We start from the raw sequence: 144,179 nt of genomic DNA, 5'->3' as shown, positions 1-144,179 counted from the left end.
CCTTCGGGACCCTCCAGGGTATAAAAGCTCCTCTCCCCAGGAGAGGTAAAACGAATAATAAAAAAAAAAACAAGTGAATAACAAAAAGTTGAGTGAAAAGTGATGCTACACGCAATAAATTACTACGTCCAATCCTGAAAGCCCACAGAGGGCTATACAGGAATAATATCAAAAGAAGCGAGCCTGTGACCTCTAAGATCCTCTGGCGCGCGAATAAAATTCAACACGAAAATTGAAACATTTTATAAGTGAATTATCCTACGGCCCCACTATTGCTATTCCAAGTGCACGTATAATAACACTGGATGGGTGAGGCCGTATACGTATACTTCTAGGACGGACCTCACCATACCAAAGGCCGAAAAATGGTTAACGACTCCTGTGACCGTGTCATGTACACAAAATTTTTTTTGCAATATGCAACTTGCCGCTCCCTTCAGGATACGGCAAAAATTTCCTTCTGAAAATGTTAACCCGAGCGTACACATAAGAACACACTTGGGCCGGCTTCAAAAGTTAACCCGAGCGTACACATAAGAACACACTTGGGCCGGCTTATCCTTTTGTGGAGTTTCCAGGGTACACATCAGCACACACTGGAAACGGTCACTCGTTACTTGCGATACTTTCAGCGTACCCATAAGAACACGCTAAAGATTCGCAATATGTCCAGAGCGTTGTGGAGCAACTGTGCCTTAGTAGGTTGCCTTCAATCTGATTGTCGATGACTAAAAAGGAGTGACACAGCCTCCCCTGACCAAAACCATAATTATTTAAAGACTAATGTACTGTGAAACGCCAACTTGGTACATGTCGCCGTTGCCATAAGAACACGGTAAAATTTTCACAAATGTAACTAAAGTCCTTTTTTTCTTTGCAGGAAACTGTCAAAGTGTAAGGACAACCTTAAAACTAAAACAAAAAACAAACAAATCGTCTGTGCTATAAGGACTATCCCGTCAGGTGATCGCGAACGCCAGTAAGTAACACAAAAAAAAAAATAATAAAAACAATTTTTAAAGAGCCACCGTGTGCCAAATTAAAATTTAAAAATATATTTTTTTATCTCAAACTAAATTTTTTTTAATCTGAAATGGACGTTTTAGCCACGAAAGTTAATGAACTTAATGGGGGCATCAATGCTCTCCTCGAGCAGATTAGGCGGCTTGAGACACGCCTTGGGGGTATAGAAAGCAACGGTGTTGCTCTGAACTCTAGGCTAGGGAAAATTGAATGCAATAACGCGAGTTTAGAACAAAATCTTGCCAGAATCGATGAGCGATTGGAAAGAGTAGAACAGGGTGGCGTAAGAACGCAGCCACAGGAGGTATTGGCAGCGGTGCGAACACCACTGTCGGAGTAAGACCTAAAGGATATTGGCAGACTTCCCGACTGCGTGAAGGAGCTGCAAGTTTTTGAAGGCAGCCCTTCTCAATAAATCTCTTGGGTTCACAGCGTTGAAGGAACTCTGTCGGACTACGATATCGTCAAGGAAAGGCCCCTGTATCGTGCCATCCTGCAACATATTAGGCAAAAAATCCGTGACTTTGCCGATGCAGCACTGGTAGCGTATAATGTTTTCGATAGCGATTGGGTAGAAATAAAAAGGGTATTATCGCTGCATTACGCAGACAAAAGGAACATTAGGACTTTAGAGCACCAACTGAATCAGCTAGCTCAGAGAGGTTCAAAACTAGATGATTTCTACGCAACGGCCAATCATCAGTTGTCTCTAATAGTGAACAAAATCAAGTGCGATGACTATAGCCAGGAAACCGTGTCGGTCCTTGTGGAAACGTACCGTAACAAGGCACTCGACGTTTTCATACGGGGCCTCAGTCCAGAATTGTCGCGTATGCTTATAGTGCAGAAGCCAAAAACACTGCCAGAAGCGTACACGGCCTGCCTTGACATCCAGAACCTAACGTTAAGGAACACAATAGTCCATGCAAACACTCCAAATAGAGTAGTTGTCCCCACCAATACCCTGTCGCAAGTTACTCAGAGACCACCGTTACCTCCTCGATCACGGTCTACATACAACTGGACGAATCGGGACAATACTCAAGGGAATGGCCGGTCATCCTACAACAGATTCCAAGGCAATCAAGGGACGAACACCGCACCTCCTGCTAGACCCGCAGCCCCAAAACCTGCGGAAAGAATGGATGTCGACGACAGTGTTCAAACCAGACAGGTGAACTACATGAACCGACCGACGAATAACAACGCCTTCAAAAGGGGACCTGCATCATCGATTGAAAAGATGCCCAAACAGCAGAGGCTCTACAACATGGAAGCCAACAGCGCAGATGTAGAAAGCGGACCTTCGACGTATGCTGAATCGACAGAAGACAACTTCCGGCAGGTAAATTTTATGGCGGACGGGCCACCAGCCTATTTCATATGAGGACTACCGCGCAATCCAGTATACCCTATCTCACTTGTTTGACACCAAACAAAGTAGCCCTAAAGTTCTTAGTTGACACAGGGGCAAATAAAAATTTTATAAGACCTGAATTGGCAACTAATACAGTCCCAGTCAATCCACCTTTCTCAGTAACCACCGTAGCAGGACCTGTAGTAATAAACAAAAAAATCAGTCGGAGATTTTTCCAAAATGCTGGTAACGAAGCTATGGTGACCTTTTACGCACTTCCTGGTTTAAGCTCGTTTGATGGGATAATAGGCGATGACACCCTCAAAGAACTGGGTGCCGTCATAGATAGGAAAAAACATGTCCTTACAATAGATCCCAATATAAGAATTCCGCTCAAAAACAAAGTCGTAGGAAGCCTAAATTTTTTCGAAACTGACGATATACCCGACGCAATTCTCCCAAGCCTAAAAGCCATGATAGAAAAGTATTCTCATTTGTTCGGTCCACTTAACATCAAAACAAATATTAAAACCACAGTTCGAGCTGAGATAAAGACTACCACGAATGAGCCCATATACACGAAAAGTTACCCATATCCTGAAAACATGAGGGAAGAGGTAGAAAAACAAATTACTGAGTTGCTTGAAGAAGGAATTATACGACCATCCAAAAGCCCGTACAATTCTCCTATTTGGGTAGTTCCGAAAAAACCCAAACCCTCTGGTGAAAAGCAGTATAGAACGGTAGTGGACTTCAAACGTCTAAATGCAGACACCGTGCCAGACACCTATCCTATCCCAGATATTAATGCAACGCTGGCCAGTTTAGGGAACGCAAAATATTTCACAACTATAGATCTGACCTCAGGCTTTCACCAAATCACAATGAAAGAAACAGATATACCCAAAACAGCGTTTTCAACCATGAATGGAAAGTACGAATTTCTGAGATTACCTTTTGGGTTAAAAAACGCTCCGGCTATATTCCAGCGAATGATTGATGACGTTCGACAACATTATTGTCTTTGGAAAAAGTACCGACGAACATTTAGTAAATTTAGAGATAGTGTTTAAACGGCTTGCGGATGCTAATTTGAGAGTGAATTTGGAAAAAACTAAGTTTATGAGAACTGAAGTAGAATTTCTGGGATATGTAATAACATCCCACGGGATGAAGGCAGATCCTTCAAAGGTCCAAGCTATAGAGAACCTCTCACCCCCAGAAACGCTTAAGGAACTAAAAAGCTTTTTGGGAATGACGTCGTATTACCGAAAGTTCATTCGAGATTACGCTAAGGTTGCTAAACCCTTGACCAATCTCACACGCGGTGAGAATTCGCAGGTCAAGGCAAACCAATCTAGAAGAGTGTGTATCAAAATGAATTCCGAGGCCCTTCAGGCCTTCGATACTCTAAAAAAACTACTCGTTTCCTCAGATATTCTCGCATTTCCAAATTTCGAAAACCATTCAACCTTACCACCGACGCCTCAAACTATGCCATTGGTGGGGTGCTATCCCAAGGAGAAACAGGGAAAGATCGACCCATCGCCTACATCTCAAGATCTTTAAGCAGAACAGAGGAAAACTATGCCACAAACGAGAAGGAAATGTTGGCTATAGTTTGGGCTCTAGACAACTTGAGATCCTACCTCTATGGGGCGAAAAAAGTTAGAATTTTCACTGACCACCAGCCTCTCACTTTTGCGTTAGGAAGTCTAAACTATAACGCCAAGTTGAAGAGGTGGAAGGCTAGAATAGAAGAGTATAACCACGAATTGATTTACACTCCTGGTAAATCGAATGTCGTGGCGGATGCTCTCTCCAGAATTCCATGCCAGGCAAACCATTTGACAGCACCGTCGGAACCCAACGATGCACCAACAGAAGCAGGATTCACTCGTCATTATGTGAGACTAGATGTAATTGAAAAGGCCAGCTTAACCGAAGCCTTGAAGGAACGCCTAAACCCGGCATTCATAAATGGAATAAAGATTCCAGATAGTTACTTACCACTCCTACAAGAAGTATATATAGAAAATTTCCTTTTATACAAAATTAGGATAACTCAGAGGGTGGTCGAGGATGTGGCCAACGAGGATAGGATTTGCGGTATAATAGAGACAGAACATAGGAGGGCCCATAGAAACTCAAGAGAAAATAGGGAACAAATCTTGGAAAAGTATTATTTTCCCAAAATGGCTAGTAAGATAAAACATTTCACTTCTAACTGTGAAACCTGCCTTGCTAACAAGTATGATAGGCATCCGGCAGTACCACCGATAAAAGAGACTCCAGTGCCGAAATATCCATGCGAAATAGTGCATGTGGACATTTTTGAAATTCAAGGGGAGAAATTTTTATCTTGCATAGACAAATTTTCAAAATTTGCCAAGCTTTTTCACATTAAAAATAAAGCATCCGTCACTCTCCGCGCTAAGCTAGTCAAAGTAATACACTATTTCACAACTCCTAAAATGATAGTCACCGACAATGAGAGGGGATTTATGACTCCATTGGTATGTTACTACATAAGAGGTTTGGGAATCGAACTATATCAGACTCCAATTCAAAGAAGTGGAGTAAACGGCCAGATCGAAAAATTCCACTCTACCATTATTGAGATTTATCGGTGCCTCCGGAAAGAAATTAATAACGCTAGACCAAAGGAATTGGTGTATATTGCTGTCGATCGTTACAACACAACAATACACTCTGTAACGAAGAGGAAGCCTAGCGACATATTTTTCAACAGAACCGAAAGAATTAACTACCAAGGCCTAACCAACTTCAAAAGTAGGGTCCACAAGGAGATCAGGGAACAAATCAAGAGAAACCAGGAGTTAAGAAATCTCCGATTGAATAAAAAAAGGAAAAGAGCTAAGGAATTTAGGCCAGGAGATGAGATTTACGTCAGGGATAAACAGATAAAATCAAAACAAAAGGCACTTTACAAAAAGGAAACGGTTGGTAAAGACAATACAGTGACATTGCTTACAGATACTGGCAAAAGGATTCATAAAGCGCAGATAAAAATACGCCAACATAAGGTAAAAAAACAAAAAAAAAAAAAATAAAATAAAAAAAAAAGATAATAAGGTCACCACGGGAAGTCAACAACAAAAAGATGTCCCAATAAGGGACCACAAAGATTTGAAATTCTATAGCACAGACGACGCCAAAAAGGCGTCAATTTCAAGATCAAAGATCTTTTCTATAACAAACCACATAAGCGATTAAAGAGGCAACATAAAATATTGCAAAAAAAAAAAAAAAACAAAAAAAATACAAAAAAAACAGAGGAAACGATTTTTCGTTTAAAAAATTTTAATGAAGCAATATCTGCCCACAAGATATTAATTACACGCTTAATAAAAGAGGCAAAATAAAAAATAAATTTTTTTCTTAAGAAGAAATCTGCCCACAACAAAAAACTAATTATGCGCTTACTAAAAAAGGCAAATTAGACAAATAGAAAAAATAAAAAAAAAACAAAAAAAAACACAAAAAACTTTAAAGAAGGGGGTAAAGAGGAAACATTTCAGTAATTCTTAGAAATATTATCCTCTTTCCTCAGCTTCTTTACCACGAGTTTTTGTAAGGCGGCAGGATCCAAGGGTAGTAGCCTTTAACGCTACCTTTCAAACAAAAGTAAAGAATTACAAACAACCTCCCTTTCATATCCATGCTCTTGGATCCTGTGGACCTTCCAAGTACCACGATGGGTAGCCGGGGACGGTGGTAGGATATAGGAATACATTTAAACGCAACAAAAAACACATAAATAAATTGCAGTTCAATTCAAAAAAGCACACAAAAAATTTAATTTTTTCAATTCTTCCCTTAGTGTGGAAAGATTTTTTTTTATTATACAATAGAATTTTCTTTAAATAATAATAAGAAAAGAAAAAAAAAAACAAAAGAAAACAAGATTTACATTATGTAACCATTTATTATTAGTTCAGCGTCCCTGGGATAAATAATAAAAGTGCCTAAAAAGAAAAAATGGTCAATACTAATCTTACCAACACTTATGAGTTTTTTTTCTCTCCATAATGGAACACAGTTTATTTTTAATATCTGGCGTGTACGGCCTCAACATCTACAATTATGGCTCCCCACTGGTAACTATTGAGCACGGGCGTGGTTGGATCCTGAACGGACACTTCAGTTTAGTCCATGTGGTCGACCTAAACTACTTCAACACGGCTTTGGTCAAATTCATGGAGTCAACAGAGCACGATATTACAAGCAGGGCTGTGCGGACTGTGTTACAATTCCACCTAAATCAAACTAAGCTGCGTCTCGACGAACTACAAATAAGCAAATCACGAAGGGTACGTTCCATTGACTGGATTCGTTCTGCATGGAAGTGGATAGCTGGGTCTCCAGATGCAGCGGATTGGGACTATATTCTTCGAAGCATGAATGACGTGATAATAAACAACAATCACCAGTACCGGGTCAACGAAAAACTATTCAACGGTACCCGCGAGGCAATCGAGAAAGCAAACGAAGCGATGCTCCACATTAACGCTATAAGCAAAAACTGTGATTTTTGCCGGCTCAAGGTCCAATGTAATAAAACACTTTTTTAAATACTTCCCAATATATTTCAATCTCCTCCGTATTTTGTAGTCGTGTTCTCTCTGTAGATCCGTAGTATATATACCAGGTTTTTCAGAAAGATTGCAGGGCTCAGACATCTATGACAAGGAGAATATAAGAATTGCACACAAACCATCGTACACAACAAACATATTTTTTAATAACATGAAAAGCAAAATAACAAATTCAGACAAACATAATGTAATATATAAGATTACGTGTGCGGGAAATGAAAATAATAACTGTGAAAAAGAATATGTGGGTACAACAAAGAACAAATTAAAAACAAGAATAGCAGGACACAGATCGGATATTAAATGTAGATCATCGGGCAACATTCATAAAACAGCACTTGCGGCCCACTGTACAGAGAACGGACACCAACCAGATTTTAAAGCGGTGAGCATACTAGAGCAGGAGACAAATTATAGCAAAAGGTTTACGTTAGAAATGCTACACATAGCAAATACATCACCAAGCAAGAGACTAAATAGTTTGATAAAGTCAAAGTAAAAAGGTCGTTACAATCAAATTTTAGTATAAGCAAAAACATTAGCGAGGATAATATCGAACTTCTTGACCTAAGCAAAGTCCTTATCTTTAAGGAACAGGTGTCAGAAGTCGTCCAAGCGTGCCAGATGGCGAAATCTGGCGTAATCAACACAAATCTTCTGGATCGAGACGAGATTGGAACGCTCATAATGGAGGAAGATTCCCTACCATATCAGAACACAATTGAAGCCATAGAGTACGGGTCGGCCTCCGTGTATTCAAACGGCAGCACACTTTTGTACGTACTCTCAATGCCAAAGGTAAAACCAGATGGCTACCGACTCCTAATAACACGGGCCGCTGTTATAAAAGGACAACACGTTGACCTCAGCTATAAAAAAATGCTAATAAACGAAGTTGAAACGTTCGGGGTGAACGAGGATTGCCCTTCGAACAGCAATACAACAATTTGTTCTCCCAAATCCCTGACTAAACTTCGGGAAAACGGGTGCCTAGCTAGGCTAGTTAAAGGTGGCGATGCCAAATGCCGCTTTGAACCAGACAACACCAAAACCGTCGAGATGATCACAGACTCAACAATATTTGTTACAAACTTTGAAGGCCTATTACAAGGGAGGAACTACTCCACAACCCTAAATGGAACGTACATCATTATTTTGAACAACGAAACAGTGACGGTGGGAAATCAAACATTCACCAGCAGATCAGTACGCACAGCGCAGGCCCTGCCACCGCCCTTGGTAAACATCACGAGCGAAGGACTAAAATTGAACCTTAACTACATTCACGGCCTGAGCATGGAAAATATTAATCAGCTTAAACAACTTGGCAATAATTTTCACTTTTCGCTAATTTTTGACGCTCTTGCCTTGGCCATTCTGGCAGCCGTATGCTACATTATCTGGAGAAAACTCACTACTACAATCAACTTTCCTAGACTAAATCAGACCACAGATCAGGACCAGCCAAGCCATGCAAAGGATCCCTCTGAAAAAGGAGCTCATCTGCGGGACGCAGATGTTTAAAGGGGGGGGGGGGGGGTACTTAACAAAGGGGCAGACACACTTACTTGTAAGAATGTGCTGACACCACACTTCAACAAACACAAGCAAAGCCAACGTAGGTAATTGATCCGATATCATATTGCGTAAGCACACAAAATGCAATCCATGGGAACTGCAGCGTAAGCGATATGATATGCGGACAAAATGCAAGTCGTGTGATTCGCCACGCAAGCGATAAAATATTATTTTGGCCAATCGTGGGAAGTGCAGTGTCAGCAATTATGAAATCACTTAGACTAAGGTAGAAGCTTAGAGCTTAGTTTAAGTTAATGATAGAGTCAGTCTGTTTTTGACATTGAACGGGAATAAATGGTAAATATTTTTAAGCGGAAAAACCTATTTTTATTTGGATCTTTTCAGGTTTTTGGAGCCCTAGTCCTTGGGCTCCTTAACTTATATGTAATAGCATTCGCCTCGAGTAGGTTAGGTTGATAATTGGGTTAGAGACGCTCACAAGCTATAAAGTTTTATAATGCGTCTGTATTCATGAAACCCCCTCGTCAACTAGTTTAAAACTGTGTGCGATTCGTTGACTGATAGAAGTCAGCGTCTGTTGTTGTTGTGTTAACGGTGCTTCGCCCCATTCAATTGATGTGACCACTCACAAATTATCATCAAAGTCCTATAACGGGAGTCCAAGGAAATGTACCATGTGTACATGGCGCATGTAGATAATATTGTAGATTTAGTATCTAAGCGACATGAGGATAATGTTTGTATTTTAGGTGATTTCAACTTAGGGAATGTAGGCTGGGCAGCCGTGGATGATAGTTTAGTATTGTATCCGAATAACGTTAATAGTTTTTCTGAAACATATGTTGTTGATAACTTATTGAACGCGAATCTTGCCCAGGTAAACACCTTTATTAACAACTTGTCTAGGACGTTGGATCTAATTTTTATTAGTGATAACATGACTTTTTCATTTTCCGAATGTCTTGATCCTCTCTATTGCCCTGGCTTACATCATGCATGTTCCACTAGTTTTGGGATTAGAATTTTTTGAGTTTAAAAAAATTCGATTAGATATGAACTCAGGAAACTATAATTTTAGAAACTGTGATTTTGATGCTATCAACGCCAAAATAAGCATAATTGATTGGGATATTATATTCTCAGGTGTTGTTGTCAGTGAGTGCTTTGATATTTTCAAAGGTAAAGTCAACCAAATTTATAGTAGTTTGATCCCTCGAATGCGGAAAAATTGTTAAAAAAAACTTAAGAATTTACGAAACAAATTCTTTAAAAAGTACAAATTGTCTAACTCACCTACCTTTAAGGGAAAATATGTATATTATTCAAAGCAATTTAAATCCCTAAGGAATCGGCTTCATAAAAAATATGTTGAGAAATTTGAATGCGACATTAAGTCGAATCCGAAATCTTTCTGGCGCTACGTTAGAGCTAAAAAGTCATGCTTTAGCATCCCATCTCATGTTTTTTATAATGAAACCTCTGCATACTCTCTTACTGATACCGTCAATATTTTGCAGATTTCTTCAGCTCTAACTTTGTGTCCGATACTGTTTTGCCTGATGTGCTTGAGCATACTGATGTTAATACTCAAATAAATTTTGGTGAACTTTCCATATCACTTGATGATGTTATTCGGGGAATTTCGGTGTTAAAGTCCTCAAAACAATCTGATGTGGATGGATTATGTTCATTTTTGCTAAAAAATACTGTTGCAATTGCTTATCCGATTTTATTAATTTTCAATAAATCTCTAAAGCGGGGAGATTTTATTAATGCCTGGAAAGTAACTTCCATTACTCCTATTTTCAAAAGTGGCAATAAGAGCAATATTGCCAACTACCACCCAATATCAAAACTTTCCACAATATCGAAACTTTACGAGATTATAATTAAGGAAAAGATATCGTTTGCGGTAAAAAGTATTATTTCACCCAACCTTTTTTTATGTCCGGTATGTCGACTGTGACTAATCTTGCTGTTTTTACTGAATATTGTCTCTCTGTCTTTAATAATAGAGCACAAGTAGATACCATCTACACTGATTTTTCTAAGGCTTTCGATAAAGTTAGCCATAAATTACTACTTTTAAAACTTGCTGATCTGGGATTTCACTCCAATATTCTATCATGGATGAAGTCTTACCTGACGGATCGGAGTTTTACTGTTGTGGTTGATGGTGTCAGTTCTCGTTCTGTTACCGCGACCTCTGGTGTTCCTCAAGGAAGTGTCCTAGGACCTCTCCTATTCGTAATTTTTATTAATGACATACGTCATTGCTTCATTTACTCGAATTTTTTGTTGTACGCAGATGATTTGAAAATTTTTACATCGGTCACAAATCAGGCAGATTCCCTACGGCTGCAGTGAGATTTTGACAGAGTAATAGATTGGTGTAGTAGGAATTGCTTACATTTAAATATTAATAAGTGTTTTCACATCTCATTTTCAAAATCCCGTAATGGTATTAACACCTCGTATCACATCGGTCTTTCTGTTTTGAAAACTGTTGATGAAATATTAGATCTTGGAGTTGTCTTCGATGCTAAATTTCTCTTTCAGAGTCAACTTAACTGTGCTATTGCTAAGTCATATTCAATGCTTGCATTCATTCGCCGCTTTAGCTCGGACTTCCATGATCCATATACGTTAAAGCTACTATATAAATCTCTTGTACGGTCTAAACTGGAATATGCTTCCTTCGTGTGGAGACCATACCACGCTTGTCATATACAGCGACTTGAAATGATCCAGAAAAAATTTTTTCGTTTTGGGCTCCGGTCATTACGTTTTGAGGATCCTTTACCATCTTACTACTCTAGATGTCTACTTATAAGACTAAAGCCCCTGGATAGTAGAAGATCTATTCTAGCGCTGATATTTATTTATGATTTGATAGGGGGCACTATTGACTCTCCGTTTCTTTTGGAGCGTATTCGCTTCAATATTCCAGCTAGAACACTTCGAAATCATGATATTTTTTTATTGGATAGGGTCAGAACGACATATGTCGCTAATTCGCCTATTGCTAGGGCATTGAAGGAATTCAATCTTCTTACTAATGCCAGGGAAATTGATTTTTCAGTAAATAAATCAAAGTTTAAACTTTACTAAATGACTCGATATGGTAGATAATATTTAAGCTAATAATTTGTAAATAGTCTGTAAGGATATTTTAATTTGTCCTAGATTTACTTTGAAATAAATAAATAAATAAATAAATAAAAAGCAATGTCAACAGGGGTGGCCAGAAGATGTTTCCTACGCCGACGACTGCACGATAATGGCAACGGAATCTGGCCCTGCAATAGACGAATTAGTTTCTAGAATAAACAGCTATCTCCCCAGTCTTTCTAGTTTCTTCACCTCGCGCGGCCTGGTATTATCACCGACCAAATCCGCGGCAACACTGTTCACAACGTGGAAGGAACAGATGACGCAAATTGTGGACGTTCACGTTGATGTTTTTCAGCTTCAAGGCGCATGCCACCGAAATTGTATCTAAAGTACAACAAAATCCTCAAGTTGCCGGCAGCACTTGAGGAAACAATGAGGAAACCTTGCTAACCACGTAGAAAGCAATTATCCGGCCCATGCTACCCGTCAGCAGTTTGGTCGCATGGTCTTAAAATCAATATCCATACGGAATCGGTAAATGCCTTTGCCAGGACACGTCCGGTGAACGCCGTTATCAATATACACTAACCTACTCCTGCAGAAGTAAGCACAGTACCAAAGGAAACACGATTCATCCACGCCCAACTTCGTTCTGGATACTGTAACAGGATAAACGCTTACTTGACCAGATCAAGCCCGATATACGTAATGTATGTCCTGCATGGGATCTGTCCCCACATGTCACCAACCAACTTTTCAATCGTAATGTGGAACCTAAACCTCCAACCCCAACTTCCCTAAGGTCCATCCTAGTTATCTTCATATGTTTTGTTCTTTTTTTGTGTATTTAGGGGTTCGTTTATTATGCCTCCTTGAAATTTATTCTGTTTATACATATGTATATCGACCTATTCTCATAGAATGATCGTAGCTTAAAAGTTTTATTAAGTAGGACGCATCTCAGACATTCTGTTAATAAGGCCGTATTTCAACGAAGTCGTATCTCAGGAGGCCGGCAAAAAAGGTTGTAATTGAAATAAAACAATTTTTGACAGAAAAGTTATGAACTAAATTTAGTTAATTTCCCTTTCACTATACATAGAAGACACATGAATCTATATTCTGTGTTGCGAAAGTTACGTTGGCAACCCATCGCATATTGCTATTTCGTAATTTTCTACCTCCCACCTTCGCTAATTGCAAACGTCAAATCAATTGCAAATTTCATGTCATAAATTTCTGATTGTCCAAGAATACACAGGCGCCGTGGTTAAACAAAATGTAAGATACATAATTTGTACAAATAAGTCACATATTGTCATATTTACTAACTGAAATGAATAAAGATTTTAGCTTACTGAATTCATGATACGGAGACTCGAATATTGTTTTCTTCACGGGCCGCCAGCTGTTGAGACAACATTCTAAAATATTTTTGGTTTAGGAGAACATTCGACTGCGGAACTTATCATCGAATTTAAAATGGCCAATTCCGAGCACAATGACAAAACTGAAGAAGGTAATGGAGTACTACCTGCGACCACTACTGGTGAGGCTGACATAGCTGGCAATAGCACGACAATAGGTATCGGATCACCGGCCACTGCTGCAAATGCGCCACATTGTCACGCATCAACGCCCGTCGCACACTCTTCAATGTTTACAGTGCCAGCGATTAACAACGCATCCATGATAACATCCGTCTACGGAACACAACCGCATTTTGTACCACCTATTCCGAGTGCATCATTTTTTCAAGCGCCATTTATGAACGCATGTACCAGCACATACTTGCCGGCCAACGTAAGTAGCGCTATACCTAACCTCACTTCTAGCGCAATGCATATTAGCACGTTGCCTTACTCAATGTTCGGCAATTCATTTCAACCATTTTACGCGCGAGCAAATACACATAACACAATAGAGCCACAACAAAATACTTCGGCCTTTGTTCAGCCGAACATGTCTGCCTTTATGCATCCTAATACGATGCACACTCAAATGAACGACAATCCTTACAATTTTTTTAGCCGCCATAATTCACGCGACATTAGCTTAACACCAATGCAGATCTCCAGCCGCCAAGTGATGACGAAAGATTTGCCCAATTTTTCCGGCAAACCCGAGGACTGGCCTCTATTCATCACAAATTACGAGCAATCCACTGAGCGATGCGGGTTCACCGATCAAGAAAATTTGATCAGATTGCAAAAGTGTTTAAAAGGGCCAGCCCTCGAGGCAGTGCGTGTTAAGTTAATGATGCCGTCGACGGTGGGGCTGGCGATAAATACACTACGAATGCTTTATGGTAGGCCAGATTTTATTCACCAAACTATGCAAGCCAAATTGCGAAGGGAGCCAGCCGTAGAAGGGGAAAAGCTGGAAACGCTAGTAGCCTTTTCGCTTGCGGTACAAAACTATCGCGCTACTATGCAGGCGGTCGGACTGGCCGATTACTTGAATGACCCTGTATTGCTCAACGATTTAGTAGCTAAATTACCAAGCGACCAGAGATTAAATTGGGGTAGTTATCGTTTATCACTCAGTAGGGTTGACATCGCCGTTTTTGACGAATGGCTTTTTAGATTAGCTATGTGTGCGAGTGAAGTAACTACATGTCAGACGTCTGAAGTTACACCTGATAACACTGAAATCAAAAGGGGTGGCCGCAATTCTTCGAAGGCCAGAATTTTGGTTCACAACGTAGTCGATAAAAGGGAAGAGGTAAAGAACAAGGTTGCTGTATGCCCTAAGTGTAGCGCCAATCATAAGCTGTCGGATTGTACCGAATTCACCGCACTCTCACTCAACGATCGGTGGCAGTTCATACGAGAAAACAAGCTTTGTTTGCGATGCTTCAATGCGCATTACGTTCGTCGATGTTCGTTGAGGAAAAAGTGTGGGGTCGATGGCTGCCTGATGGCACACAATTTTCTCTTGCACACACCCAATCTTTTAAAGAACAGTGCTAACCAAGAGCAAGTCGCGTTATACCATGAACGTTCGACAAAGGAACGAACAAATACTCTATTTAGGTATGTAGCCGTCACAGTTCATAGCGCATCGAAATCCATAAATACATATGCACTTATCGACGAAGGTGCCTCCTGCACCTTAATCGAAAGCGACCTTGCAAATGAACTTAACTTGGACGGGCCGTCTGAAGAGTTATGTTTGCGTTGGACTAGCGAAATTACGCAAAGCGAGCAAAATTCGAAGTTTGTAGGTTTCGAAATTACACCGATACAACCGGGAGCTATAAGGTACACCTTACAAGGTGTGAGAACTGTTGCGTATTTAGGCCTCCCTGTTCAAACTTTAGATAGGGCTACAATAGAGAAACACGACCACCTCAAAGGCCTCCCCCTAATGCCCTATAATGCCGTCAGGGCTCGGATTCTTATTGGAGTAGATAACGCTAAAATCGGAGTGCCGCTTGAAATAAAGGAGCACTGCGAGTCCAATCTGATTGCTGCTAGGTGCCGATTGGGATGGACGGTTTTTGGACGCAACAAATCCGGCCATGATGCAATGCCGCGATTGCTTCATATTTGCGGCTGTGACCCTACCAGTAATGAGCGCATGGATGAACAGATGAAAGCATACTTTGCCATCGATTCTACTGGTATCTACGCCCCATCTAAGCCATTCCGCTCCAAGGAAGATGAACGATCCTTACACCTCATGGAAAAACTCACCAAGTTTCTGCCGTACGAGAAGATATGGGAAACAGGATTGCTTTGGAAACAAGATGCCGTAGACTTGCCGGATTCGCTTCCAATGGCACATCGCCGTCTACTATGTTTGGAAGCCAAGATGAAACGCGACCCTGAACTCTATAAGTTTATAGTCGACAAAATAAATGACTACAAGAAGAAAGGCTACGTACGCAAACTGGAAAAACATGAAATATCGACAAGTGGTAAGTCATGGTATCTTCCCATATTTACAGTATTTAACGCCAACAAGAACAAAACCAGGTTGGTATGGGACGCCGCAGATAAGGTCGGAGATACATCGCTAAACAGCATGTTGCTAAAAGGGCCAGACCAGCTGAAATCAATGATAGGAATCCTGCTTCGATTCCGGGAGAGATCCGTGGCGATATGCGGAGACATACGTGAAATGTTCCATCAGGTAAGGGTGGTCAAAGATGACCAGGCAGCGCAGAAGTTCCTATGGCGAGACGGCGACACGAATCGACAACCAGAGGTATACGCTATGTGCGTTATGACATTTGGGGCTTCGTGCTCCCCTTCATTGGCAAACTACGTGAAAAACCGCAATGCTGACCGCTTCAACGAGACCCATGCCGAAGCTGCAAAGGCAATTATCGAAAACACGTTCGTCGACGACTGGCTCCAAAGCGCAGATAGTGAGGAGGAGCTAACGCGTACAGCCATTGAGGTTCGCTGGATTCATAGCGAAGGCGGATTTGAAATGAGAAATTGGGTATCAAACTCGAAGAGTACGTTGACTGCTCTTTGTGATGATAGCGCCCAGCAAGCCAGGTGTTTTAACGAGCCCGTAGCTACCGTCGAAAAGGTTTTAGGAATGTGGTGGCTGCCAGAGTCTGACGAGCTTACGTTTGTGGAACGGTTTCCACCAGATAAATTCGATGAATCAACGTGTCCGTCAAAGCGACAGGTTCTACGCACGATAATGAAAATATTCGAACCTTTGGGACTCCTCGGGTACGTAGTCATACAAGCAAAAATAATTCTCCAAGATATTTGGCGCTCTGGCGTCGACTGGGACGAGCCTATCGGAGAAAGTGAACGCAGAAGATGGTGGAAATGGATGAGTCGAATTTCCTCGATAAACAACGTTCGGATTCCACGTTGCTACACATTCGCCAGCCCTAGTCCATCCAATCAGCTGCACGTCTTCGTGGACGCAAGTATGAACGCTTACGCTGCTGTTGCGTACATTCGAGCAGAAAAAGGAAACGAGGTGAGCTGTTCACTGTTAGCTTCAAAGACACGAGTGGCGCCATTAAAGCCTCTTTCAATACCGAGGCTAGAGCTATTAGCAGCAGTTCTGGGTCTAAGGCTAGCAAATTTTATAGGTGACCAACTTTCCGTACATGTAAGCCGTAGATTCTTTTGGACGGACTCAAAAAATGTTATATATTGGGTACGATCAGATGCAAGGAAATTCCATCAATTCGTCGCGTTACGCGTCGGAGAAATTCTGGAAAGTTCCAGTACTAGAGAATGGAGGTGGCTCCCATCATCCGAAAATATCGCCGATGAGGGTACGAAATGGAACGAAGAACGCGAGTTTGATGACAATACGCGTTGGTTTAGAGGACCGAGTTTTTTAAGTAAACCCGAATCTGAGTGGCCCGTGACAAACTTAGCAGGAAATACAATAGAGGAAATCGCAGTCACCCATCATATAAGCGTGGACACGCTCGGGCCACCTGTTCTTTCGGCAATATCAGCTGATATCAATAGATTCAGCACCTGGGAAAAACTCCGCCTTACGCAGATGTTCGTCCTGCGCTTCCTGCGAAGGGTTTTGAAAAATAAAACACATCTCTTACAATCGCTATTCGAAAGACGTGACAACGAAGCGGCGGAGCTCATCCTAATAGCCACGTGCCAGGAGGAAGCATTTACCGAGGAGATAGGAAACCTGAAAACTGGACAAAGTATTCAGCGGCGGTCTGCCATCTATAAGTGGTCGCCATACCTGGACGAGACCGGGGTCCTTCGCGTAAAAGGACGAATCGATCGCGTAGATGGCGTAGATATCAACTTAAAACGTCCAATAATTTTACCGAGAAACCACAGAGTAACGCATTTAATAACTGATTTTTACCATAGAAAATTTCACCATCACCACAATGAGATTATCGTAAATGAGATGCGTCAACGCTTCTGCGTGTCCGCTCTACACACAATTGTCAGAGACTGTGCCAGGCGATGCCAGATATGTCGTATTCGCAAGGCAAATCCACAACCACCCCAAATGGGAAATCTACCTATGGAGCGTCTATCACCATTTACGAGGCCATTTACCTTCACAGGGGTGGACTACTTTGGTCCCATCGATGTAGCCGTTGGACGGCGTCGGGAGAAACGTTGGGGCGCTCTGTTTACCTGCTTGACGACTCGAGCAATTCATATTGAAATCGCCTCATCGCTGTCTACGGAGACATTTCTACTTGTACTAAAGCAATTCGTCAGCCGCAGAGGAGTACCGCAACGCATTGTGTCGGATAATGGCACTAATTTTCGTGGCGCAAGTCGCGCCCTTATCAGCGAAGTAGAAAAGTTATCGGCCGGGGAGTTAGAGAAGCAGAAGCCCGAAATAGAATGGTCCTTCATCCCGCCATCGGCTCCACACATGGGCGGTGCATGGGAGCGAATGATCCGGTCAACGAAATCAATTCTAATGGACATTACAAATGGTGCTGTACTCCGCGAGGAAGTCCTTAGAGCTACTATAGCTGACATAGAAAACATCCTCAACTCCAGACCTCTAACATACGTACCGATTGATACGGTAGATGATGATGCACTTACACCTAACCCCTTCCTGTTAGGAAGTTCAAGCGGCATTCGAGAATCAGGCTGTGATTACGATAGCGGATCAGCTCTTCGGCGATGCTTCCGAATCTCAAATCAGTTAGCGAACCAGTTCTGGAGGCGTTGGATACGCGAATATCTTCCATGCCTTACCAGACGCTCGAAATGGTTCCAACCACCGGTACGCCCAATCGAAATAAACGACGTAGTAGTAATCGTCGACGACAATGCTAAGAGGAACTCATGGCCGAAAGGAGTAGTTGTAGATCTTCATCGCGGAAACGACGGACAAGCACGCAGTGCCGTGGTGAGAACAGCAAACGGTATATGCACCCGACCGGTAGTCAAGTTGGCGAAGCTGGACCTAACGAAACAGAACTAAGTAGGTAAATTCCATACGAGACCGTACGCAATTTACGAGGGGGGGTATGTTGCGAAAGTTACGTTGGCAACCCATCGCATATTGCTATTTCGTAATTTTCTACCTCCCACCTTCGCTAATTGCAAACGTCAAATCAATTGCAAATTTCATGTCATAAATTTCTGATTGTCCAAGAATACACAGGCGCCGTGGTTAAACAAAATGTAAGATACATAATTTGTACAAATAAGTCACATATTGTCATATTTACTAACTGAAATGAATAAAGATTTTAGCTTACTGAATTCATGATACGGAGACTCGAATATTGTTTTCTTCACGGGCCGCCAGCTGTTGAGACAACATTCTGGTTTACCACTTTATGTTTTTTGAATACATAGGAAATAAATAAAGCTAAATTCGAAGCTTTTTTTTTTTAAAAAAAACAAAAAAATTGTATTTACAAACTTTTTAAACAGTCTCCTGAGATACGACCTTATAAACGACTTAGCTCAGATACGGTCTTATTAACAGAAAGTTTGAGTTTAAGACAACCTTTCTATTAGGATAGGTTAATTTTTATTTTCGTGGAAGTACATCTGTTTTCAAATATTTGGTTTGCAAAGTTAGACTCGTAGGTATGTCTTTCCAGAATCTAGTTCTAATTTTCCGACCAGTTTCCCCTATAGAGCTCTATTGGTATTCACAACAATATATATCCTTACTAGCAAAGACCCCGCAAACTTCGTTTCGCCGAAAATAAGTTAGATATAACTGAAATACTTTTTGAATCCGGTTGAGCAACTTTAAATTGCTCATTGTGGTTTTATTTTATTTTATAAAAGCTTACATAATTACAGAAGTTATTAAAAAATGGCTTGTGAAAATGAAATGAAATATGGATATGCAGTCATGTTAGAACAATATCAGCAGCAATAATTTAGAAAAAAGCATTGCAATGCTCTTTGATAAACAACGTTTTTGGTTTTTCCGTCTTGACTGAAAATGAATAACGCTGAAGGCTTACCAACTCTTGAACATGCAACGTAAAGCTGTCCGTGGGAAAAAACTGGATATTCCAAGTCTAATCCACAGACTTGGAAAGATTGGCCTTGCGCTTTATTAATCGTTATGGCAAAAGCAAGTCGCACGGAAAATTGAAGGCGTTTAAACTCAAATGGCATATCAGTTGGTTTCATGGGAATTCGTGGAATCAATACATCTTCACCTTTGTATTTTCCCGTTAAAATTGTGGCTTCAATGATGTTATTCATAAGCCTTTTCACTGCAAGTCTGGTGCCATTACACAGTTTGGATTGATTAATGTTACGAAGCATTATCACAGGTACCCCAATTTTGAGCTCTAAATTTTGTACGGGCAGTCCCGGCACATCGAGTGAATTTAGAAATTCTGTTGGATAGTTAACAATATCTTCTTGATGGATGACAGTATCTACTGACTTCTATGATACCAAGTCTCCAATTATTTGCGACTGAATATTTGCATTCATTTCGTTGACATCTTTATTTTTTCCTGCCAAAATAGCTCTTCCACTTAACCAAGCATGATTTTTGTACTGCTTTCTTAAATTGGGAAAGACCTTCGCAACCAATTGTTCTTTGGTTTCAGTAAATTGGCAAAAACTTTGGAGTAACGTTATCAATCCCATATTGTCAGCACGAATTTTACCATCTCCAATAGCTAGCAATTGTTTGGAAAATAAGGCAGCTGTTGGTTCCCCTTGCAGTTGAACACGAATATTCCTTTCAAGTTTAATTGTTTTTGTAAACCTCCACAAATTGGAAGATTTCAAAGATCCATTTAGATCATCAGAAGCAGTAGATTTTGGGATAACTGGCAATGTCTGCCGAAAATCACCGGCTAACAATACCAAAACTCCACCAAACTAATTTTGATTTTGTCGTAAATCTTGTAATGTTCTTTCCAACGCTTACAATGACTTCTTATGAGCCATGGTACATTCGTCCCATACAATTAAGGCACATTGTTGCAACACCTTTGCCATTCCGGACGTCTTTGAAATGTTACATGTCGGATGATCAATAGGTTGAATATTTAAAGGCAACTTAAGTGCAGAATGCGCCGTTCGACCGCCATCCAACAAAGTAGCTGCGATTCCAGAGGACGCTAGTGATAATTTATTTATTTATTTAAAATACACATATAAGACATAGTCTTTTACAGTGCCATATTTTTTATTATTCTTATTACTAGTACAAAGTAAGTTTAAAAGCTAGAAACAAAAATAGAAGTAACATTCAAACCATACAGGATATGTTCCATGGTGGTAAGTAAAAAAGGAAAAGTAAAACACATAAGAATGTTCAGGAACAAAGGGTGCGATGTACAGCTAATTTGAAGCGCTTAGGATTTGATTCTAACTTTACTTTATTACGCAAAGCATTCCACAACTGCACAGCCCTAACGAAAAACATTCTCGATGTTACTGAATACTTAAAATGCGGTACAATTAGATTGTAAGTACGGGATGATTGTGCGAAAGTAAGTTTTACCAAAAGGCATTCCGGCGTACGAGAAAAGATAATCTTATGTATAAATATTAGTAAACGACGGTCAAAGAACGGTGGTAAACTGCATTCAGGAATAGTTTTTGACAAGTTCGAAATATGATCATATTTCCGTTTAAGATAGATATATCTGGCACAATTATTAATTAGTAGTTGATATTTGTTCATGAAAGCTTTATCCAGGCAACCGTATATCAATTCATGGTAAGATATTATTGGTATTAACAGACTTTTGACAAGTTTAAGTTTTATATCTTTCCGAATAAAATAAGCCGTTTTCCATAAATGCCTTAACATATAATATAACCTACTAATTGAGGAATTCACATGATCAACACAAGTTAGACGCTTATTTAAGATAAATCCAAGAGTTTTGACATTCTTCTCATATTTCACAACACTTCCATTTATAACTATCGGAGAAATGCCATTCAGATTGTAGGAAAAATGTGAAAGAGCGATCGCCTGTGTTTTGGATACATTTAGGTGTAGCTGTTTCTTTTTATACCATTGAAATATAGCTTCTAAATCTTCATTTAATCGGCAAACTAAATCCTCCATTAAGCCAAGAGGGGCAGAAAGGTATATCTGAGCATCATCCGCGTAGAGATGAAAGGATACTTTACGACAGCATTTTTCTATGTCATTAATGTACAAACTAAATAAAATTGGACCAAGAATAGAACCCTGTGGTACCCCAGATTTTACTGGTAATAACCTGGATCCACTATCCCCACATATTACCCGTTGGTACCTATTTGTCAAATAGCTCTCAAGTAGCTTTACAGCATCGCTACTGAATACAAAATATTTTTTTAGCTTATGCAGGAGAATTCTCTGGCAGACCGTATCGAATGCCTTAGAGAAGTCCAACAACGTAAGAATTGTGAGTTCGCCATTGTCAAAGTTTGGTCGTATGTCTTCTAAAACCTTGAGCATAGCGGATAACCTGATTGATTTTCCGAAAGCAGATTTTCTTCAGTCAGATATTTCCTAATCTGGTTCGATAAGAGCTTTTCCAAAACTTTTGATAAACAGGGAAGAATACTTATTGGCCGAAAAACACATGGTTGGGAAGCATTACCCTTTTTTGGAATAGGTATAATATTAGCCACCTTCCAAGCATCAGGAAAACTTAGAGATGTTAAAGTAAAATTTAAAATATGCGTCAATGGCGCAATCACATATGGTAATATAAGTTTAATAAATCTTAGACTTATTTTATCTTCCCCTGTTGCATTTGATTTTATTGAAAATATGGATTGTATTGTTTCAGATTCAGTAATATTGGAAAAGTTAAATTTACTGCACCAATCAAACAAAGAATCGTCGCTGGAAATATTTGACTCACTCTCATTCGGTAACTTGGTAGCATAGAAATCATTCATTACATCAGCCTCAATCGAGCTTTCCCATTTTAAATCATTCTTAACCAAAACACATTTAACCAAGTTGTTTTAGATTATTCCAGAGAATCTTTGATGGTAGGCATACATCAAGTTTGCTTTGGAAATAATCCTTTTGGCATCCCTAGTAATTTTCGTAGCTCTGTATCGCAATATCTTATAAGCCTTCCAGTTTTCTTCACAAGAGGATTTCCTCCAAAGTGAATAGCTTTTATTTCTTGCTTTTATTGCCTGAAGTACATCTCGATTGAACCATGGTTGCTTATTTTTGTTCACTCTAATTTTCTTAAGTGGGACATATTTATTAAATAGGTAGTTAACCAAATTGGAAAAATTTTCAACTTTTCTATTTATGTCTGCTTCAAACCAACTGTCATTCCAAGGAAGTGAAGATGCTTCAGCAGCTAAAGCTCTGACATTGATTCTATTGAAATCACGAACGTGCAGGTTGCCAATGGAGATAGTATTCGTAGATTGCAAAACTACATTATAACTCAAAAAAATTAAGTCATGGTCGCTAACACCTCCCAGAGAAAGCTGATCAAAATGTAAGATATTGCCCATGTCAGCCACACAAAATACATCTAGTAAACTAGGTTTGCAATGGGGTCCGAAACGAGTAGCAAGTTTATTTACAACTTCCAATCCTACGCCTGATATGCTATCAACAAAATTTTTGAACCGATTGTTTTCCACAAGCAGATCAATATTTAAGTCTCCACACAAAAGTATGTGTTCACAAATTGCACTATATTTATCGAAACTCTTAAAAAAGTTACCCAAATCATATGAGTTTTTCGGATTATATACACATACAACAAGGCAACGCTCAGAATTATTGAAGAACTCAAACATCAAAAACTCCACAGGATCAAGTTGATCTGACCTGTCAATTACTCTTTGGTAATTATAATCAGCCATATCATTCTGCAACCAAGTATCAGTAATACGCAAGACATCAATACACGCCGAGCTAAAAACGTGATTTAAGTAATCAAGTTTTGTTTGATTCAAACTTCTCGAGTTAAAATGACAAACCTATTTTGTGATCGTAAAGCAGCCAAAAGCAAAGAAATTAAAAATGTTTTTCCAGTTCCTCCAGGAGCACCCAAAAAATAAAATCCACCAAGCGCATTGTCGACAGCTTGCATAATTGTATCATAAGCTTGTTTTTGCTCTGCATTTAGCTTTTGAATATTTGCATGAAGAAATGTTGCCAATTCATTGGTATCACAATTTCGTTCGCGTTCCACTTCTTGATTTAATAAACCATGCATTGGTCGATTGGGCGAGGCCATACCAAGTTGTTCCAATGTTTTATTAGCCATCGAAAACACATATCTTCAATTAAAACCAATGCTTCATTATATATTTCATTAGTGAACTCCAAATCTTGGTTTAAAGTCATAAGACGCATGCGACGCTAAATATCTTCGCTCATGCAATCCCGATATTTTCTCCATAACTCAATTGGGTTTGATGGGCTACATGTTGATATCAAAATCGAACACAATGTTCTTATTTGATGTAGAGAAGATGTAAGATACGCATTATTAAGCGCGTTATCCCAATGTGCATCATACTCAAGAAAGTGCAATCTTTGACAGGCCTCACGATACGTCACGCACAAATTTCCATTGACCGTCCTCAAATCTTGAAATGAAGTTGGACCGCGAATATTAATTAACAGCATACGTAAATAGAAACACTCAGCATTGTTAGGATGCACGGTATAAATTCGTCCTGAAGCACTTGTAAAAAACACATTTGCGAAGCCATGAACCGGTGTTCCTTGTTTACGTCTTTGAAACTCTTTATTCGATGCATTCCAAGTAAAGTACGATGGTACTTCTGCATATAACAACGTTTTTGCAAATACGTCATTTTGGCACAATTTGAAGAATGCAGTGAAGGTTGTCGACGGTGGATTTGCGGCTCTTTGGGCAGCGTTTTGAAACGTGAAGTACACACGTTGTCCATTTTCTAAATGAATAGCTAAGTGCATAAGGTTGGATACCTTACATCGGAAAAGAAAAAATACTCCATATTGCTTCATTGCTACTGATGTATCAACCCATTTGATATTGAAGAATTTCGTTATTTCGATTTTCATTCACTACACCAAAGACGGCCATATCATTGCTTTTATACTTGCAAATATATTTAATAGATTTCACCGAATTGCAATAGTCAACATTTATGTGGGCCTTGAACGTTTTAAGCAACAATGGTGAATAAGGAACGATCCAGCGATTATCAACTTCCAAGTAATGGTTTTGAAATTTAATCACTGTTGATCTTCCATTATCATCAGTTGATCGACGACGGTACAAAGGTTATCCATCATTGCCGCTTACTGTTTCTGTAACCAATGATTTAGGATAACGTTTCGAGCACTTTCCATCAACCATACATGATGAATTTCTCTTTATGTCACCACATCGACCGTGTTTTATATTTTATATGACCACTTCATATAGCTCAGGATCTATGGTTTGATCAGGAATCTCAGCAGATATTACGCTGTAAATTTCATTTGGTGTTATTTTGTTTGCCAATCAAACTAACATATGCGCGTGTGGCAAACCTCTTTTCTGCCATTCAACGGAAATCATCCAGCAACGAACCTCACCAAAGACTTTTAATTTTACAATGAAGGCCATAAAAGCTTTTAGGTTTTGTTAAAAAACACGTGCCGTTATATCATGACGCTCGGAAAGTATTTGACCATTAAACAAATGTTCTTTGATCTCATCCCATTTTGGATTACATGTGAAGGTCAAAAATAAATCTGGACGCCCGTAATGGCGAACATAAGTAATCGCATCCTTTGCATAATCCTGCATATGACGCGGACTACCTGTGTATGTTGACGGTAAAATTATCAAACGGCCAATATCATTCATACTAACATCATTATTTATTGCATCACGCAAATTAATGAATTCTTCCGATCTTAAATTTTGCTGATTGAATCTTATAAAATTTGAACGTTCTGTCTCAATCTTCGCATCCATATCAACAGCAAATTGGTGAAATTACCTTCTACAATTAACAATATGGTTATATTCATTTTCACGTAGCGTTAATCGGTATGAATAGTAATTCATTGCGCTCACCTTTTATTTGGAATACTTTCACCTGTTAAGGAGATAATGTGAAATGTTTATATTTACTTAAACTACAAAAAATAAATCTGGCTGGCTTCTTTAATGTACTATTGAAAAATTTTATGCTATTTGACAACGGTGCCCTCTTGTTTAGACCTACATCAATATTACACATGGCTATTTTATTAAGTTTATTGATGCGCTATAAAGCATAATATTTTGCAAATTTTCTTTCCTATTGATGTTGTGGAAGTCAGCCACAGAAATGCTTATTCAAATGTCAACTTTTCGTACCGGTTTGAGGATTTATCAATCGAAGACTAAATTCATATTTATCTTCTCCACGACAAAACAATATTGGATATTGCAACGTATCATAAGAACGACAATGTCGCGTGATGGAAATTCCTCGCCAACCATTACGATGGAAACATCATCAATCGTAGGTGCGTCAAATCTACCTAGATGTTGTCCATGTGGTACTTTATCTGTATGAATGACAACTGAATGGTATCCGATGGCATTCGAACGAGTGCTGTTTCAAATACTCCAACCAATTCATTTTCTTGATGCATCAATATCTGCAGCTGTTCCACAATTTCTCGTCTGACGTTCGATTGAATTGCACATCGACGATCCAACTCGACATTCGAATTGCCGATAAAATAAATTTGCAAAAATTGTTGGTTAATATTGGGCAATGGTAATAATAATCCTATTCGATGATAAATTTGCCCTTGAATCTATTTGAATGAAAGTTGCAATTTATAACCATTTATTGAATTAAACTATGAATAAAAGTGCATAAATATCTGTACACACCTGTGTGGACAACGAAAGCAGCAAAACTTAAGAGAATTTCACTTGCATGTATTTTTCTCATTAAATATACATAGTTGTGTTAATTTTCGAAAAAATCCCAAATTTTGATATATATATTATATTACATAGGTTTCTTAAGTCGACTTGCTAAACAAAACCGTAATCAACTGCGGGATCGTATTCGAACGCGACACGTTCTAAATTGTTACGAACACGGGTTTGTCTAAGAACATAAACATTCAAATTGTAACGTTCACTCCTATCATTAGATCGATTACGTACAACCGCACTACGCTACATCCTTAATCTATCACTTCTATTAAGTTCTTCCCTTTCCTCTTCACTTCGAGCAGAACGTAACCTTGCATTATTTCGGTCATGCCTGCCTACATTAAATGGTTCGCGCTGTTATTCTGAGCGGTTAGACAAACGTCTAGCATTACGGGTACGACGACCGATATTGCGTCGTATATGCCCCAATTAGTGCTCACTGAAAAATTAACTTTAAACATGAGAAAAAAAACCAAAAATTTATTATTATCAGCACAAAAACACAATTCACTTTTTATTTATAAATTTTTTTAATAGCTGTCAATCACGGAATCCAATGTTTACGATTTTTTTAATATTTTTCACTCGCTAAATGTATTTTCTAAATTTTCCAATGTGTACTATGTTTTAAATATATCTCAATCATTGCATTTTATTTTTAAGTTTCCGCTGGTTCACATATACATACGTACTTACTTTTTAATTAATACGCGAGCTAATTGCAATAAAAGAAGAAAAAACGCAAACCCGACGAATTATGCATGGAAATTACTGTTACTTGCAGTGGGGTGAAGTGTGATGAGGTGAGGTGAGCTGCGGTTAGGTGTGGTGAGGTGAGGTAGGGTATCTATCATTAGGAACGTTTCCTTTCAAAGCGCTGATGCATGTTCCAAACGCAAACCAAATCGGCCCAACAATTTAGTAGTTTGGTGGCATACAAAGTACTGAAAACGCAATAAAATTGGTCAGCCTGGTTGTTGTTGTTGTTGTAGCAATGCTCGCCCCACCTAATAGCCGCGACCGATCACAAATTGTCATCAATATCCTTTAACGGGAGTCCAAGGAAACTTGCCGTTTCAACAGGGGTGGACCATAAGGAAAGGGGTGTTAGAGGCCTTGGTTCCACATTACAATTGAAGAGATGGTTGGTGTCATGTGGGGACACATTGCAAACGGGACATACATTTTGTATGTCGGAGTTGATTCTGGATAGGTAAGAGTTTAACCTGTTACAGTATCCAGAACGAAGTTGAGCAAGAGTGACACGCGTTTCCCTGGGGAGTATGCGTTCCTCTTCCGCGAGTTTTGGATAATTTTCTTTAAGTAATGGATTCACCGGGCAATTCCCGGCATAAAGGTCCGACGCCTGTTTATGGAGTTCACCAAGGACCTGCTTGTGTTTTTCCACTTCATGCGGCTGGGTTCTCAGGTGCCGTATTTCCACAAAATGCTTACGGAGATGACGCCTTAAGCCCCTAGGCGGTGCTGGTTCGTCAATCAGATGTCTGTTGGGATGCCCAGGTTTCTGGGTATTCAACAGGAACTGTTTGGTCAGCATCTCACCTGATGGGGAGTATTCTCGCGTCATTATGCAGATGGTGTTCTGGGGACATAAGAAGACAGCTCGTGGCGATTCTGAGAGCAGTATTTTGGCAGGCCTGTAGTTTCTTCCAGTGGGTGATTTTTAGGCTTGGCGACCATATGGGTGACGCGTAGCACGTAATCGGCTGGCTAATTGCTTTGTATGTAGTCATGAGCGTTTCTTTATCTTTTCCCCAGGTACTGCCAGCAAGGGATTTGAAGATTTTGTTACGGCTCTGTATTCTCGGAACAATTCCGGCTGCGTGCTCACCAAAATGTAGATCCTGATCAAACGTCACACCCAAGATTTTGGGGTGTAGGACAGTCGGTAGCGTAGTGCTATCGACGTGGATGTTCAAAATGGTCGACATTTGGGACGTCCATGTTGTAAATAAGGTCGCGGAAGATTTAGTCGGTGATAATGCCAGGTTTCGCGAGGCGAAAAAACTGGAGAGATCAGGGAGGTAGCCGTTTATTTTATTGCATAGCGCATCGATCTTTGGCCCTGGGCCTGTGGCCATTATTGTGCAGTCATCGGCGTAGGAAACGATTGTAACTCCTTCCGGTGGTGAAGGTAGCTTAGATATGTAGAAATTAAACAAAAGTGGGGATAGGGCACCACCCTGTGGCACCCCTTGTTAAATTCTCCTTGGTTTTGATGTTTCGTTTCTAAATTGCACCGATGCCTGCCGACCGCCCAGATAATTTGCGGTCCACCTTTTAAGACATGGGGGAAGGGTAGACCCTTCCAGGTCTTGCAGTAACGAGCCATGGTTGACCGTATCAAAAGCTTTTGATAGGTCTAGCGCTACGAGTACTGTTCTATGGTGGGGGTTTTGATTTAAACCGCAATTTATCTGGGTGCTAATGGCATTTAGCGCGGTGGTAGTGCTTTGGAGTTTTCTGAAGCCATGGTGATGAGGGGATAGCTGCAAATTTGCTTGGAAATAAGGGAGCAAAATGTTAGCTGGTTTCCCAGGCTTTAGTAGCGGGACCACCTTGGCCATTTTCCATTTCTCGGGTATGACAAAGGTGGAAAGAGACAGGTTGAAGACATACGCTAAATATTTGAAACCCTCTTTCCCTATGCTTTTAAGCATCGGCATGGCTATGCCGTCTGGGCCCACTGCTTTGGATGGTTTAGCACGACCAATGGCGTCCTCAACCTCTTTAGCGGTGATGGTGATTGGTGACGCGCTGAATTTGTGTTTATGTGCGTGTCTATTGGCTCTCCGTCTATCTTTGTCGACCGTAGGATGCATTATATATTGTCGGCAGAAAGCGCTCGCGCATTTTTTCGCGTCCGACAGCACTTTGTCGCCAAAGGCGATGGAAACTTTGTCTTTGTGCTTAGTCGGATTCGATAGGGACTTTACGGTGGACCAAAGTTTACCCACACCGGTAGAGAGGTTACAACCTCTTAGGTGCTCCTCCCATTTCGCCCGCTTGTGTTCATCCACAAGCAATCTGATGCGTTGGTTTATATCCCTTATTTGGGGGTCGATCAAGCTGTCCTGGATCAAGCTGTCTTATAAGGTCACGTTCCCTCGCTAAGTTTGCGGCCTCCGCCGGGAAGTGGGCCGGATTTCGGGAATTCTCCCGGCGGGAATGAAATGTGCCGAGGCGGATTCAATGACCTTACGGAAGGCACGCTCCCCTTGGCGGGCATCAGTCGGGATAGGGAGGGCAGCAAAGCGGTTGTCTGTAAAGGATTTATATTCTTCCCACTTTCCTTTTTTGAAGTTTATGAAAGTGCGTTTTTCAGTGACGATGAAGTCGGCGGTACGCTCGAGCGAAATAAGTATGGGCAGGTGGTCGGATGCCAATGTTACCATCGGCTGCCAGTTGACGCAGTTTACGAGTTCTGCGCTCACGATTGAGATATCTGGCGAGCTGTGACAGCTTCCTATCATGCGTGTGGGGGCGTCTCCGTTTTTTGTGCAGAACGTCGTTTCTTCTATTTGACCCCCTACTGTCTCTCACCCCTACTGTCCGCCCGCAAGTTTGAATGCCATAGATCATGATGGGCATTGAAATCGCCTAAGATAATGCGATTGTTGCCAGTGAGTAAGGCCCTGATATTAAGGCGGTATCCACTGGGGCAACAGGTGGCAGGAGGGATGTAGATGTTGATGATTTCTAGGTTTGCATCGCCTGACCGGCCTTGACGTTCTAAGACATTGTCCCTGCGGTCGATGCCAGGATCAAATATATAATATTGCACAGAGTGGTGTATGATAAACGCGAGACCGCCTCCATTTCCGCTCTCGCGGTCTTTCCTGTGGACATTATACCCAGAGCAGGTCTGCAATGCAGATCTTGCTGTGAGTTTAGTCTCTTGAATCGCAGCAATGCGGATGTTGTGCCGCTTCATGAAATCGACTATCTCCGTAATCTTCCCAGTTAGTCCATTACAGTTTAACTGCAGAATTCTGAAGTGCATAAGGGGAGACGCCGCCACTCTGGGGGTAAGTGACGGGTGACTACGCCTGGGTTGTGGAAGGCCAGGACGCAATTGCTGTTGTGACTGGGACTGGGCGTCCTTGGGCAAGCATTGGGGTACCAGGATGATATGGGTTTGCGACCTGGCAACATGGCGCGATGAAACCCGTCGGGGGGTTGCCGTCGCGGAGACCAGAACATCTAGGAAAGTGGCACCACCCAAGGCAGGAGCTGCATTGAGCGGATGCCTCAAACCTATATATTCTGTGCTGGCAGACGGTGCAAACGGAGGCAGAGACTAAGAGTCTGTTTCCCTGACCTGCACGATTGCTGCCAGAAAAGAGGGGGGGGGGGGGGGGGGGGGAGAAGAAGACGGGGGCAGGGGCTGATGCTCAGCATTGCTACCAGCTCTACTACGAAGGTAGTAGTTATGAGTGGTATCAGCTGTTTGAGTTGTTGGCGCCGTGGGGCGCAAGCAGCAGCGGGTACTTGTTGTGGCTTGCTAAGCAGCGGGGCTGTTGGAAGGTAGTGGGTGGGGGGGGCGCTTAGGCGTAGACTACGGGACGCCCTTGGGCGTGAACAGCAAGGAGCCACAAAAGATTTATAAAAGTTACGTGGACGTCAGGTTTTGGGATCAAGCCCAGAACAACCTGTCCGATGCAACCATCCCTTGCACGAGACACACTGAACAGAGTATGACCTATGACCGTCCTAAAAAGATTCTTTTCCGGCAGATGCAGCAAAACCATTTCTCAGGACCGGGGTCAGGAGACGGACCCGGATTGGATTTGATGCCTTCCCGGGGTAAGAGAATATGGAGCAGTCCTGCTGCAAGGAGCTGATGGGAGGATGACAATTTGTGGGAGGGACGAAACAAATTAAATGGGGTCACACTGAAATTACAGTCCTTGGTCGGGAAAAATCCCGAGTCGCTCCGGTACATAGAACCGACTGCCTTGGGAAGCCTGGTCCACATTTTGGTCGATATCTCTTTAAACGGTTCACATATTATTATTACCTTTAATTTAATACCCATATCGTATAAAAGCATCCTAGGGTCACCCCTAGTCTACATTTTGGTCGATATTCCGGGAATGGGCTTTTGTATGAACCCGGTTTCACCTCCTTGTTAAAACTCTCATTAATACCTATCATTTGATACCCATATCGTACAAAGATATTCTATGACCTAGTATATCTCCAAAAGCCGGGGTCGGGAATCCAGCGCCATCACGGGAGTCAATTTATCTTAGGAACGTTTTCCTTTAAAGCGCAGACACATGTTCCAAACACAAACCAAATTGGTTCAGCGGTTTGGTAGTTTGGTGACATACAATGTGCTGAAAACGCAAAAAAAATGCGAAATCGTGAGATCTCAGCTTTCCGCATTTTTAGGCCGCAAAATCAAACATTTTTGAGTTTTTTTTTATCTATAAACCTTCCACAAAGAAGGTCCAGAAAACTACTTTTTACAGAATTTAGATCGGCTAAGCCGTTTGGGCAGGCATCGTGGTTGTACCAACATAAATTTGTCACTAAAACTATTATTTACATACATATGTATATCGTCAGAGTTGGGTAAATGCAGCAGAGGAATTGCTGACCTTTCAATTCCTCAATGAAAAATAGTCCCAGTACAATTCCTCAACGTAATTGTAAAAGTAATTGAACAACTACAAGTTAGTTTGTGTATAAAACTTACACCGATTGTTATGGGTGGCTTTTCGGGTTGTGAGTGATAATTGACGGCATTTGGAAACACCAAGAGATATCAACATATAAGGACGTCATCCTCCTCTATCAAAAGCGGTGGTTGTGTGAATCAATCCCAATTACCTATCCAATACAACATACCTCTTCTTGGAAAGAGCGATTCATCTAAGCCTGCCAGTTCACGACGGTTTTTAATAAACTAGCACCTAGTAAATTTATTCGCTTCCCAAGGCAGTCGGTAAATTTATTAACGCTGAGATTATCATGATATGCCAAACGCAGAGGAAAATTCCCCCAGCCGGTTAGGTGGTCAGAATATACCCGCGGTAGGTATGCCTGTCGTAAGAGGCGACTAAAATACCAGATTCAAGGGGCTGTGTAGCGCAATCCTTCAGGTTGCCAGCGAAATATACAGCTGCTCCAAACCCAATCGTCAACCTCACCTATTCGCGGCGAATCCTGTTTCACTAACAGACGAGGCTCTGGCGAACCCAAGCTCCTCATCGAACTTGAGGGTGGGGAGGGAGGGAAGGCCATATAAATCGTTCCCGAGATGGTCGGGCTAGCACCTTAATGGTGCTGTGTTACCGGGGCGTTCCGGCAAAGGACCATCACATCGATAACACTCCCCAAAGCCTTCGGGGAGCAACCTTATCGCTACAACAACAACAGAGGAAAATCCTCCAAAGTCGCCTTTAACATGGCGAAGAACAAGTACCTAGTGCTGCTATATCCGATTCGAAGCCCTCTTGGAAAGGGATTTAAGCTGCCTTGGTGTGATCAAATGGCGCCAGTTAGCAGAGCGAAGAAGCGACTGGCGCACCTTATTGGCCCTAACTGTTTAAACGGTTAAGCACCAATTAAGTAAGAAGAAGTATTTGCTTTTGGACTAAGGAGGTTTAATGATATAATCAACACGAAAGATGTCACCCAAATTGGCCCTCCTTCCCGTTACTAATTATTTCAAATGTACTTATTTAAGTGCTAGTCAGAGAGAGAAACAACAACTCATTGCTGTATGACCACATACAATCACCCTTTGAATCGTACTTTGAGTTTTTCAAATACTTTCGCAATTCCTTTAAAAATAGGAAATTCCTTATTATTTTTGGATTTTCACAAAGTATTTTTTGTACTCGAAATGTACTTTTCATTTCTTTTTAAGAATTGAAATGTAATCCAGTGATTACTTTTCCCAATTACTTGTAATGGGGAATCGGCGGTAATTTAATTTCTAAAGTAGTCATTACTACCCATACAGAGTTGGGTAAAATGCTTCGAATTCAAGAACAATTCCCGAAAGTGTCACAGAATCGACGTATGGCGATGCTAAATGAAATGCGATTCGAAAGCTGTGAGATTACGTACATTTTTTTTCAAACACGAAATAAATATCTTCCGCATCTCTTTACAGAAAAATACTCGTAAAGTTCTGCCGACTGGATCATTCTATTACGAGTCTTGATTGTAGCATTGACATGAGAAAACACATGAACTTTGAAGCTCAGTTTTTTAAATAGTACTCGTGTGTTGTGTCGCTATTGATTCTCACTTTCCAGATTATCTAATGTTCTAACAAAATAAGGCAACGATGCAGTAAATGTGTAAACATATTTTGTTTTTCAACCCAAGGAGGAGACCAAGAAGTTTTTAGTCTAATATTTTTCAATTCCTAGGTTTTATCTTTGATTTAATCTTCCAAAAGTTGCAGCAGCCGATGTGAAAAAATTAAGCCCTAGCAAAACTGTCCTTGTCAATTAACTTGAACTTTACAGGATTTTCAAATGCATAGATTTAATAAGTAACTAAAAAAAATACTTACGAGAATACTAGTGTTTTTTTCACTTATCAATGTTGGACCCCATTTTGATTGCTAGAAAAGTACTTACGCCGTTTCCCGCGCAGCTAAACGATACCCCTCTTGCAGCGATAAAGACATTCCCTGAATGTTTTTGGGAGTCTTATTATGTAGTAGCATGTTAAGAAAACGCCTTTGCCGGATATTGATCCGGTACATACCGGAAATCAGCACCAAGCATCAAAAAAATGGCATATATAAAACAGCGAAGTTAGTGATTTATATTTTGGATATTCCGATTTATTCACGTACGTAATGTCGCACTTATATTTTTTTTATATTGATGAAATGAGTCAGCTCCTTTCGAAAATGGTATAAGAGTTCTTTGTTTTACGAAATTCGTTAACAGCGATTTCAGTGAAGTATAACTGTATGTATGAATATAATAGTTATCGATTAAAAAAAAATCCCCACTTTCGAAAACAGCTTCTCAAATATCATAAAATGTAAAATATATTTTGCAAATTTTAATAATTAATGCAATTATTATTTTAGTTTTAATAATTATAAAGTTAGATTACTCGTATTTCGGTATGACCATCATATCGCACACCTGCGTCAATTGGGAGCTAACTCAAAAATCTGAAATGTCGAAGGTTTGAGAACCACTGGGCTTCCCAATTCAACCGATCCGTATACTACCTCCACCAATTAGTGAGGCGCATATGGAAGAGGAGTCAGCTTTTCTTGTTTTCTGAACATTCCGATTTTTTAAGTTGGTCGCTGTTTTGAAGTAAGTGTGCGATATGTACAAATGTACCATAGCTGGGCAGTTTCCACTACCATTTCTTAAAAATTTGTACTAAACGAATTTTGCATAGAACTTCATAGCCACTTGCATTTAAATTCAGTTGAATGCATTCGAATATTTGAATCAGAAATAAATTCGAAGGAAATTGGATTTGCAATTGCAGAGATTTAAGTTGAATGCAGGTGAATGGTAGATTTAAATTCCACTTTGATTTTAGTATATTTTTTATGGTAATGGAAATTGCTAGTCTACGGTAAGTATACTAATATTTATTTTAGTTTCGACAATTTAAAATACAATATACATATACACGCATATTCACTCATCGATCACTATGTTCACAAATAGCTTATGCTTATTACATACATAGATACTTACTTAAATATGTATATAGTACACAATATAGTACGTACGTGTGTAATTACACAGTTTAACTAATGCAAATGAGGATTTATTTTTTAATTTCTCAATTATCCACATTGTTCACATATTCTCGTTTATCATATCATTGCTTGATTTATTTTTATAATACTTGCATTAGCTTTTTAACTGTTAATTTCAACTACTTTCTTTTTATCCTGGGGGTGTGATGTATTTTATTTTATTTCATGTCGTTTTCACTGAACAAATAACGGCCAAATACATTTATATTGATTTAAAAGTTGCATATTATCGTAATCCTGAAGTCCGCGTAGTTTTAAAATTTGTACATTTTATTTTTAATCATTATTTTCAATTTATTTTATGTACATTATTTTCAATATTTTTGTTATCATACATCTAGCCATACCTCTAAAACGAAATTTTCTAGCACTGGAACTTACAATAAACTTTCCAGTTTCCAAAAATAAACGATTTCGATATTCGCAAAAGATTTCGGTAAAATAATTTGTTTTATTCTTCCGAAATTATTGTTTCCTAACTATTTGCAGTTATTATTAAATCGGCTGCTGAGTGAAATATCACCCTACTTAGATGCTGTTTCGAAAACGCCTTATCTCAAAAACGTTTGAGCATCGGCCTATTTCAGAATTTAATTCAAAAAGCACTATCTCAGAATTCGGTTGAAGAACACCTTATTTCAGAATTGGTTTTAAAAATACCCCAGCTAATGTCAGTTTTTTTGAAATTCAGCTCAAATAGCGCGTTTTTGAAACAAATTCTGAGAAAGGGCGTTCTTCAACCAAGTTCTGAGATAGGGCGTCTATGAAACAAATTCTGAAATAGGGCGTTATTCAAATGTTTTCTGAGATTGGACGTTTTTTAAATGGTAACTGAGATAGGGGATATTTAACTCAGCAGTCGAAATATTATTATTACGGAAGAGTAAAAAGACTATATCGCGGGGTTGCAGGTAAAACTCGTTAATTACAATCGGAATAAAATTTAGATATTAAGGTTTCAGCACTATTTTTTCGTTTGGATATTCTGATAAAATTTGTGAATGATTATATTTTCAGGATCCTAAGTCTCCTCTTTGTTTTTCTAAGAGTTCGACGAGAAATTATTAGTTTCATGCAAAGAACGAGACTTTTCCAAACACTGTATTTAACGTGTATAACCTGCCACCTTACGATATACAAACATATTTAACTGGGTGTCGCGGACGCACATTCACTGCGAAATCGAGCATCAATTCTTATTTACAATACAAAATATAAAGGTCCAAATTCGCAAACACGGCACATCCGCATTAATCTTGGCTACCGCATTTGCAAAAATCGAAACGTATCTTTTGTGAATGTAGAAATGCAACGCTGTTTTTTCATTAGCTACCTTGTAGTGAAAATAGGAGCCAGTACCGCGAAGTACCTGTTTCGCACGCTCTGGTGCTGATCGCATACAGAGCGGCACAGTTGGTACTTAAAGCAGCGACTGTTTCAGAACCACCTACAACAGAACCAATTAAGACGGGGTCCAAAAAGTTTGCCAAGGGAGACAATCGCCACTACGAGGGTACAGTAAGTAGTACTTTAATGAGATAGTTCTGCGCTAAAAAACGTAGTATGTATCTACTTTGGACCGTATTCACAAACGGCAAGTTCTGTTTCTTGAAACTCGTTATTTGAGCAAGAGGGCGTGACGGGCAACTTGCTTTGTGCTGTTTCTTCTATTGTCGAAACTATTTTTATCGAGGAACTTTATTTAAATAACCACTTTTTGTTGAGCTTGAATACATATATTCGTAAACATTTTTTTATAGGTTTTAATCATAAATATGTGATTATTTATAATTGTAAAAATTGCAATCTACAATAATTTGTATGTGATTGCAATCACTTTTCTGCTGATTTCATTGAATGAAAACTTGTCTCGGCAACAATCATTGATTGAAAAAAATTGTTATTGCAATCAATCTAATGAAACAGTCATTTTTGTTTTTCGCATTTTTTTAAGTGAATGCGGGCTCGGGTACAATGATTCACCTACTTTTTCTTAAACAGTCCTTCAGAGTAGAAATTTTTAAAAATCTCTACCAGATGGCGCACCACATCGTGAAGAATTCAGTAAACCAGCGAACGAAAACAGATGCTCTACAGGAGCAGAACACGCCAATGGACGAGGCTTTCAGTACTTTTTTCTGGTGGCGAAAAGCTGGGGTCCCTGTGATAATCATGGGAAGAAAATACATTCAGTGATTAATTTTTCTTGATTGAAAAAGATATAAAACTTTGACTAATGTGCGCCTTGACGTTTTAATTTGGTACATTTTGCAAAAGTATGTATGTAAATATTTTGGTTTACGATATTAACGAAGAAGAGAAATTTGTTTTGCGCCATTCTAATATTGTTCTATATTAACAATACCGATTCTTGGTTGACGTTCGGGAAAAAGTAATATCCAAAAAACTTTACAAACAGTTTTTTAACTTGGCTGGCGCTATTCCTCCGGAAATTTGGTTGGGAAAATTTCTGAACGAAACAAATTTTTCTTATGTGTCTGGAGGAATTATTTGAATTTTATTATTCTTCCTTTATTTTTGTTTTTCCTTTTCTTGTGGTCTTTGTTTATTATGTTGCTAGCGTTTTTTTTTTTTCTTTCATTGCTTTTGTTGCGAATAATTTAACAAAAAATCTTCCTGATATACATATATAGGGCGACGCTGCCCTTAGCATTGATTTGTTAAAAACTCCGAGTATACCGAGCATCGAAAAGCTACTCAGCAAAAATTGATCTTTGCAACACCGCTCAAAGTCGACATAAATCACGTGAAGGAAAAAATTTAGGTAGAACGACACAAATTGAAAATGAGGCATGTCCTAAATCTCCGCGGAGATAAATACCGCCAAATTACTTTTATTATTACCTTTTCATCGAACTCGTATAGCCAGTAGCGTAGCGGCTATGTAGTGGTCGGTTGGAAAATTTCTCACAACATTCAACACTTTTCAACATCGCCTATTTCAACTATATTTTATTTACGTGAATAATTGAGAAACTCTTTATTTTACCACCATTACAGCATTTATAGAAATATTTATTTGCTTTTGTTTTGACCTCTCAAAGCGTAACACAAAATTATTATTCACCAAATTATGTATGTAATTTTACATTGAATATATGTATGTATGTACATATATACTGAACAACATGCATACTTATAAATATGTATTCGAAATATTTAAACGCAGACAATTGATTAACGGAAAAATACATATTTGTTTGTATATTTGTGTAAAATTATATTCAGTTCCAATACAAATGTTGCACTTTATTTTCATACTTGTGTGTTGAATACGGATATCCAAAAAAGTCTGTTTATGGATTTCTATCATAAGAAGTGGCTTTAAAAATTATACAAGTAACATATTTGCGCATTTTTGCTTGATTTTTTTTTCTTCATGCTTACATCCTTACAACTTAATATGTTACTAACATTCTCTAAATTCCTTATATGATTAGTGCCTTTTATGTATACACATGGATAGAATTGTTTGCGTTTTATATCAACTATAATTTAAGTATATTTATAAGGTTTATTTAGTTTATATTAAACCAAGGAAATTATAAAAAAAACGTTTATTAATATGCTTGACGTACTACTCGCTATATATGTATTTATGTAGGGTAGGTAGAGAAAAAATTGATGGCTTCTATTACTTAGCCATCTTCCTTTGGTGGTGTAAACCAACCTGTCAAATGAAAGGTTAAAATAAACTGTAATTATTTTTAATAGTTTGTATAAAACACTGATACATACCATTTTTCTCATGTATTTGCACCAGGGACTTGAAGCTCTGCTGCGCACGTGCCAAGCTGTATTGACCCTGTGATAAGGCCTAAGATAGGGATTTAGAAATTCCAAAACAAAACACAATAATAGCATTTCATTTTTTGTTTACTTATATAACTTATTAACTATTAAAATTAATGTACCTTTGTAGCGCCAAATTGGATTCTGGCTTTGCCCTTCACTAGCGTTGCTGCGATTTGCATGATTACAGCCTCCACTGTATAAGCGGAGCTCCATCCCTGTTTTGTCAGTAGTTCCATACAAATAGCACCGCCAACAAGTACGTAACCTCCTTGAAAGAAAATAACAAAAAAATTCAAGGACGTGTTAGTAACATGCATTTAATTAAAGTAAACAAGGATTTAAGATATAACCCACCTGATATTATCGGATGCACGACCCGTACGAATGGCGGCTCAAATGGATAGGTTTCCTTGAAAATTATATTCAGCAGTATACTATCTTTGCCCTCCTTCTCTTTAAGCAAAATCAAATCGTTGTGTAGCGGACTATCGGGATCCACAGATTTCAGGCGTATATTCCATTCGTATATTGAATCGTTTACCAATTCTATTGAATACATATTACTCTTAAACGAATCAGAGCGGTAAATGTCACGCAACTCTTTCATAAGACGGTCGGTTGCTTGAACAGATCCGGACACGGAACCCTGGAAAAAATGATACAAAACTCAATTAAATCGTTTGTTATTTGAAGGACATGTGCCCACATTTTCAAATTGTTCAGCAGACCCAAAAAACGGCCATGAAATGAATCAATATCAAAGAGAACGCAACAACAACAGAACGCAAAATATCCTCCACTACAAAATCAGATAGGGTAAATGTGGATATGTGGAGTTTCAACAATAATTAGGTATTGACAAAAAGTACATATATGTGACACTACGCGAGAAAAGACCCCTAACTCGCAAATATCAATTTTTGTTTAATGATTCAAAGAATTAAAGTTTTATATAAATAAATAAATAAATGTAAGGCGCGAAAACCTCCGAAGAGATTTAAGGCCGAGCTTCTCTTCCAATTTGCGTCGTGCTCCTCTTGATTTTCCCTACAAATTGGCCGGACGGGACCTACATGCTTTATGCCGACTCCGAACGGCATCTGAAAGGCGGATGAGTTTTCACTGAGAGCTTTTCATGGCAGAAATACACCCGGAGCGCTTGCCAAACACTGCCGAGGGGCGACTCCGCTTAGAAAAATTTTCTTCTAATTGAAAAATCTTATTTCTAAAATTTTGATGTTGCTTTGCCCGGGGTTTGAACCCAGGGCATACGGTGTGGTAGGCGGAGCACGCTACCATCACACCACGGTTTTATATAGAAGTTGGTAAAAACCGGAGAGAGCGATATCTTTATTACTTTTTGAGTTATGAGGAGTCAAAGTCGACAGTAATTGTGCCGTATACGGGCGAAAGCTAACGCACATGGCATTCGAGTTAGCGGAGGGACACGATATTAGGTGAATATCGATGGACTTTTACTGGATTTAATTACAGAGATTCATCATTTAGTGTTGGCTTCTATACAGGGTTTGAAAATGCTGAACTAATTTTCAGTATTACAAAATTGCCAAATCTTTGAACTATTAAAACAGTTATCTTGTACGAAACAGATTTTGATATTTTTTTAATATTTCGATTCATATAAGATACTTTTTATCCATTATATAGATAATCGCTTAACGCTCAACGATCGACTGTCGACTGCGATCGACACTCGCAATAGGGGGGATATACTTATAAAACGAGCACATATGTCACATGCAAAACGCGATGTTTTAGGCTAACTCCTAATACTTTTTGTCGACGCGATTTCTTTAAAACATGTATGGCTCCTTTCTGCTCAAGAGCGATTCACGCCGCGTTTAAGCGCACCTCCGTTCCTTCCTCATCTATCAGCACCAAAGCTGGTCTGATAGCCAGACAAAATTCTCGTTTGTTGCTAGCGCTAAAAGGCGCCTGAAGTTAAGAGATACAATCTCACAAGCTCGAAATGCCCGACCACCAACATTTCCTGCACAAACATTCATGTGAGACAAGATCATAAGATGACTCACACCGTGTGCACCGTATGTCAACGATAAAGAAACTCCCCGAAGGCTTTTGGGAGTGATATCGATGTTGATGGTCCTTTGCCAGTGAGCTCGCAAATACTCAGTGTATTTCTGCTATGAAAAGCTTTTCAGCGAAAATACATCTTCCTCGCAGATGCCGTGCGGAATGAGTTTAAACAGAAAGAGAAGCTCGGCCTAAATCTCCTCGAAGGTATATCGTGCCTTATGTTGATTTTTCTAATTTTTTTAAGGGACATTGTGACATGGTCATCAGAATAAGTGCAATAGTAAACATGGGCCAATAAGCAGTTGCCAAGCCAGTTTTTAAAAATTTTAAAATACGTAATTTAAGTCATCATTACGAGGATATTCCGCTTAATTTTTAAGATTGCAGCTCTTCGTAAGTTACAGAGATATCTTATATGTATATGTTTGTATTTTTATAAAGAAAGTGGACGTAGTTGTCTGCCGATTGTATTTTTTTTTTAGCACTTCCTCCTTGAATAGGAATATCTGAAGATATTGCTCCCGACTTGAAGGCAATAGCTCAATTAGGTATTTAAATATCGAAAAGTCAATTTAGAGGATATATTTGATATACATATAAAAACTCTGCGTGGCTATATACCGATTACGACCACTTCTTGTAGGAACCTTACTCATGTTCGAAAGTAGCGGCATGACAAATTTCATTACAAAAATTAGCAACAAACGAGAATTTTGTCTGGCTAAACCAGCTTTGGTGCTAATAGATTCTGAAGGAACGGAGGAGCGCTTAAACGCGGCGTGAATCACTCTTGCTTGTGAACAGAAAGAGCGATACATGTTTTAAAGAAATCGCGTCGACAACAAGTATTAGGGGTTAGCCTAAAACATCGCGTTTTGCATGTGACATATATGTACCAGTTTTATAAATATGTATTCTTCGGTAGACGCGGTAGGCTCTAGGACCGAATGAAGGACAGTCTCTCCACAATGAGTTACTCATTGTATGACAAATTTTGAACGATACGCGAGAAATTGAGCCATGCTACATTGAAATGCCATTCTTTGGTCCCGGAGAAAGGCCCGAATGGCTCCAGTACATATACCAAGCTACCGGTGGAGGTGCAGATTTTGTACGTACGTATTTGTCTTTTTTTCAGTAGAAGCATGCGCATATATGTGTGTCGGGTGTTGAAACAACATAAAAACAAGAAATACCTACTCGTAGATGAAGGCTATTACGATCAATACATCGTACAATTTGTATGTCCCTTTGAAAATCAAATATTTCTGCTGAAATAGTAAAAAAAAATTTACTTTTACTTATTTTCAGCAAGTAATTCGAAACCAGAATTTCGGCTGTTAAAAAACTGAAAAATGTTTACTTAAAAATAGTTGATCATGAAATACTTATAGCTTCAAAGCACAGTAAAATATTCAAGTTTTTTTTTCTGCTGACGACGACAGCTCGCATCCATTCAAGTAATATCTGAAGTAAAATGAAAAAAAAAAATTTTTTGCTTTGCTTTTTTCTGTTGCTGAAATATTTTTCAAAGACAAATGTAAGCTGTCATGATGAAATTAATATTCAGGTGTTCTCACCCCGTTGACGTTTTCCCTTATTCTGACAAGTTCGGCATGCATAATTTAGAGGGTTGTCTATCATACAGAACTGCCTTTGAGTTCTACTACGATCGTAGTAGATTTTACTATACGTTTAGAAATATAACTATATAAGCCGTCACTAGAATTGTTCAGCCAAAAAGAGTAACGTAACTTTGTATTTCCTAACAGAATAGACAAAATTTTGAAGAAAACTAATTTATTTGAAGAATTTGTACGAAAAATTAAGCAATCAAAATTTATTACTTTTGAAATACACGTAAATACTGGCATTTAGGTCTGTCGAAAAAGTGAAACTCATTGCTGGTAAAGCCAAAAATTTGTAAATTTTACTATTTTTCAGTAAGCAATTCAAAACCTGCTTCTATATGTAAGGCCGTGCGAAACTATTACGTTCAGTATGTTGACGTATCCATTACTTATGTTTAATGTTACCGAAAAAAATTTTAACAGAACTTTGTAAAAGCAAACTATTTCTTTTCACAACATAACCAATCTTGGACTTTACCCTGTGCAGCGCTATCTAAGACTTTCGAGGAATGTTTTTGTCATTCCTACATCCAGAGCACCAAAATTTCGTTAAAACAATGGGATTTCAAATATCCAAATAAATTTGTAGCTATTTTGCCCTTAAAATCAGCCCCGATAAAATTTAGAGGAATGTTACAGTTATAGATAGTAATTGCAATATTTGAATCTGACTCGCATCAGGTCAGCATCTTCTGGTACTAGGCCGACTGCCGTGGGGCCCGTCTATCACCTGACATAATTTGGTAAATAATAACTTGGTAACATAAATAATACACCATGAGTTCAACTGTCAAAAGTTGTTGATGTATCTTCTGGTCAAGTTGGTATAATATGTTTGAAAGGGATATGTTTTACTTCCGACTTCCAAAGACAAATCAAGAAAGCAGCTGGAGCTTTTTCGGGTTTTTAGGGGTGGAAACACATTTGAGAGTATTAGATCACTTTCAAGTGGTTCTGTAAAAGTCTTCATCATTACGGCACCAGTAGTCGAAGCCAAAACCGATTTAAGTGCCGCAAATGGCAGTAAAGTTCGAATAAGTAATTGTCGCACATACATATATGGATAACACCTCTCACTTTTTTGTCCGTTTTTTCAGTGAAAGTTTGAACTGCAGTTAAAGGTGAGGTCAGTTGGCTTTGGCCGCATCCATTGAATTTTACTGCTCATCACAGTTTAAGTGGCCAAAATAATTTTTTTATTTTTATTCAATGCTAACAGTAATGTAAAATCGCACTGGTTCTTTTGCACTGGCGTTACGTAGCACTGTTATGCTGAAAAAAACAGTTTCTGTAACGGCTTCCTTAGAAAGCTATTTATTTTTCTACTTCTATTTCTTCAAACCGGTTAGAAATTTTACCCTCTTCCGACCGCCGAAAATACATCCGTACAGCAATAAAATATGGAGGGAAAATTGTTCCTACTATTTTTCTACTTTTACTTTACCTTTCTAGTAAACCTAAGCATTGTAATGTGCGGGAAAAAGCCAAACTCGACACATCTCCACATTGGAAACAGGGGCATGACAGAAAAGGGAAGAGAAAACACAGGAAATGGGAAGACAAAGTAGAGGAAGTTGGAGTATAGTCGGAAACGTAAAAAGAACAAGAAAAAGATGGAGAGTGAGTGTAAAAGTAAGAAAACGAGTAATGGTTTGAGACAAAGTACTAAGAAGAGGTTAACAAGAAGATAAAGAATAAGGATAAGATTAAGAGTTATAGTGAGAGATAGACTTGGATAGGAGCAAGGGCGGGAAGAGTAAGACGTAATGTTTGTCTAAACGTTTTCAGGGATAGCCAGAGCTGTTTAAAATAAAATTCTGATAAGCCAAAGTTTTTTTGTCATCAGTTAAATCTATAAGCTCTGATTTGTTGAAGCATCGTTGTTGTGAAACTTCTGCCGCTATTTATTTTCACACCAGCCACCTCTTTCTGCTCAATTAGGCTACTTCGACGTTTGTTGTACATAGATAAATCTTGAGCCTTGGGACCGCATATCGTCAATTCCGAGTTTTCGTGTTACAAACCTCCCATACATTCATCCGCAACTTCATGATATTGTTCCAGATCGTCCTGCACGTTACTTCATATTTCAGAATGGCATTAATGTAGTGTTCTTCTATGATACTGAAAAAATTAGTACTGCAGATAAGTCAAGAAGCAACACTTTAATTTATGGGAGCGATTTTTGTCAAATGCTTCACCATTTTGTAACAGTGACTTCACCCGTCTGGTTTATTGCATCATGGCTCCTACTATTTTTCACACAAGATATATACATATGTGACCCGGCCTATGAAAAGGTGGCTTATGGCTCAAAAAAATAATAATGCAAAAGAAAAACTACTACCTGAAGAAATGCATTGTTTATCTTTAACAGCTGTTTCTTTTTAGAGTCATAAGCCACCTTTTCATATGCCGGGTCACATATATGAAATTTTCCTTGCGCGTTTTCTTATGATGTGTGCTTAAACAAAAAACTGCATGGAACTGCGCTGAGATTAACGGCCTGCATTGGAAAAGTGAGTGAGTATACATATGCGAGATTTAAGTTTAATTCTATAAAGATAGGTACAGCAAAATAATATGACCTGAAAGGATTTCATGCGCATTTCTTCAAGTGTCCAAGAAATACTTGCAGGCTTAAATGCATGATTGCAGCAAGCATGTCGGATGAAACTTTGTAAAGAGATTGAATAACTAAAAAGGAAGATTCATATTTTCAAATGAAGGTTTGTGAAGTTTGGCTCACAAATAAAAAAAAATGTCTTGGGCATTTTCTTGTGATCTGGATGCCGCGCGTATGGTAGTTAAACGCTAACAGTAAAAAATTAATGAATTAATGTTCACACCACATACGTAGATATCTGTATTACATAAATACGGCTTTACCAAAACTAGATTGATGATGTGTGAACTGACTTTTTGTAATATTTGCTAAACTAATTATTCCAAATATGTATATATTGGATGAAATACGACGGCATCAATAGCGAAAATGACAAAGCAGCCGAGGCATTTACCTCTCTGTGTAAACTCGTGTTGTGGTGATAGCATACTCCGCCAACTACACCGAAAGTCCTGCGTTCAAGGCATAGCAACATACAAAAATTTAGAAATTGTTTTAAGCGGGTTCGCCCCTATCAGCTGTATCGCAAACACATAGACTGTATTTCTGTCAAGAAAAGCTTCTTAGTGTAGATTCATTTGCCTTGTAGATGCCGTTCGGAGTCGGCATAAAACATGCCCCGCCAATTTGTTGGAAAAACTAATAAAAAGAACAAAACGCAAATTGGAAGAGAATTTCGGCCTAAAGCTTCTCGGAGGTAAATCGCGCCAAGGATTTTTATTTTATAAAATCGTTAAAAATACAACGTGCATTTCATATTTCCTTCCTTTCTCTTAATGCAGTAAATTTAAAAATAAAGTCGGTTCCATGTACTCACCTTTAAATAGTCTTGCCTTTGACTTTGTCGCAGTCTTTCTAATGTGGCCAGGTGTTCAACTTCCATTTCATCCTTCTGTTGAATTAAAACAAACAAAAAAACAATTATCATAAAATATACAAATACATAAATGTGTGTGCATTTTAAAACTAAATATAGCTTTTATATTTACTTCCACTTTATTCGCGCTTCGCACATCATCCATTTCTAATGGCAGATCTTCATCGCCCTCACTCTCTTGTTCACTCTCACAAACTAGATCTTCCACCTCATCTTGGTCCGAATCGATGTCCTCGATCTGTTGTTGCGCTGCGGGCTGTTGATGTAATGGTGACGCATTTTGAGGTGGCAATTGGAACGGTATGGTGAGGTTATCGATATCGGGTGGCAGTGGGACATTGTGCAGGCGGCACAGTTCTCGTAGCAATATATCAACCTATGAACGAACACAAACAAATAAACAATACGTAAATAAATAAACACAAGCAAGTGTAAACAAAAAATGCATAACGACATTATGAAAGTATTCGTCAAGGGGGGAGTTCACCAAAACTGATAAACCAAATCAACGCAATAAAAATAAACCTAATACCACAGGCAACACCTACTTGGCGGCCACCGTGGTGTGATGGTAGCGTGCTCCGCCTACCACACCGAATGCCCTGGGTTCACACCCCGGGCAAAACAACATCAAAAAGAAGTAAAATTTTTTAATTAGAAGAAAATTTTTCTAAGCGGGGTCGCCCCTCGGCAGTGTTTGCCAAGCACTCCGAGTGTATTTCTGCCATGAAAGGCTCTCAGTGAAAACTCAGTCAGTCAGTCAGTCAGAAAAATTTAAAAGGAGCACGACGCAAATTGAGGAAATTAAGGAAATCTAGAAGGTCGCATGTGGTCATAACAAATCGTTCCCGAGATGGTCGGCCTTGGTATCGGAACGTACCGGATCTGCATCCGGCAAAGGACCATCAACTCGATAACACTCCATAAGGCATTCGGGGAGTGTCCTTATCCCTACAACAACAACAATTTGTGAGTGGCCGTGCCCATTTAATGGGGCGAAGCACTGTAAACACAACTACATAGAAGAGGTATGATACTTTATATTAAGTCAAATTGTCGGTTATGGCACGATACATCTAGTTCATGACAGGGGAATCGAGTCATTATAACCGCTGCACTTCCACAGCTGGGTATAAAATTGAGTTACTGTCGCTACAGCTGTTAAATGCTTTGATGTTTTTGCTCTACTTTTTGTAATTATATATATATGTAAAACTGTGGTATGTACCAATGTCGGTCAACATTTTTTTGTGGCTGGTGTTTGTGTTGCTACTGTACGCGTTGGCGATGGCATGAAACTAGGCACTCTATTGATGGACTGTGTGAATTGGCTTCCTAAGTACACTCACCTGATTTATAACATGATTATCACGTCCATTCGTATTGCTAAGTATTTGCACGGCATTTGTTACACTTGTCTCTTCACTCTCTGCAAACCAAACTGGTGGCGAGGATGGATACGTTTCCTGCAAATAAGATGTGAAAGGAAAAACATATTATTAATATATTAGTAAGAATTAATTAAGGTTTAGCTATATCTGTATTAACGTATAAATATGCATAAATAGAAGAGAACAGCATGAAGTCCCTGCAGTTTGTCCGAATGACCAACATATCGTTAGCTTAATGTGAAAATGTGCTAAGTCACTTTTTACGAATTTTACAGGAGACGAAAAAAACTGAAAAATTTTTGAAATAACCTTTTTTCTCAAAACTGTGAATGAGGATACCTTAGTTGCAATACTTTTGAGTGTAGAAACTTTGAAAAAAATAAAAATCATGTATGCTAACCAAGCAGCTATTTTATGACTTAGCACAATTTCCTCACTCAAACAAATTTTTTCTCCTGACTTAGCACATTTTACTCAATATGTTTCCCCATCACTCCTCCCTTTTAATGATTGAAATATAACACTAAAACTATATATTTCACAAAAAATACTATTTATTTGTGAAACTATTTCTAACTATTGGCGGCCACCGTGGTGTTATGGTAGCGTGCTTTGCCTACCACCCCGAATGCTCTGGGTTCACACCCCGGGCAAAGCAACATCAAAATTTTAGAAATAAGGTTTTTCAATTAAACGAAAATTTTTCTAAGAGCGATCGCCCCTCGGCAGTGTTTGACAAGCACTCCGAGTGTATTTCTGCCATGAAAAGCTCTCAGTGAAACTCATCTGCCTCGCAGATGCCGTTCGGAGTCGGCATAAGACAAGTAGGTCCCGTCCCGCCAATTTGTAGGAAAAATTAAAAAAAAGGAGCACGACGTAAATTGGAAGAGAAGCTCGGCCTAAAATCTCTTCGGAGGTTATCGCGCCCTACATTTATTTATTTATTTTATTTCTGACGGTTCTGATCTGGACTCTTTTGCCGGATGGTGCGCAGACAATAACCTATTTTTAAATTCAAAAAATGCTGTTTTGTCTTATTCCTTAAAGACAACTGCCACATACTTTATCTACAAACTAAATGCTAAAGCTCTTAATCGCTGTCAAGAGAGTAAAGACTTGGTTGTCATTTTTGACTCCAAACTCTCTTTCTAGTCACATTGATTTCGTTGTTTCAAATTTTGTTGCAATGGTTGGGTTCAGTAGACGTAACAGCAGTGACTTTAAGGACCCTATGACGTCGAAGGCACTTTATATATCCTTGATCAGAAGTGGTATTGAATATTGCTCAATAATATGTAATCCATTCTATGAATCTAGCTCCTATAAAATTTTACAAAATTGCTTTACGTATCCTTCACTGGCCAGACGGCCTCCCATCATATACCAGCAGTCACAAATTGCTTGGTCTTCAGGCTTTGCATGACAGAAGAACTTTTATCTCACTCATGCTTGCCTATAATGTAATAAACTTTAGCACGAATTGCTCTGATTTATCTAATTTGTTCATTCCATATATTCCGCTGCATGATATTCGGCATAATAGATTATTTATCGAAATAACTCATAAAACGAATTATGCTACGAATGAACCTATAACTACGACTATACATCTACATAGCAAATCGATTCAGTAGTGTTATTAATTTTAAAAACAGCTTATATAAGTTTAAGCTTGAATTGTTTTCTATTTTTAACTAGTCTGTAAGAAAGCATGTAGTTATCGACATGTAAGAATTGAAGTAGATCATAGTCAGCGCAAAGCATTTATCATACACCAAAGGCATGTATCAATTGGGTAAATCCAATTTCAAGGGGTTGCCAGCACAATATATAGCTTCTCCAACCCAATTTTCAACTCACCTAACCGTGGCGAATCCTGTTTCATTGGCAGCCGAGGCTCTGGCGACCCCAAGTTCCTCATAGAACTAGGGGGTGGGGAGGGCGGGATGGCCTAGAAGGTTTAATGTAGTCATATAAATCGTTCCCGAGATGGTGGAGCTAGTAGTACCTTAATAGTGCTTTGTTACCAGAACGTACCGCATCTATATCCGGCAAAGGGCCATCAACATCGGTAACACTCCCCAAAGCCTTCGGGTCTTCGGAGTGTTGTTGTTGTTGTTGTTGTTGTAGCAGTGCTTCGCCCCACCTAACAGACGCGACCGATCACAAACTGTCATCAATATCCTCTAACGGGAGTCCAAGGAAACTTGCTGTTTCAACAGGGGTGGACCATAGGGAAAGGGGTGTTAGAGGCGTTGGTTCCACATTACAATTAAAGAGATGGTTGGTGTCATGTGGGGACACATTGCAAGCGGGGCATACATTTTGTATGTCGGGGTTGATTCTGGATAGGTAGGAGTTTAACCTGTTACAGTATCCAGAACGAAGTTGAGCCAGAGTGACACGCGTTTCCCTGGGGAGTATGCGTTCCTCTTCCGCAAGTTTTGGATACTTTACTTTGAGTACTGGGTTCACCGGGCAATTCCCGGCATAAAGGTCCGACGCCTGTTTGTGGAGTTCACCAAGGACCTGCTTGTGTTTTTTCGCTTCATACGGCTGTGTTCTCAGATGCCGTATTTCCTCAAAATGCTTACGGAGATGACTCCTTAAGCCCCTAGGCGGTGCTGGCTCGTCAATCAGATGTCTGTTGGGATGCCCAGGTTTCTGGGTATTCAACAGGAACTGTTTGGTCAGCATCTCGTTTCTTTCCCTGATGGGGAGTATTCTCGCCTCATTATGTAGATGGTGTTCTGGGGACATAAGAAGACAGCCCGTGGCAATTCTGAGAGCAGTATTTTGGCAGGCCTGTAGCTTCTTCCAGTGGGTAATTTTTAGGCTTGGCGACCATATGGGTGACGCGTAGCACGTAATCGGCTGGCTAATTGCTTTGTATGTAGTCATGAGCGTTTCTTTATCTTTTCCCCAGGTACTGCCAGCAAGGGATTTGAGGATTTTGTTACGGCTCTGAATTCTCGGAACAATTGCGGCTGCGTGCTCACCAAAATGTAGATCCTGATCAAACGTCACACCCAAGATTTTGGGGTGTAGGACAGTCGGTAGCGTAGAGCCATCGACGTGGATGTTCAAAATGGTCGACATTTGGGACGTCCATGTTGTAAATAAGGTCGCGGAAGATTTAGTCGGTGATAATGCCAGGTTTCGCGAGGCGAAAAAACTGGAGAGATCAGGGAGGTAGCCGTTTATTTTATTGCATAGCTCATCGATCTGTGGGCCTGGGCCTGTGGCCATTACTGTGCAGTCATCGGCGTAGGAAACGATTGTGACTCCTTCCGGTGGTGAAGGTAGCTTAGATATGTAGAAATTAAACAAAAGTGGGGATAGGACACCACCCTGTGGCACCCCTTGTTTAATTCTCCTTGGCTTTGATGTTTCGTTTCTAAATAGCACCGATGCCTGCCGACCACCCAGATAATTTGCGGTCCACCTTTTAAGACATGGGGGAAGGGTAGACCCTTCCAGGTCTTGCAGTAACGAGCCATGGTTGACCGTATCAAAAGCTTTTGATAGGTCTAGCGCTACGAGTACTGTTCTATGGTGGGGGTTTTGATTTAAACCGCAATTTATCTGGGTGCTAATGGCATTTAGCGCGGAGGTAGTGCTATGGAGTTTTCTGAAGCCATGCTGATGGGAGGCTAGTTGCAAATTTGCTTGGAAATAAGGGAGCAAAATGGCTTCGAGCGTCTTTGCTACTGGCGATAGGAGAGATATCGGACGATACGACTCTCCTATGTTAGCTGGTTTACCAGGCTTTAGTAGCGCGACCACCTTGGCCATTCTCCATTTCTCGGGTATGACAAAGGTGGAAAGAGACAGGTTGAAGACCTGCGCTTAATATTTGAAACCCTCTTTCCCTAGGCTTTTAAGCATCGGCATGGCTATGCCGTCTGGGCCCACTGCTTTGGATGATTTAGCGCGACCAATGGCGTCCTCAACCTCTTTAGCGGTGATGCTGATTGGTGACGCGCTGAATTTGTGTTTATGTGCGTGTCTTTTGGCCCTCCGTCTAACTTTGTCGACCGTAGAATGCATTATATATTGTCGGCAGAAAGCGCTCGCGCATTTTTTCGCATCCGACAGCACTTTGTCGCCAAAGGCGATGGAAACTTTGTCTTTGTGCTTAGTCGGATTCGATAGGGACTTTACGGTGGACCAAAGTTTACCCACACCGGTAGAGAGGTTACAACCTCTTAGGTGCTCCTCCCATTTCGCCCGCTTGTGTTCATCCACAAGCAATCTGATGCGTTGGTTTATATCCCTTGTTTAGGGGTCGCCTGGATCAAGCTGCCTTATAAGGTCACGTTCTCTCGCTAAGTTTGCGGCCTCCGCCGGGAAGTGGGTCCGGATTTCGGGAATTCTCCCGGCGGGAATGGAACGTGCCGAGGCGGATTCAATGACCTTGCGGAAGGCACGCTCCCCTTGGCGGGCATCAGTCGGGATAGGGAGGGCAGCAAAGAGGTTGTCTGTAAAGGATTTATATTCTTCCCACTTTCCTTTTTTAAAGTTTATGAAAGTGCGTTTTTCGGTGACGATGAAGTCGGCGGTACGCTCGAGCGAAACAAGTATAGGCAGGTGGTCGGATGCCAATGATACCATCGGCTGCCAGTTGACGCAGTTTACGAGTTCTGCGCTCACGATTGAGATATCTGGCGAACTGTGACAGCTTCCTACCATACGTGTGGGGGCGTCTCCGTTTATTGTGCAGAACGTCGTTTCTTCTATTTGATCCGCCAACATCTCGCCCCTACTGTCCGCCCGCAAATTTGAATGCCATAGATCATGATGGGCATTGAAGTCGCCTAAAATAATGCGATTGTTTCCAGTGAGTAAGGCTCTGATATTAGGGCGGTATCCACCGGGGCAACAGGTGGCAGGGGGATGTAGATGTTGATGATTTCTAGGTTTGCATCGCCTGACCGGACAGATAGGCCTTGACGTTCTAAGACGTTGTCCCTGCGGTCGATGCCAGGATCGAATATGTGATATTGCACAGAGTGGTGTATTATAAACGCGAGGCCGCCTCCATTTCCGCTCTCGCGATCTTTTCTGTGGACATTATACCCAGAGCAGGTCTGCAATGCAGATCGTGCTGTGAGTTTAGTCTCTTGAATCGCAGCAATGCGGATGTTGTGCCGCTTCATGAAATTGACTATCTCCGTAATCTTCCCAGTTAGTCCATTACAGTTTAACTGCAGAATTCTGAAGTGCATGAGGGGAGACGTCGCCACTCTGGGGGTAAGTGACGGGTGACTACGCCTGGGTTGAGGAAGGCCAGGACGCAATTGCTGTTGTGGCCCTGGGACTGGGCGTCCTTGGGCAAGCATTGGGGTACCCGGATGATTTGGGTTTTCGACCTGGCAACATGGCGCGATGAAACCCGTCGAGGGGTTGCCGTCGCGGAGACCAGAACATCTAGGAAATTGGCACCACCCAAGGCAGGAGCTGCATTGGGCGGATGTCGCAAACATATATATTCTGTGCTGGCAAACGGTGCAAACGGAGGTAGGGACTAAGAGTCTGTTTCCCTGACCTACACGATTGCTGCCGGAAAAGAGGGGGGGAGAAGACGGGGGCAGGGGCTGTTGCTCAGCATTGCTTCCGACTCTACTACGAAGATTGTAGTTATGAGTGGTAGCAGCTGTTTGAGTTGTTGGCGCCGTAAGGTGCGAGCAGCAGCGGGTACTTGTTGTGGCTTGCTGAGCAGCGGGGCTGCTGGAAGGTAATGGGGGGCGCTTAGACGTAGACTACGGGGCGCCCTTGGGCGTGAACAGCAAGGAGCCACAAAAGATTTATAAAAGTTACGTGGACGTCGGGTTTTGGGATCAAGCCCAGAACAACCTGTCCGATGCAACCATCCCTTACACGAGACACACTGAACAGAGTATGACCGTCCTAAAAAGATTCTTTTCCGGCAGATGCAGCAAAACCATTTCTCAGGACCGGGGTCAGGAGACGGACCCGGATTGGATTCGATACCTTCCCGGAGCAAGAGAATATGGAGCAGTCCTGCTGCAAGGAGCTGCTGGGAGGATGACAATTTGTGGGAGGGACGAAACAAATTAAATGGGGTTACACTGAAATGACAGTCCTTGGTCGGGAAAAATCCCGAGTCGCTCCGGTACATAGAACCGACTGCCTTGGGAAGCGGTCTTCGGAGTGTCTTTATCGTTAATACAACAACAACAAAGCATTTACTTTTAGACTGAATGTATTAAATAAATAAATAAAATGCGCGCACAAAGAAATGACTAGTAATTCAGATTGATAAAATTTACAGGTTGACTTAGCACATTTATTTAACAGCTGACGACTTAGCACATTTACACATCATTGCCCACAGCACGTAAAAATGAAAAATTTTAATATTTTTTTTTTTTGTGATCTATGTATTTTGAATTCAGTTTTAAAACTGCATTAAAATACAATTTTTCAAAAAAAGTGACTAAGCACATTTTCACATTAAGCTAAAGATATCTTATTTTCACCCTTGTTTTGATTGATTATGTGCTTAAATAAGTTCATGAGCAAAAATAACAGACAAAAAATCCTATGTATGAATTTCACGCTTAACTGAGTGGGGCTCTTCCTCCTTTGGTAGGTGCCAAGTACAAAGGCTGCTACGTAATTGCCAAGAAAACACATGGGCAAACACACCAAATCTTTAACGTTTCTGTCCCTATTATGTTACTCTGGCCAGAAGAACTTAAACATGTATACAGGAAATGTGCTTTTAGTTTGCACTATTGAACATCGAACTTGATAACTTTTATGAAGGAAAAAATGTATTAAACATTTTTGGAAAACTGTGAAAGGTTGTGGGCATTGCTGCGACAATTTTTAAATTTTTTAATTTATTCAATTTCTTTTTATAAATAAATTTTATTTAGATGTAACATAACCTTGATATAAACTTTTTTTGCGAAGATATTGACTATAATGGCGTTTTCTTTTCTAGGTACAATGTTGCCCTCATGTTGCACTCCTAGTTTCTAACATTTGAACAAGGCCACCAGGCGCTATGCTCAATGGCTCTTTTTGTAAGTAATAAGACCGCTTTTATTATTCAGTGGAAAATATTTTGTGAAAAGATCACACAAACTCACGGAAGAGCTGAGAAAAACCAACAGGGTGACACTTTTTTCGCTAATATATGTATTCGTCTGCTATCCCATTGAAACCCTTTTATATAAAAGTGGGCGTGGTTTTAACAGAATTCGTTCATTTTCCGAACCTTTTTCCTATGACAAGGGTAATCAATTTGTCGAATTTGTAGTGATAATATTTGAAATATTTTTTTTTTTCAGAAGTGGGCGGTACCACTCCCCTTTTTATACCTTTCATGAACATGAAATGGTATTGTAACGAATGTTAGCAGCACTGAGCGATGCTATCGTCTCTAAGCCGATGCTAAGCAGTGACGTGAATTCACATCCATAGATCAATCACTATGTATCTACATAAACGAAACAATAATTGCGTCTACACATATGTACCATGTACGTATACGAGCAGCGCAGAGTCAATGCACAAACACATGCATATATCTGAGATACTCCTGAAAGTATGCAATGAGAAAAACTATAAAATTGTGCAATTGTAGTTACAGTTGAGAAGTTTGAGAGCTGCTGGACTAGTAGATTCTGGAAGCGCCTAGAAGATGCGAACGTTGAAATCCAAGAGTATAAAAGGCGGCAATTGTAGAGGCGCTGGAATTCAGTTTGATTTGAGTTGTCAAGCAGTTTCGACTAAGACGTTATCTAGGAGAAGGAGCAGTATTATTTTGAATAGTAGAGTTTCATTTGAGCTATCAATCAATTTGGTTATCAAGCAAGCTATTCGTTGCACAGTTTGAGTGTTATTGTGAAGTACTTTAATAAAGGCCATTTTGCATTATTACATATTGGAGTTATTTATTCAACAATTTAGTGATTCGAACTTACCAGAAGGGCAAATAAGAGGATTTGCAAGTAAATTCATTACAATTGGTGTCAGAAGTGGGATTGTTGAATAAATTCCAGAGGACAACTAGGACATGGCAAAGTTCAGTGAATTGAAGCACAAGAAACGCGTATGTCAGAAATGTCGACACAAATAACATCCAAGATGGAAGCACAGGACGCACGTATTTCAGAAATGTCGTCACAAATGTCATCTCAACTGGAATCACAGGAGACACGCAAAACATCGAAGATTGAAGCACAAGAAATGCGTATTTCAGAAATGTCGACACAGATTACAGCAAACATGGAAGCACAACTGAAAGAACAAGAGACATGCATAACAGTACAACTCGAAGCGCAAGAGGCGCGTATATCATCAAAACTCGAAGCGCGTATGGACGAGAAAATAACGCAGTTTGAGGAAAAAATCGAAGCCGAGGTGGATGCTTTGAGAGGTAGTATACAAGACTTGCAATTAAATCGCCCAGCTGTTTCAGCAAGCAATCCAAAGGTAAAAACACCATCCTTTGACGGTTCTGTTCCTTTCCAGGTCTTTAAGCTACAGTTTGAGAAGACCGCAGCAGTGAACAACTGGAATGCCGAAGATAAAGTTGCAGCTCTATTCGTAGCGTTAAAAGGACCAGCTGCGGAAATCTTACAGACCATCCCAGAGTACGAGCGGAACAACTACGAAACATTGATGAGCGCTTTAGAGAGACGTTACGGAAGCGAGCATAGGAAACAGATATTCCAAATTGAGTTGCAAACCCGCTACCAAAAAGCAAATGATACATTGCAGGAGTTTGCTTCAGATATTGAAAGATTGGCTCATCTTGCAAATGCGGACGCACCCGTGGAATACACTGAAAGGGTAAAGATTCAGAGCTTTATTAACGGCATACGGGACGTCGAAACGAAGCGAGCCACATACGCGAACCCAAAGCCAACATTTGCTGAAACGGTATCCCATGCACTGACTCAGGAAACAGCGTCACTTTTGAGTAAGCCTGCATACAAAGCTCATCGCGTGGAAGTGGAAAAGCCAGATTGGGTAGACACAATTTTGGAAGAACTGAAGGGATTACAACAAAACAATGCCGGAGTTATGAAGTGTTTCAAGTGCGGTAACCCAAGTCACATTGCACGTCATTGCAGCACCGGTCATGGTAGTTCCAACTTGGCTGGTCGTAAACGCAAAGCTGGAGGAGATAAACAAGAGCGAGTCAAATGTAAGGATCGAGAACTTGCCCCAGCTATTGAATGCCGTGTGATACCTATCTCGCAAACTGGAAGGAAATCGAGCAGTCTTACCGTCAGAGGGAATGTGGATGGTAAAGAACGTGTACTGACTGTAGATACTGGCGCATCTCATTCCTTGATCCGATCTGACTTGGTCAACAGGAGAATAAAAACGTTACCTGGAGCAAGGTTGCGTACGGTCACTGGCGAGTATAACCAAGTCCAAGGAGAAGTGGTATGTGATGTATTAATTGGAAAGGTCATGGTTCTACATAAATTCATTGTGGCGGAGATTGTTGATGAAGTCATATTGGGAGTGGACTTCTTAGTTGACCATGACATCAGGATCGATATGCGGAGAAAGATTATGCGCTATAAGAACCAGGATATACCACTTAACTTCAGTTAGGAGAAAGGGTTCAGCAGTAAGCGAGTGCTGGGGAGATTCGACAGAGACCACGAAAGTCAAGGAAAGTAAATCGAGCAAAGGTTGATGGATCGAATGGGCCAAATAAGAATGCCAGTCCAGGAAGAATGCAAGTGTGGTTTTAAGCCAGCGCGCACTACTGTTGTGAAACGTGGGAACGATACTGATTATGCGAAGCCAATCCGTCAAGCGCAAGCTCTACGAAGTAGTTCATTGGCCAAGCAACAGACTGCGAGGGAACGATCCAGGATAATGAGCAGTAAGATGAAACACAGGTACGACAAGGAAAATAATTTGGAAGGTTTCCGGGAGGGAGATTTGGTACTATTATACAACCCTCACCGGTGGAAAGGTGTTCCATCCAAATATCGGTGCAGTTGGGAAGGCCCGTACAGAGTTGTGAAGACGATCAGTGATGTCATCTACCGCATACAAGCAATTGGGAAATCACGAAATAGAAGAGTGGTACATTCGGCGATGCTAGCAGCGTATAGATCGAGAGATTTGTCTGATCGGGACGATCAGACTTAGGTGGAGGGCAGTGTAACGAATGTTAGCAGCACTGAGCGATGCTATCGTCTCTAAGCCGATGCTAAGCAGTGACGTGAATTCAAATCCATAGATCAATCACTATGTATCTACATAAACGAAACAATAATTGCGTCTACACATATGTACCATGTACGTATACGAGCAGCGGAGAGTCAATGCACAAACACATGCATATATCTGAGATACTCATGAAAGTATGCAATGAGAAAAACTATAAAATTGTGCAATTGTAGTTACAGCTGAGAAGTTTGAGAGCTGCTGGACTAGTAGATTCTGGAAGCGCCTAGAAGATGCGAACGTTGAAATCCAAGAGTATAAAAGGCGGCAATTGTAGAGGCGTTGGAATTCAGTTTGATTTGAGTTGTCAAGCAGTTTCGACTAAGACGCTATCTGGCGAGCAAGAGCAGTATTATTTTGAATAGTAGAGTTTCATTTGAGCTATCAATCAGTTTGGTTATTAAGCAAGCTATTCGTTGCACAGTTTGAGTGTTATTGTGAAGTACTTTAATAAAGGCCATTTTGCATTATTACATATTGAAGTTATTTATTCAACAATTTAGTGATTCGAACTTAGCAGAAGGGCAAATAAGAGGATTTGCAAGTAAATTCGTTACAGTATATTAACTTTGGTCCGATGTTTGTAACGTTGAGAAATATAGAAGATAGACTCACCATTAAGTATACCGAATTGATCAGGGCGATGAACTGAGTTATATAGCCATGTCCGTCTGTCCGTCCGCCTGTCTGTTTGAACGCAAACTAGTCCCTCAAATTTTGAGATATTTCAATGAAATTTGGCACAAACATGTATTTTTGTATTATATTAGACATTTGTCGGTAGGATCGGACCACTATAACATATATCTCCCATACAACCGATCGTTCAGATAGGACGATTTTGGTCATTCCTGCCGCAATTTAGAAAGTATAAACGTGAAACTTGGTGATATATATTCTAATATATCATAGAAGATATCCTGAAAAAATCACTTTGATCAGAGCTATATATAGTTATATCCCATACAACCGATCGTTCAGATAGAAAGATTTTTGGCAATTTCTCCCCTAATTTCAAATATAAAAACGTTAAACTTGGTGATATTTATTCTAATATATCATAGAAGATTTCCTGTAAAAATCATTTTGATCGGAGCTATATGTATATAGTATATACCTATCCCATACAACCGATCGTTCAGATAGAAAGATTTTTGGCAATTTCTCCCTTAATTTCCAATATAAAAACGTTAAACTTGGTGATATTTATTCTAATGTATCATAGAAGATTTCCTGTGTAAAAATCATTTCGATCGGAGCTGTATATAATATATATCCCATACAACCGATCGTTCAGATAAGGGGGTTTTTTGCCATTTTTTTATATTTATCTTAAAATCGTTTAGGTATTTACATCTGTTCACTAGATATATCTTATCTTATACAGCGCATTATTTGGAGATTACGAATGGGATAAGATTATTGTTCAGCCCCATTCATGAAAGGTATGAAATCTTCGGCACAGTCGAAGACAGTCCCATCCTTACTTGTTTTAACTTGTAAACATTAAAATTGGGGGTTCCTGTTTTAATCCACACATGAAATTTGGTTATTGTGTCTGCATTATATACTGAATAATCAAGTTTTAGGTATTTTCCAAAATTTTATAAGGACATATAAAAATAAACGTGGTTATTAGTGTACGTTAACCATCGACAGTGCTATCTACAGTATCCATAACCATAGATAGTTTTGTGTGACTATCGATAGTTTTTTGTTGTTTATCTGGGCCTGCATTATGTTTTACGATCAGTGACTGAAAACCATTTTGACTCAAACGATATCCATGCAACTGTATATATATCTCATTAATCCAATCCACGATTTCAGAGTTACTGTGATTTAAAAAATGAGTTTCGATCACGGATCGTAAAACGAAAAACGGGTCCTGAGCATAACCACATTTTTGGCTAGATTTAATTTTAATTTATTATATTGATTTTGTCCATTATTAACAGATATTGTGCTTTGTTGCTCTATATCGTTTTGTACCTCACAGCAAGACATGGTGCAATAAATTCCCAAGATATTTCTGATAAGATGGTAGCCATATTTTTTGTATTTCAGAAAAAAATAACAGTATGGTTAGATATCAACTTTTAGATATATAAGTTCCAGATTGTACCATCGCCTATTGAAGCATGCTGGGTTCTTTATCTGCGACAGAAGATAAGTACTTTAGTTGCACGCCGTGCCTTTCGATAAACCGACAGATAATACTGTTGCTTTATATGTATATTGTCCGATTTCATGGGTCTGTCTGGAAACGTTTTCTAATATACGTGAACCAAAAGGTTAAAAAATTTGAAATTTATGCCTGCGGTCGCAGCCTGCCTGTCTCGAAGAAGCATCCCTCTTTTTTCTGAAAGTTTCGTCGGTTCTACTTGCCTCCTGAAATCCTAAAAACAACGTTTAGTGTAACATCATCCTCGGAATGTCTTTGTTCCTAACGAAGTTTATTTTCCCTTCCTTAGGTACTGCTAGACTAGTGACTCAGCCCAGTTAACCTAAAATAAAAACTATCGATAACACTGCGGAACAAATTTCCACTTTTCAAAATTTTCCAAGGAAATTTGTATCACATTAGATGTAATTTTGTGTGCTGAATTCATAAATCATTTTTTAAATTTTTTGTAATAGGTCTAGTTTTTGAGATATTTTCAACTACTCGAAAACTTATCCCACAGGAGTAGAAAGGTGCAACAATCTACAAAAGCAAACCTTAATTTTTTTAATACTTCATTTATTATTTGCCTTTGTTCTTTCATTTTAAACTAATGGTTTTTGTATTTGTTGTGTATTTGTTGTTTCATTTAACGAAACGAAAAAAAACCTACAAGAATGTCAATAAGAAGGACTCAGCGAAAGTAATCGACATTATTTTGTTTTTGTTCTTAAACTTTCGTGAAATTAAACAACAAATACAAAAACAAATAGTTTAAAATGAAAATGAAATTGAATTTTTCGTCTTTCGCTTTTGCACTTTTCAATTACTGTTCGTTCGTATTGGCTTTGACTAAGAGTATTTATTGTGTTTTCTTATAACATCTCCAAATTTTTTCGTGACTTTTATTTTAAAATTAATACAATTAATTCTGATTCTAACAATGGCCACAAAAATACAGCGTTGTTTCAATGATGCCGATGGTTTCTGTGTTATGGAAGAGCGATAATAAGAAAGATGGGACACTCATATGATGCCCGATTGCTGCTGGAGTCTTTGTCGGGATCTTGAACAAGACCCACAGGCAAGAAAGTCTTATAAAAGGCAATTTTGTGCTGATACGTGGTAAATCATTAAAATTAATTATGTAAAAATTCTCATTTTTGTAAGAATTTAACACCTATACGAAAATTAAAAACTAGAGCTGTTAGAAAGAAACAAATCATTTGTTCGTAATTGACTTAAAACGACTAAAAAATTCTGGAAAATTGTTCACTGTTGACCAGTGTAATCAATTAAAAACTATCGAAAGCGCCAACTATCCATAATTTTCCAACACTACTGGTTGTTGTCCGATTTCGGTCATTTTAAATAGCGATGAGTGCGAAGTAATCTACATACCAAATTTCAGTAATATGCCTCAAGTTATCGTGTTCACAGACGGACGGACAGACGAAGGATATGGTTAATGAATTTCTTTTTTCACCATTGTTATTTTGATATATGAAGGTCCATGTTTATCCCGACTACTATGTGTCGTTAAACGCTACCATTATTGTGAGCTTTTCTACTTTCTAATGTCTTAAAGTCCGTGCAGTGCTATTAGTTTGACCGCCAGTGTATGTATGCGCGTAAAAATCAATATCAAGTTATCAAAGTGATTCTTCGCATAAGCCGTTTTTTATCCAACATAAATATTTTCAGCTGTAGGTATTTGATGAAACAACTTGGATTCCTTCTAAAATTACAAATATTAACCCGCATGCCCAAATGCTAAAGAAACAAGTATTAGTAGCTCATACGTCTTTAAAGTTCAACAACGGAGCCAAGAGCATATAATTCAGATGAAAAATGGCACTGAGGGTTTGACAGACAGGAATGACGATACACACAAACCAGAGCCAAGTGAAGAATAAAAGTAATAAATAAAAAAACGTGTAAAGTAATTCAACCTTTAATTGGAGCATTGAACCGGACTGGAGCAGAAAGTGCAACGAATTATAATTTATTAAACTCCAAAAAGAGGAACAACAAGGAAGTAAGAAAAAGACAACTGGTGAGAATATTAACTGTAAAAAAATTAGCAAACAAAAATGTTCGCATGTAAAAAGCATCGCGTCACACCTTATGGATAAAAAAGAATAATAGGGGTATTTTCTCTGTCTAGAAACCATAGAAAACGTAGAATTACTGCAATTTTGAGAAATATGTTGAAAACGGTAATTTAAAAAAAAAAATCATGAATTTTTGTGCGTGGCAGCTTCTAAAAATGTTCCTTTGTAGAAAATATGCGTTTTATATTTCATCTTCGCCGCTAATTCCATTTTTTAAACGGTTTTATTTAACTTGACTCTGTGTAGCGAGCGTTATAAATTTTGTAATTTAAATTTAAGTAACTCCCCGCTAAGCTACAAGCTTGAAACTTGGAATATAGTTCAGAACCCGATGACAATGCAATAATAAGAAAAAAAACGCTGCTAGGTGGCGCAAGGATCGAGATATTCAAAAGATCGTATATGTGCTCCGATTAGGCTCATATTTGGGGCACATATTACAGACATGAATAGAAAGCGACATATGAAAAATGGCCGCCAGGTGGCGCAAGGATCGAGATATTCACAATACTCGTATTTGTGGTCCGATTTGGTTACATACAGTCCGGTAGAAGTGACAACAAAGTACTTTGGAGTTCGAGGAGGGACAAGCATAAGTGGCGACGAGTCGAATAAAGTCTTTGGAAGGATTATGTATTGAGGACTTAGATTGTAACAAATTATCAGGAAAGAGTCCTCGTAATAATGAGTCACTAAATGAACTAAATAGAATGAGAAATAATAGGCAATTAAATAAAGACTAAAAACCTGAAATAAAATAATTAATAAAAAAATGTTTAAGTTGAACGGTTTTATTGAAAACAATACTTACATTAATAATAATACTAAAAGATAGAAAATAATTAGGTAGGTCCTAGGTACTAGTCATCGCACTCCTCATCAATATAGGGCGTTGATCAGAAAAATACATGAAAAAGTTGGGCGCGTAAAATTTCTAAAAACGTGAGGCGTAGCATAACCTGATTAAGGTTCAGTTAGTCTTACTTATACATATATAAAAATATTATTATCATATGTATTTAATTAGCGAGCTTTGCTCATATTGCTTTATACAATGGTTTTTGTAATTGATATTAGAGAAAAATTGTAAGTTTACAAACGGCGATGGTTACTAGGACATGTTTCTGAATTTCACTTCTTCATCAGCTAGCTTTTCGGGAGCTGAGCGTTGAACTCGAGTCTCCAACATTCACATCAGTGCAAGCCTTTTTAACTGCTACGCCATATGAATGTTCCGTTGTTCGCTGTACAATTGGTCTCCAAGAGTTGCCTTTTTTGTTTATATTCCTTTTGATCACCATGTAGGCACATACACTCTGTATGTAGTTTATTCCTAATGGTGTGGATATGATTTTTAGGCGTGCTTTTGAAAGCTTAGTAACATTTGTTCGGATTTTTACAGTATTTGTTTTTAATACTTCCGCTGTTACTATTATATCAATATGATCATATGTATTTAATTAGCGAGCTTTGCTCATATTGCTTTATACAATGGTTTTTGTAATTGATATTAGAGAAAAATTGTAAGTTTACAAACGGCGATGGTTACTAGGACATGTTTCTGAATTTCACTTCTTAATAGTCACTGATATAATAGTAACAGCGGAAGTATTAAAAACAAATACTGTAAAAATCCGAACAAATGTTACTAAGCTTTCAAAAGCACGCCTAAAAATCATATCCACACCATTAGGAATAAACTACATACAGAGTGTATGTGCCTACATGGTGATCAAAAGGAATATAAACAAAAAAGGCAACTCTTGGAGACCAATTGTACAGCGAACAACGGAACATTCATATGGCGTAGCAGTTAAAAAGGCTTGCACTGATGTGAATGTTGGAGACTCGAGTTCAACGCTCAGCTCCCGAAAAGCTAGCTGATGAAGAAGTGAAATTCAGAAACATGTCCTAGTAACCATCGCCGTTTGTAAACTTACAATTTTTCTCTAATATCAATTATAAAAATATTATTTGTAAAGATAAAGTTGACTATCAATAGAAATTTGACGCGACACACGCTTTTATTTATTTGTTTGACCCACGCCCTAGATTGATAGGAGTGTGATGACTAGTACCTAGGACCTACCTAAATTTTAAACAATTTTTTAAATCCAAAGGACGGTGCTTGTCTTAATGGTGAATTCTCTGTGAATTGAATTTAGCATAGAAAAGGTAGAAAATATGCTACTCTTCCTACGGACAGTAGACTGAGAGAATTGCCCTAATAAAAAGACAAATTTTATATAGAAGGGAGATTTCAGCATGAAGGCAATCAGGGAAAAATTCTAAGAAAAATATCTGTTAGCGTATGTACATTAGAGCGTATCACTAAAAAAAATTTAAAACGTGCCACCCGGGTTCGTGATACATTGTTGTGTAAGGGAATTCACTCAGGACACAATTCTTCCTATGGAAACATTAAACCATCTGGTCACGCTTCAGCTTTAACAGAAATTCTCCTAAAGCAGACACCGTTAATTGTTATAATTATTATTAAAATTAAAAATAATTAAGAATAGATTAGATATTATTTGTATGTCATTATCTGAGTAAATAATTTACTATCTATTTACCACAGTGCAGAAGTGAAAATTATAAACATAAAGCATAGCAAAACCACCAGCCGTCAATTTTTGTGGTATCATAAAATCTCGAAAAATGAAAATTTTGATTTACGTCAATTAACAATAAAACGTGCGATACGGCTTAATGAGCATATACATATTGTAACGAATTTACTTGCAAATCCTCTTATTTGCCCTTCTGCTAAACTGTTGAATAAATAACTCCAATATTGAATAATGGAAAAATGGCCTTTATTAAAGTACTTCACAATAACACTTATACTTTGCAACTAGCTTGCTTAACAAACAAACTGATTGATAGCTCAAATGAAACTCTACTATTGCCCGACAGATTGCGTGCTTAATCAATAACTGCTTGATAGCTTAAATCAAACTGAATTCCAGCGCCTCTACATTTGCTGCCTTTTATACTCACTGATTTCAACGTTCGCATCTTCTAGGCGCTTCCATTTCCAGAATCTACTAGTTGCCATCAGCTCTCAAATTCCTCAGCTGTAACTACAATTGCACGATTTTATAGCTTCTCTCATTGCATACTTTCAGGAGTATCTCAGATATATGCATGTGTTTGTGCATTGACTCTCCGCTGCTCGTATACGTACATGGTACATATGTGTAGACGCAATTATTGTTTCGTTTATGTAGATACATAATGATTGATCTATGGTTGTGCATGATATCACTGTTTAGCATCGGCTTAGAGATAGCAGCACCCCTTAGTTTTGCTAATATTCGTAACACCGCCCTCCACCTAAGTCTGATCGTCCCGATTAGACAAATCTCCCGATCTAAACGCCGTTAGCATCTCCAAATGTACCACTCTTCTAATCCGTGGTTTCCCAGTGGTTTGTATGCGGTAGATGGTATCACTGATCTTCTTCACAACTTTGTACGGGCCTTCCCAACTGCACCGAAATTTGGCTGGAACATCTTTCCGCCGGTGAGGGTTGTTTAGCAGTACCAAATCTCCCTCCAAGAAACCTTCCGAATTTTTGTTCTCAGTGTACCTGCGTTTCATCTTACTACTCATTATTCTTGATCGTTCCCTCGCACTCTGTTGTTTGGCCAATGAACTTCTTCGCACTTCTTTGCACTTGACGGATTGACTTTGCATCATCATTATCGTCTGGACGTTTCACAACAGTAGTGCGCGCTGGCTTGAAACCACCCCTGCATTCTTTCTGAAAAATTCTTTCAGTCATTTTAGTGCGTCCATTAGGGTTTGTCGATGCCGGTCTTTCTCTCGCAGGTACCTTCGGTTTTGATTTGTTTGGTCCATTCGTTCCATCAACCCTTGCCCGATCTGCTGCCTTTGACTTTTGCGGTTTTTGTCGAATCTCTTTCACCAGCACTCGATTACTGCTGAACCCTTCTTCCAAACTGAAGTTAAGTGGCACATCCTGGTTCTCATAGCGCATAATCTTTCTTAGCATATCGATCCTGATGTCATGGTCAATTAAGAAGTCCACTCCCAATATGACTTCATCAACGATCTCCGCCACAACGAATTTGTTTAGAACCATGACCTTCCCAATTAGGACTTCACATATCACTTCTCCCTGGACTTGGTTATACTCGCCTGTGACCGTACGCAACCTTGCTCCAGGTAACGGTTTTACTCTCCTGTTGACTAAATCAGATCGAACCATGGAATGAGATGCGCCCGTATCTACCTACAGTCAGTACACGCTCCTTGTCATCCACATTCCCTCTGTTGAGGGGTAAATAAAAGCAATGTTGTCGTTTGAGAATATTTTTTAATTCTGAATTCTAAAGTTATTTACAATAGCTTATAAAGAAAATCTTAAAAATATGTTCCTAAAACTAATTATATGTGTATGTGTGATTGTTTACATGTATGATAGGGATTCATTTATTATTTGATTAATGCTAGCCTCTTGATTTTTATAACATTTACAAGTAGGCAAACATTTTAAAACAAAGATAAGAAACGTATCTTGTGTTTGGCTATAAATGTCAGACAGCAAAATGATTTAGGTATATTTGTATATGTAGGTAAACATTTGTTATTTTTATGTGTTGTGAACGAAGTGATCGTTTGCTAAATATATGTATGTACATGTGTTTGTTGGAAATATCAGTTTACTTGTCAATATTGCTTCTCAAAAATATCTACTGATTATATTACTAATATTTGTTCACATGTGTATATGCATGTTCAATTTTTATTGAACACCCTCTGACGGTAAGACTACTTGATTTCCTTCCAATTTGCGACACAGATATCACAGGACATTCAATAGCTGGAGCTAGCTCTCGATTTTTCCATCTGGCACGCTCTTGCTCATCTCTCATCTCCTCCAGCTTTGCGTTTACGGCCACCAAAGTTGGTACTACCAGGACCAAGATCGCAATGGCGTGCAATGTGGCCGGGCTTCCGCATTTGAAACATTTGATAACTTTTTCACTCCGCTTTTGCGATCCTTTCAGCGCCTCCAATATTGCGTCTACCCACTCTGGCCTTTCTACCTCCACACGGCGTGCTTTGAAAACTGGCTTACACAGAAGCAATGCTGTTTCTTGAGCCAGTGCATGGGATACCGTTTCTGCGAATGTGGGTTTTGGGTTTGCATATGTCGCTCGCTTCGTTTCTACGTCCCGTATGCCATTTATAAAACTCTGGATTTTTACCCTCTCGGTGTACTCCACGGGTGCGTCCGCATTTGCCAAATGTGCCAACCTTTCAACATCCGAGGCAAACTCCTGCAAAGTCTCATTCGCTCTTTGGTGAATGTTTTGCAACTCAATTCGGAATATCTGTTTTCTATGCTCGCTTCCATAACGTCTCTCGACAGCTGCCATCAATGCTTCATAGCTGTTCCGTTCGTACTCTGGAATAGTCTGTAAGATTTCGGCAGCTGGTCCTTTCAATGCTACGAAGAGTGCAGCAACTTTATCTTCAGCATTCCAGTTGTTCACTGTTGTGGTCTTCTCAAACTGTAGCTTAAAGACCTGGAAAGGAACAGAACCGTCAAAGGATGGTGTTTTTACCTTTGGATTGCTTGCTGAAACAGCTGGTCGATTTAGTTGTAACTGTTCCATACGACCTTTTAAATCAACTACTTCTGCCTGAAATTGAGCCATTTTTGCATCCTGCGCTTGCAGTTTTGATGATACCTGTTCCAAAATTTCTGCCGACATTTCAGATATACGTGCCTCTTGCGCTTCCAATTGAGATGCCATATATGTATTTTGGTCTTCCAGTTGAGATGACACTTGCGACGTCATTTCTGAAATACGTGCCTCCTGTGATTCCAGTTGGGATGCGATTCTGTGTCGATATTTCTGACATACGCGTTTCTTGTGCTTCAATCTTCGATGTTATTCGTGTCTCTTGGGATTCCATCTGTGATGACATTGTCGATGTTTGAGCAGATATTGCAGCCAAAATCATGTTCAAGTCTGTGCTCGTAACTGTCTGCGATGTTTCGTTTTTTTCTTCATTTTTTGTTGTTGTCTCGTCCCGATCAGGATAAAATACATACTCGTCCACATAAATTCCTTCTGCTTCCATTGCCTCTCGTAGCCGTGCCTGAAGTTCGAGTTTAACGCCGCTTGTATTCAATCCACGGCTCTCCAACTCCTTCTTCAGTTGCTGGATCTTCAATTCACTGAACTTTGCCATGTCCTTGTTGTGCTTTGCAACTCTGGAATTTATTCAACAATCCCTCTTCTGACACCAATTGTAACGAATTATCTTGCAAATCCTCTTATTTGCCCTTCTGCTAAGTTCGAATCACTAAACTGTTGAATAAATAACTCCAATATTGAATAATGGAAAAATGGCCTTTATTAAAGTACTTCCCAATTACACTTATACTTTGCAACTAGCTTGCTTAACAACCAAACTGATTGATAGCTCAAATGAAACTCCACTATTGCCCGACAGATTGCGTGCTTAATCAATAACTGCTTGATAGCTCAAATCAAACTGAATTCCAGCCCTCTAAATTTGCTGCCTTTTATACTCTCTGATTTCAACGTTCGCATCTTCTAGGCGCTTCCATTTCCAGAATCTACTAGTTGCCATCAGCTCTCAAATTTCTCAGCTGTAACTACAATTGCACGATTTTATAGCTTCTCTCATTGCATACTTTCAGGAGTATATCAGATATATGCATGTGTTTGTGCATTGACTCTCCGCTGCTCGTATACGTACATGGCACATATGTGTAGACGCAATTATTGTTTCGTTTATGTAGATGCATAATGATTGATCTATGGATGTGCATGATATCACTGTTTAGCATCGGCTTAGAGATAGCAGCACCCGTTAGTTTTGCTAATATTCGTAACAATATGTATATTTTTTTGTATAAACCTCATGTACGAATAATTTGAGAGAAACAAACTGATATCATTTACTGCCACATCAAAAGAAATATTAAAAGGACAACTCAAAGATACGGTCACCTACTTTTTTTTTGCTTACCTGACTAGCAAAATTGCCCTTGCAATCACAGCAAGTGTCTCACGTTTTCGCAAAACAACAACACACAGTAAAACTCCAATGCAAAAATAAAAGGATAGAAATAATAATAAATGAAAAAGATGAGCGATCTACAATAGACAGCAGGCAAATGAACAACGCAATGTTACTAAGCACACATTTGCACTGACTTGTTAGCCAGGTTTAATTCCCCTCAGGATTGTATTGCAATATCAAGAAGTAGAAGAAGCGAACGTGTCTATCATAAAGAAAACCGAAAAAGATATTGATCTTAGTATTGATTTTTTTTTCTTTTTTTTTTAAAGCAATATGGGTTTCATTGAACCGGAGAGTAATCGAATAATAATTATACCCAAATTGAGCATTTATATTTTTTAAATCTTCCTAAGATTTGCTTCACATGCCAACCCCTCCGAACTCGTTGCAGGTCTCTTCCTTCAATTTCCCTTTTCGAAATAACACTTGTTATGCTGGGTTTTCACAGGTAAAATTTCACCAAAAACGTTGTCACCGTGTTTTTTTACTTGAATATATGTACATCGGCGTTTGCGACTAAAGGCAATGCTCATCGGTAATTAAACTTCGTAGTAGTGCATGGAGAAATAGTAAAGAAACGCCCTTTTTCGGGCATAGTGTATAACGCATGCCAAATCAAAAGTGGGGAATAGTGGAGACACACTGTTTATACTCAGTTGAGCGGAGCTCACAGAGTATATTAACTTTGATTGGATAACGGTTGGTTGTACAGGTATAAAGGAATCGAGATATATATAGACTTCCATATATCAAAATCATCAGTATCGAAAAAAAATTTGATTGAGCCATGTCCGTCCGTCCGTCCGCCCGTCTGTCCGTTAACACGATAACTTGAGTAAATTTTGAGGTATCTTAATGAAATTTGGTATGTAAGTTCCTGGGCACTCATCTCAGATCGCTATTGTAAATGAACGATATCGAAAAACCGAAAAAGTGCGATAATTCATTACCAAAGACGGATAAAGCGATGAAACTTGGTAGGTGGGTTGACCTTATGACGCAGAACAGAAAATTAGTAAAAATTTGGACAACTTTTGGCCCACTTTTAAAAGTATGTAATTTAAAAGTTTTGCAAGCTGTAATTTGGCAGCTGAGTATGTAATGTTCGGTTACACCCGAACTTAGCCTTCCTTACTTGTTTTAACTGTGGTTTTCTCTTCTCTGACTCTTTGTGGATGTCTCTGAGGGTCTTTTATGCTGTCTGTTGGGGTATATGGGTCCTGAACGATATGACACTCCAATACACGAAATGCTTAAAAGCCTAAATTGGCTGAGTGTGAAACAACTCACTGTGACTACACTTTAATATTTATACATAATATGAAAGTAGGTAACCTGCCGACATATTTGAAGGACCGCGTGTTATATAATAATCTCCATCAATCAATATAATAATCTCATCATGGCCAGATTAAGCAATGTAACTCAGTTGCGCCATTTGAAAGGATCGCTATGGATGTCGCAGGTCCATTTCCCACTAGCAACTGCGGAAAAGAAATATGTACTGGTGGTTATGGATTATTTCAGCAAATGGCCAGAGGTATACCCAATCCCAAATCAAGAAGCGGAAATAGTAGCAGAAGTGTTCATAAACAATTGGGTTGCAAGGTATGGTGTACCAATGGAGTTACATTCTGACCAAGGCAGAAATATTGAATCAGCTGTGTTCCAAGGAATGTGTAAAATATTGGGCATTCGAAAAACACGGACAACTGCATTGCATCCTCAGTCCGATGGTATGTTAGTAGTGGACAAGCTCCATAAAGAGTGGGATACACACATACCATTATTCTTGATGGCTTACCGATCGGCAGTGCATGAGACAACGGGCCAAACTCCGGCAAAAGTAATTTTTGGCAATGACCTTCGACTGCCAGCTAATTTGGAGTTTGGGGCAAATGCCGATGCGGAGAGAAATGCCAAGAAATCCCCTGGTGTCTTGAAGGAAGAGCTGAGGGAAATACATGACCTTGTAAGACAACGAACCAAGATTATGAGTGACAAGATGAAAGCCAGATATGATAAAGGAAGGAGATTTGGTGCTGCTATAGAACCCCCAACGAAAAAAGGTTTATCATCGAAATTACAATGTAATTGGGAAGGCCCATACAAAGTTATAAAACGAATCAACGATGTAGTTTATTTACCGCATACAAACCATTGGCAAACCACGAAACAAAATGAAAGTGGTTCATTTGGAAAGGCTGGCAGCATGTAGACCGGTAAATTTGTCTGATCGGGACGATCAGACTTAGGTGGAGGGCAATGTGACGAATATTACCTTCTCTAAGGTTATTAAATAAAGCCACAACAACATATAAGCAAGCTAGCAGAGAGATACTCACAAATGCATGTCATCATCAGCTACTACTTCGCTCACATATACACACGCATATGGTTACACACTACAAATACACGCGCGTAAGGCTGGTGTACAGGTAGAGGATTCTAGAAGAAGAAACGTTCAGACATTTGGCCAGAGAGTATAAAAGCAGCAGAAGCTGAGTAGTCCGTAATTAGTTTGATTTAAACACGCTATCTATTGCGAAGTGAAGTTTAATTGCGAAGTACTTTCAAAGTAGTCTAATAAAGAACATTTTTTAATACAGAATATTGGAGTGTTTTATTCAACAGTTCAGCGATACGAACGTAAGCAGAAGGTTGTAAATAAGCGGAATTTGCCTAAATTCGTTACAATATAAAACAATGTCGAAATAACTATCAATCAATTTAAGAAATTATTGTCAACTACTGCAAAACAATGCCTTTTAGATAATTTATTTTTCTTTCGCGTGCACTCCCTACTGGGCGTCCGGCTCCTTTATGAGCACGTCGCGTCACCGAGCTCCTTTCTGAGCACCTCGCGTAAGCTCCCTTCTGAGCTCCTCACAATGGCCCCCCACTGGGCACACTTAAATAAAAAAAAAATATGCAATGCGTTGTCAAATTTTTATAACACTAATTTTCTACGTACCTCTTTTAAACTTTTTAATTTTAAGGATGGCTCTGTATTTACATATATATCTGTTTTATTACAATAATTAGTCGACCGCTTTGTGTTTGCGTCGACTTCAAATAAATAAATAAATAATGATGTAAAATAAAAACCAATTGGCAATAACATAAAGAGATCTCGTAGATGTAATTTAAGTCTACAAGACTGTAACTAAATAAATAAATAAATAAAAATTGTCACGACGTCTTAACCTATATGTGAAGTTTCACGTTTGTAAACCAATGAGAAAATACTTAAAAATCGATTGAAAAATTTGTATTGAAAATGCGTACAAACATTTAACCGACCTAATATAAAGGAAATAATAAAATAGTAAAATTTGATATTAGGTTCCTGAATTGGACCGGTTTAGGTGATTTTATTCTGAAAATTTAAGTGTATGTATGGTAATGTGTTCCAAACAATTTTTCAGTTCAGGAATTTCGGTAAAGCAGATAACAGGCCCTCCGTGAAGTTATCACCCCAAAGTGCAGCACACCAATTTTTTCGGAGTTCTGGGTTTATTTTGAAGAGTTCTAGAGTTCCCTGCGGGTGCGAAAAGAGTTCTGCAACCCTAATGCGTTTAAAAAAATATATATATTTTTAGGGTCCAGCACCCCTTTTACGCAGAAAAAAAGTCCTGAACCCATTTTCTAGTAGAAAAAGAAATGCTCTAGAGTTCCCTAGGGGGTGCAAAGAGTTCTGCAACCCTAATGGGTTTTAAAAAAAATATATTTTTAGGGTCCAGCACCCCTTTTACGCAGAAAAAAAGTTCTGAACCGATTTTCTAGTAGAAAAAGAAGTGCTCTAGAGTTCCCTAGGGGGTGCGAAATAGAGGTTTACGCCTATCACAAAGAAACAGAGTATATAAAATGGTCACACTTTTGTCTGTATACCTCGTACAAAGCGTAGTTTCACCTTCTTTAAATCATATGTGGCTCCTTGGCGGTCACGCACAAAGGCGTCACTTTCCTAGAAGCTCTAGGTGTAGCTCCGAAGACTTTCTAACGGATGTTTTTACGCGCTATGCTGCCGAGCTACACCAGAGAAATACCTTGAAACGTTAGGGAGTGACTATTCGACCAAGGATGCCGCCTCGAAACATAAGCAGTCTAAGTGGATGTCATTGCGTAACTCATGGGTGAAAATTGTATCATCCTTGACGCATCTACATAATTAAAATTTGACAAGGATCCTGGATAAATTTTTTAAAATGTAGGCCAAAGTTTGCAGACATTTGTGTTCACAACATAGATTTCAATAGTCTTCGTTAAATCAAAACGATATTTTAGAATGAAAGTGGACCGATTTTAAGTTGAAAGGTGTAAACTGCTGTTTTCCAGCCTTATGATATAAGAGCCCACAACGTTAGGGTAGTAGCACACACAGTCATTAGTTCGACTGTCTTGGGAAAGCTTTTGCTTCACCACTATGAGTGTTCTTGCGAAGGACAAAGCCTGACCTAGTAAATATATGTGCCTACGTATTCACATTTGTAAAAGGAGCCGTAACGTGTAGGTGATATTTAAACTTGGTTCGTAGGCTATAATCAATGTGATTCAATCCAGGGGACTAGTTTTGCATAGGGCCGCCAACTTTAGGAAATGTCAAACCCGAAGACTTGGGTGTTGGAGGATGAAGTGTGAAAATCAAAATTAACATTTCATACGCTATCGTATAGTTTCGCAAATAAACAACAGATGTTTGAATGTAAGTCCAAGAGATTTTTCAAACCCTTCTCATACGCACATACATATATCCCCAATTTAAGTATGAGGTAAGGATCATTTCAAAGGAGTGTTTATGCCCCTAGAACTTACCAAAGGATTTTGCATCACTGATTTCGCTTAATCTTTCATCCAATCGCAATATACAATTTTTTTAAAAATTGGCACCTTTTTTGGGTAATTTGCTTTTTTTAACAACTTAAGGACAACTTGAAAACATGTTCGCCTTGGGTCATTTGATTTGAATTCATTGTTAATTATAAATTTTTTGAAAAAAAAAATATGCAAAGTGAGCATATAAATTTATTATAAAACTTTTCTTTTAGTGTTTTGTTTTAACAACTTGGTGAATTGGGTGATGCAAAGTCCGTGTTAAGCTGACATCGAAAGAGCCAGTTTTTTTAAATAACTTTTGAACAGTTAGAAAGAGTTAAATTTCGCAATTAGTTTCTTATAACTGGCAGTGATCCGCATCCGTTGATACCACTTTCACCATATCCGACAAATTTTCGACATGAACAATAAATGGCGCAAACAGTCTTATACTGTTTTCACACAGAAACTTAATGATCTCATTTCACCTGCTAATGAAATCGTAAATTTTTTGCTTTCACACAGAAGTAACTGCTCGATTAGTATGAAGGATGAGACAGACAATCATGGCGGAACGATACAAGGTGGGAGCATGGTGACATACCTACAAACAAAAAAAATTCCATGTACTTGTAAATTCGATGGACAAATGTCAAAATCGTACTGCGCCGGTAGTTGATGTATCAAATCAAATAAAAAAGGTTATAATCAGCTGTTCGATGCGGCCACCTTGTATCGTTCCGCCATGCAGACAATGACATTTGCTTTGAATCTTAAAAGAAGCGGAAACGGAAGCGGAACGCTGCCAACAGAGTTGCATTGTGCTTTTGACTTCATTAGGCATTCGATTAGCTACTAATGAAATAATAACAGATTCGAATTTTGTAGGGAAGATTAAGCTCAATAAGCGTCTTAATGTAGAAAACTGCCTTTATTATTCAATAAGCCGTCTGTGTGAAAACAGTATTAAACGAGTAGAAAATATATTACCGCGCCGGACGCCGCCGCCGCCGCGTCGATATTTTTGACATTTGGCGGCGGCGATGTTTATCGGCGGCGTATATCTCTAGTGTGAAGAGTTCGGCAACCCTACTGGGGTTTTTAGAAAAATATATTTTTAGGGCCCATCACCCCTTTTACGCAGAAAAAAGGTTCTGAACCGATTTTCTAGTAGAGAAAGAAGTGCTCCAGAGTTCCCTAGGGATGCGAAAAGAGTTCTGCAACCCTAATGGGTTTTTTAAAAAAATATATATTTTAGGGTCCAGCACTCCTTTTAGGCAAAAAAACGTCTGAACCCATTTTTAGTAGAAAAAGAAGTGCTCTAGAGTTCCCTAGGGGGTGCGAAAGCCACCCTCCGAAAAACCGCCTTAGAGACTAGTTAGGATAGTAAGGTGGTTTTTCCGAGGGAGTTGGTGTACCATCAAACTACACTTTTTTCCCACTTTTTCAGCGCAACTTCCTAGTCTTTCGGGTGCAAGCGACTAACCTTTCCAATTTTTTTTTTTGGTTCACGGATAATAGTACGCAAAAGAGTACCTACAACAATGTCGAAAGTTAGTGGTAAGTGCAATAGACGATCAAAAAGAAAAAAAAATTGTGATCATTCGAAAAATAACAAAAGAAAAAAGTTTAGAGACAGTGGAAACGATTACATAACAATAAAAAATTAAAGTATACCCGGTAAAAACGCTCCACAAGACGTAATATGCAGAAACGTTGTAAATGCTATCATCCATGATGCTGTGAGTAGTGGAAAAGCCTTGCAAGTTACATCTAGCCGTGAACATACAACGTTTTTCCACTGAAAAAAATTTTAAACAGTAAATTAATTAATTTTTAAATCAAAATTGAACAAATTTTTGTATACAAGTTTTTGTTATCATATTTTTCAAGACCTTAAAAAAATAAAAAGAAAAAACCTATATTTTCCACAATAAACGTTTTTTTGCTCTCCTGAAAAATTATAATTTTGTAACTTACCACCTTATTCGCGATTACCATTCAAATTATTAAAATAGTAAAAATAATCTTTTATTTCACAATGTATATAGTATGTTTATTAAAAAATAACACTTCACTTATGTATAGCTGCGATACCACAACGTATGAACAATTTTTATTTTGAAAGTACTGTTTAACTAATAACTCATTTAACTTGATGAAACTGTCGCGTTGACTTAACTTGACACAATAAAATAAGGAGTTCTATGCTAAGAACAAACTAGTTTATTTCAGTAGAAAAGAATGATATTTGTCATATACTTAATGAATAATATACATAAATGTTGTAGAACTTCCACAATAGTGGTAAAGTGGCTGCACTGATCCTGTGCGCGAATCACTAACGATTCAAGGATATAGAATTACGCATTGACTTGAATAAGTTCCATAGAAAATATAATGGTTGCACATTGATTAGCGTGCTTCAAAAAAATTTCTCTCAGTGTATGTAGACACGAATGTTCAGGCAAGTACAGTTAACCTGCGCAAACAGCATTTAATGACTCGCCGAAAACTTAACTCCTACAATTAGGGTGTGGTGGCAAAAATTGTTTTACGACATACGTATGAATGGGACTGACGATGCACAAACATGAACAATAAAGGAAATAAGATATATGTACGCCTTGCTCTTCTATTCAATGTAGATTAATACAAAATTCGAATCTTAAACAGCGCGCGGGAATTCTGTACTGACGCACCCATATGTATGTATATGAGCAGTTCTACACTATTTCGAGAGGCCAAAAATTACTTTTGCACCATTTTCGGATATATGTATTATAGACATTATGTAATTTTCAAGTAATTTTCGGCCCATAGATCTTTAGTAAATTTGTTGTAACCTGTATCAAAAAAATTATAAAAATACTTTTTTATTCAAAAAGGTTTAAGGTTTCGTAAAAATAATTTATTTTTTGCAAAATAGCGGAATTTAGCAATTGTTTGCAAAAAATGCAAAAATGCATTAAAAAAATGCAAATACGCATATTTTAAAAATTCTGAAAAAAATGTGTTATAGGTAGGATATCGAAGATTCAACTGTCAAATTTCAAGAGTCACATTCATTTGAATGTGTCCTGAGGTATGCATTTTTTTATATGGGAAGCACTGATGAAAAATAAAAATCTCAATTTATTTGACGCTGTCTCATTTACAAGTGACTGTTCTCATATCGAACTGACGCTTTCGCATTTACAATTGACTATTCACCTTTCCATATGACGTTTTCGCATTTACATCTGACACTTTCTCATTTACAACTAGAAAAAGTCGTAAATTTTTTTTATATAGGAATCACCATAATGTACATACATATATACATATGGACGTTAGTACAGAAATCATGTGCGCGTGCCATCTAAAGATTCGAGGAATTCGAATTTTGTATTAATCTATGTTGAATAGGAGAGCAAGGCGTATATCTTATTTCCTTTATCGAAACAGTCGATAAGTGCTTACAGGAGTTCCTGTCTTCGTAGACCTACCTCCGGTGTAAAACACAGATCAATGCCCGTTGATCTTCGGCCCAACAAGTTGGTACCAATCGGTGAGCTGGGGTGTTCAAGTCCACCAGCCTTGGTTTGGCCGAAGAGGATTATCCACCCTCCTCTTCTATTTTCGAGTAATGGCAACCGGTTGCACGGCAACTCCACCGCGAGTTCCGTGCTTGCCTCAGTTTCCCTCTTTCATTGATTTTATAATCTCGGGTATCTGATTGTCAGGTCAATCAGATCGAGATTTGTGTTTTTGTCGCAATTTAGGAATGTGACCAACCTTTCCTGTCCTGCAGTGTTACAACAATGTAAAACATTGTTGACGACGGAGCTGGTTTTGCTTAGATATTGCTTAAGGGCCGCACTACGTTGACAAACAGAGTGAGCTTGGCACCTATTATGCTCCGTATTAAACTCCATCACAATTAAAATCAAGGGATGTGACCAACCTTTTCCGCACACAGACCTGTGAGTGCCGAGTAAAAAATAATAAAATATGCCACTTATCTACGGCAAATTTACGGCAAATTCGTGTGCAAGAATTATTTTCCTAGCAGGCCTCTAAGGTGGTTTTCTGAGGGTGGCACGCTAACTTCACGTGAAGTTGGCGGTGCACCATAAAAAAAATTTGAATTTTTTTTTTCGAATTTATAAAATATTCCACCTGTCTACGGCAAATTTACGGCAAATTCGTGTGCAAGAATTATTTTTCTAGCTGGCCTCTAAGGTGGTTTTCTGAGGGTGGCACGCTAACTTCACGTGAATTTCTAAAACATGGCCGCGGCAAATTTTTTTGTTTCACGGATAATTCACGGCAAATTTACGGCAAATTCACGTGCAAGAATTATTTTCCTAACTGGTGTCTAAGGTGGTTTTCGAAAAGTGGCACACAGACTTCACGTGAAGTTGGCGGTGCACCATAAAAAAAAGTTAAATTTTATTTTTTCGAAATTATATAATATGCCACTTATCTACGGCAAATTCGTGTTCAAGAATTATTTTCCTAGCTGGTCTCTGAGGTGGTTTTTTAGCGTGCCACCCTGTATTTTCTATTTTTGTTTCACGGATAAATTACGGCAAATTCACGGCAATTTTCCCAATAGGTAATTTTTTTCCACTTAAAAGTTGTCTTGCCAACTTCAGAGAGGTTCCGTTGATACCACTTTTGACCATGTCCGACTAATTTTCGACATGAACAATAAATGGCCTAAACAGTCTTAAACGAGTAGAAAATATAGTAACGTGCCGGACGCCGCTGCTGCCGCCGCCGCTCCAATATCTGTGACTCTCGGCGGCGGCGTGCGAAAAACGACCAAAATCGACGGCGGCGGCGGCGTTTGTCGGCGGCGTATATCTCTAATACGAATATACAAGAATTGCTCGTTTAAAGTTATAAGATAAGATAAGCTACAACTGTTTCGATAAAGTTCCCCCTGTGGGTTGGGGGTTAGAATATGCCCACGGTAGGTATACCGGTCGTAAAAGGCGACCATAATACCATGGGTACCCAATCCATGAGTAAGGTGTTTTACTCGAAAGGTAGCAGGGTGGACGCGGTGTATCACCCTGTGGGACCCTAGGCAAGGTCTTTATAAAAAGTGCTACCGCGGGAGCAGGAGAAGCCAGTGTGATCTGGTGCACTGCATCAAACGATGCTTTGTACTCAGGTCTCACCTCCTGTCCTGGGATGGCCCCCTTGTGGGAGCATCGCGGTGGCTGTGGTTTCAAACAGAGTTCACTTATGACACACGCTCTGAGTAGACTTGTTTTCCCTTGGGGACCCAAGACCCAAGGGAATTCGGTCTCATGCTTGCCACGGCGGTCCCAATTTCATTGAGAAGCTGACCCTGAGGGGCAGATGATAGGTTGGTCACATCCCTTAAATTGTGACAAAATGCTGTACAAAAGTCGACGAAAGGTGGTGAAAGAGCGCATGTCTATCGTCAGCCAAAAAGCAATCGATAATTGTACGAGTGGGCCGGTGCTCATCTCGTCTTTTGAGATGTTTCGAGGCTGCTTTAGACTGCGCAAGCGAATAGAAGGCGTTCGCTGTGTGGATGGCCACACCCTATATGTGGCAAGATTTGACGTTGTCAAATCACTGTAGTGTGGCGGACTGCAGTGCAAAGATGTTGCTGGGGCAGGTACTCGGTACTTACAGGTCTGTGAGCGGAAAAGGTTGGCCACATCCCTTAATTGTGGTAGGAGTGTATTTGGAGGCAAATCGGTGCATAATTGTTGTGTAATTGAGTGGAAATTGGAGCGAAATTAGTAGCGAAAATGGAAGCCAATAGAAGACGATATGGCACACAATGTTTGTCAACGTAGTGTGGCCTCAAGCGATGTCGAGGGGCATTGTTGAGGCGGGCACTCGGCACTCACAGGTCTGTGTGCGGAAAAGGTTGGTCACATCCCTTGATTTAAATTGTGATGGTGTTTGGTGTTGAAGACGGCGCATAATTGGATGCCAAGCTCACTTTGTTTGTCAGCGTAGTGCGGCCCTTTAAGCAACATCTAAGCAAAACCAAGCGCCGCCAAATATCTCAATCTGGTTAACTTGTTAACCAGATACCGAGATATCAAAATCAATGAAAGAGGGATCTTGAGGCAAGCACGGAACTCGCGGTGGAGTTGCCGTGCAACCGGGTGCCATTACCCGAAAATGGAAGAGGAGGATGGATAGTCCTCCTCGGCCAAACCAAGGCTGGTTGACTTGAACACCCCAGCTCACCGCATTGGTACCAACTTGTTGGGCCGAAGATCAACGGACATTGATCTGTGTTTTACACCGGAGGTAAGTCTTCACGACAGGGACTCCCGTAATACACGTTCTTTCGTTTCGATAAAGTCCCCCTGTGGGTTAGGGGTTAGAATATGCCCACGGTAGGTATACCGGTCGTAAGAGGCGACTATATCAACATTCAAGTTGATATTTAAAAAATCTTTTATTTTGATTTTGTTTTTAAAAATTTATATTTTGTTTATTTTTGAGTTTAGATATTTTCTAACTAATTAGAATTTTCTTTTTTTGAAGTTATTCAAAATTTTAAGTTAACACGAAAACTCAATTAAAATTATTTTAAAAATTAAAGTAAAGAGTACAAAGTAGTTAACACTATATTTACTCCCCCTCCAAGAAAATTTGAAACAAACAAATTATTAATTAATAATAAAAGTAACCTTTTTTTGTTTTTTGTTGTTTAATGTATTTGTATTTAAATTAGTGTTAATAAGTATGTTTGCTGGTTTAAGTAAATCAATTGAAATATTTTTAATAGTATTTTTGTATTGAATTGTAAATGTTTTATTTTTCTTAGAGATAACTTTAAAAGGTCCTTCATAAGGTGATTCTAAATTAGATTTACGAAGAACTTTAACAAAAACATACTCACAATTTTCTAATTGTTTAGGAACGAAAAAAATTTCTTTATTATGATGAAACACTTTAGAACGAACAAGCGAAAAATATTCTCTTATTTTATGAAGAGCGTCATTAGAAAAATCATGTTCTTTATTACTATTTGAAATAATTAATTCACCAGGTATTCTAAGTGTTTGGCCATAAACAAGTTCAGCAGATGAACATTTTAAATCTTCTTTAACAGAAGTTCGTAAACCAAGTAGAATGAATGGTAAAATGTCAGACCAATGAACCGAGTCGTTTGATGCTATAATTGCTGCTTTTAAAGTTCGATGAAATCTCTCTATCATGCCGTTTGCTTGGGGATGGTAAGGAGATGTATGAATTTTATGAGAACCTAAAAGTTTAGTTAATTCCGTAAAAAATTTTGAGGTGAATTGTGAACCTTGATCTACTGTAATATTCAATGGTATACCAAATCGTGGTATATAATTTTGAATAAAAGTTTTTACTATAGTATTTGTTGAAATATCTTTAAGTGGATAAGCTTCAGGCCAACGTGAAAATCTGTCAATAATTGTTAAAATATAACAATTTCCATTTGAAACTGGAAGAGGTCCAACAATATCCATATGAATATGTTCAAAACGGCCTGATGGTATTTGAGTTTTTTGGATAGGAGATTTAGTATGTCTTGAAATTTTGGATTTTTGACAATTGATGCAAGATGAAGTCCAATCATTAATCTCTTTACGCATGTTAGGCCAATAATATTTATTTTGAATTAATTTTCTAGTTGTTCTTATACTTGGATGAGATAATGAGTGAATTTTGTCAAATATAATTCTTCTCATAGAATGTGGAACATAAGGTCGAAAAGGTTGTAGAGAAACATCACACCATATGTTTAAATTAATAATTGGAATATGAATTTCTTTTAAATTATTTTTAGAATTTGGATCAGAAATGGTTTTTTGTAAAAATGTATCAGTTTGCTGTTCTTTATATAAAGTTTCTAAATTTATATCTTGAGTTGAAATTGCATTTATTTCTGGAATACGGGAAAGTGTGTCGGCAACTATGTTGTCTTTTCCATGTATATATTGAATATCATTTGTAAATTGAGCAATATATTCAAGATGACGTAGTTGACGAGGAGATCTATCTACTTTAGAATTTAGAACATGAATTAAAGGTTTATGATCAGTATAAATTGTAAAAGTTCTACCTTCAAGAAAATGTTTAAAATGTTTAATTGAATTATAAATTGCCAAAAGTTCACGATCAAATGTTGAATATTTAGTTTCTGTTGTAGTTAGTTTTCTTGAAAAATAAGCTAAGGGTTCTAGTATATTATTGCTAGTTTGTTGAAGAACTGCTCCAATAGCAACATTTGATGCATCTACTGCTAATGATAAAGTACCATTTTTGTCGAAATGTGTAAGTAAAGTATTTTTAGCAAAAAGTTTTTTAACATTTTCGAAAGCTGTTGTGGTTTCATTTGTCCAATTTAATTGTTTGAGTTTGTTTTTAATTGCATGTGTTAACATTTCATGCAGATGACTAAGTTCTGTTGCTAACATTTTAATATATCTGTGATAGTAATTTATCATACCTAAAAATTTTTGAAATTTATTTATAGAAATTGGTTTTTCAAAATTTGTTATGATTTCAATTCTATCTAAAGATGGTTTAATACCTTCGCCTGAAGTTTCGTAACTTAAAAAATTTAATTTATTTACACCGAGAGTACATTTTGAAGGTTTGATATTTAAATTATATTCTTCAAGTCTTTTGAAAACTGATTTTAAATGATTTATATGTTGATCTTCATTATCACTGGCAATAAGAATGTCATCAATGTATGTAAATACAAAATCGAAATCAGAAAATACTTCATTAATAAAGCGTTGGAAAGTTTGAGCACTGTTTCGTAAACCGAAAGGCATTCTTACGAATTCAAACATTCCAAAAGGGGTAGTTATTGCAGTTTTATGAATGTCTTCTTCTGCCATTGGAATTTGGTGGTAAGCATGCACAAGATCAATTTTGGAAAAAAATTGTTTGTTTTTTAAATCAATTGTTAAATCGTGAATATGTGGTAAAGGATACCGATCTGGTGTAGTAATAAAATTAAGTCTTCGATAGTCTCCGCAAGGTCTCCAATCATTTGGTTCTTTTTTAGGAACGAGATGAAGTGGAGATGCAATAGGAGAATTTGAGGGTCTGCATATACCCGTTTTAACTAAAAATTCAAATTCAACTTTAGCAATTTTAAGTTTGATTGGATCAAGACGTCTGGGTTTCGAAAATGGTAAAATACCTTTTGTTTCTATCCTGTGAACCGTATGGTGTTTAACTTTTTTAGTATAATCTGGTTCACAGGTAATAAATGGACATTCATTAAGTAATTTTGAAAACTTATTTTCGACAATAGGAATTTTGAGTGAGAAAATATCAGAAAATCCAGAAGATCCAGTAACTTTAATTTTTGTAGTAGAATCCATTATTTCTTTATTTTTAATATTGACAATAATTCCGAATTTTTCTAAAAAGTTTGTTCCTAAAATTGGTGTATCAATATTCGCAATAATGAATGGAAATTCAAAATCTCTTCTTAAACCTAAATCAATTTTAAGTAGTTTTGTACCGAAAGTTTCAATTGAAGAACCGTTTGTTGCGGTCAAAGTAAGATCCGAATTTCTTTTATAAATTTTAAATTTAGAAAAAGGAATAACTGATACAACTGCACCTGTGTCGATAAGAAAATTAAATTTATTGAATTTATCAAATATGAATAGGCGACGAGTAGGTTTAATAATAGTTCCATTATCCGTCACCGTCATAATGGATCGTTTCAGTTTAAATTTTGTTCGGAATTTGAATTGTGATTTTGATTAAAATTGCATGGGGGTATACATTTAAGAGCGTTATTCTTAAATTTTTTGTGATACCAACAAATATTTGTTTGTGAAGTAAAATTACGATTGTTTGAAAAATTTCTTGATTTTGAAAAATTTCGAGATTTAAATCTATTTCTATCTTTAGATCTTGAACGGATTTGTAATTGATTAATATCATTAGAAATTTTATTTAAATTTTGAAAAATAGCCGTGGTTAATTCAGTTAAATTTTTAACGTATTGTTCTAAAATATTATTATTTATACTTGAGACTACAGGAGATTTGGAAGAATGACGTTTGTTGATTAAATCAAAAAGTTTGTCAGCTAAAATAATTACTTCATCTTTATTTTGATTGTTACTAGAAGTTAAATGGATTTGTATTTCTTGTGGCAATTTACGAATCCATAATTTGGAAAGTAATTCTTGACTTACAATGGAGTCAGTACCTATAAGTGATTTCATAAATCTGAATAATTCAGATGGTGAACGATCACCAAGTTCAGTTTTTGAAAATAATTGTTCTAATCGTTTTTCTTCGCTAAGAGAAAATCTTTCACATATAATTTTTTTAATTGTATCATATTTATTAAAAAGAGGAGGAGGGTTAATAACATCTAAAATTTTAGATATAGTATCTCGTTGAAGAGTAATTAGAACATTTTGAAATTTTAAATTATCATCATTGATATTGTTAATTTCAAATTGTCCTTCAACAAGCAAAAACCAGGCATCAGGACAATCTTGCCAAAATTGTGGTAATTTAATAGATTTAGTAGAAGGAAAATTTGTAAAGTTATCTTGTGTTGAAGTATTTTGTGTTGTATTAGAGATGTTGTTTTGTGTTGTATTAATGTTAGAATTTTGAGTTGTATTGTGAGTCATGATGTTATTTGTATGGTTGATATTTTGATTTTCTGCATTTGTAAATTTACGAGTTCGTATTGGTGAACGTAGAACCATATGAAAAAAAAAATAAAAAATAAAATAAAATGAAAAATTTGAAAATTAGGAAATATTTAAGATTTTTTTGGAAAGGGAGTTAACAATTTAAATAAAATATTTAATTTTATATAAAAAATAAGTAAATTTAAATAATTGTTAAAATATAAAAATAATCTTAAAATAAATTTGAAAGTTAAAAGGTTTAAAATTTTAATTTAAATTATAATTGAAAAAATTTAAATTTAATATTAGAATAAAAATTATACTTACATAAAATTAAATTTAATAAAAAAATATTAAAATTAATAAGTAGTTGATTGATGATTGTTTAAAAAATATCTTGAAATTAATATCTGGATTGTTTGATATCGTAATGCTTTTAAAATATGCAATGGCTTTGTTGTTTTATTTGTAAATCTCTTAATTTTCATCGTGATGTCTTCATTTTAAATCTGTTCTTGTGTGTATTGCGTGCAAAATTGTTGTTGTGGTTTGGATAACCCAATCGCTGCTGTAACTTCAATTGACACTGCAACTATGTCTTCTTAGTCTTCAGAGAGTGTTGAAGTGTATATTTTTGTTGAGTTAATTTGCAAACATGGTGGGGGTGGATATTGAAAATTGCATATCAATTTATCTTGTATGTAATTTTAGTATACATCCAGTAAATCCTGTATAATATTCATAATTTTCGTGTCCAAATAAATTATGTGTAGAAAATTTATCAGTAATCTGCTTCATAATTTTTGTGATAATCTTAAGTTTAAGTAAATTTTTATAGGTGTCGTTTTGCTATCACTGACGTATGACTGAAAGAAACTCGATGCAACTTAAATGCCCAGCGCCTCGCTGGTCATGCACGTCCTGGTTTGTGTTGCATGGGTGGTAATAAAATCGAATGCACCAAAGAGTAAAACTAATAAACGTTGAGTATATTCCGGTAGTGATGTAAATAATTAGATCGTCCAAAATTTCATTAGGTATTTTACGTAGAAATCTTTTTGAGTGCACTTGTAATTACATAAACGGAGTAATTGTCCATATTGACTAAACGGCCAGTTTGCAGAAAATGTATTGACTTTTATAGTACCATTATGATTCGAGCGGGATCGCCAATATATCAACATTCCAGTTGATATTTAAAAAATCTTTTATTTTGATTTTGTTTTTAAAAATTTATATTTTGTTTATTTTTGAGTTTAGATATTTTCTAACTAATTAGAATTTTCTTTTTTTGAAGTTATTCAAAATTTTAAGTTAACACGAAAACTCAATTAAAATTATTTTAAAAATTAAAGTAAAGAGTACAAAGTAGTTAACACTATAGCGACCATAATACCATGGGTACCCAATCCATGAGTAAGGTGTTTTACTCGAAAGGTAGCAGAGTGGACGCGGGTATCACCCTGTGGGACCCTAGGCAAGGTCGTTATAAAAACTGCTACCGCGGGAGCAGGAGAAGCCAGTGTGATCTGATGCACTGCATCGAACGATGCTTTGTATTCAGGTCTCACCTCCTGTCCTGGGATGGCCCCCTTGTGGGAGCATCGCGGTGGTTGTGGTTTCAAATAAGAGTTCACTTTATGACACGCTCTGAATAGACTTATTTTCCTTTGGGGCGTGCAAACCCAAGGGAATTCGGTCTCTTGCTTGTCACAGTATACCCAATTTCATTGAGAAGCTGACCCTGAGGGGCAGATGAAAGGTTGGTCACATCCCATAATTGTGGCAACCGGAGATGCAGGTAAAATATGCTGAAACACGGTTGAAAGATGGTGAGAAATGGAACGTATGTCTATTGCCAGCCGAACAACAATCGATAATTGTATGAGTGGGCCGGTGCTCATCTCGTCTTTTGAGATGTTTGAGGCTGCCTTAGACTGCGTAAGCGAATAGGAGGCGTTCGCAGAATGGATGGCCACATCCAAAAATGTGGCAAGATTTGATGCTGTCAAATCACTGCAGTATGGCCGACTGCTATGCGAAGATGTTGCTGTGGCAGGTACTCGGTACTTACAGGTCTGTGATCGGAAAAGGTTGGACACATCCCTTTAATTGTGGTAGGAGTGTAATTTGGAGTGTAAAATGGAGCATAATTGTTGCGTAATTGAGTGGAAATTGGAGTGAAATAATAGTAGCAAATATGGAAGCCAAATGCAGCACAATATGGCGCGCAATGTTTGTCAACGAGTGTGGTCTTAAGCAATGTCTCTCGACGGCAAATTCGTGTGCAAGAATTATTTTCCTAGCTAGTCTCTAAGGTGGTTTTCTGAGGGTGGCACGCTACTACCGCAAATTTACGGCAAATTCGTGTGCAAGAATTATTTTCCTGGCTGGCCTCTAAGGTGGTTTTCTGAGGGTGGCACGCTCTAAACGCTTGTTGTTGAGCTCCATTTGGGTATGTTGATACTCACGCAATATCCTGGGGGTGCTTAAACTGCCACACACTCTTTATAATAAATAAAACAAGTTTATTTGAGTTCAATGCTCAATCGGATACACCAAAGTAAAACTTATTTATTTTTAGGATATAAAACTGCTATTTTACAGCACAACTCTTAAAAACGTTTTCTCGACAGTAAGCGCGTATCTATAATGAATTTGCCTTTGCAAATTTTCACTATCCCGTTATATGCATTCCATTGGGAATGACGGCATTGCCAGCCCGATATTGCATTCTTTTAATATGCGTTGCCATATCGTTAGTGGTGTCATTACAACGCTAACTTCACGTGAAGTTGGCGGTGCACCATAAAAAAAATTTGAAAATGTTTTTTTGGAATTTATAAAATATGCCACTTATCTACGGCAAATTTACGGTAAATTCGTGTGCAAGAATTATTTTCCTAGCTGGCCTCTAAGATGGTTTTCTGAGGGTGGCACGCTAACTTCACGTGAAGTTGGCGGTGCACCATAAAACAAATTTGAAATTTTTTTTTCGAATTTATAAAATATGCCACTTATCTACGGCAAATTTACGGCAAATTCGTGTGCAAGAATTATTTTCCTAGCTGGCCTCTAAGGTGGTTTTCTTCACGTGAAGTTAGCGTGCCACCCTGTATTTTCTAAAACATGGCCGCAAATTTTTTTGTTTCACGGATAATTCACGGCAAATTCACGTGCAAGAATTATTTTCCTAACTGATGTCTAAGGTGGTTTTCGAAAAGTGGCACGCTAACTTCACGTGAAGTTGGCGGTGAACCATAAAAAAAAGTTAAGTTTTTTTTTCGAAATTATATAATATGCCACTTATCTACGGCAAATTCGTGTGCAAGAATTATTTTCCTAGCTGGTCTCTAAGGTGGTTTTCTGAGGGTGGCACGCTAACTTCACGTGAAATTGGCGTGCCACCCTGTATTTTCTAAAATATGGCCACGGCAAATTTTTTTGTTTCACGGAAAAATTACGGCAAATTCACGGCAATTTTCCCAATAAGTAATTTTTTTCCACGTAAAAGTTGTTTTGCCAACTTCAGAGAGGTATCAACGGATACGCATGTTGTTGTTGTTGTAGCGATAAGGACACTCCCCGAAGGCCTTGGGGAGTGTTATCGACGTTGATGGTCCTTTGCCGGATACAGATCCGGCACGTTCCGGTACCAAGCCCGACCATCTCGGGAACGATTTTAGTCGCCTCTTACGACAGGCATACCCACCGCGGGTATATTCTGATCCCCTAACCCGCTGGGGGATGCGCATCACTGCCAGTTATAAGAAACTAATTGCGAAACTTAACTCTTTCTAACTGTTCAAAAGTTGTGTAAAAAACCGGCGCTTTCGATGTCAGCACAACACGGACTTTGCATCACCCAGATCACCAAGTTATTAAAACAAAACACTAAAAGAAAAGCTTTATAATAAATTTATATGCTCACTTTGCATATATATTTTTTTATACTCAGTTGAGCAGAGCTCACAGAGTATATTAAGTTTGATTGGGTAACGGTTGGTTGTACATATATAAAGGAATCGAGATAGATATAGACTTCCATATATCAAAATAATCAGGATCGAAAAAAAATTTGATTGAGCCATGTCCGTCCGTCCGTCCGTCCTTCCGTCCGTTAACACGATAACTTGAGTAAATTTTGAGGTAACTTGATGAAATTTGGTACGTAGGTTCCTGAGCACTCATCTCAGATCGCTATTTAAAATGAACGATATCGGACTATAACCACGCCCACTTTTTCGATATCGAAAATTTCGTAAAACCGAAAAAGTGCGATAATTCATTACCAAAGACATATAAAGCGACGAAACTTGGTAGATGAGTTGAATTTATGACGCAGAATAGAAAATTAGTAAAATTTTGGACAATGGGCGTGGCACCGCCCACTTTTAAAAGAAGGTAATTTATAATTTTTGCAAGCTGTAATTTGTCAGTCGTTGAAGATATCATGATGAAATTTGGCAGGGACGTTACTCCTATTACTATATGTACGCCTAATAAAAATTAGCAAAATCGGAGAAGGACCACGCCCACTTTTAAAAAAAAAATTTTTTTTAAGTAAAATTTTAACAAAAAATTTAATATCTTTACAGTATATAAGTAAATTATGTCAACATTCAACTCCAGTAATGACATGGTGCAACAAAATACAAAAATAAAAGAAAATTTCAAAATGGGCGTGGCTCCGCCCTTTTTCATTTAATTTGCTAAGGATACTTTTAACGCCATAAGTCGAACAAAAATTAACGAATCCTTTTGAAATTTGGTAGGGGCATAGATTTTATGATGTTAACTATTTTCTGTGAAAACGGGCGAAATCGGTTGATGCCACGCCCAGTTTTTATACACAGTCGTCCGTCTGTCCTTCCGCATGGCCGTTAACACGATAACTTGAGAAAATTTTGAGGTAACTTGATGAAATTTGGTATGTAGGTCCCTGAGCACTCATCTCAGATCACTATTTAAAATGAACAATATCGGACTATAACCACGCCCACTTTTTCGATATCGAAAATTTCGTAAAACCGAAAAAGTGTGATAATTCATTACCAAAGACAGATAAAGGGACGAAACTTGGTAGATGAGTTGAATTTATGACGCAGAATAGAAAATTAGTAAAATTTTGGACAATGGGCGTGGCACCGCCCACTTTTAAAAGAAGATAATTTAAAAAAAAAAAATTTTTTAAAGTAAAATTTTAACAAAAAATTTTATATCTTTACAGTATATAAGTAAATTATGTCAACATTCAACTCCAGTAATGACATGGTGCAACAAAATACAAAAATAAAAGGAAATTTCAAAATGGGCGTGGCTCCGCCCTTTTTCATTTAATTTGTCTAGGATATTTTTAACGCCATAAGTCGAACAAAAATTAACCAATCCTTTTGAAATTTGGTAGGGGCATAGATTTTATGATGTTAACTGTTTTCTGTGAAAACGGGCGAAATCGGTTTATGCCACGCCCAGTTTTTATACACAGTCGTTCGTCTGTCCTTCCGCATGGCCGTTAACACGATAACTTGAGCAAAAATCGACATATCTTTAATGAACTTAGTTCACGTACTTACTTGAACTCACTTTATTTTGGTATGAAAAATGAACGAAATCCGACAATGACCACGCCCACTTTTTCGATATCGAAAATTACGAAAAATGAAAAAAATGCCATAATTCTATACCAAATACGAAAAAAGGGATGAAACATGGTGAGGTAATTGGATTGGTTTATTGACACGAAATATAACTTTAGAAAAAACTTTATAAAATGGTTGTGACACCTACCATATTAAGTAGAAGAAAATGAAAAAGTTCCGCAGGGCGAAATAAAAAACCCTTAAAATCTTGGCAGGTATTACATATATAAATAAATTAGCGGTATCCAACAGATGATGTTCTGTGTCACCCTGGTCCACATTTTGGTCGCGATCTGGAAAACGCCTTCACATATACAACTACCACCACTCCCTTTTAAAACTCTCATTAATACCTTTAATTTGATACCCATATCGTACAAACACATTCTAGAGTCACCCTGGTCCACCTTTATGGCGATATTTCGAAACGGCGTCCACCTATAGAACTAAGGCCCACTCCCTTTTAAAATACTCATTAACACCTTTCTTTTGATACCCATATTGTACAAACAAATTCTAGGGTCACCCCTGGTCCACCTTTATGGCGATATCTCGAAACGGCGTCCACCTATGGAACTAAGGATTACTCCCTTTTAAAATACTCATTAACACCTTTCTTTTGATACCCATATTGTACAAAAAAATTCTAGGGTCACCCCTGGTCCACCTTTATGGCGGTATCTCGAAACGGCGTCCACCTATGGAACTAAGGATTACTCCCTTTTAAAATACTCATTAACACCTTTCATTTGTTACCCATATCGTACAAACGCATTCTAGAGTCAATCCACCTTTATGGCTATATCCCTAAATGGCGTCCACCTATAGAACTATGGCCCACTCCCTCATAAAATACTCTTTAACACCTTTCATTTGATACCCATATCGTACAAACACATTCTAGAGTCACCCTGGTCCACCTTTATGGCGATATTTCGAAACGGCGTCCACCTATAGAACTAAGGCCCACTCCCTTTTAAAATACTCATTAACACCTTTCTTTTGATACCCATATTGTACAAACAAATTCTAGGGTCACCCCTGGTCCACCTTTATGGCGATATCTCGAAACGGCGTCCACCTATGGAACTAAGGATTACTCCCTTTTAAACTACTCATTAACACCATTCGTTTGATGCCCATATTGTACAAACAAATTCTAGGGTCACCCCTGGTCCACCTTTGTGGCGATATCTCGAAACGGCGTCCACCTATGGAACTAAGGATTACTCCCTTTTAAAATACTCATTAACACCTTTCTTTTGATACCCATATTGTACAAACAAATTCTAGGGTCACCCCTGGTCCACCTTTATGGCGATATCTCGAAACTGCGTCCACCTATGGAACTAAGGATAACTCCATTTTAAAATACTCATTAACACCTTTCATTTGATACCCATATCGTACAAACGCATTCTAGAGTCACCCCTGGTCCACCTTTATGGCGATATCTCGAAAAGGCGACCACCTATACAACTACAACCTCTCCCTTTTAAAACCCTCATTAATACCTTTAATTTGATACCCATATCGTACAAACAAATTCTAGGGTCACACCTGGTCCACCTTTATGGCGATATCTCGAAAAGGCGACCACCTATACAACTACCACCTCTCCCTTTTAAAACCCTCATTAACACCTTTCTTTTGATACCCATATTGTACAAACAAATTCTAGGGTCACCCCCTGGTCCACCTTTATGGCGATATCTCTAAACGGCGTCCACCTATGGAACTAAGGATTACTCCCTTTTAAAATACTCATTAACATCTTTCGTTTGATACCCATATTGTACAAACGCATTCTAGGGTCACACCTGGTCCACCTTTATGGCGATATCTCGAAACGGCGTCCACCTGTGGAACTAAGCATCACTCCCTTTTAAAATACTCATTAACACCTTTCTTTTGATACCAATATTGTACAAACAAATTCTAGGGTCCCACCTGGTCCACCTTTGTGGCGATATCTCGAAACGGCGTCTACCTGTGGAACTAAGGATTACTCCCTTTTAAAATACTTATTAACACCTTTCATTTGATACCCATATCGTACAAACGCATTCTAGAGTCAACCTGATCCACCTTTATGGCTATATCCCTAAATGGCGTCCACCTATAGAACTATGGCCCACTCCCTCATAAAATACTCTTTAATGCCTTTCATTTGATACACATGTCATACAAACGCATTCTAGAGTCAACCTGATCCACCTTTATGGCTATATCTCAAAAAGGCGACCACTTATACAACTACCACCACTCTCTTTTAAAACCCTCATTAATACCTTTAATTTGATACCCATATCGTACAAACAAATTCTAAGGTCACACCTGGTCCACCTTTATGGCGATATCTCGAAACGGCGTCCACCTGTGGAACTAAGCATCACTCCCTTTTAAAACACTCATTAACACCTTTCTTTTGATACCTATATTGTACAAACAAATTCTAGGGTCACCCCTGGTCCACCTTTATGGCGATATCTCGAAACGGCGTCCACCTATGGAACTAAGGGTTACTCCCTTTTAAAATACTCATTAACACCTTTCATTTGATACCCATATCGTACAAACGCATTCTAGAGTCAACCTGATCCACCTTTATGGCTATATCCCTAAATGGCGTCCACCTATAGAACTATGGCCCACTCCCTCATAAAATACTCTTTAATGCCTTTCATTTGATACACATGTCATACAAACACATTCCAGGGTTTCCCTCGGTTCATTTTCCTACATGGTTATTTTCCCTTATGTTGTCACCATAGCTCTCAACTGAGTATGTAATGTTCGGTTACACCCGAACTTAACCTTCCTTACTTGTTTTTAATTAATAATGATCACTGATCAAAGGCGAACATGTTCTCAAATTGTCCTCAAGTTGTTAAAAAAAGCAAATTATCCAAAAAAGTGCCGATTTTTAAAAAAAATACATTGCTCAAAGAATAGCGAAATCAGTGATGCAAAATCCTTTAGTAGGTTCTAGGGGCATAAACACTCTTTTGAAATGATTCTTACCTCATACTTAAGTTGAAGATATATGCTCAAAAGTGATAAATCACTTGGGCTTACATTCAAAGATCTGTTGTTTATTTGCGAAACTACAATAGCGTCTGAAATGTTAATTTTGATTTTCACACTTAATCCTTCAACACCCAAGTATCCCGGTTTGCAATTTCCTAAAGTTGGCGGCCCTATCCCCAACCAGTCCCTTGGAGTGACTCACACTGATTATAGTCCATCAACCAAGTTTAAATATCACCTACACGTTACGGCTCCTTTTAGAAATGTGAATACGTAGGCACATATATTTACCAAGTGAGTCTCTGTCCTTCGCAAGAACACTCAGAGTAGCGAAGCAAAAGCTATCCCAAGATAGTCGAACTAATGACCGTGTGTGCTACTATCCTAACGTAGTGAACAGTCGAAGTAGTCTGAAAACTGAAGCTATGCGATCATCCATAATGAGCTCTTATATCATAAGGCCGGAAAACAGCCGTTTACATCTTTCAACTTAAAATCGGTCGACTTTCATCCTAAAATATCGTTTTGATTTAACGAAGACTATTGAAATCAATGTTTTGAACACAAACGTCTGCAAACTTTGGTCTACATTTTAAAAATTTTATCCAGGGTGCTTGTAAAATTTTAATTATGTAGATGCGCCGAGGATTATAAGATTTTCACGATGAGTTACGCATTGACATCCACTTAAGACTGCTTATGATTTCGAAGGCGGCATCCTGGTGAAGTTCGGCAGCATAGCGCGACAAAAACATCCGTTAGAAATTCTTCGGAGCTACACCTAGAGCTTGTAGGAAAGTGACATCGAGGAAGGTATATATGAGTTCGAAGCCGCTGTCCTATAGCGTCTGTGCTGGAATATGAATTGCGGGTCAGGAGGCGTGGTAGCGACTGGTGGTCGGCATTGCTACTGTTCGCACATCGGGAATTGTAGGTGGACAAAACCTTTCCTATATATTATTTTTTTAAATAGAAAAATCAAGCTTTTTAAAGTAAGAATACCGGCGTACGCCGGCGCGCCGCTCACGCCGCCGCCGCCGATAAAGTGATCGGCGTAAACCTCTAATTCGTATATTTGTATAGCCGAACGATCTCGGGAACGGCTCAACCGATCTAAATGAAATTTGGCCCAGAGATAATGTATCACCTTCTAAGACTTTCTACCTAGGCGTTGCCACTCAGAATGTTTCACAAGGTTGCCACCGATTCGAAATTAAAAAAAAATTGCATGAGATATGCCGATATTGGTATCAAACGAAAGGTATTTCACTCCGCATTACAATAGGGACATTTTTGGGTAGGGTTGCCATTTAGGGTTGCCACCTATTCGAAATTTAAAAAAATTGCATGAGATATGCCGATATTGGTATCAAACGAAAGGTATTTCACTCCGCATTAAAATAGGAACATTTTTGAGTAGGGTTGCCACCTATTCGAAATTAAAAAAAAACAGATGGCGCTTAGGAAAGTAAGTTGATATTTAATTAAACTAACTGATAGTTGTCATTCGTGAAATTTACAAGTTTTTGGAATGTAATAAAATTGTGAGACTGTGTGTATAACTAAAAAAATGTTTGTAATTAATAATTCGGCGCATGAAGATACTCGACCTAAATAACTTAGTTCTCGATTTCACTAATTGTCATAACAATCCCTTATACTAGAGGCTGGAATTACCCATTTCAAATGTTTCATTCCAGTTCATTTTGCGGTTAGTGTTTGATATGTTTTTGAAATCTTTAGTTAAGGAAATCAAATATTGGTAAGTAAAAGTATATAATATATGTACATATAAAAAAGTTGAGTTTGATTAATGATGACATGTAAAACAAAGTCTGTTATGCGGCATACTCGAAGATTACCGAGCAGAGGTCGGTCCCAGGTACTACATACTTATTTGATCAACAATTATACATATAACTAGTAAATGCCGCAACTGAGTTGACATACGGCTCATTCCATGGTAACGAGCTCTGACATTTTCGGTGTAGTAAAGAAAAAACTACAGTTTAAAAATTTTAGGTATTGAAGTATTTAAAAAAAGGTGGAAAAACAGAAAACATGTCGCTTTTTTTTAATTATACCCCAAATCTTTTAATGCCGTAAGTTTAATGTCATATATATCTGTTTTAAAGTTCTTACTGTAGATGATGTCTGCATGAGACTACTAAGAACGCGTCTACTAAGAACGCGTCTGCGTCGCTTCCCAAGGCCGTCGGTCCTATGTACCGGACAAATTGTCATCCTCCCAGCAGCTCCTTGCAGCGGGACTGCTCCATATTCTCTTGCTCCGGGAAGGTATCGAACCCAATCCGGGTCCGTCTCCTGACCCCGGTCCTGAGAAATGGTTTTGCTGCATCTGCCGGAAAAGAATCTTTTTAGGACGGTCATACTCTAGTCAGTGGGTCTCGTGTAAGGGATGGTTGCATCGGAAGGGTTGTTTTGGGCTAGACCCCAAAACCAGACGTCCACGTAACTTCTATAAATCTTTTGTGGCTCCTTGCTCTTCACGGACGTCCCGTACTTTGCGCCTTAGCCCCCCCGCTACCTTCCAGCCCCATGGCGCCACCAACTCACACGGCTGCTCCCACTCATACCTACAATCTCTGTAGTAGAGTCGGGAGCAATGCCGAGCATCAGCCCCTGCCCCCGTCTTCTTCCCCCCTCTTTTCCGACAGCAATTGTGTAGGTCAGGGAAACAGACTCTTAGTCCCTACCTCCCTTTGCACCGTTGTCCAGCACAGAATATATACGTTGGCGACATCCGCCCAATGCAGCTCCAGCCAGGACGGTGCCACTTTCCTAGATTTTCTGGTCTCCGCGACGGCAACCCCCCGACGGGTTTCATTGCGCCATGTTGCCAGGCCGCATACCCAAATACACCGGGTACCCCAATGCTTACCCAAGGACGTCCAGTCCCAGGGCCACAACAGCAATCGCTGTATTGGATTAACTGGGACGATCACGGAGATAGTCAACTTCATGAAGCGGCACAACATCCGCATTGCTGCGATTCAAGAGACTAAACTCACAGCAAGACCTGCATTGCAGACCTGTTCTGGGTATAATGTCCACAGAAAAGATCGCAAGAGCGGAAATGACGCGGCCTCGCGTTTATCATACACCACATTGTTCAATATCATATATTTGATCCCGACATCGACCGCAGGGACAGTGTCTTAGAACATCAAGGATTATCTGTCCGGTCGGGCGATGAAAACCTAGAAATCAACAACACCTACATCCCTCCTGTCACCTGCTGCCCCAGTGGATACCGCCCTGATATCAGCGCCGTACTCACTGGAAACAATCGCATTATCTTAGGCGATTTCAATGCCCATCACGATGTATGGCATTCAAACTTGCGGGTGGACAGTAGGGGTGAGATGTTAGCGGATCAAATAGAAGAACGACGTTCTGCACAATAAACGGAGACGCCCCCACACGTATGGTAGGAAGCTGTCTAAGTTCGCCGGATATTTCAATCGTGAGCGCAGAACTCGTAAACTGCGTAAACTGGCAGCCGATGGTTACATTGGCATCCGACCACTAGCCTATAGTTATTTCGCTCGAGCGTTCCGCCGACTTCATCGTCGCAGAAAAACACACTTTCATTAACTTTAAAAAAGGAAAGTGGGACGAATACAAATCCTTTACAGAGAACCGCTTTGCTGCCCTCCCTATCCCAACTGATGCTCGCCAAAGGAGAGTGCTTTCCGCAAGGTCGTTGAATCCGCCTCGGCTCGTTTCATTCCCGCCGGTAGAATTCCCGAAATTCGGCCCACTTCCCGGCAGAGGCCGCAAGTTTAGCGAGAGAACCTGACCATAAAAAACAGCTCGATCCCGGCGACCCCTAAATAAGGGATATAAACCAACGCATCAGATTGCTTGTGGATGAACACAAGCGGGCGAAATGGGAGGAGCACCTAAGCGGTTGTAACCTCTCTGCCGGTGAAGGTAAACTTCGGTCCACTGTAAAGTCCCTATCGAATCCGTCTAGGCACAATGACAAAGTCTCCATCGCCTTAGGCGACAAAGTGCTGTCGGATGCGAAAAACTGCGCGAGCGCTTTCTGCCGACTATATATAATGCATTCTAAAAAAAATAAATGTAAGGCGCGATAACCTCCGAAGAGATCTAAGGCCGAGCTTCTCTTCCAATTTGCGTCGTGCTCCTCTTGATTTTCCCTACAAATTGGCCGGACGGGACCTACATGTTTTATGCCGACTCCGAACGGCTTCTGCAAGGCAAATGAGTTTTCACTGAGAGCTTTTCATGGCAGAAATACACTCGGAGCGCTTGCCAAACACTTCCGAGGGGCGACACAGCTTAGACAAATTCTCTTCTAATTGAAAACCCTTATCTCTAAAATTTTGATGTTGCTTTGCCCGGGGTGTGAACCCAGGGCATACGGCGTGGTAGGCGGAGCATGCTACCATCACACAACGGTGGCCGCCAATATGCATTCTACGGTCGACAAAAATAGACGGAGGGCCAACAGACACGCACATAAACATAAGTTCAGCGCGTCACCAATTACCATCACCGCCAAAGAGGTTGAGGATGCCATCGGTCATGCGAAACCATCCAAAGCAGTGGGCCCAGACTAAAGCCTAGGGAAAAAGGGTTTCAAATATTTAGCACATGTCGTGATGGCTCATCAATCAGATGTCTGTTGGGATGCCCAGGTTTCTGGGTATTCAACAGGAACTGTTTGGTTAGCACCTCATTTCTCTCCCTGATGGTGAGTATTCTCGCCTCATTATGTAGATGGTGTTCTGGGGACATAAGAAAATATCCCGTGCCGGTTCTGAGAGCAGTATTTTGGCAGGCCTGTAGCTTCTTCCAGTGTGTAGTTTTTAGGCTTGGTAACCATATAGGGGACGTGTAGCATGCAGTCGGCTGGCCAATTGCTTTGTAAGTGGTAATGAGCGTTTCTTTGTCTTTTCCCCAAGCACTGCCAGCGATTTGAGGATTTTACTACGGCTCTGGATTTTCGATACAATTGCGGCTGCATGCTCACCAAAATGTAGATCCTGATCAAACCTCACACCCAAGATTTTGGGGTGTGGGACAGTCGGCAGCGTAGTGTTATCGACGTGGATGTTCAAAATGGTCGACATTTGGGACGTCCATGTTGTGAATAAGGTCGCGGAGGACTTAGTCGGTGATAATGCCAGGTTTCGCGACGCGAAAAAACTGGAGAGATCAGGGAGGTAGCCGTTTAATATGTTACAAAGCTCATCGATCTGTGGGCCTGGGCCTGTGGCCATTATTGTGCAGTCATCGTCGTAGGAAATGATAGTAACTCCATCTGGTGACGAAGGTAGCTTAGATATGTAGAAATTAAACAAAAGTGGGGATAGGACACCACGCTGTGGCACCCCTTGTTTAATTCTTCTTAGTTTTGATGTTTCGTTTCTAAATTGCACCGATGCCTGCCGACCACCCAGATAATTTGCGGTCCACCTTTTAAGAGATGGCGGAAGGGTAGACCCTTCTAGGTCTTTTGATAGGTCTAGCGCAACGAGAACTGTTCTATGGTGGGGGTTTTGATTTAAATCGCAATTTATCTGGGTGACAATGGCATTTAGCGCGGTGGTGGTGCTATGGAGTTTTCTGAAGCCATGCTGATGACAGGCTAGCTGCAAATTTGCTTTGAAGTAGGGGAGCAAAATGGCTTCAAGCGTCTTGGCTACTGGCGATAGGAGAGATATCGGGCGATATGACTCTCCAACAACAACAACTCTCCTATGTTAGCTGGTTTCCCAGGCTTTAGTAGCGGGACTACCTTGGCCATTTTCCATTTTTCGGGAATGACGAAGGTGGAAAGAGACAGGTTGAAGACAGGCGCTAAATATTTGAAACTATCTTTCCCTAGGCTTTTAAGCATCGGTATGGCTATGCCGTCTGGGCCCACTGCTTTGGATGGTTTAGCATGACCGATGGCATCCTCAACCTCTTTGGCGGTGATGGTAATTGGAGACGCGCTGAATTTATGCTTATGTGCGTGTCTGTTGGCCCTCCGTCTATCTTTTTCGACCGTATAATGCATTATATATTGTCGGCAGAAAGCGCTCGCGCATTTTTTCGCATCCGACAGCACTTTATCGCCAAAGGCGATGGAAATTTTGTCATTGTGCTTAGACGGATTCGGTAGGGACTTTACCGTGGACCAAAGCTTACCTACACCGGCAGGGAGGTTACAACCGCTTAGGTGCTCCTCCCATTTCGCCCGCTTGTGTTCATCAACAAGCAATCTGATGCGTTGGTTTATATCCCTTATTTGGGGGTCGCCGGGATCGAGCTGTGTAATAAGGTCACGTTCTCTCGCTAAATTTGCGGCCTCTGTCGGAAAATGAGGCCGTATTTCGGGAATTCTACCGGCGGGAATGAAGCGAGCCGGGGCGGATTCAATGACTTTGCGGAAAGCACGTTCCCCTTGGTGAGCATCAGTCAGGATAGGGAGGGCAGCAAAGAGGTTGTCCTGCGAGTCCTGCGCTCACGATTGATATATCCGGCGGCCTGTGACAGCTTCCTACCATACGTGTGGGGGCGTCTCCGTTTATTGTGCATAACGTCGTTTCTTCTATTTGATCCGCCAACATCTCAACTATACTGTCTGCCTGCAAGTTTGAATGCCATAGATCGTGATGGGCATTGAAATCGTCAAAGATAATGCGATTATTGCCAGTGAGTAAGGCTGCGATATTAGGGCGGTATCCACTGGGGCAACAGGTGGCAGGAGGGATGTAGATGTTGATGATTTCCAGGTTTGCATCGCCTGACCGGACAGGTAAGCCTTGACGTTCTAAGACACTGTGCCTGCGGCCGATGTCGGGATCAAATATATGATATTGCACTGAGTGGTGTATGATAAACGTGAGACCGCCTCCATTTCCGCTCTCGCGATCTTTTCTGTGGACATTATACCCAGAACAGGTCTGCAGAGTAGATCTTGCGGTGAGGTTTAGTCTCTTGAATCGCAGCAATGTGGATGTTGTGCCGCTTCATGAAATCGACTACAGCAAGGAGCCACAAAAGAATTATAAAAGCTACGTGGACGTCGGGTTTTGGGATCTAGCCCAGAACAACCTGTCCGATGCAACCATCCCTTGGACGAGACACAATTACAAGAGTATGACCGTCCTAAAAATATTGTTTTCCGGCAGACGCAGCAAAACCATTTCTCAAGACCGGGGTTAGGATACGGACCCGGATTGGATTCGATACCTTCCCGGAGCAAGAGAATGTGTTCTGTTTAGTTTAGTTTATTAAGTCTATGATCAAAAAGAATCTTACAGACTAGATACAAATGAATTAAAAGATATTAAAACTATATAATCAAACTTATACGACGAAGATGAAGAAAAATAGGCTTTTAGCATCTGCGTTCTCAGTTCGTGGAAAAGTTTTTGTACGATTAAAGCCCAATGAAGAGCCTAAATTGATAGCTAGCAAAGAGGAAGTGGATTCCCTTTTGAGCACCGGAGATGGAAAAGGAGCAGCTGATTAATATGACCATACTTTTAGTTATATTTCTTTGTTTTTTTGCATTAGGAATATTTATTAATATGTTTAAGTTTTTATTTTATTCTTTAACCACTTTTCATATGTACTCTCCTGTTGACCCTTCTCTGTTATGCACTCTAGTATGTTGGCAATTTGAAACGCACACTTGTGGATTTATTTATGAAGGTAAATATCTCAGCTGTTGGCTCTAATGAATGTAACAATAAGATAGTACTGAAGATTTTGAGTGATTGTCATCCTGGATTTCAAGTTTGTCATTTTAACTCGAGAAGTTTGAATCAAACAAAACTTGATTACTTAAATCACGTTTTTATCTCTGCGTGTATTGATGTCTTGTGTATTACTGAAACTTGGTTTCAGAATGATATGGCTGATTATAATTACCAATTTCTTGATTACTGTATTGTAAGGAATGACAGACAGCAAGACAAGCGCGGTGGTGGTATCGCGATCTATTATAAAAAGGCATTGCAGGGAAGAGTAATTGACAGATCAGATCAACTTGATCCTGTGGAGTTTTTGATGTTTGAGTTCTTCAATAATTCTGAGCGTTGCCTTGTTGTATGTTGATATAATCCGAAAAAGTCATATGACTTGGGTAACTTTTTTAAGAGTTTCGATAAATATAGTGCAATTTGTGAACACATACTTTTGTGTGGAGACCTTAATATTGATCTGCTTGTGGAAAACAATCGGTTCAAACATTTTGTTGATAGCATATCAGGCGTAGGATTGGAAGTTGTAAATAAACTTGCTACGCGTTTCGGACCCCATTGCAAACCTAGTTTACTAGATGTATTTTGTGTGGCTGACATGGGCAATGTCTTACATTTTGATCAGCTTTCTCTGGGAGGTATTAGCGACCATGACTTAATTTTTTTGAGTTATAATGTAGTTTTGCAATCTACGAATACTATCTCCATTGGCAACCTGTACGTTCGTGATTTCAAAAGAATCAATGTCAGAGCTTTAGCTGCTGAAGCATCTTCACACGTCCCTTATTTTAGCGGCGATAGGTTGGCGGAATAAGTTGAAAATTTTACATAATTAGTAGCTAATTAAATGTAAATTAAGTGCGAAAAAAAAAAAATTTATAGCTTTACAAATTTTTTTTTTATGACATTCTGCGCTAAAATAAGACTGAAGTTAGCGAAACCAATCGGCGAAAGGTTGGCGGAATAAATTGAAAATTTTACATAATGAGTACCTAATTTAGTGCAAATTACCTGCGAGAAAAAAAAATTTATAGCTTTACAAAATTTTTTTTTTATGACATTCTTCGCTAAAATAAGACTGAAGTTAGCGAAACCAATCGGCGAAAAGTTGGCGGAAGAAGTTGAAAATTTTACATAATGAGTACCTAATTTATTGCAAATTAACAGCGAGAAAAAAAATTTATAGCTTTACAAAATTTTTTTTTATGACATTTTGCGCTAAAATAATACTGAAGTTAGCGAAACCAATCGGCGAAAAGTTGGCGGAAGAAGTTGAAAATTTTACATAATGAGTACCTAATTTATTGGAAATTACCAGCGAGAAAAAAAATTTATAGCTTTACAAAATTTTTTTTTATGACATTCTGCGCTAAAATAAGACTAAAGTTAGCGAAACCAATCGGCGAAAAGTTGGCGGAAGAAGTTGAAAATTTTACATAATGAGTACCTAATTTAGTGCAAATTAACAGCTAGAAAAAAAATTTATAGCTTTACAAAATTTTTTTTATGACATTCTGCGTTAAAATAAGACTGAAGTTAGCGAAACCAATCGGCGAAGGGTTGGCGGAATAAGTTGAAAATTTTACATAATGAGTACCTAATTTATTGCAAATTAACAGCGAGAAAAAATATTTATAGCTTTACAAAATTTTTTTTTATGACATTCTGCGCTAAAATAAGACTGAAATTTTCAACTTCTTCCGCCAACCTTTCGCCGATTGGTTTCGCTAACTTCAGTCTTATTTTAGCGCAGAATGTCATAAAAAAAAATTTTGTAAATCTATACATTTTTTTCTCGCTGTTAATTTGCAATAAATTAGGTACTCATTATGTAAAATTTTCAACTTCTTCCGCCAACTTTTCGCCGATTGGTTTCGCTAACTGGTAATACGCGTCCAAAAATTCCGAGAGGGGTGTCAAAAGACACGTATTGACCTCGACACCAATAATCCGAAGCCGGAAAATAAAAATTTTAGATCATTCAAAAAATATTAACGAAAAACCGAAAAATTACCCCGGAGTACTCCGAAACCGAGGGTGGGATCCATAGTATTTTTGCGCAGAACACCTTTCGCCATTGGGGCCTTTGGCCGCGCTTATAAAAAATTACCTTGGGTGGGTCCAACACCGGTTTGGAGAGCAAAACTATATCCGCGGAAAACACTTATGTTCACAATTTTTTTTGTGGGTTCCACAAAATCATCAAAATTACAACAACCACATGAAAATTTTAAAAATTTCTCTTGCAAATATCTCTTGACAGACCCAAAATTTTTTAGCTGAGCTTTTGGATTCGCGATCTTGGATCGAAAGCGCGCCTTTTGATACCCCTCTTGATGTTTTTGGACTTGTATTAAGAGTGCCATGCTGTCGTATAGAATTACCAAATATATTACAGTTTGTTATATTTTTGTTATGAAAACAACACAAAATAAAAAAATAAAAATGTGAGAGCAGTGAGAATTTAAAAATTTTTAAAACGTCATTTCGGCTCTCACCGGTTTTACACCATGGTTTTACTTTGTAATATTTATACCATGCTCTTAACTATATAAATGTCAATTTTCAAGTTTGTATCTTAATAGCAATTCTTATGAAAATTGATCGATAGATTCGCATTTCTGTGCAACTTTCCGTGTGCCGTTAGTGCAACTTTTTGCAGTAGTTAGGCATTTTACCCCATTAGAAATCATATTTAGATCCCTGCCCCATCTAAAAAACTCTTTTATCCTAAATATTTAAATCTAATGGAGTTCAACGATTCGTTCAAAGTTTCAGGACTCTGCGTTACCGGATGTACCTTAAAACTCGAAGGAGGTTTTGAATTTTCACGATTTCTGGACTAGAGATTTTTGTCATTTTTCGCACGTCCGGCGGTTACTATATTTTCTAATCTTTTAAGACTGTCGAAAATTGGTCGGATATGGTAGAAAGTGGTATCAACGGATGCGCATCACTGCCAGTTATAAGAAACTAAGTGCGAAATTTAACTCTTTCTAACTTTTCAAAAGTTATTTAAAAACAGGCCCTTTCGATGTCAGCTTAAGCACAATTTGAAACATGCTCGACTTGGGTAATTTTATTTGAATTCATTGTTCTCTATTTTTTAAAAAATTATGCAAAGTGAGCATTTCCGTTTTTTATATAACTTTTCTTTTAGTGTTTTGTTTTAATAACTTGGTGAATTTAAAAATGTAAGGCGCGATAACCTCCGAAGAGATCTAAGGCCGAGCTTCTCTTCCAATTTGCGTCGTGCTCCTCTTGATTTTCCCTACAAATTGGCCGGACGGGACCTACATGCTTTATGCCGACTCCGAACGGCATCTGCAAGGCAGATGAGTTTTCACTGACAGCTTTTCATGGCAGAAATACACCCGGAGCGCTTGCCAAACACTGCCGAGGGGCGACCCCGCTTAGAAAAATTTTCCTCTAATTGAAAAACCTTATTTCTAAAAATTTTGATGTTGCTTTGCCCGGGAGTTGAACCCAGGGCATACGGTGTGATAGGCGGAGCACGCTACCATCACACCACGGTGGCCGCCTTGGTGAATTTGGTGATGCAAAATCCGTGATAAGCCGGCATGGAAAGCGCCTGTTTTTATACTCAGCTGAGCAGAGCTCACGGAGTATATTCAGGGCTGTCATGGAATTCAATTGTTGTCGGAATCGGATTTAAAAACGACAAAAAAATTACTTTGGTGTCATGAAATACAATGTTATCGGTTTATTGTTCGAATTGGAATTAGTGTCGGTTTTAGGTGTCACAGAATCCGATAATATCGATTTTGCTATCGGAAACAATACAATCAGTTAAATGCTGTTGGATTTCTTTTTTTCATAGTTGTATTTCTCTTGCAGTTGAATATTTTCTAAAAATTTAAGTAAATAAAGGTTTATTTTATAAAAATAAATGTAAATTTACATATATTTTCATTCTTAATAGGGGATAAAAATTCAATGCAAAACAGTATTTGGAGAAACATCCAGATATTGCGAAGGGCTTCACGAAGCACATCATCTAAAATCGTTGACACCGTGCTGCTACCCACACTCATGCTAGAACACTTGCTAACTGATCTTTCATAGGGTCCTTCAGCTAAAAATCGTAACGTAGCTGCTAGTTGCAGCACTGGCAGAACTTTCGAGTGAATTGAGCGTCCTTCAATGGTGTCCAATACCATTCGGAAAGCCTCTTTGTTTATGCGATAGTATGCAATGTAACTGCAAATACACTAAAAATATTTATAAACCCACATTAAGAAATCTTCCGCCAACCTTTCGCCGATTGGTTTCGCTAACTTCAGTCTTATTTTAGCGCAGAATGTCATAAAAAAAAATTTTGTAAATCTATACATTTTTTTTCTCGCTGTTAATTTGCAATAAATTAGGTACTCATTATGTAAAATTTTCAACTTCTTCCGCCAACTTTTCGCCGATTCGTTTCGCTAACTTCAGTCTTATTTTAGCGCAGAATGTCATAAAAAAAAATTTTGTAAAGCTATAAATATTTTTTCTCGCTGTTAATTTGCAATAAATTAGGTACTCATTATGTAAAATTTTCAACTTATTCCGCCAACCCTTCGCCGATTGGTTTCGCTAACTTCAGTCTTATTTTAGCGCAGAATGTCATAAAAAAAAATTTTGTAAAGCTATAAATTTTTTTTTTTTTTTCTCTCTGTTAATTTGCAATAAATTAGGTACTCATTATGTAAAATTTTCAACTTCTTCCGCCAACTTTTCGCCGATTGGTTTCGCTAACTTCAGTCTTATTTTAGCGCAGAATGTCATAAAAAAAAATTTTGTAAAGCTAAACAATTTTTTTTTCTCGCAGTTAATTTGCACTAAATTAGGTACTCATTATGTAAAGTTTTCAACTTATTCCGCCAACCCTTCGCCGATTGGTTTCGCTAACTTCAGTCTTATTTTAGCGCAGAATGTCATAAAAAAAAATTTTGTAAAGCTATAAATTTTTTTTCTCGTTGTTAATTTGCAATAAATTAGGTACTCATTATGTAAAATTTTCAACTTCTTCCGCCAACTTTTCGCCGATTGGTTTCGCTAACTTCCGTCTTATTTTAGCGCAGAATGTCATAAAAAAAAATTTTGTAAAGCTATAAATTTTTTTTCTCGCAGTTAATTTGCACTAAATTAGGTACTCATTATGTAAAGTTTTCAACTTATTCCGCCAACCCTTCGCCGATTGGTTTCGCTAACTTCAGTCTTATTTTAGCGCAGAATGTCATAAAAAAAATTTTTGTGAAGCTATAAATATTTTTTCTCGCTGTTAATTTGCAATAAATTAGGTACTCATTATGTAAAATTTTCAACTTCTTCCGCCAACTTTTCGCCGATTGGTTTCGCTAACTTCAGTCTTATTTTAGCGCAGAATGCATAAAAAAAATTGTGTAAAGCTATAAATTTTTTTTCTCGCTGTTAATTTGCATTAAATTAGGTACTCATTATGTAAAATTTTCAACTTCTTCCGCCAACTTTTCGCCGATTGGTTTCGCTAACTTCAGTCTTATTTTAGCGCAGAATGTCATAAAAAAAAATTTTGTAAAGCTATAAATATTTTTTCTCGCTGTTAATTTGCAATAAATTAGGTACTCATTATGTAAAATTTTCAACTTATTCCGCCAACCCTTCGCCAATTGGTTTCGCTAACTTCAGTCTTATTTTAGCGCAGAATGTCATAAAAAAAAATTTTGTAAAGCTATAAATTTTTTTTCTCGCAGTTAATTTGCAATAAATTAGGTACTCATTATGTAAAGTTTTCAACTTATTCCGCCAACCCTTCGCCGATTGGTTTCGCTAACTTCAGTCTTATTTTAGCGCAGAATGTCATAAAAAAAATTTTTGTAAAGCTATAAATATTTTTTCTCGCTGTTAATTTGCAATAAATTAGGTACTCATTATGTAAAATTTTCAACTTCTTCCGCCAACTTTTCGCCGATTGGTTTCGCTAACTTCAGTCTTATTTTAGCGCAGAATGTCATAAAAAAAATTTTGTAAAGCTATAAATTTTTTTTCTCGCAGTTAATTTGCAATAAATTAGGTACTCATTATGTAAAATTTTCAACTTATTCCGCCAACCTTTCGCCGATTGGTTTCGCTAACTTCAGTCTTATTTTAGCGCAGAATGTCATAAAAAAAATTTTGTAAAGCTATACATTTTTTTTCTCGCAGTTAATTTGCAATAAATTAGGTACTCATTATGTAAAATTTTCAATTTATTCCGCCAACCTTTCGCCGATTGGTTTCGCTAACTTCAGTCTTATTTTAGGGCAGAATGTCATAAAAAAAAAATTTGTAAAGCTATAAATTTTTTTTTTTCGCACTTAATTTGCATTTAATTAGCTACTAATTATGTAAAATTTTCAACTTATTCCGCCAACCTATCGCCGCTAAAATAAGGGACGTCATCTTCACTTCCTTGGAATGACAGTTGGTTTGAAGCAGACATAAATAAAAAAGTTGAAAATTTTTCCAATTTGGTTAACTACCTATTTGATAAATATGTCCCACTTAAGAAAATTAGAGTGAACAAAAATAAGCAACCATGGTTCAGTCGAGATGTACTTCAGGCAATAAAAGCAAGAAATAAAAGCTATTCACTTTGGAGGAAATCTCCTTGTGAAGAAAACTGGCAGGCTTATAGGATATTGCGAAACAGAGCTACGAAAATTACTAGGGATGCCAAAAGGATTATTTCCAAAGCAAACCACCAAAGATTCTCTGGAATAATCTAAAACAACTTGGTATTAAGAATGATTTAAAATGGGAAAGCTCGATTGAGGCTGATGTAATGAATGATTTCTTTGCTACCAAGTTACCGAATGAGAGTGAGTCAAATATTTCCAGCGACGATTCTTTGTTTGATTGGTGCAGTAAATTTAACTTTTCTAATATTACTGAATCTGAAACAATACAATCCATATTTTCAATAAAATCAAATGCAACAGGGGAAGATAAAATAAGTCTAATATTTATTAAGCTTATATTACCATATGTGATTGCGTCATTAACGCATATTTTAAATTTTGCTTTAACATCTCTTAGTTTTCCTGATGCTTGGAAGGTGGCTAATATTATACCTATTCCAAAAAAGGGTAATGCTTCCCAACCATGTGATTTTCGGCCAATAAGTATTCTTCCCTGTTTATCAAAAGTTTTGGAAAAGCTCTTATCGAACCAGATTAGGAAATATCTGACTGAAGAAAATCTGCTTTCGGAAAATCAATCAGGTTATCGCATTGGACATAGTTGCTCAACCGCTATGCTCAAGGTTTTAGAAGACATACGACCAAAATTTGACAATGGCGAACTCACAATTCTTACGTTATTGGACTTCTCTAAGGCATTCGACACGGTCTCCCACGAATTCTCCTGCATAAGCTAAAAAAATATTTTGGATTCAGTAGCGATGCTGTGAAGCTGCTTGAGAGCTATTTGGCCTTAGTTCTATAGGTAGACGCCTTTTCGAGATATCGCCATAAAGGTGGACCAGGGGTGACTCTGTAATGTGTTTGTACGATATGGGTATCAAATGAAAGGTGTTAATGAGTATTTTAAAAGAGAGTGGGCCTTAGTTCCATATGTGGACGCCTTTTTGAGATATCGACCAAAATGTGGACCAGGGTGACCCAGAAAATTATCTGTCGGGTACCGATAATTTATTTATAAATGTAATACCACGAACAGTATTCCTGCCAAGATTCCAAGGGCTTTTGATTTCGCCCTGCAGAACTTTTTCATTTTCTTCTACTTAATATGGTAGGTGTCACACCCATTTTACAAAGCTTTTTCTAAAGTTATATTTTGCGTCAATAAACCAATCCAATTTCCATGTTTCATTACTTTTTTCACATTTGGTATAGAATTATAGCATTTTTTTCATTTTTCGTGATTTTCGATATCGAAAAAGTGGGCGTGGTCATAGTCGGATTTCGGCCATTTTTTATACCAATATAAAGTGAGTTCAGATAAGTACGTGAACTAAGTTTAGTAAAGATATATCGATTTTTGCTCATGTTATCATGTTAACGGCCGAGCGGAAGGACAGACGGTCGACTGTGTATAAAAACTGGGCGTGGCTTCAACCGAGTTCGCCCATTTTCACAGAAAATAGTTATCGTCATAGAATCTATGCACCTACCAAATTTCACAAGGATTGGTAAATTTTTGTTCGACTTATGGCCTTAAAAGTATTCTAGACGAATTAAATGAAGAAGGGCGGAGCCACGCCCATTTTGAAATTTTCTTTTATTTTTGTATTTTGTTGCACCATATCATTACTAGAATTCAATGTTGACATAATTTACTTATACACTGTAAAGGTATTAAATTTTTTGTTAAAATTTGACTTAAAAAAATTTTTTTTTTTAAAGTGGGCGTGCTCGTCATCCCATTTTGCTAATGTTTATTTAGCACACATATAGGAATAGGAGTAACGTTCCTGCCAAATTTCTTCATGATATCTTCAACGACTGCCAAATTACAGCTTGCAAAACTTTTAAATTTCCTTCTTTTAAAAGTGGGCGGTGCCACGCCCATTGTCCAAAATTTTACTAATTTTCTATTCTGCGTCATAGGGTCAACCCACCTACCAAGGTTCATCGCTTTATCCGTGTTTGGTAATGAATTATCGCACTTTTTCGGTTTTTCGAAATTTACGATATCGAAAAAGTGGGCGTGGTTATAGTCCGATTTCGTTGTTTTTAAATAGCGATCTGAGATGAGTGCCCAGGAACCTACATACCAAATTTCATCAAGATACCTCAAAATTTACTCAAGATCGTGTTTAGCGACGGACGGACGGACATGGCTAAATAAATAAAGTTAATCAGGGCTGTCATGGAATCCAAGTCGGTTTTGAGTTTTGTCGGAATTACAAACCAATATTGATTTAAATTGGTGTCATAAAACCGTATTGGTTTTGCTCTTTTCGAAGGTAAATAAAAGCGATGTTCGAATCAGCTGTTTTGCAGTTTTATCGGTACACCGGCAATTTTGATGTTAATTTTTTTGGCAAAATTTTATAAAATAATTGTTTTGTGTATCTAAAGAGAAATATACAAATTTATTGACATCAAAAAGGCATCAGCAGTTGTAGCATTTATGTTATTGGAAGAAGAAAGTTGCGAGAAGGTCAAAAGGAAAATTTCAGAGATCGCAGCAATCCATTTGAGTTGCCAGAGACGACGTAATTAAAAATATTTCTTAATGTGGGTTTATAAATATTTTTAGTGTATTTGCAGTTACATTGCATACTATCGCATAAACAAAGAGGCTTTCCGAATGGTATTGGACACCATTGAAGGACGCTCAATTCACTCGAAAGTTCTGCCAGTGCTGCAACTAGCAGCTACGTTACGATTTTTAGCTGAAGGACCCTATGAAAGATCAGTTAGCAAGTGTTCTAGCATGAGTGTAGGTAGCAGCACGGTGTCAACGATTTTAGATGATGTGCTTCGTGAAGCCCTTCGCAATATCTGGATGTTTCTCCAAATACTGTTTTGCATTGAATTTTTATCCCCTATTAAGAATGAAAATATATGTAAATTTACATTTATTTTTATAAAATAAACCTTTATTTACTTAAATTTTTAGAAAATATTCAACTGCAAGAGAAATACAACTATGAAAAAAAGAAATCCAACAGCATTTAACTGATTGTATTGTTTCCGATAGCAAAATCGATATTATCGGATTCTGTGACACCTAAAACCGACACTAATTCCAATTCGAACAATAAACCGATAACATTGTATTTCATGACACCAAAGTAATTTTTTTGTCGTTTTTAAATCCGATTCCGACAACAATTGAATTCCATGACAGCCCTGAATATACTCCGTGAGCTCTGCTCAGCTGAGTATAAAAACAGGCGCTTTCCATGCCGGCTTATCACGGATTTTGCATCACCAAATTCACCAAGGCGGCCACCGTGGTGTGATGGTAGCGTGCTCCGCCTATCACACCGTATGCCCTGGGTTCAACTCCCGGGCAAAGCAACATCAAAATTTTTAGAAATAAGGTTTTTCAATTAGAGGAAAATTTTTCTAAGCGGGGTCGCCCCTCGGCAGTGTTTGGCAAGCGCTCCGGGTGTATTTCTGCCATGAAAAGCTGTCAGTGAAAACTCATCTGCCTTGCAGATGCCGTTCGGAGTCGGCATAAAGCATGTAGGTCCCGTCCGGCCAATTTGTAGGGAAAATCAAGAGGAGCACGACGCAAATTGGAAGAGAAGCTCGGCCTTAGATCTCTTCGGAGGTTATCGCGCCTTACATTTTTAAATTCACCAAGTTATTAAAACAAAACACTAAAAGAAAAGTTATATAAAAAACGGAAATGCTCACTTTGCATAATTTTTTAAAAAATAGAGAACAATGAATTCAAATAAAATTACCCAAGTCGAGCATGTTTCAAATTGTGCTTAAGCTGACATCGAAAGGGCCTGTTTTTAAATAACTTTTGAAAAGTTAGAAAGAGTTAAATTTCGCAATTAGTTTCTTATAACTGGCAGTGATGCGCATCCGTTGATACCACTTTCTACCATATCCGACCAATTTTCGACAGTCTTAAAAGATTAGAAAATATAGTAACCGCCGGACGTGCGAAAAATGACAAAAATCTCTAGTCCAGAAATCGTGAAAATTCAAAACCTCCTTCGAGTTTTAAGGTACATCCGGTAACGCAGAGTCCTGAAACTTTGAACGAATCGTTGAACTCCATTAGATTTAAATATTTAGGATAAAAGAGTTTTTTTAGATGGGGCAGGGATCTAAATATGATTTCTAATGGGGTAAAATGCCTAACTACTGCAAAAAGTTGCACTAACGGCACACGGAAAGTTGCACAGAAATGCGAATCTATCGATCAATTTTCATAAGAATTGCTATTAAGATACAAACTTCAAAATTGACATTTATATAGTTAAGAGCATGGTATAAATATTACAAAGTAAAACCATGGTGTAAAACCGGTGAGAGCCGAAATGACGTTTTAAAAATTTTTAAATTCTCACTGCTCTCACATTTTTATTTTTTTATTTTGTGTTGTTTTCATAACAAAAATATAACAAACTGTAATATATTTGGTAATTCTATACGACAGCATGGCACTCTTAATACAAGTCCAAAAACATCAAGAGGGGTATCAAAAGGCGCGCTTTCGATCCAAGATCGCGAATCCAAAAGCTCAGCTAAAAAATTTTGGGTCTGTCAAGAGATATTTGCAAGAGAAATTTTTAAAATTTTCATGTGGTTGTTGTAATTTTGATGATTTTGTGGAACCCACAAAAAAAATTGTGAACATAAGTGTTTTCCGCGGATATAGTTTTGCTCTCCAAACCGGTGTTGGACCCACCCAAGGTAATTTTTTATAAGCGCGGCCAAAGGCCCCAATGGCGAAAGGTGTTCTGCGCAAAAATACTATGGATCCCACCCTCGGTTTCGGAGCACTCCGGGGTAATTTTTCGGTTTTTCGTTAATATTTTTTGAATGATCTAAAATTTTTATTTTCCGGCTTCGGATTATTGGTGTCGAGGTCAATACGTGTCTTTTGACACCCCTCTCGGAATTTTTGGACGCGTATTACCAGTGTTATGCTGTCGTATAGAATTACCATACATTTTTGCGTTCTAACATTAATATTGTTACGAATATTAGCAAAACTAAGGGGTGCTGCCATCTCTAAGCCGATGCTAAGCAGCGCCTTGCATGCACATCCATAAATCAATCATTACGTATCTACATAAACGAATCGATCATTATGTCTACACATATGTAGGTACACGCAGCTGAGAGCAACGCACAAGCACATGCGGATATCTTATCTAAAATGCTCCTAAAGGTATGCAATTGTGATTGTTGAAGTATCGCTCACACATACAAGCGCATGGGGTATGAGAGAAGCTATAAAAATTATACATCTGTAGTTGTAGCTGAGAAATTTATAACTAACTAGTAAGTTCTGGAATTAGAAAAGCCTAGAAATACGCAACGACGAGGTTGGACAGTATATAAGGGCGACAACAGGGGAGGCGAGAGATCAGTTTTATTTAAGCTATCAGTCAGTTTGGTTATTAAGCAAGCAAAGTATAAGTGTTATTGTGAAGTACTTTAATAAAGGCCATTTTTCCATTATTCAATATTGGAGTTATTTATTCAACAGTTTAGTGATTGGAACTTAGCAGAAGGTTGCAAATAAGGGAAATTGCAAGTAAATTCGTTACAACTGGTGTCAGAAGAGGAATTGTTGAATAAATTCCGAAGACTTCGAATACAACTTGGACATGCCAAAGTTAAGTGAATTGAAGATCCAGCAACTGAAGGAGTTGGAGAGCCGTAGATTGAATACAACCGGCATTAAACTAGAACTTCAGGAACGACTACGACAGGCAATGGAATTAAAAGGAATTGACGTAGAAGAGTATGACTTTCATCTTGGTGGCGAGAAAACCATAAAAATGGAAGAAACACCGCAGATAGTTACGAGCACAGACTTGAACATGATTTTAGCTGCAATATCTGCTCAAACAACGACAGTGTTATCTCAACTGGCAGAGCAGAAGACATATATGGCATCTCAGCTTGAATCGCAGGAGACACGTATTACATCCAAGATGGAAACTCAACTGGAAGAACAGAAGACATATATAGCATCCCAACTGGAATCACAGGAGGCACGTATTTCAGAAATGACGTCGCAAGTGTCATCTCAACTGGAAGACCAAAAGAAGAAGACCGACGCCTGTTTATGGAGTTCACCAAGGACCTGCTTGTGTTTTTTCACTTCATACGGCTGGGTTCTCAGGTGCCGTATTTCCTCAAAATGCTTACGGAGATGACTCCTTAAGCCCCTAGGCGGTGCTGGTTCATCAATCAGATGTCTGTTGGGATGCCCAGGTTTCTGGGTATTCAACAGGAACTGTTTGGTCAGCATCTCATTTCTCTCCCTGATGGGGAGTATTCTCGCCTCATTATGCAGATGGTGTTCTGGTGTCTTCATAAGAAGACAGCCCGTGGCGATTCTGAGAGCAGTATTTTGGCAGGCCTGTAGTTTCTTCCAGTGGGTGATTTTTAGGCTTGGCGACCATATGGGTGACGCGTAGCACGTAATCGGCTGGCTAATTGCTTTGTATGTAGTCATGAGCGTTTCTTTTTTTTACCCCAAGTACTGCCAGCGAGGGATTTGAGGATTTTGTTACGGCTCTGAATTCTCGGAACAATTGCGGCTGCGTGCTCACCAAAATGTAGATCCTGATCAAACGCCACACCCAAGATTTTGGGGTGTCGGACAGTCGGTAGCGTATTGCCATCGACGTGGATGTTCAAAATGGTCGACATTTGGGGCGTCCATGTTGTAAATAAGATCGCGGAAGATTTAGTCGGTGATAATGCCAGGTTTCGCGAGGCGAAAAAACTGGAGAGATCAGGGAGGTAGCCGTTTATTTTATTGCATAGCGCATCGATCTTTGGGCCTGGGCCTGTGGCCATTATTGTGCAGTCATCGGCGTAGGAAACGATTGTGACTCCTTCCGGTGGTGAAGGTAGCTTAGATATGTAGAAATTAAACAAAAGTGGGGATAGGACACCACCCTGTGGCACCCCCTGTTTAATTCTCCTTGGTTTTGATGTTTCGTTTCTAAATTGCACCGATGCCTGCCGACCACCCAGATAATTTGCGGTCCACCTTTTAAGACATGGGGGAAGGGTTGTCCCTTCCAGGTCCTGCAGTAACGAGCCATGGTTGACCGTATCAAAAGCTTTTGATAGGTCTAGCGCTACGAGTACTATGGTGGGGGTATTGATTTAAACCGCAATTTATCTGGGTGCTAATGGCATTCAGCGCTGTGGTAGTGCTATGGAGTTTTCTGAAGCCATGCTGATGAGGGGCTAGCTGCAAATTTGCTTGGAAATAAGGGAGCAAAATGGCTTCAAGCGTCTTTGCCACTGGCGATAGGAGAGATATCGGACGATACGACTCACCTATGTTAGCTGGTTTCCCAGGCTTTAGTAGCGGGACCACCTTGGCCATTTTCCATTTCTCAGGTATGACAAAGGTGGAAAGAGATAGATTGAAGACATGCGCTAAATATTTGAACCCCTCTTTCCCTAGGTTTTTAAGCATCGGCATGGCTATGCCGTCTGGGCCCACTGCTTTGGATGGTTTAGCACGACCAATGGCGTCCTCAACCTCTTTAGCGGTGATGGTGATTGGTGACGCACTGAATTTGTGTTTATGTGCGCGTCTATTGGCTCTCCGTCTATCTTTGTCGACCGTAGGATGCATTATATATTGTCGGCAGAAAGCGCTCGCGCATTTTTTCGCGACCGACAGCACTTTGTCGCCAAAGGCGATGGAAACTTTGTCTTTGTGCTTAGTCGGATTCGATAGGGACTTTACGGTGGACCAAAGTTTACCCACACCGGTAGAGAGGTTACAACCTCTTAGGTGCTCCTCCCATTTCGCCCGCTTGTGTTCATCTACAAGCAATCTGATGCGTTGGTTTATATCCCTTACTTGGGGCTCACCTGGGTCAAGCTGTCTTATAAGGTCACGTTCTCTCGCTAAGTTTGCGGCCTCCGCCGGGAAGTGGGGCCGGATTTCGGGAATTCTCCCGGCGGGAATGAAATGTGCCGAGGCGGATTTAATGACCTTACGAAAGGCACGCTCCCCTTGGCGGGCATCAATCGGGATAGGGAGGGCAGCTAGGCGGCTGTCTGTAAAGGATTTATATTCTTCCCACTTTCCTTTTTTGAAGTTTATGAAAGTGCGTTTTTCAGTGACGATGAAGTCGGCGGTACGCTCGAGCGAAATAAGTATGGGCAGGTGGTTGTTGTTGTTGTAGCAATGCTCGCCCCACCTAATAGCCGCGACCGATCACAAATTGTCATCAATATCCTCTAACGGGAGCCCAAGGAAACTTGCCGTTTCAACAGGGGTGGACCATAAGGAAAGGGGTGTTAGAGGCGTTGGTTCCACATTACAATTAAAGAGATGGTTGGTGTCATGTGGGGACACATTGCAAGCAGGGCATACATTTTGTATGTCGGGGTTGATTCTGGATAGGTAAGAGTTTAACCTATTACAGTATCCAGAACGAAGTTGAGCAAGAGTGACACGCGTTTCCCTGGGGAGTATGCGTTCCTCTTCTGCGAGTTCTGGATATTTTTCTTCAAGTACTGGATTCACCGGGCAATTCCCGACATAAAGGTCCGACGCCTGTTTATGGAGTTCACCAAGGACCTGCTTGTGTTTTTCCGCTTCATACGGCTGGGTTCTCAGGTGCCGTATTTCCTCAAAATGCTTACGGAGATGACTCCTTAGGCCCCTAGGCGGTGCTCGTTCGTCAATCAGATGTCTGTTGGGATGCCCAGGTTTCTGGGTATTCAACAGAAACTGTTTGGTCAGCATCTCATTTCTCTCCCTGATGGGGAGTATTCTCGCCTCATTATGCAGATGGTGTTCTGGGGACATAAGAAGACAGCCCGTGGCGATTCTGAGAGCAGTATTTTGGCAGGCCTGTAGTTTCTTCCAGTGGGTGGTTTTTAGGCTTGGCGACCATATGGGTGACGCGTAGCACGTAATCGGCTGGCTAATTGCTTTGTATGTGGTCAAGAGCGTTTCTTTATCTTTTCCCCAGGTACTTCCAGCAAGGGATTTGAGGATTTTATTACGGCTCTGAATTCTTGGAACAATTGCGGTTGCGTGCGCACCAAAATGTAGATCCTGATCAAACGTCACACCCAAGATTTTGGGGTGTAGGACAGTCGGTAGCGTAGTGCCATCGACGTGGATGTTCAATATGGTCGACATTTGGGGCGTCCATGTTGTAAATAAGGTCGCGGAAGATTTAGTCGGTGACAATGCCAGGTTTCGCGAGGCGAAAAAACTGGAGAGATCAGGGAGATAGCCGTTTATTTTATTGCATAGCTCATCGATCTTTGGGCCTGGGCCTGTAGCCATTATTGTGCAGTCATCGGCGTAGGAAACGATTGTGACTCCTTCCGGTGGTGAAGGTAGCTTAGATATGTAGAAATTAAACAAAAGTGGGGATAGGACACCACCCTGTGGCACCCCTTGTTTAATTCTCCTTTGTTTTGATGTTTCGTTTCTGAATTGCACCGATGCCTGCCGACCACCCAGATAATTTGCGGTCCACCTTTTAAGACATGGGGGAAGGGTAGACCCTTCCAGGTCTTGCAGTAACGAGCCATGGTTGACCGTATCAAAAGCTTTTGATAGGTCTAACGCTACGAGTACTGTTCTATGGTGGGGATATTGATTCAAACCGCAATTTATCTGGGTGCTAATGACATTTAGCGCGGAGGTAGTCCTATGGAGTTTTCTGAAGCCATGCTGATGAGGGGCTAGCTGCAAATGTGCTTGGAAATAAGGGAGCAAAATGGCTTCAAGCGTCTTTGCCACTGGCGATAGGAGAGATATCGGACGATATGACTCACCTACGTTAGCTGGTTTCCCAGGCTTTAGTAGCGGGACCACCTTGGCCATTTTCCATTTCTCGGGTATGACAAAGGTGGAAAGAGACAGGTTGAAGACATGCGCTAAATATTTGAAACCCTCTTTCCCTAGGTTTTTAAGCATCGGCATGGCGTCTGGGCCCACTGCTTTGGATGGTTTAGCGCGACCAATGGCGTCCTCAACCTCTCTAGCGGTGATGGTAATTGGTGACGCGCTGAGTTTGTGTTTATGTGCGTGTCTATTGGCTCTCCGTCTATCTTTGTCGACCGTAGGATGCATTATATATTGTCGGCAGAAAGCGCTCGCGCATTTTTTCGCATCCGACAGCACCTTATCGCCAAAGGCGATGGAAACTTTGTCTTTGTGCTTAGTCGGATTCGATAGGGACTTTACGGTGGACCAAAGTTTACCTACACCGGTAGAGAGGTTACAACCTCTTAGGTGCTCTTCCCATTTCGCCCGCTTGTGTTCGTCCACAAGCAATCTGATGCGTTGGTTTATATCCCTTATTTGGGGGTCGCCTGGATCAAGCTGTCTTATAAGGTCGCGTTCCCTCGCTAAGCTCGCGGCCTCCGCCGGGAAGTGGGGCCGGATTTCGGGAATTCTCCCGGCGGGAATGAAATGTGCCGAGGCGGATTCAATGACCTTACGGAAGGCACGCTCCCCTTGGCGGGCATCAGTCGGGATAGAGAGGGCAGCAAAGCTGTTGTCTGTTGCAGATTTGTATTCTTCCCAATTTCCTTTTTTGAAGTTTATGAACGTGCGTTTTTCGGTGACGATGAAGTCGGCGGTACGCTCGAACGAAATAAGTATGGGCAGGTGGTCGGATGCCAATGTTACCATCGGCTGCCAGTTGACGCAGTTTACGAGTTCTGCGCTCACGATTGAGATATCTGGCGAGCTATGACAGCTTCCTACCATACGTGTGGGGGCGTCTCCGTTTATTGTGCAGAACGTCGTTTCGTCTATTTGATCCGCCAACATCTCACCCCTACTGTCCGCCCGCAAGTTTGAATGCCATAGGTCGTGATGGGCATTGAAATCGCCTAAGATAATGCGATTGTTGCCAGTGAGTAAGGCCTCGATATTAGGGCGGTATCCACTGGGGCAACAGGTGACAGGAGGGATGTAGATGTTGATGATTTCTAGATTTGCATCGCCTGACCGGACAGATAGGCCTTGACGTTCTAAGACATTGTCACTGCGGTCGATGCCAGGATCAAATATATGATATTGCACAGAGTGGTGTATAATAAACGCGAGGCCGCCTCCATTTCCGCTCTCGCGGTCTTTCCTGTGGACATTATAACCAGAGCAGGTCTGCAATGCAGATCTTGCTGTGAGTTTAGTCTCTTGAATCGCAGCAATGCGGATGTTGTACCGCTTCATGAAATCGACTATCTCCGTAATCTTCCCAGTTAGTCCATTACAGTTGAACTGCAGAATTCTGAAGTGCATGAGGGGTGACGCCGCCACTCTAGGGGTAAGTGAGGGGTGACTACGCCTGGGTTGTGGAAGGCCAGGACGCAATTGCTGTTGTGGCCTTGGGACTGGGCGCCCTTGGGCAAGCATTGGGGTACCCGGATGATTTGGGTTTGCGACCTGGCAACATGGCGCGATGAAACCCGTCGAGGGGTTGCCGTCGCGGAGACCAGAACATCTAGGAAAGTGGCACCACCCAAGGCAGGAGCTGCATTGAGCGGATGTCGCAAACCTGTATATTCTGTGCTGGCAGACGGTGCAAACGGAGGCAGGGACTAAGAGTCTGTTTCCCTGACCTGCACGATTGCTGCCAGAAAAGAGCGGGGGAGAAGAAGACGGGGGCAGGGGCTGATGCTCAGCATTGCTACCAGCTCTACTACGAAGGTAGTAGTTATGAGTGGTATCAGCTGTTTGAGTTGTTGGCGCCGTGGGGCGCGAGCAGCAGCGGGTACTTGTTGTGGCTTGCTGAGCAGCGAAGCTGCTGGAAGGTAATGGGGATACGTTTAGGCGTAGACTACGGGACGCCCTTGGGCGTGAGCAGCAAGGAGCCACAAAAGATTTATAAAAGTTACGTGGACGTCGGGTTTTGGGATCAAGCCCAGAACAACCTGTCCGATGCAACCATCCCTTGCACGAGACACACTGAACAGAGTATGACCGTCCTAAAAAGATTCTTTTCTGGCAAATGCAGCAAAACCATTTCTCAGGACCGGGGTCAGGAGACGGACCAGGATTGGGTTCGATACCTTCCCGGAGTAAGATAATATGTAGCAGTCCTGCTGCAAGGAGCTGCTGGGAGGATGACAATTTGTGGGAGGGACGAAACAAATTAAATGGGGTCACACTGAAATGACAGTCCTTGGTCGGGAAAAATCCCGAGTCGCTCCGGTACATAGAACCGACTGCCTTGGGAGCAGTTACAACTAAATCGTCAGCTGTTTCAGCAAGCAATCGAAAGGTAAAAACACCATCCTTTGACGGTTCTGTTCCTTTCCAGGTCTTCAAGCTACAATTTTAAAAGACCGCAGCAGTGAACAACTGGAATGCGGAAGATAAAGTTGCTGCACTGTTCGTGGCATTGAAAGGGCCTGCAGCGGAAATCTTACAGACGATTCCAGAGTACGAACGGAACAGTTATGAAGCATTGATGGCTGCTGTAGAACGATGTTAGGGAAGCGAGCATAGAAAACAGGTATTCCAAAACTAACATTTGCTGAAACGGTATCGCATGCACTGACTCAGGAAACAGCCTCACTTTTGAGTAAGCCAGCGTACAAAGCTCATCGCGTGGAAGTAGAAAGGCCAGAGTGGGTAGACGCAATATTGGAGGTGCTGAAAGGATTGCAAAAGCGGAGTGGAAGAGTTATCAAATGCGGGATATTAGGGCGGTATCCACTGGGGCAACAGGTGGCAGGAGGGATGTAGATGTTGATGATTTCTAGGTTTGCATCGCCTGGCCGGACAGATAGGCCTTGACGTTCTAAGACATTGTCCCTATAACCGCACTGCGTTACACGCTTTACGTAACAAAATGCACCCCTGCGTGCAGGTGGCATCGCCGTCAGCTGTTGCTGAACAGCAATGCCAATTGCACTCAGCAGTGACAATTGCCTTCAGCTATAGGAAAAATGGCAACGCAGCGTGGATATACATAGAGACTAGATACAGTAAAATACGGAACCGGTAAGATAGACACACGCGAAGGAGATTGAAAAAGTTAAATTAATAGTGTCGAGACATTAAATCAAAGTTAAGTTAAACTAAAAAGGAACTGAGAAACAAAAGCTTGTATTTACAAATAAGACAAATTATTATTAATAAAACAATTAAAACTTATACTTTAAAATCTACAAACATTTATTGAACTAAAAGGAAACAGAAAGGAAAAAGTAAGTTTGTATCGTGGTGAGTGTGAGTGTGTGTGTAGTGCGCACAGCATATTTTTGGATGTCCAAAATGGACATCTTAAATCCCTGCGGTCGATGCCAGGATCAAATATACAATATTGCACAGAGTGGTGTATGATAAACGCGAGACCGCCTCCATTTCCGCTCACGCGGTCTTTCCTGTGGACGTTATACCCAGAGCAGGTCTGCAATGCAGATCTTGCTGTGAGTTTAGTCGCTTGAATCGCAGCAATGCGGATGTTGTGCCGCTTCATGAAATCGACTATCTCCGTAATCTTCCCAGTTAGTCCATTACAGTTTAACCTCAGAGTTCTGAAGTGCATAAGGGGAGACGTCGCCACTCTGGGGGTAAGTGACGGGTGACTACGCCTGGGTTGGCGAAGGCCAGGACGCAATTGCTGTTGTGGCCCTAGGACTGGGCGTCCTGGGCAAGCATTGGGGTACCCGGATGATTTGTGTTTGCGACCTGGCAACATGGCGCGATGAAACCCGTCGGGGGGTTGCCGTCGCGGAGACCAGAACATCTAGGGAAGTGGCACCACCCAAGGCAGGAGCTGAATTGGGCGGATGTCGCAAACATATATATTCTGTTCTGGCAAACGGTGCAAACGGAGGTAGGGACTAAGAGTCTGTTTCCCTGACCTACACGATTGCTGCCGGAAAAGAGAAACTCCATAGCACTACCTCCGCGCTAAATGTCATTAGCACCCATATAAATTGCGGTTTGAATCAATATCCCCACCATAGAACAGTACTCGTAGCGTTAGACCTATCAAAAGCTTTTGATACGGTCAACCATGGCTCGTTACTGGAAGACCTGGAAGGGTCTACCCTTCCCCCATGTCTTAAAAGAATTCAGAAACGAAACATCAAAACAAAGGAGAATTAAACAAGGGGTGCCACAGGGTGGTGTCCTATCCCCGCTTTTGTTTAATTTCTACATATCTAAGCTACCTTCACCACCGGAAGGAGTCACAATCGTTTCCTACGCCGATGACTGCACAATAATGGCCACAGGCCCAGGCCCAAAGATCGATGAGCTATGCAATAAAATAAACGGCTATCTCCCTGATCTCTCCAGTTTTTTCGCCTCGCGAAACCTGTCATTGTCACCGACTAAATCTTCCGCGACCTTATTTACAACATGGACGCCCCAAATGTCGACCATATTGAACATCCACGTCGATGGCACTACGCTACCGACTGTCCTACACCCCAAAATCTTGGGTGTGACGTTTGATCAGGATCTACATTTTGGTGCGCACGCAACCGCAATTGTTCCAAGAATTCAGAGCCGTAATAAAATCCTCAAATCCCTTGCTGGCAGTACCTGGGGAAAAGATAAAGAAACGCTCTTGACCACATACAAAGCAATTAGCCAGCCGATTACGTGCTACGCGTCACCCATATGGTCGCCAAGCCTAAAAACCACCCACTGGAAGAAACTACAGGCCTGCCAAAATACTGCTCTCAGAATCGCCACGGGCTGTCTTCTTATGTCCCCAGAACACCATCTGCATAATGAGGCGAGAATACTCCCCATCAGGGAGAGAAATGAGATGCTGACCAAACAGTTTCTGTTGAATACCCAGAAACCTGGGCATCCCAACAGACATCTGATTGACGAACCAGCACCGCCTAGGGGCCTAAGGAGTCATCTCCGTAAGCATTTTGAGGAAATACGGCACCTGAGAACCCAGCCGTATGAAGCGGAAAAACACAAGCAGGTCCTTGGTGAACTCCATAGACAGGCGTCGGACCTTTATGTCGGGAATTGCCCGGTGAATCCAGTACTTGAAGAAAAATATCCAGAACTCGCAGAAGAGGAACGCATACTCCCCAGGGAAACGCGTGTCACTCTTGCTCAACTTCGTTCTGGATACTGTAACAGGTTAAACTCTTACCTATCCAGAATCAACCCCGACATACAAAATGTATGCCCTGCTTGCAATGTGTCCCCACATGACACCAACCATCTCTTTAATTGTAATGTGGAACCAACGTCTCTAACACCCCTTTCCTTATGGTCCACCCCTGTTGAAACGGCAAGTTTCCTTGGACTCCCGTTAGAGGATATTGATGACAATTTGTGATCGGTCGCGGCTATTAGGTGGGGCGAGCATTGCTACAACAACAACAGGGGGGGAGAAGACGGGGGCAGGGGCCGTTGCTCAGCATTTCTTCCGACTCTACAACGAAGATTGTAGTTTGAGTGGTAGCAGCTGTTTGAGTTGTTGGCGCCGTGGGCGCGAGCAGCATTGGGTACTTGTTGTGGCTTGCTGAGCAGCGGGACTGCTGGAAGGTAGTGGGGGGCGCTTAGACGTAGACTACGGGACGCCCTTGGGCGTGAACAGCAAGGAGCCACAAAAGATTTATAAAAGTTACGTGGACGTCGGGTTTTGGGATCAAGCCCAGAACAAACTGTCCGATGCAACCATCCCTTGCACGAGACATACTGAACAGAGTATGACCGTCCTAAAAAGATTCTTTTCCGGCAGATGCAGCAAAACCATTTCTCAGGACCGGGGTCAGGAGACGGACCCGGATTGGATTCGATGCCTTCCCGGAGTAAGAGAATATGGAGCAGTCCTGCTGCAAGGAGCTGCTGGGAGGATGACAATTTGTGGGAGGGACGAAACAAATTAGATGGGGTCACACTGAAATTACAGTCCTTGGTCGGGAAAAATCCCGAGTCGCTCCGGTACATAGAACCGACTGCCTTGGGAGCAGTTACAACTAAATCGTCAGCTGTTTCAGCAAGCAATCGAAAGGTAAAAACACCATCCTTTGACGGTTCTGTTCCTTTCCAGGTCTTCAAGCTACAATTTTAAAAGACCGCAGCAGTGAACAACTGGAATGCGGAAGATAAAGTTGCTGCACTGTTCGTGGCATTGAAAGGGCCTGCAGCGGAAATCTTACAGACGATTCCAGAGTACGAACGGAACAGTTATGAAGCATTGATGGCTGCTGTAGAACGATGTTAGGGAAGCGAGCATAGAAAACAGGTATTCCAAAACTAACATTTGCTGAAACGGTATCGCATGCACTGACTCAGGAAACAGCCTCACTTTTGAGTAAGCCAGCGTACAAAGCTCATCGCGTGGAAGTAGAAAGGCCAGAGTGGGTAGACGCAATATTGGAGGTGCTGAAAGGATTGCAAAAGCGGAGTGGAAGAGTTATCAAATGCGGGAAGCCCGGTCACATTGCACGTCATTGCGATCTTGGTCCTAATAGTTCCAACAATGTGGGTGGCCGTAAACGCAAAGCTGGAGGAGATGAGCAAGAGCGTGTCAGATGTAAAGAACGAAAACGTGCCGCAGCTATTGAATGTCCTGTGATATCTGTGTCGCGAATTGGAAGAAAATCGAGCAGTCTTGCTGTCGAAGGAAAGCTGGATGGCAAGCGTGTACTGACTGTAGTTACGGGCGCATCTCATTCCTTAATCCGATCTGACTTGGTCAACAGGAGAGTAAAACCGTTACCTGAGGCAAAGTTGCGTACGGTCACTGGCGAGTATAACCAAGTCCAAGGAGAAGTGGTATGTGAGGTATTAATTGTAAAGGTCATGGTTCTACACAAATTCATTGTGGCGGAGATTGTTGATGATGTCAGATTGGGAGTGGACTTTTTAGTTGACCATGACATCAGGATCGATATGCGGAGAAAGATTGTGCGCTCTAAGAACCAGGATATACCACTTAACTTTAGTTTGGAGAATGGTTTCAGCAGTAATCGGGTACTGGTGGAGAAGATTCGACAAAGACCACGAAAGTCAAGAAAAGTAGATCGAGCAAAAGTTGATGGATCGAATGGGCCAAATAAAGCGAAATCAAAAGTACCTGCGAGAGAAACACTGGCATTGACAGAACCTAATGGACGCACTAAAACGACTGAACGAATTTTCCAGAAAGAATGCAAGGGTGGTTTCAAGCCAGCGCGCACTACTGTTGTGAAACGTGGAGACGATGCTGACTATGCGAAGCCAATACGTGCGTAAAGCTGGCAGACCCAAGTGCTCAAAAGTAAGTTTAAGTTGATTGAGAATTAAGTGCATTTTAGGTGCTATTTAGGGCCACAAAAGATAATTTAGGTGCTCATTTAGTTTTCGAGATATTCGCAAAAAAGTGTGGGTCTGCTAGCTTAACGTCAAGCTAGAAGAGCCACACTTCTTTGCGAATATCTCGAAAACTAAATGAAAACCTAAATTCTCTTTTGTGGCCCTAAAAAGCACCTAAATAGCTCCTAATTTTGATATATTTTTTATTTAAAATAAAATGAAATTTAGGTTGTGGGTCTGCTAGCTTGACGTTAAGCTAGCAGACCCACACTTTTTTGCGAATATCTCAAAAATCAAATGAGCACCTAAATTATTTTTTGTGGCCCTAAATATCGAGCACTTGGGTCTGCCAGCTTTACGCACGTGAAGCCAATCCGTCAAACGCAAGCTCTACGAAGTAATTCATTGGCCAAACAACATAGTGTGAGGGAACGATCAAGGATAATGAGTAATAAGATGAAACACAGGTACGATGAGAACAATAATTCGGAAGGTTTCTTGGAGGCAGAGTTGGTACTGTTATAAAACCCTCACCGGCGGAAAGGTGTTCCATCCAAGATTCGGTGCAGTTGGGAAGGCCCGTACAAAGTTGTGAAGATCAGTGATACCATCTACCGCATACAAACCACTGGGAAACCACGGAGTAGAAGATTGGTACATTTGGAGATGCTAGCAGCGGTAAGATCGGCAGATTTGTCTGATCGGGACGATCAGACTTAGGTGGAGGGCAGTGTTACGAATATTAGCAAAACTAAGGGGTGCTGGCATCTCTAAGCCGATGCTAAGCAGCGCCTTGCATGCACATCCATAAATCAATCTTTACGTATCTACATAAACGAATCAATCATTATGTCTACACATATATAGGTACACGCAGCTGAGAGCAACGCACAAGCACATGCAGATATCTTATCTGAAATGCTCCTAAAGGTATGCAATTGTGATTGTGGAAGTATCGCTCACTCATACAAGCGCATGGGGTATGAGAGAAGCTATAAAAGTTATACATCTGTTGTTGGAGCTGAGAAATTTATAACTAAGGTCCGTGTGTAAAGATATCATTAGCATCCAGAAGAAAATTATGCAAATTCTTGCTTTGATATCGGACTTAGACAGTGCTGGTAAAGCTGTCTGAAGAGACTTTGCTATTAAATGTGCTTACGAGGGGGGTCTAGCTGGACCCACCACTTTTGATGTTTAAAAAAAAACATTAAAAGTTGTCAAAAAAAAAACGAATCGTTTTTGCAACTATTGGGCCCATAAATAGCACAAAATTCTGCACCTATCCCGTTTCGATTTTGCCGTCTGTGGTTATATGCCCCCGCTCCCCCTTGCCACCCCTCTGTTTTTCTGGACAGACCGTGGCTTGTGTTGGGGCACATAAATAGCACATAATTCCCACATTTAAACTGTTTTGTTTGGCCTAGTGCTTAAGAGGGGGGGGGGGGGGGTCTAGCTGGACCCACCACTTTTGATGTTTTAAAAAGATCATTAAAAGTTGTCAAAAAAAAAAACGAATCGTTTTTTGAACTATCGAGCCCATAAATAGCACAAAATTCTGCACCTATCCTGTTTCGATTTTGCAGTCTTGGGTTATATGCCCCCCCTTGCCACCCTCTGTTTTTCTGGGCAGACCGTAGCTTATGTTGGAGCACATAAACAGCCCATAATTCCCACATTTAAATTTTTTGTTTGACCTAGTGCTTATGAGGGGGGTCTAGCTGAACGTCCAGCTGGACCCCCCATTTTGAGGTTATAAAAAAAGTACTTAAATTTTGAGCACAAAATTTTTTATTTTGGGAAAAAATTAGCACATAATACCTGGCCTGCCAAATTTCGAATCCATCGTGGGGGGTCCAGCTTTACGGACCTTTATAACTAACTAGTAAGTTCTGGAATTAGAAAAGCCTAGAAATATGCAACGAGGAGGTCGGACAGTATAAAAGGGCGACAACAGTGGAGGCGAGAGATCAGTTTCATTTAAGCTAACAGTCAGTTTGGTTATTAAGCAAGCTAGTTGCAAAGTATAAGTGTTATTGTGAAGTACTTTAATAAAGGCCATTTTTCCATTATTCCATATTGGAGTTATTTATTCAACAGTTTAGTGATTCGAACTTAGCAGAAGGTTGCAAATAAGGGAATTGCAAGTAAATTCGTTACAATATTATGATATTTTATCCAAAACCGATTTTTTTTTATTGGTGAAAATAACCAGAAAATAAGAAATCTAAACGGTCAACCGAATTCCAGAATTTTCAATTCAAGAAATGTATTGTGGTTTCCCGCAAAAGGAAGCATCAGGCCACGATCCTCTTCTGAGGAATTTTCTTCAACAAATTGTTAAGAAATGTATCAGCTTGGCGGCAGACTTTGACCGTTCAGCCGGTAAATTCAGCCTCCATGAACTATCATACTCCAACTGGACGATGATGGTTAGATGAGCTGCGAAGAGCTACAACGTTTTTGCTGGCGTGGGCAAGTTATGGGAAGATCTCCACTGGGTTCGGAGAAGCAGGTGGGGGAAGACTTTGATCTCTATTAGTGCCCCCTGTTGGCGTCAGTTATCGCGAAACAGGGTTAGCTGGAGTGACTTATTACGCAACGACCAGCATTTCCTAAACGGTTAGGCGCCAATTAAAAAATGTATCTTCCAACCGCGAGGAAAAGGACCAAAACAAACCAAAGAATATCTCCAAGATCATTCTTTTTCGCAGTAGCGAGGACAATTGAGATTGGTGATCTCTTATAAAGTGAAGTTTCAGCATTTTTTAAGGGTTAAAGACGTATCAACCAAGTGAAGAAGGATGAATGAAAAATCAGTAGGGGTGGTCTCCAACATTCGCTTCTTAATTAGAAGAGGTTAAGAAGTAAGGCCTTTTCTTTTGTCCCTTTGCAAAAATAGCACGTGTTGAGGCATCCATTATACATATTGATAACTCATTTTTTTGCCATATACATAAAAACTGATTTCAAACCTTTTAGAAATATTTTTTCACTTATTTCATAAGCATTTTATTTTTTGGCATTAAAAATAATTAAAATGTCAAACCAACAATTTTTTTGTTTACTTTGGTTTGGTATTTCCACAAAGTTTAAGTGATTTTAAAAGTAAATGGTTTTACCTGGTAATATTTGTACAATCGTTAAGAGCACCGAAACAATGCTACAAACGATGAAAATAAAAAGAAGATCCAAACTTTTAAACACTTCCCTTATATAAATGGTTCAGACACCCACGAAACATGTTGATGAATTTTAATTTTGAAATTTTAACAGTAGCTATTGTAAGAATCTTATCAAAAATAAAACTATAAGGGTAGTGCGCAATTTATAAATGTTTAATATCTTCTCCTCAGCGAGGATCCTAATATTGATGGACTTTAACTATTTGTTCACCTAGGCAATTGCGCTCTTCTTTTTCTTGTTTATTGTTTATTTCATATTTCTCCGCGAACTCGCACTCGTCTATGTACCACTCCCAATGCACCCCTACGCATATAAAAACGGATATGTTTATTAGTTTCACTTTTCTTCTCTATGAAAAAATCTTCTATTTACTGCCACCAGGTCATAAGCAGGAAGTGTAGAACATTGCAGTTGTTTGAGGCAATTGAACATATTAATAGTTAAAATAAAGTAGGTGCTAGGGTTAGTTGCAGGGTTTCATTATGACTATGAGTATGAATGCGCCGATCAATTATGTTTATACATATGCGAGATCTACGCGAGACGCTTCTACCCGAACTGACTGTATTCATGCTAGTCATGTTGACTCCATAAATGCTTAATGCTTAGATAACGACCACCTAAAGAGCCGAGATCGTAACTAAATACGCGCGTGATTTTTACTAAAAATAATCTAATACTTACTGTGATGTTGGCGTGAATATCATAACGTTTGCCATTTTTGCCAATGAAACGACATGTTAGTTCGTCAACACTTGAATTCAGTATTTGAAATCGCTCGTGATTCTTGGTAAATATTTTTTCCAATGTTTTTATTTCCAATTTTAAGGTATTCAGACAAGCCATCACGAAATTTTCAACTTTTCCGTGAGCGTTTGTTTTGAGCTGTGCCTTTCAGCTGGGTAAATTAAGTGGTGTGCTTGTGCTGGCTATGGAGTACCACGCCACAATAGAGGGTGGCGTTAAGAATTACCGATTTTCTGTAAACGCACTTTATCTACCCTTGACTGGCACTACATATATCAGACTCTACCTACGGTCATAGAGACCGTAGTTCAATTTTAACAATTTTTTTTTTTTTATCGCGACACGTCTTTTTCGCGACTGAAAAGTTTTTAAAAAGGTTTTTTAAACCTTATTTTTTTATTTTGAGTTGCCTGTTAGATAGAGATGATGCTGGATACTCGTGTTTGGTCGCTTATCATACTCCACCCTGTAGCGCACAGACACTTAATTTACTAACCGAACGCCCAAATCACTTTTCGAAATCAAGCAGGTAAAGACATAGCAGCATCAGCAGATCAATGTATGTGCGGGTGTAAAAAGGGCACCCAGATACACTGCACTTTTCTTCACTGAAACCGTAACCGCCGTCCCCAACAACGCAATCTCTGTCGACAGCGCAGTAACAGTTGGCCAAAAATCGTTAATACAGGTCGATTCAGGGTGAATTTCACTTTTCAGTTTTTTTTTTTTTGTTCATTTATAAGTTTGAAAAATTCTGTTTTATCATTACGTGTAGCCAAACTAACTTTAATACCAATTGGTTTCTTAGGCTCTTGCTTATCACCCTTTTTAATAACTATAATTTTATAATATGTGTTTGCTAATTTTTTGTTTTGCAACTTTGATGATTAAAGCACAAAATGAATGTTCTTGCTCATACAAATTTATTAAATAAATAAAATGAAATAAAAATGTTTCGAGTCGACCACAAAAGTACGAAAGTATGATGAGGAAACGACGAACGACGACACGAAACGTACAATGCAACAGCAGATTGATGGAAAAAATACGCTGCAGTAAATCGAAGATTACCGAACAAAAACTTGGAGTTGGTATCAACGGTTATCATCCCTTTGTACTCCAACACTGCAGCCGTAGCCTTTCAACCAGACTCCAAAATCTATTTTTCACAGCAATCGGGGTCCTACTCCATTGTTCACTCACATGCATTTGTTCACACATGCAAATATGCAATTTATTTTTCTATACTTTGTTGAATTGTTTTTTTAACTTTTCCAATTATTATGTGTTAAAACGTCTCGTGTTGTATTATATATATAAATTTTTCAAAATTCACATACTCCATCAAAATTTCTACCTAATATAAGCACAAAAGATCTGCAAAGATGTGAAAATTAACCGAATCGAGGAATCACTTTCGCCATTCGCCAACAAATACAAGAAGCAAAGTGAAACCATAGTGAAACGAAATGCAAAAATTTACTAGAAGTTATGAAGAAGTAAAACTCATAGCGGAATGATACAAGGTGGCAGCATGGTGAAATACCTACAAACAAACCTACAAACACAAATAAAAATTCCATGTACTTTGTTTTGTAAATTCGATGGTCAAATGTCAAAGTCGTACGGGCACCAGAAGTTGATGTATCAAATCAAATAAAAAAAGGGTATAATCAGCTGTTCCATGCTACCACCTTGTGTCGTTGCGCCATGGTAAAAATCGAAGACATCATGGCGCAACGATACAAGGACAGCAGCATGGGACAGCTGATTTTAAGCTTTTTTTATTTGATTTGATACATCAAAATATGGCGCAGTACGATTTTGACATTTGTCCATCGAATTTACAAAAACAAAGTACATGAAATTTTTATTTATGTTTGTAGGTATGTCACCATGCTGCCACCTTGTATCATTCCGCTATGGAAGACATAAGCTGGAGTCATTGGTTCCGTATGTCGTATCGCTGTATCCGTATCCCCAACGTAATCAGCTGTTTATCGTTACGACGGTAAACCAAAACCCAATTGGTTGGCTACGATACGGTTACGACTTTAGCGGCATCAATAATCGATTGCATTGATTCTCATAAAGTTGGTCGAGTCAGCTGTTAAAAGGTTACCGATACGGTTACCGATAAAGCACCAATGCCTCCAGCTATAATCACCGATTGCGACATCACAGTAGTCACACTATACCACAATGGTATAATTGACCCAAAAACAGTATCAAGTGCGCAGAAAAGTATGCAACATTTACTACCATATGGTCATAAGATATAACAGCCCCCCTACAAGCCGGTGGTAACTAGTTCACGCACACATTCAAAGCTTTTTTCGCTCTCCACTAACCCATCGACGTTTCTTGCTGTCATCGAAATGACAGCGTCATCTTAATGCGACAAAATTTTGGTAATTAAACTAAAAAAGTGTCACGTACACCTGTTAGAAGGTGAATCCGCCCCTTTGCGCAATCAAGGTGGAATGTCTCCCAGCTAGCTCAGGGCGAGAGGTCGGGGCCCTTAACCCTTGTCCACCTTGATGCGGGGCGGATGTCACAATCATCATTATACTTACATCCGTGCACCTCCCTCGCAGAAAGCCCACCCTACCTTGGACCGCTCGAGTTTCTGCCTGGCAGCGAGTCCCCCTTTTCTCCACTCCAAATGACTCTTTCTACCTACCCTAATGCCATCTTCACCCCTCCCCAACCAATTAAATTTAGCAAACCATTTTTATTTCTTCTTTCAGTTCAATTTAGTTCTAACATATTTATTTAAATTTCTTATAACTATACAAGGTAGTATAACAGCCTCCGATTCCTAACTAACCACGTATCTTAAATGCGCATTCACTTATTTAAAATGGAATATGTATGCGGTATACGGAGATTGTACATTACTCACACTATTTCCACAAAAAAAAATGACGCAATAATATGTTATGTAATTATGTTTTCGGAACAAACAATACAAAAAAAAACGTATCGAATAAGTAAATTATTTAAATATATGTTCAATATGGATTTAAAAAAAAACAATAAACTTACACCAGAGGCTCTTCACCTCTCTTATTTATGTGACAAAAAGTTCGATCTCGCAATTTGAACATTATATAATCCTTAGGCCAACAAAAAAAGAAATATACAACGAATGATTAAGATATATAAACAGTGTTACACACAAAAACTTATATGCACGTGTATATAAAGACTGTAAGTATATTTCGGACCTTTCGTCACCAAAGTAAAACCAAACCTTCGTAGGCCCAATTCGAGCAAAATTCTAAGTTATCACACACCCTAAAGCCTACCTAAAAGAGCTCCTTTACGTGGGTTGAGGGGGAATCATTCGAACTGGTGTCTTTCCAACCAGGTTGATTTAGGCAAAATTTCTTCGTTTGGTGCTTCCGGTGAGCGATTGGCACTTCTTCATATAGGCAACATTCAATAATATAGGTTCTACATTAATTTACACATCATATATTAGGTCGCACAAAAAACTTAAGGCAGAAATATAAATGGCTATTATATCTACATATATGCTATTAATTCGAAAAATTATGTTGGTTGGTATATTTCCGGTAGCTATATTCTCGCCAGCACTGTGGCCAGATTACTACGTGGTGGTTATTGTCCTCGCTTATCGGTTCCTTATTGATGTGAAATCGGTTGATGGTAAAAATCTTAAGACGTGAAATCGGTTGATGGTAAAAATCTTAAGACGTGAAATCGGTTGATGGTAAAAATCTTAAGACGTGAAATCGGTTGAAATATCATATGAGATCAGTTAAAAATAATTTGGAAGATCTGTTGAAAATAATTTCCTGGCGCTGGCATGTATCAGGTAACTAGGAATGTTCTTCCCACTGGAGGAACGAAAAATTGATTAGCGCGAATTTATGATGGAGTATCCGCCAATTTGGCGTTCACGCGTTTTGGAACGTCCGTATGTGAAATATAAATTGGCTTCACCCATGCTAGGGTGGCTGTGAACAAAAATGAAAACTATCCCCAACAAAAAAAATTATTTTTACCAGAAAATTATACAAAAGAAAGTTTTTAGAAACAGAAAGTGGGATTTTCACTTGACTATTTTGTGGCGATTGTGGTCACCGAATGTGAACGCCAATTTGACGCAGAAAAAAAAAAAAAAAAAACACTTTTTTGTTCTTTTTGCACTACCGCTTTGCTTGCTTTTCAATAATACAATAGTTTTACATGTCCTACAGTAACCCCCTTTTATATCGTTGGAATCGATCTCCGGCACCGTTTTCCTATACCGTTTTGTTTTGTCATCCTTCAGAATCAATCGCAACCATCTACACTCTATATTCATCTCTTTCCTATATTCACCACTCTCGATGGCTAACTGGCAACCCTTGGAAAAGAGCTTTTGCCAATTCCTCTATTGTGAATATACCCCATGTTTGACAGTTCTCTTATTTATTTACCTTTTGTTTTTTTTTATATCGTACGAATTAATGTCCGCGGTATTTTATTAAATATTGAATATTTTAAATAAAAATAAATTTAGTGCGCGAGTGTTCGTTGTGAAAAGGGCAGTGCGGTTTATAGGCCCTACATTGCGCATCTGGGGCGGCTTGGAAGAAGCCACTTTGCCCCTATGGTTCGTTGGCGCAGGGATCAACGATATCCACAAATTCTTGGAGTTTTGGAGCAGTAATCGACTGCTGAAAGCGTCCAAAAATATCGGGAAAGGTGTCCAGCGACACTTACATGCCTCAGGCACAATAACATGTAATAAAAAAATTAAAATTTCATTTTTAAACATTTGCAGTTGATGTTGCCAACTTTTATGTGGTTGTTGTAACTTTCATGCATTTGTTACCCAACACAAAAAAATTGTGCACTTAGATAAGTGTTACGCTTTCATGCCCTCAATAATTAAAGTGTTTTGTTTTCTTTCTTTATTTTTATTTCAGTGTGTATCTTAGAAGGCTCCGGCTTTGAGGCGTAGAGGACGAGATGTTGGGACTTTGGGATGTCGAGTTTACGGGAAGTACACTTGCTTCGAAAAATGAATCTAAGGATTGTTACTTTTGCATACCTTTTTATTTCGTCTTTCTAGGTACTTTTGCCAATGACTTGAGAGTTCGGCCGTACCACTCGAGCGGGCCAAGGTACACCCAACGCGGGGAGCACCCACACCCTGACAAAAGTGCTTTTGCTACGGGCTTTTAGGTGTGACGTGTGTTAGCTGTTTAGGCACTTATAAATTAACCTGGCGCATTAACTAGAGGCAGCCAAGTCCTCTTGCCACCAATTGGAATTGGAAGATCCGATTTCCAAAACTAAAAAAGGTAACGTTTTCAAGACAGTGCACAACCTAAACAAAGGTGGTATCAAAAGACGCGTGTCGAGATCCGTTTTTAGAATCTGAAAGTTGTATAGAATCGACGGGATGGCCTAGAAGGTTTCAGGTGGTCATACTAAATCGCTCCCGGGGAGTGTCCTTATCGCTACAACCAAAGCAACATTATTTACTCTCTGCTTTTCATTCATACGTATGTGTATTTTTAAATAATAAAAAAAATGTTATATTATTCTAATATATATCATCTCTGCCGGGGTGCGATTCAGCTCAGGATATGCCAAAACAACAAGAAACCTACAATTAAATGCAGATTCACGTGTCATTTCCAAGGATTTACCGGTAAACAAGGTACTTTCCACAACCAACATGCTTTGGAATACGGTACAAAATTGGTTGGATGTATTTTCCCAAAAAAGGGTGGAACTACGCATCTTGGTTTGTCAGTATTTGCTTCGGTAATTTATATTGATTTGTATTGATTAAAAATTGCAATAGTAGATAATGTAATTTGAATTAAAATTGAATAGGTAGCCGAAGCAAAAAATGCAACTGTTGTTTATGTGCCGCCATTGGGAGCTGCTGCTGCTATCATAGCAGTATTACAAGCACGACATTCCTTTGATTAGTTGCATAATCGAAATTGTGCCCTAACATGATATGGTTCGCGTTAAGAACGCTATGTTAAAGCAAAATAAATCTCGTCTAGTCAGGCCCGATTGTCCAGGATCATCGCACCAGAAAGGTTAAGTAAATTGTATACCATATTAAATATATATACAACATGTATAAATTTGTTAGTGATAATTTGTCATGCTTTTGTTGATAATCAACTGAAGAAGGCAAATACCAAAGAGTTCGAAGTTCATGTAAATACCAATTGATTTGTTTAAATAGCGTTTGGAGAACAAAACCCATATGTATGTATGCATACAACTGCATAGAAAGGGAGGGATTAATTAATTATGATCAGTAGATTTATAGGATTTTTATTATTTTCCCTGCGTCGCCGTTGGCATTACATTGCGTTAAGAGAGGACATCAACACCTTACCCACAACCAGTTAAAATTTTAGTAAAATTTGTTCTTTTCATTGCTGATTCAAAACGTGGGAAGTTATATATGTAGCATTCCATGGAGAATGGTAAGTTTTAGCAGACTTTCGCATTGCGGTCATTATTAATATTCAATCCCTAGAAGGCTCAATGTAGTCATATCAATAGGTCCGGAGATGGTCGGGTTAGTACCTCAATGGTGCTTGTTACCGGAACGTAGATAGATAATTTATTGAGGATTGCACAGTGACTTGCACATCTCCTTCACAGCACCTCATCGTATCCGACTTTTTTGATGAACCCTAGCAGAGTTTTTGGCTTGAGGGATTAAATGTGGGAATGCACTGGCCATGGTGAGCCCATAAACTTGGCCGTACGTTTTGAGATTGCTTCGTATTCTTGGAGGATATGGTCCGCCGTCTGCTGATCGATCACAAAATCGGCATGTGTTATTCGATAGTACGCCCACTTTCTACATACGGCTGCTCAGTCTATAATGCCCTGTAAGAATACCTCTTGGGATTCTTCGGTTATCTTTCGATAGGTCTATTATTGCCCTGTAGCGCTTGTGCTATAACTTCCTAACAGTAACTCAGATTGTCTCAAACCTGGCGTATTGCTCCAGTGTTCTCCCGTTTCCTTAGGGAGAGTGCGTTCCTACTCTGCTTGTAAGAAGCCACAAAAGATTTGTAAAAGTTACGAGGACGTCGGGTTTTGGGATCAAGCCCAGAGCAACCTGTCCGATGCAACCATCCCTTGCACATGACACACTGACAAGAGTATGACCGTCCTAAAAAGATTCTATTCCGGCAAACGCAGCAAAACCATTTCTCATGGCCGGGGTCAGGAGAAGGACACGGATTGGGTTCGATACCTTCCCGGAGGAGGAGAGTATGGCACAGACCTGCTGCATGGATCTGCTGGGAGGATGATAATTTGTGGGAGGGACGCAACAAACTAAACACTAGAGTCCGCCTGCTCATTACCCTGTACTCCCCTGTGGCCTGGGACTCAGTGCAACAGTACTACGTTGTGCACCCAAGGACCAGTGCTGACTTTATTTCGAACACCCCAATTGCCTTTAGTGGGGCCTGACTGTCTGTCGGAGTATGGCAATTGTTTCATTGGAGTATCAGCGCTGAAGGTTCAGCTTAGCGCACCAACATATGGCGAATACTTCCGTTTGAAAGCTGCTCGTATGTGCTTTTAGCGGTACTGATATTTTGGTTCTGGGTCCGGAGACTCTGGCGTCTTCGAACCAGGGCCGTAGAGAAAATCCGGGCCCGGGACTAAAAAAATTTACGGGCCCCCTATAAAAAATCCACTAATACATTTGATTAACGTGAACTAATGACGTTTCATTCATAAATCATTATTGATGGATTACATCAAAACAAATTTTTGCCACATCAACTAAATGAATTTTGGCTAAGAGCTGACAATAAAAAACACAGAATATTTACTATTTGTTTTATTTTATTGTAACGTAGAAATAAAATTCTCTTTTAACAGCCACATATTATTTCAAATAATCTTTTCTAGTTATTTGTTAACATTTTCATACATTTCTGATAAATTTAATGATGATTATACATTTTAATTATTCAATATAGAATGTTCGGATATCAATGAGTGGCTTTACTTGCTTTTTTCGCTGCAAAATTTTTTATAATTATATCAAAATTTAACTGTCTTGCCAAAACGGATGCAACACAAAGCGTGGCGAGTCCTAAAACTCGCTCTTTAGATGAACACGATCTATGAAAGTCTTTCATTCTTGAAAGGACGCTGGAGGAACGTTCTGCACTAGATACAGTGACAGGTAAAGTGCAAAAGGTACGTAAACCAATACAAAAGTTGGGGGAAAATTGTATACATATTTTGAAAATAGACGGCATTTAGCAATTCCAATGGTGACAGACCTTTATCAAAATTTGCTTCGTAAATGTGTTTCAAGTGAACTATTTCACATTCTCAGCTTAGAGAAATATCCGACTTGTATTTTTCGACAAATTTTGCTGCGCTCGCCCGAACCGTAGTTTCATCCATGTCTTAAATTGCCACAAAAAGGAAAACTTTTCGTTCAAATTTCTCATAGCTGCAAATCGTTCAGTAATGCCAGTGATTACCGAATCAACGATCACCAAGAATGTATTGTTTTTGAAATCAGACTCTGAATCATACGTAATCATCTCATTTAAATTATCTTCAGAACGCCTTTTGGGTTTTCTCTTTCGAATGTCCGGAAACTTTGGCGAGATGTTCAATTGAATAGCAACTGTTTTGCATTCGTTTAAAATTGTTTCCCATTGGTTCCTGATCAACTTCAAATCAGCTAATAAGGCATCTAGATGTCGGACCTCAACATCTGTGGTGGCGTCTCTCGCTTGGAGGACCACGCTTCTTTCATTAATGGTAGGGTTTTGAACCCAATTGAGGACAGCAAGATACATTCGAACTTGTTGATGTACTTGAGAATGCCGGTAACATCGCCGTATGCTTGCGCAGTCAAATTTGGCTTTTGGCTGAAAGACTATGAAGATAGCTAGGTTAATTTTTTTTTGAGGATGTCACATCGTTGTGGAGTGTTGCCGAAGAAAATAATTGCAGCCGTATAACATTCTGCAGCATCAACACCACATAAATTGATAGCGTTTTCTTTTCTGAAATAAATTGTTGCCTAAGTAAATGGTAATATTCTACCCCATCGGGTTAGGGGGTCAGAATATACCCGCGGTAGGTATGCCTGTCGTATGCGTAAGAGGGGACTATAATATCAGATTCCAGGGGATGTGTAGCGCAACCCTGCAGGTTGCCAGCGCAATATATAGCTTCCCCAAACCTAATTGTCAACATCACATATCCGCGGCGAATCCTGCTTCACTAACAGACGAGGCTCTGGCGACCCCAAGCTCCTCATGGAACTTGGGATGGGGAGGGAGGGGATGGCCTGAAGGTTTAATGTGGTCACATAAATCGTTCCCGAGATGGTCGGGCTAACACCTTAATGGTGCTGTGGTACCGGAGCGTACCGGATCTGTATCCGGCAAAGGACCATCACATCGATAATACTCCTCAAAGCCTCTGGGGAGCAACCTTATCGCTACAACAACAACAACAACAATAGAGTTACTCCTACCCCAGAAAATGGTCAACATTTATAGTGCATACAAAGAACATTTCAACTCACCAAATTCACTCATATTAACAGAGTATATGTGGAACTTAAGAGCGAATTGAGAGTTTCACAAAGTTAAACTGCCCCACCGCCATTTTATACAGGGTAAAAATGTAACGCTTTTGCGTTGCGAGCAGGCAAGAATTTTCACAAAAGAACGAAATACCCCGTAAAGGCGTTGCCTATTTTTTAGAATAGAACAACAACGCTTGCGTAACACTTTATCCAGAAAATAAAACGCTATCATAGCTGCGGGTTGCACAAGGCGAGTAATCAGCATTCGAGTTTTTGTCGAGAATGTGACGTAGTGCTCCGTTGTAAGCTCCTTTCATATTGGCGCCGTTAACGTACCCTTGTGCACGACAATCTTCAATCATGTATGGCAAATTAGATCAGCGATTTCCTTAGCAGTTTTTTGGTTACAATTCACGAAAGCCAAAATCTGTTCTGGAATTGTAAATTTGTTGCTTTCGAATTGAAATGGAGTGAGCGCAAAATGAACGTAGTCAACGTGACTAGCATCAAGCATAGCATCAACGATAATAGCAAAATACTTAGCTTTCTTGCCTTGATCTAATATAGTTTCCCTCACATGCTTTGCACAAATTTCTATAAACACGTTCTAAATGTCTGGGGAAAGATAGTGAACTTGTACACGTTTGTGCTGCTATTGTGAAATCCTAACTTTCTCCAAATGATCTCTAAGTATCGGATCATAATGGCTTATGAGATCTTAGATGCCCAAAAAATGTCCATCCTTTCGCTTTTTGAAAAAAAAAATAGTGTCAAAAATTCTATATAAAATTTCTTTCCACTTTTGAGTTTCAGTGATTAGCTGTTCATTGATAAGTGTATCAATTGTAGCCTCCTTTCGGATTAGGTTTTGTAAAGATCGCCATTGAATATAACATTTAATGTGATCTTCAGTATTTTCGTGTGATGCCAGTTTAGCGTATAGCTTCTTCCATACCTGGAATTTCGAATATTCGCCAGGACAACAAATTTTAGGTTGATTTAAAGTATTGGTGCTTAACAGACGACATGGTAGGCAATAAAAAGCATTGCTACTGGCACTCCACACCAACCAGTGACGCTCCACTTTCTCTCCATTTGGCAGGATTCTGTTTAACAACGAGGTAGGAAATGCCTCGTCATGACAATCACGTGGAAAAATAACAGGGCAATTATTTCGTTGACTTCTTCAGATCGGAAAAACTCATTATTCACGGTACCGATATCGAAGTCGTTTAAATAATCTAGACTTTGATACAGAGTTGGTGGTATTGTTGGAAGGCTTTTTGAAGATGAACCAGTGTTACCACGAAAACTTTACGATTTCGGATTCATGTAAACATATATTTTTGTTTGATGTTTTTATCGTCTCCTCCGTTAGGAGTGATAAAGCTGTCAGATCCAGAAGCAGCAAGTGGCTTAAGTCCTAGGAAGCTTCTAGTATTTGTCAAGAGGACGGAGTTTTTTTATAACATAGGTCCTGGTTCTTGATAGGGTTTTCAGCTTGGTCGTTAAAACTTCTGGTAACACTACGGACTCATTCAGTCTATGTGAGATCCTCATGAACCGACCACTTCAACCTAACCTATATTTTGTGTTTTGGTTTTTATTTTAGAATCTACCGGTTAAGTAAGCGATATCAGCTAACTAAGCGCCTTCAAATGTAGATCCATAAGGAACGTGAGGTCGCCAGAGCCTCGGCTGCTAAAGAAACAGGATTCCCCACGGGTAGGTGACGTTGACAATTGGGTTGGAGAGGCTATATATTGCGCTGGCAAACCATTGAAAGGATTGCGCTACAAAACCCCTTGAATCAATTTAGTATTTTAGTCGCCTCTTACGACAGGCATAGCTATCACGGGTATACTCTAAGCCCACTAACCCGCTGGAGCCATGTTGTTGTTGTTGTTGTTGTAGCGATAAGGTTGCTCCCCGAAGGCTTTGGGGAGTGTTATCGATGTGATGGTCCTTTGCCGGATACAGATCCGGTACGCTCCGGTAACACAGCATAATTAAAGTGCTAGCCCGACCATCTTGGGAACGATTTATGTGGCCACGTTAAACCTTCAGGCCATCCCTCCCTCCCCATCTCCAAGTTCCTTGAGGAGCTTGGGGTCGCCAGAGCCTCGTCTGCTAGTGAAACAGGATTCGCCACGGATAGGTGAGGTTAACAATTGGGTTTGGAGAAGCTATATATTGCGCTGGCAACCTGAAGGGTTGCGCTACACAGCCCCTTGAATCTCGTATTTTAGTCGCCTCTTACGACAGGCATACCTACCGCGGGTATATTCTGACCCCCTAACCCGCTGGGGGGCCGCTGGAGCCATGAGAAGTGTGAGTGCACTTTGGGTGTCGCAAGGCAAGTTCCGTCGTACCTGGTGTTGTTGGGTGAGCGGCCAGACAAGGCAGCAGGGTACACATGCACCATTCAGGAGGATACCTTCGCTGAGCCCAGAAAATCTGGGAAAATTAGATGTACTGCTCAGATCCAGCAAACGAGTATGTTCTGTACTGGCATATGATAAACTTGCAGACAACCAAACGTTTAATTTCCTGTCCAAAAGGGAATTGGTGCTCGGCACTGCTGCTAAAGAAGAATAGACGTAGTCATATCAATTCGTTCCCGGGTTACTCGGGGAAAGCAGTTTTAGCAGTACTTTGCCCGTTTCAATTTGCACATCCAATCAAAGAACTTCGCATAATGGATTAAACAGTCATCTGCATTTATTCGTTTTTGTTTTTGTAGCACGCCTAATTTACTATCTATTACCCCAACATCTATCAATTATCCCTTGTTATAATCTTCGGGTACCCCCGCTACCGGAAGATGCCTTGGCATGGTGGAGGTTCACTTGAATTTACTTTACAGGTCCTGATTCTGGTTATCTGAAATCCCTTTGAGTATTTTGTATTTATTAAGCACTTCCGGTTATATTACAAACTTATTATCTATCCTTACTGATATTGGTTTCTTTTTCATTCTAGGTAATTCGATTTGCCGATGTGGGCATAGCAATATTCCAGCTGTGGCTGTAAGAAGAACGTACATTTGCTCAAAATACAAGAAAACTGCGACAACTGTCCCTCGGCCTTTTTAGTATCACATATAAGGCCCTACCACGCATATTATGGGAAAGGGTCAAGTTCAAAGGCTCAACATCACCTGCAAATCGACTTTGATAGCACGAAATGGGGCTGCATATATTCCGGTATTATATTTACAACACTCATATCTATGCAAACTGATACTAACAACACCACCCACGCAGGAAAAAGCGAGCACCATCAGTGTGAGCTTCGAAACTCAAAATGGTTTCAGAAAGGGCACGACTACGAATAAGTTTATGTCTTTACATATGTATGTAGTTTGTACATATAAATATGCACATATGTAAGATTTACTAGAAAATTAAGGAAATTATTTGTAAAAACCATTGTATACATAATTTATTCATAATTAAATATTATTTAAACAAAAGGGACGCGTTTCATTCATATAAAAAGCGAATTGACAGAAGGTAACCGGTACGGGTAACCGATAGGCCAGTTACCCGTGTTGTTGTTGTTGCATATGTTTTGGTTAGCGATAACGAAAACATACCTAATGAAGTAACTTAAAAATGTAAATAACATCGAGCGAGAAGGAATGTCGAAAACACAATAGGTAAGAGCGAGAAAGCGAGTCACACGTACACTATTTTGAGAGAGTGCATGCGCTACCTTTTTCACGACAGCAATGTAAAAGTCATTAAGACCCCTACAAAAAATTTGGTCACAAAACTTACCCACGCCCATGCAAATGTGACTATGAATATAACCTATGACTGTAAAATGACTAGTCAAATGACGTGGATTGACGCGAGCGTTTTTGCAGGGACGATAATTGGTGACCAAGTTATTGGTAACGATTAAGTAATCGATTAGGTAACGGGTACCTGTCTTGTAGGGCCATGTCCGATGTGCGTTTAGTAGAGTTAGGCAAGGTGCACACGAGGCTACGCGTCATAGACGCTGCAGGCGAAATTTGTACGCTTTGATGCCGAACACATGTATTTGAATTTAGAGCTGCATACGACGTGTCAGCTGCATGAAAGCGACAAAGCATGGAATTTTCGTGTAGCTAAGCGTACAGCAATGTTGGTCGCTGAGCGTACGTACGCTTAAAAAAAAGGAAGAGCAAGATGTTTGTCTACATTTTTTTGTATGCAAATTTGTGTAATTAGTTAAAAAATGTTACTTTAGTTAATAAAAGTGCGTGAAAGGTATATTATCAAAGCGAAAAAGAGTATTAAACACCACAACAGCTTGGTTAGACATTGTTGGATTACGTGTTCCATTTTCTTCATGTTGGAGTACTCCAACAATACTCCTTTGCAATGCGTTTGCGGACCACCAACAGCCGATCATTGCTCGTTTTTTAACGACAGTGATCACGACACGATGACAATCGAACAGAGTTGCCAAAAGTAAAATATTGCATGCAAATAACTAATAATAAAATTTTACTTTGGCAACTCTGATAAAATGCAACAGCGCACTGTATTCATATTATATTAGTTTCTTTATTCACGTATGCGTATGCTTATTATATTAGTTTTTTTATTCACGCAAATGCTAAATAACATAAGAATAATCGTAGTATAAAATATAAAAGTTGTATTGCCCCCTTCATTTACTTTCATTTTAAATTAAATTCACTTCGATAATTCTTTCCGACACAATTCCTCTTTAGTACTTTGGCATATGATCCTCTGTGGGTGCTCCATGGAGTACCACAGTGAAAGTACTTTGGAAAGTACTCTCACGTATGTACTCTATGGAATACTCACAAACAAAGCGAGAATGGGATCACCTACTCCTCTCCTAGGACATCGCAATGTTAATTGGAGCACATTTTTTGTATGAATACAGATTAGATTTGGAGCAGTCCTATGCTCCGAAAGGAGTATTCCTTACATTATTTATAGAGTACTCGCGTTTTTTGAAGGGTTATGCATTATGACTAGATTTGTATGGACAACGGTAGAATGAGCGACACTAGCGCCATTTGATATTAAAAAGTAGCCATCTCCCAAATTTTGTTCCAAGCAAAGCATAAGAAGAAGAATTTGACAGTTGATTTGGCTAAAGGTGTTGGCACACTTTGCAAGTGAAATTATTTTTCCCACTGGCTGGTAAATTTTCAAACATTTTTCGCAAACAAAAACTGCAGTATAACAATCGATTACGACACAAAATATGTTAGCTAGTATTTTTGTTGTATAGGGAGAATGTTTATAACAGTGCTTCGCGAAATTTTGTATGTGAATGGGCAAGGTGTAATAAACTTCAATTGCCACGTCTGAAGTTCCTTCATATTTACAAACGCAACATCTTGGTTGATTGTTGCGATGTTATTGGAATGCATAAGCTTGAGTTAAACGCATCTATATGAAAAATGTCATTGTGGCACCGCCTTAAACGTCACTTAGAACTTACATAGAAAATCAAAATTCAACAGACTTCTAAAGGCTCCATTACTGATACTTAGCATAGACTTGACTTGACTTGGCGTAAACTTGGCAACTTAGCCAC

The 144,179-nt window shown here is 39.4% G+C and overlaps 1 protein-coding gene, 1 long non-coding RNA gene and 1 pseudogene across 3 annotated transcripts; 1 reads left to right on the top strand and 2 right to left on the bottom strand.

The window, feature by feature from the left end:
- Positions 1 to 34,293: 34,293 nt before the first annotated feature.
- LOC137249882 (ubiquitin-conjugating enzyme E2 Q2) lies at positions 34,294 to 130,485 on the bottom strand. 2 transcript variants are annotated; one of them, XM_067781884.1, is made up of 8 exons: positions 128,966 to 130,485; positions 47,634 to 47,750; positions 46,397 to 46,660; positions 46,225 to 46,299; positions 39,447 to 39,738; positions 39,212 to 39,360; positions 39,036 to 39,102; positions 34,294 to 38,967 (listed from the first exon to the last, which is right to left on the bottom strand). In XM_067781884.1, the coding sequence occupies exons 1-8, from the start codon at positions 129,125 to 129,127 to the stop codon at positions 38,936 to 38,938; spliced, it is 1,158 nt and encodes a 385-aa protein (XP_067637985.1). In that variant the 5' UTR covers positions 129,128 to 130,485; the 3' UTR covers positions 34,294 to 38,935. The 2 variants fall into 2 exon arrangements, with proteins under 2 accessions (XP_067637985.1, XP_067637984.1); XM_067781883.1 differs by having other exon boundaries at positions 39,036 to 39,114; positions 128,966 to 130,484.
- Positions 85,229 to 128,862, bottom strand: LOC137247606 (uncharacterized; annotated as a pseudogene).
- A 3,758-nt stretch (positions 130,486 to 134,243) lies between the features above and the next one.
- On the top strand, positions 134,244 to 135,091 carry LOC137247952 (uncharacterized). The gene is made up of 3 exons (XR_010951956.1): positions 134,244 to 134,553; positions 134,630 to 134,818; positions 134,891 to 135,091. It is a non-coding gene; the product is annotated as an uncharacterized lncRNA (long non-coding RNA).
- The last annotated feature ends 9,088 nt before the right edge of the window (positions 135,092 to 144,179 follow it).

This window comes from Eurosta solidaginis, chromosome 4 (genome assembly GCF_040869045.1).
Source record: "Eurosta solidaginis isolate ZX-2024a chromosome 4, ASM4086904v1, whole genome shotgun sequence".
Classification (NCBI taxonomy): Eukaryota; Metazoa; Arthropoda; class Insecta; order Diptera; family Tephritidae; genus Eurosta; species Eurosta solidaginis.
The sequence above is the reverse complement of the archived record's forward strand: the minus strand, read 5'-3'. Positions and strand labels throughout refer to the sequence as shown.

Bases quoted from the DNA above. Each gene is read 5' to 3' on its own strand.
- LOC137249882 (XM_067781883.1), bottom strand. From the start codon at position 129,127: ATGGCTTGTCTGAATACCTTAAAATTGGAAATAAAAACATTGGAAAAA. The intron at 47,751-128,965 runs GTAAGTATTAGA...TCTTATTTGCAG, and splicing joins ATATTCACGCCAACATCACA to GAAACGTATCCATCCTCGCC. The intron at 39,115-39,211 runs GTACATTAATTT...TCCCTATCTTAG, and splicing joins TCCAATTTGGCGCTACAAAG to GCCTTATCACAGGGTCAATA.